Raw genomic sequence first — 144,179 nt, forward strand, 5'->3', positions numbered from 1 at the left:
CCTACACGGTAAGATGTACTATCAGAAAAGGTACTAGAGCACTAGTCTGAGTTTTATCACATCCTTTGTCACTTGTCGGATATCACTTATGATGCCAAGTATCATGATCCTTCATCAAGAAGAAAAAAGTGCAACGACGCCGTCCACGTTCTCTGCATGGAGCCCTACTAGAGCCCACAGGAGCAGATTGGTGGTGGGAGTTTCAAGGAAACTGAAGACCCACTTGACGAACGCAAAGTATCGATGAGAGAGGCTACCTTTGATGCTCATCACATTGAAGCTAACAACATGACAAGAACGGGAGATTCTGCCAGTGTCACCATACAGAGGACTACTGAAATGATCTGGATCCAGGCTGCTGTAATTGTCTAAAATGAGAAATACTGGAACAGCAGGTTGCTGTTTCTACAAGAAAGGGAGCAATGCTGTGAGCTCTGATGTTACAACAGTTAACATTGCTGGCTGGCGTGTTGTGGGTCGCCAGTTCCAAACCAGCCGTCAGCAGTTATTAGTTATTTAGTGTGTATCATTTCTGGAAGATTCTTGAAATAGTGTTTGTACACTGAAGAGCCAAAGAAACTATACACCTGCCTAGTAAGTGCTGGAGGGAATTGGTACCATGAATCCTGCAGTGCTGGCCATAAATTCGTAAGAATACGAGGGAGTGGAGATCTCTTCTGAACAGCGCATTGCAAGGCATCGAAGATATGCTCAATAATGTTCATGTCTGGGAAGTTTGGTGTCCAGCGGAAGTGTTTAAAACTCAGACGAGAGTTCCTGGAGTCATTCTGTAGCAATTCTGGACGTGTGAGGTGTTGCATTGTCCTGCTGGAATTGCCCAATGTACATGAATGGATGTAGGTGATCGGAAAGGATGCTTACGTACATGTCACCTGTCAGAGTCGTATCTAGATGTTTTAGCAGTCCCATATCACTCCAACTGCACACGCTCCACATCATTACAAAACTTCTACCAGCTTGAACTGTTCCCTGCTGATATGCAGAGTCCTTGGATTCATGAGGTTGTCTCCATACCGGTACACGTCCATCCACTCGATACAATTTGAAACAAGACTCGTCTGACCAGGCAACATGTTTCCAGTCATCAACAGTCCAATATGGTGTTGACTGGCCCAGGCAAGGCATAAAGCTTTGTGCCATGCAGTTATCAAGTGTACACGAGTGGGGCTTCGGCTCCGAAAGCCCATATCAATGAAGTTTTGGTGAATGGTTCACACACTGACACTTGTTGATGGCCCAGAATTGAAATTTGTGGAAGGGTTGCACTTCTATCACATTGAACGATTGTCTTCAGTTGTCATGGGTCCTGTTTTTGCAGGATCTTTTTCCAGTCACAGAGATGCTGGAGATTTGACATTTCATGAAATTCCTCATATTCACAGTACACTTGTGAAATGGTCGTGCAGGGAAATCCCCACTTCATCGCTACCTCGGAGATTTTGTGCCCCATAACTCGTGCGCTGACCACAACACCACGTTCAAACTCACTTAAATTTTGATAACCTGCCATTGCAGCAGCACTGAGCAATCTAACAACTGTGCCCTACAGTTGCTCTCTTACATATGTGCTGGCGACTGCAGTGCTGTATTCTACCTGTTTACATATCTCTGTTTTTGAATAGGCATGCCTATACCAGTTTCTTTGGTGCTTCGGTGTATGATTTGGTATATTCTATGTGTATAAATTTGTGGATTGGGAATATTCACCGTTTATACACTCTAAGACAAAGAAAAGACACACCACGGAGGAGTTATCTGAACAGGATGGAAATTGGTAGATGTGAAGAACATATACAGACAAATAAATGATTACAATTTCAGAAAAAAATTGATGATTTATTCAAGAAACAGAGCTTCCCAAGCAGACCAAGTTGGTCCACCTCCGACACTTATGCAAGCAGTTCTTCAGTTTGGCATTGCTTGATGGAGTACAATTAGCATGTTAGCTCGTCAAAATCCCGAGATGGTTGGAGGGCCCTGCCCTTAACGCTCCAAACATTCTCATTTGAAGAGAATCCGGTGACCTTGCTGGCCAAGGTAGGGTTTGGCAAGCACAAAGACGAGCAATAGAAATTCTCGCCATGTACGACGGGCATTATCTTCCTGAAAATTAAGCCCAGGATATCTTGCCATGAAGGGCAACAAAAAGGGGTGTAAAATATCGTCAATACACCATTGTTCTGTAAAGGTTCCACGGATAACAACCAAAGGGTTACTGGTATGAAAAGAAATGGCACTCCAGATAATTACTCTTGGTTGTCGGGCTGCACGGTGGGTGACAAGTCAGGTTGGTATCCCACTGCTGTCCAGGGCATCTCGAGACATGTCTTCACTAGGCATCAGAGCTCAGTTCAAAGTGGGATTCATCGCTGAAGATAATTCAACACTAGTGAATGAGATTCCAGGCCGATGATGTGTCTGGAGACTCCCCCAATAGTGACAATCTGTGAGTATGCCTGTTACAATAATTGTTAATCTCACATAGAACATTATTATCAGTGTATCAACTGTAAGGAAAAATTTGGTTATTTCACTGAGATTAACGGAAATGGCTTTTCTTGGTGAAGGTGTTAACTCTGAGATGTGTAGGCTATCCTGTTTCTGCTCAAAACAGTAAAATCAAGACTTCTAAATTTTCTTTCCATCTGTCTTCATGAGGATTGTCTAAGACCCTCCACATTTGATTCACTCTGTCAGGCTCACTCATACCATTGTATGGCCTGCAAAATGTGACAGTTTTTGAATGCGAGGGGGAATACAACGGGTTCAGTGTTATTGAGAGTGGAATTCTATGGAAATAATGACAAAAGGGTGATGACGTACAACTGTAGGTTGCATTGTCATATTGATATAAAGTGGCATGCTATTAGGTTTTATGAAGTCCTGTATGGGTAATTGGGTTTTTACCAATATTGAAATGGGTCTTTCATTTGCTATTCATTCTCGTTAATGTTGGGTTCAAGGGAATACACTGAGTACTTGGTGTTGACATATACAAATGTCAGAGGATTAATGTGTTGAAAAATGTTAATCAACAGGATGCAAATCAGGCTTGTGACAGTACACTTTCAAATGGGATGTTTCCATGGGATGGTCTTGAACCACTGGTGTATCTGCATTATTACTTGTAGGTACTGTGGGCAGACTTCTTTCACACTTTGTTCATTTATAGCATTTCGCTAAAGATTTATGCAATATATAAGAGGGCAATCAAATGAAAACGAGACAGATGGAAAAAGTTATTAGATTCTTTATTATTTCAAAAGTAACTGATACAACTGTCAATATATTTACCCCAATGTGAGACATGATGGTCAATGCCTTAATGAAAAAGTCTGTGGTTGCCTTCGAAATGTTGATTGTACCCAGGCATGCACCTCTTTGTCCAAAGCAAATAGAGAGCCATGAATATTTTTCTTCTCGGCTCCTAAAATACGGAAACAGCATGATGAGAGATTGGGACAGTATGAAGGATGTGTCTGAGCTTACCAGTGAAACTTCTGCAGTGTAATCTAAACGCCAAGGAATGTTGGCAGATGACTTCATTCTGTTGCAAGATAATGGCCACTCACATGTTGCCATGAATTTTTCGACTACACTGCAGAAGTTTCACTGGGAAGCTCTTGCACAGACTTCTCATAGTCTCAATCTCTCCCCATGTGACTTCCGTATTTTTGGGGCCCTGAAGAAAGACACTGATGGCCGTTGATTTGCTTCAGATGAAGAGATGCATGCCTGGGTACAATCATGGTTCTGTAGGCAACCACAAACATTTTTCCATGAAGGCATTCATGGTCTTGTCTCACAAAGGGAGAAATGTATTAACAGTTATGGTGATTACTTTTGAAAATGATTAACATAGCACTTTTTTCATTTGGCTCATTTTCATTTGACTGCCCCTTATACATAGAAAGAAAATGCACCAGACCATGGCTCCCAGATTACAGCATACAACTCTGCACACATGACAGTATTCATCTGCATCCTGAAATCACCTGATCTGAATCCTAATTACTGAATCTGTGGTTCTGTTAACAGGAATCACATGCTTTAGACCTGTTTCCAGCAGTCTCTGTGAGTTGTGTGCAGATAAGGACAATTCATGGAGCAGAACAGGATGGCTTTCCAGTATGTTTAATCTTTTGTTTAATCCATATTTTGAATGGTCAGCACCATCATCACGACAGACGGAGGCTTATGGGCTAATGATGAGTGCAATTTTATTCATGAGTATTTCCTTTCCAGTGATATCACTAATATAGATATGTATTATTTGTGATTTTTTAAAATCTTCCTCGTATCACTTCTGAATTTTTGAACTGTTTCATCCTCACTATTGAAGTGTACAACACTCATTTACATTACACATTATGATTCTTATTTCCAAATAGTTTGTAAAATGGGCTAACATATTAGTGTTTGTTATTTTCTGTAGTCATTTTGCACCCTCTGTTTATACCTCTGACTTCTTCTAGGTATTTCTTATTCATCTTGTAATGAATGGACTTTGTGAAGTGCAAAACGCACATGGCAAGGCAACAGCATCTGTCCAGACTTATCCTCACCACAAAGTAAGAGAAATAAAATTAATCCTTCAATTCCAATCACAGATTTGAACTTCAAATAAAATTCCCAGTAAACTGATAACAACTCAGACCTGTTGATTAATTAATTATCAGTTCATCAAACTTAATTATATAATTGAAACTACTAAACTAATTTCCCAAGTCCACAGACACTACGAAAGTGTTGTCCACCTAGAGGACCATCAGCTGGAGGGGGCAGGAAAACTTTAAAATTCCCCATTTAATTACTAAAGAAAATGCCCAAGATGGCGAAAAATAGCTTGGTTTTCTAGCCATTCTTCCGAATCATTGTTAAAGACACACAGTGGAAGAGGCACATGCAGTTTACCTGTGTACTGAGGATTCGTGTTAGCTGAGATCACCCAACTTGAGGGCTGGGACTCTGCCACTCCAGACAGCCAGAACAACAGGAACAGCTCCACCTGTCACCCCTGTGAGGTTGGCTACAAGGATCTTTTTGTGTACCATGGAGGTGCACTATAGCTCATCGAACAAGTCTTTACATACGCTGGGGAGCAGCTCTCTGGCAAGTTCTGCTTTGGCAGACAGAGCGAGTGCATTGCTGCTGCTGAGAACAACTACCACTGTGTGAAGAAGAGCTCGTGGGGCGCGTGCACCTGGCACACTTTTCGTGTTTGCTGTTATCACAGTGAAAGCAAATTATGGTGTCTGTGTGTGTGCACAATGAGCAAAGGAAGACACTGCAAAACATAAGAGGGCAATCCCGATTAGACACATGTCAGTGCCTCGACCTGAGGAGTTGACTGAGAGTAAAATCTCAGAAGATGAACCAGGCAGACTCGATAGCCACTGGCTCATAGTCGACACCCTCCGCCAGCTACGAAGAGGAAGGACAAACAACCTGTGACCACATAATCACAGGGAAGACCATCAGCAACTGAGATGTTTCGACACCATCTATCTTTATCCAGTACCAGAGGGAAGACTTGGAGTTCCTCAGTACACTCAAAGACGACATGAAGGGAGGAATCAGCGTCAAGTGCCACGACAATGATTCTCACCTAGAGATTTGTACGTAACTCTGGGCTGACTATGAGGCTCTCAAAACCTCTTCTTGGCCAATGCATTGTTTTGGCACTGGAGAAGACGCAACAAAAGACAAAAATGGCAGCACTCGAGGTGCTCCCCAGGGGGGCTGCCATGGCTGTGTAATGAAGACACAGTCCCCAGAGGGCTCCAGCGTGCTGGGTATGGAGATGTGGCCATAAGGTTACATAAGAAAACCAATACAAAAAAGCTGCCACTCTTCATCTTAACTGCAGACATAGCTGAGAATCAGAAAAGAAGAACGGAAGCCGAATGAGTCTATGAGCTCAACAAGCTCATGGCCTTCAACATGCAACTGGAGCCTCTCCCGGTGGGACTCGGCACTAAGCCACAGTGCTGTAAGTGTCAACAAGAAGGACATGTGGCAAAAGATTGCTTCAACCAGACAGTGTGTGTCAAGCACACGGGCAAGCACACCAGCCAAGCTTACCCATAGAAGAAAGACAACTAACTGATGTGCACTCACTACTGGGGGAAGGGGAGGGGGGGGGGGGGGAGTGTGCAAGTTGCAGCCTGGCACAGCTGTCGAGTCTCCTGGCTGCAAAAATGTCAGCGAGCTACATCAGAGGAAGATGATGTCCTGGGTGAGCTCTGCTGAGTCCGGCCAAGCCAAAAGGAGACGTTGAAGGAGGCGAAAACACAGCGAGGAAACAACTTTGCCCTCTCAGCAGAACAGAGGTGTAGCAGAAGCGGCGTCCATTCCTATGTGGAAGGCTGACCCACCAGTGAGAGACGTGAATAAGGAAGCTGGTTGTGCTCAGAAGAATGGAGGCAGTCAGAATCACACCGCCGCTGTGAAGACCAAGCCACAGTTGCAGAAGGTGGCACAACAACCAACTGCAAGCAAGATGTATGGAGCACTGGCTTTGACAATGCCTTGCAGGAAGCTGAAACCTAGTTCTGCATGGTGCTGCATCTCAGAATGGAAGCCACCTGCCTCCTGATGCAGGAGGCCTTTTGTTGCTGGGCAGAAAGGAAGGCGAGAGCTACGCCAACCAGCGAGCATTGCAGCGCAACGGCTTCCATGCAAATGACAGTGTGCCAATTAAAATGATAGGCAATCTAAACATCCATACCAAAGACCTGACCCAATATGGTAGCCTATTGTGCATTCTAGATGATGGAAATCACCCGTGAGACCATGCAAAATGAATGAGTGACGCAACCAAGGCGAACGGCCCAACCTGAGAAGAACTACAAGGCATGGCGACCACCAAGTAAACCACACAAATGATGCAATATGCACGATATGTGGAATCTGATTTAATATTAGAACCTGAAAGAGCTGATAAGGTTGTCAGTGCGGTGCCTTTCCAGCAAATTACTGGTCTAGCACAGGACAGTTGTTGGCTCATGAAGTGCAGAAGAGGGAAACATTACAATTAGCTGCTCTGAGTGTGCACATCACAGAGAATGGCAGACTGTCACAAGGATGAGGCTCAGTTGCCGCCCCTTTGTTAACCTCCAAGGGGATAGGCACACTTTGGTCAGCACCTGCAGTTGCGCCAGTAGGAATGGCTTCTGGGTCAGTATGACCAAGTTACACTAGATCTATAGCTTTCACAAAGAGAGCCACTGTTGTCAGCTGACACATGAAGATCACCTTTTAGTATTTAGTTTACTAACAGCTGCTCATACAATTGCACATGACATGATGTTCGCTGAGTAAAAACAGCAACAGAAAAAAATGCACAGAAAATATGTCACAAACTGCGACAATTTTCTCAAAAACATGCTGTAACATTCAATAAATAAGGTAGTATGAAAGTATCCATAGAAAACTATATTTCAAAAAACAAATAGTAAAAATGTAATAGTATAACCATAAAAAACTCACTGATGATGGTGATATTTGTTGCCGAAATTATTTTAGAAGAATAAAGAAATAGATGAATAACAAGGTGTTTTGCATCAAGGCAGACTCAATTTCTGATATTGTTGTTGTTCTATGCAAATACAGACCAAATGGAAGAGTTCCAAGATAAAAGGAAGAGAGAGTAATAAAATTAATCCTTTAATTCTTATCACGGATAAAAACTATAAATAAAACTCTGAGTAAGTGATATGTAGCACAACCCAGTCAATCAGTTAATTAACAATTAATCAAACTTAATTACTGAATTGATGCTACTGAATTAATTTTCCCAAGTTCACAGACACTATCAAGGTATTGTCAACATTGAGGACTATCAGTTGGAGGGGCAGGACGAATTTAACTTTCCTCATTTAATTAATTCAGGAAACATCCAAGATAGTGAAATCTAGCTTGGTTTTCTGGCTGTTATTTTGAACTGTCATTGAAGCCATGCAATAGTGGCAGCACACACAGTTTTTTTTGCTTTCTGAGAATTTTCGCCAGTTCAGATCACCCAACTTAAGGCCCGGAACTTGGACACTCCAGGTGGTCAGGACAGCAGTAATGGTTCAATCTCTTCCCCTGTTATGTCGGCTACAAGGAAGTTTTCATGCCTTTTTGTGTTTCTTAAGGTGCCAACATTGAGAGTTTCAATGTACAGCAGTTACCACCATTTCCTATTACCTTTGGAACAGCCTAGGTTAGTCATCTGCAAACCATTCATGTGTTTAGAGTTACTAAGCACATTGCAATTACAACTGCAATTGTACTACCACTATGTCTGCACCACAAGATACTGGCGCCGTAGATCAACATGCAACGGGGTAAGCTGTTGCTGTTTTTGTAAGCATGACCCATAGTTAGTTTCTTCTGTTTTAGTGATAGCGGTTATTTGATTTCTGGGGACTGGTCTTTATTCTGAAGGCAGTTTTGTTGTGTGAACTTGTATGCTTTCAACCTGTTCTACAGCAAGTCTATTGCTCACGTGAAAGTTACATTCTGTAAGTGATAATTTGTGGAAACTTGTGGCAGGACTACCTCTCATTTATGTATTCATTTTTGAATGCTTGTTTCACCAGATTATCCAAATTTTCATTGTCTGTAGCTTCCCTACTGCCGCTTTTGTAAATCAGTTGCTTACTTGACGATGGAACATCTACTGTAAGAAACAAAGTCTGAGGATTGGGACAGGAGACCTGCAGGTATGTGATCTGCTAGAGAACGATGTTAGTGCTTCTCTGCTAATCTGCGACAGTTGCATCCAGCAACATCTTGCTAGTTAATGTACATGATAATTTTACCGACACTATCAATTTTTTTACAAATGGCTACATTTACACAACTGCAAAACTTTCTGTTCTTCTATCACAAAAGCTTAGCACTGTATTCTCATATAATGTGGTATCCAACGTAAGGTGCATTTTTATACCGAGAATATGAAATCGGACAAGCTCTGTACATGTGATAAAATTCTGTTTAGCAAATTGAAAAACTGTTTACCACTATTGTTTGTCATCATTGTTTGCAACCATTTCCTTCTGCAGGTGCTATTTTTCATTTAGCATTAACAGATTTCTATTGTGGTTGTTTTTGTGATTATTTTAATGTAATTTTATACATTTAGAGATGTGTGTGAATTTTCTTTATAATGGGCCTCAAAAATTTTAAATCCTGGCTTCTAAGTTCGCTCTGTTTGGTGGCCCTCGAAGTACTGGCATTCTAATTGATATATTTCAGCTGTTACCTGATGCAGAGGTGTATTTTCAATCCTGTGTTATTGTGTGCTCAGTTTTTATTATCATAGGATTTAGATGATTAGTGCTCTGTGCATTTTATGTCTTTTTTGTAATCGAACTTTAATTTTATTATATGATCTATACACTCTCAGTGTGTCAACCACATTAGTTAAGTTCTTTAATACTTCAATTTCCCCCAAACATGTTTTCATTATGACAAATATTCTGTTTCCTGTGGACAGATGTGTCTAGGATGTACATGCAACTCCCCCACCCCCCCAAATCACCCCCCCCCCCCTCCCCCCATACACACACACATACACACGACACACACAAAGAATAATTGATTACCATGAGTTTCTTTCCGAAAAACTTTAATGTGAAAGTTACTTATAACACATGAATTGCACCACTTGTAATGATTTATAAAAAAATAACATAAAACTTTTAAAAATGTTTCAATATCTATTCTGGTGGAACATTATGAGATTCAGTATGTAATAGGAATACAAATATTTCTTCACACACATATGCTGTGCATAACAGTACAAAAAATAACATATAAATAACAAAGTCCTTACTCTGACTGTATTCCAAAAATATGTATTTAACAATGATTGATAATGCCAAACAACACTCAGCTCTCAATAATTATCAGGCTTGTTCTAGGCAAGTTCCTGGCATTCAGACATATATGTGTGTGTGTGTGTGTGTGTGTGTGTGTGTGTGTGTGTGTGTGTGTGAGAGAGAGAGAGAGAGAGAGAGAGAGAGAGAGAGAGAGAGAGAGAGAGAGAGCGAGAGAGAGAGTGACTAGTTTCCAAGTTGTGCACCATAAACTGCTTTTATACATTCTGTACTGTTGCATTAACTGCTTTGGTTGTAATGTTATTAACCACTACTTAAGTAAAAGAGAATTAAAGTTTTCAGAATTTAGTTTCCTTGCCTGTCTCTGTATAACATTAGATTTTTTTACAGTCGTATCATATGACATGTTTAACAGTTTCTATAGAATCATAAACACTGTCCAAGTATATTTTAATCCCTCTTCCTTAATGCCTGAATTATTTCTCTCAGTATTTTGACTCTTTTGCATGTTACTTCATCAGTGTCTAGTATCTCTTCAATTTTTATTTCAGGTCTTCTGTATAATTTTGTAGCTGGCAGCTTAGAAGCATTAGATACAAAATATGTTGTTTGATAATCCAACAATTTAAGATTTGCAACCCACCACAAAAAATTACTTTCAACTCATTTTCATCATAAAATAAATTGATTACTTACATGGCTAGTAACTGAATGAAATTATTAATTTACAGAACAAAGATTTATGAATACAGCTATTGTAATGTGATTCAACCCTGGATGCATTTGGAGTGACTGCCCAGCTATGGCCTAAGGAATATACTGACACTGAGGCAAGCTAGGAGCCAGTTATCAAGCAGTGTAATATGGACACAACTACCTGATCCTGATCTGCAGAAAGTATACAACTATGCATGCCTTGCACAAAGGATCTGTTAACTGCACCATACACGGGTAGTCAGCTCTGCATGTCAGCAGCTAGGAGATGAGGTGGTGGACGTCATTCCACAGCAGAGTTGTATGGGACGTCGATTCAGTACACAAATCACCAGGCAGATGATGAGTGGGCCCTAATTAGAAGTGAGTAATGTGCTTCTTACTCTCAACCAGCTGGTGAACATACTGCACAAAATTGTCAAAGGAATAATTTTCATCATTCCTTCAGTTTTTCCATTTTATAGTCTGAAAAATAAGAGACTGACATTGTAAAATAATGGCAGTTAACAGGACTTAAATCACACACACACACACACACACACACACACACACACACACACACATGCGCGCGCTTGCTTGCTCGCACAACCGTAACATATGCTATATTAAGAGGAGTTTAAATTTTTGCAACAAAAAATTTGCTGTTGATTTGTGTTTCACAGTTGTAAGCAAGGGTAATTTCCAATAAGAAACTACATATTTGCTGATGGATCAATTCTTTTGACATTATAACAAAGGTTTTATCAAATTTTGTAACAGGTTATAGCAAAATATTGAACTAATATACAGGTACACCAAATCTTGAGGACCTTTTAATGCAAATTTAAACTAGTTATCCAGCATATCAGACATAATGAAGAGATCTGTTTATAACACCTGATTCAAATCTGGGTTCAATACAAATAATCAACCACGAGGAATCAATAAAATAATTTTACCATTTATAGTTATATTTAAGTATATTGAAAAATGTGATTAATATAGCGGTTTTATGTTCATTATAAGAAACAATAAGACAGATGGAGAGATACGGGAGGGTTCCAAGATCATTAAGGAAACAGTTACTACGCAATGTTTTGTTATCTATTTGTTGTTTCCCTGCGTAAATCACATTTTCTACGGCAAAGTGGGATATTAATGGTGTAGTTAACCAATGGTTCAATTCATAGTGGACACACTAAAACAGATGAAATACCTGGAACAGACACATTGTGGAGTTTCAGCTCAGTTCATCCAGTTTCTTACTTCCTGTCAAAGTGAAACAAAGAGGATGCATGCAATGCAAGACTCATTTGTGAAACTTGGTTTTCTTAATAAAAGAGAAAGTTAGCCACAATCTCAAGCATGCAATGTGATGAATATCAGTCTATATAACTAAAGTATAAGTCATTAGGGAGGCTAATTTGCCACAAAAATGAAGTGTTGGTCAAAAGACTACAAAAAATGAAACAAGTAGATTTCACAGAATTCAGCACATGGAATGAAGAAAGACTAGGGTTTAACATGTTGGAGTTGGGGCACAAGTTCAGACTGGGCAAGAATCTGAATGAGACTGGCCGTGTAATTTTCAAAGGGAGCATCGTGGCACTCATCTTAATGATTTGGCGAAGCCACAGAAAACCTAAATTTGGATTGCTGGATGGAAATTTGAACCACATTCTCTCGATATATGGCTGCTATGCCACCTCACTCAATATCATAACATGAAAAGGGCGAGTAATGTTGATACTGAAACCTTTTATCAGGTACCTAATAATACAAAATGCTTGAGAAATAAATAAAAGGAAACTCAAATAGGTAAATATCCTTTAAGCAAAAGGAAAATATTTATTTAGAAACCTCAAATTTAAGTAGTAGCAAAGAACTGCAGACTTATCTCTATCATTAAACTAAATATTATTAGTCCTATATGCACACATCCATATATAGTCAGCTTGTAGGAATAAATTTAAATATAAACTACATGGTCCAGACACATTATGTGACCACTACCTACATTCAAAATCAATGTGCAATAACCACTCTCATACGGCAAGTGGCTGCACTAGCAATGGAGAGTATATAAAGTGTGGGGATGTGTATGCGGAAGACAGTGCAGTTGTTGTAGAGTGTGGAAATGGAGTGATTTATCTGATGTGCAAAAGGGCATGCTCATTGGCTTTCAGGCAAAGGGTGGAAGCAATTATGAAACTGCTTTGTAAGCAAACTGTGCATGACAAAATAGTGCTACCCAAAACCCATGTTAAGACGATTGTGGGGCACCATGGGCCATACATGACAGGAGTAAACAGTGGTTTTGGAGATGTTTACAGGTGAATAGACATGCAACTGTTAAGCAACTGACCACCCAGATGAAGCAAGGTGCTACCAACAGTGTCTCCTCAATGCCCGTTCAGCAAATGTTGTGTGAGCCTGGTTCATACACCCATGCTGACTGCTGTTCAGTGGCAACAAAGGCTAGAATTAGTACACCACTGCTGCAATTGGATGTCCACTGGGTGTGGACAAGTGGCCTCTTCAGATTAATCACATTTTATGCTCCATCGGACAGATGGCCATTGATGCGTACGGCGTGAATGTGATCTTTTCATTCTGGAAGGCACAGTGGATCAACAAAAGTATGTATCTATCCTTGGGGACAATGTCTACCCACACATGCAATTTGTTTCCCCTGTGATGATAGCATTTGCCAGCAGGACAATGCAACAAGTCATGTAGATTGCAGTGTACATACATGGTTTGAAGAGCACCAGGATGAGTTTACCATACTCCCCTCACCATCAAACTGCCTAGATTTAAAAGGAATCAAGAATCTGGGGATCAACTTGATCAGACCGTTCACGCCATGGACCTTCAACCGAGAAACGTAGTGCATCTGGCCACAGCACTAGAGTCGTCATCGGTCCACATCCCTGTCTGTACCTTCCAGAACCTTACTGACTCCCTTCTTGCACATCTTGCAGAAGTCCACACTGCAAAAGGTGGTTGTAAAGGCTTTTCACATGTGGTCACATTAATGTGACTGGACAGTGTATTCAGTTTAAACAACATAGAACGAGACGTTAGTCCTGGTGAGGGGCCTGATGTTTTAAGGGGGGACAGGGGAACAGGATATCAATTTGCATCACAAGAATGGAATCTTGATTGCAAATGCTGTACGTGGAGGTGTCAGACAGCTGGCATTAAGCCTTGCTTACATACTCCCAGTCAAGTGACAGATCTATATCACTTCTCACCCCATCCAAACCATACTCCACCACCTTTTACCTTTTTCTCAGAAACCCAATAACTCTGACCGTCCCATAGTTGCTGGCTTCAAAACACCCACTGAACATATATCTGCCTTAGTTGGACAACACCTGCAACCTATAGCACAGAGACTTCCTTGCTATATTAAAGGCACCAACCATTTCCTTGATCATTTGACATCTATAACCATCCCACTCCCACCACACATCTTGCTTGTCACCATTGATGTAACCTCTGTCTATACTAACATCCCCTACATACATGATTGAGTTGAGTTGACTTGGTGGAAGGGACTGAACGCCGAGGTCATTGGTCTCGTCAGATTAGGGAAGGATGGGAAAGGAATGCGGCTGTGCCCTTTCTAAGGAACCATTCCAGCATTTGCCTGAAGTAATTTAGGGAAATCACGGACAACCTAAATCACAATGGCCAGATGTGGGATTGAACTGTTGTCCACATACATGGTCTGTTTGCTGCTGAACATTTCCTCAATTAGCACCCACCTTATTCCAAACCTATGATGCCCTTCCTGCTCATCTTAATCAACATTATACTAACCAACCAACTACTTTAACTTTGAAGACCTGCAAACAAATCAGAGACACAGTCCTGGGAACCAAGGTGGTTCCCCCCTATGCCAGCCTTTTCAAGAGTTGCTTGGAGGTAGCTTTCCTGCGATCCGAAGCCTTCAGCCCACAGTTTGGTGATACACTGATGACATCTTTACCATGTGGAGTCAAGGTGAGGCTGAACTGTTAAAATTCTTGCAATCTTTAAATACATTCTCCCAGTTCAATTTCACATGGTCTTATTCCAAATCCTATGCCACTTTCCTTGATGTTGACCTCATTCTCACTGAGGGTCAGCTATTCTTTACAGACTCAGGAGACTCTTTATGGTAATACACCACCATTCCCTTCTCTGATTTCATTAGATGTAACTACCCCACCAGCCTAGTTCAAAAGCAGATTTCCCGAGCCATCACATCAAATCCTGGTACTGCCAATCCCTCCAAAAAAATAGCTTACAAGTACACCTCTCGTCACTCAGTATTATCCTTGTCTTGAATGTGTTAATCAACTATTTTGATGAGGCTATGCCCTGAAATGAGATCCACTGTGTCTGACATTTTGCCCACCACACGAAGAATAGCTTCTTGTCGCCCTCCCAATCTCTATAATATCATTTTCAGACCCTACACTCCTTCCACACTCATTTCCCTAACCTATCATTCCTACCCCTGTAATCATCCTCACTATAAGATTTGTCTGATGTACCTCCTACCACCACCTATACCGGTCCTGTAAGTGGCAAAACATATACGACCAAAGGGAGTGAAATGACATGTCATGTACGAGCTGTTATGTAAACACTTTTTGTCTTTTTGCATTGTCATGACTACCACCAAGTCATTAGATAGGAAGAATGGCCATAGGGAGAGAGTGTATACTGGCAACACACAATATCCTACTGCAGAGCATGCTCTGCAACATGGCGGTCATGACCTTGGTGTCTGTTTCCCTGGATCCTTCATCCAGACACCAGTTTGTCAGAACACAGCACGTGAGTACTGGCATTACAACAGGTCCTTGATTCTTGCCACCTACCTGGTCTTAATTTACATTAATTTATTCGGTACCTGTATTTCTTTCTTCACTCCCTTTTAGATTTCTATATCTCTTATTTTCTCAGATATATATTTTCTCTGAATCCCCACTCTTATTAAGTTATTCACAACATTTTGTCAGTAATCTCTGTATTGCATATTGTTCTAGCTTCCACCTTTAAGCTCTCAAGTTTTCAACTCTCATCCCATGCAGTCCCCAACTATCAAGTATTTCCTTCTCATCCTGTCTGGTAAGTCTCCCCTGGGTGACTCTCAAACTCTCTCCATTTCTTAAACCTCACCAGTCATTTTCTTCGCCATCTTCCTTGTCCTTCAAACCTTATGTCAGATGAAGGAGACACTGCCTCCGAAAGCTTGCAGATTTCTATACCGGTACATTTACATGTGTGTTCTCCTGCCACTGCTTGGTGAGTAGATTTTTTATCTATGCAATTACATTACATTTTCTAAAGTTGATTACTTTTGTTGATATGCTATTCTATATTATTATTTATGGAGGACACATGGAGCATGTTACTAACTGAAATAAATTAGCTAAGGCTCATATTTTGAAACAGAAACAATACACCACGATGGCTACTTACTGAAGACTGAAGGGCACCCTCAGCGTAAGAGTAGTCATCTGACTGAGGATCTAATATGGCTTTGTAACTAATTAGTGATTGCCTGTCTCGTTGTTCAGTAAAGATCTGGAAAAAGAACAAAAAAAATACACAGTTTACTGTATGTTACACAACTGCTTTGCTTTGAAATGCATTACAACAAAACTGTGTTAAGCAACTGCTTTATTTTTAAGTGTATAACTAAAAAATATCAACTGGTCTACTTATGTTACTCTGAACTCTGACATAGTAACAGTTGATCAATTGTGAAATTCTAATTTCTCACTTTACTGTGGATGCTTGGATTTATTTGCACACAAAACAACTTGCCTACTAATATATCTTCCATACTACACTATATTGGCACTAGAACCATTAGCTTCTTAAATAGAGTAAAATCACATTAAATGGTATAGACTTAAGTGCAAGTAAAATACAGGAGATTTTTATTGTGTGGAGTTTGAGTAATCATGGATATTTCACACAGAATGAAGACATAAAAATAAAATAGTATGCCCCAATATGCCTACATCCTCGGATGATTATTGCAGACAGATTGCAAGACTGTGTTGACTATATGACCTGTCCCTGTGTGCGTAAATGTTAAATGGTGAATGAACAATATGATACAATATACCATTGAGCAACATCTATTACCGTGCATACATATTAGCACAGATAGCATCTTCTATCAAGGACAGCGTTTTTTCACTTGGTATCATAGCTTCCTTACTCACTAAATCTGTCCCTGCATGGATGTCTTGAGGGTGTGCTGAAAGGACAACGATGCAGCCTCAAATGGTACAAATATCATGGGGGATCACTGCAGTTTCTGTGCTATACATTTTTTATGAATGAGGATGCCAGGTCATTATGTAGCTGTCAAATGGGTCAACTACTTTTAACACTTCAAGTCATCCATAATCTATAGAGGCACTGAACTGTAAGGTAACTTTTTCAGTATCTACTGTTATACACAAGTAATTCGCAAATGTGTGGTATCTTCCCAAAAACTAAAAGAAAGTATAATGATCAAACAGAAGAATAACTCTCCAACATAATGGGAGATTTGATACCAACAAGTTTCAACAGTGGTGGTAAGCACTAAAAAAGATCAAGCCTGAAAATAACTCAAGTGCTGCCCTCTTTTCACAATGAGGGAAAGAAGATTAGTGTTTAACATCCTGTTGATGATGTCAGTAGGGACAGCACAGAAACTCAGATTGGGGGAGGATGTGAATCGAAACTAGCCATGCCTTTCCAAAGGTAATATGCCAGGATTCATCTGAAGAGATATAGGGAAATCATGAAAAACTTAAATCTGGATGGCTAGAAAGGGTGTCGAACTGTAATCATTCCAAATGTGACTACAGTGTTCCACCACTGTGCCATGTCAGAAGGTTCACCATAATGGAATACATCAATTATAAAATGTAGAATGGAAGTTAATACATCAATTATAAAATGTAGAATGGAAGTTATATTCTATAAACTACACAATGATGAAACATCAATGGAAGGGAAAAGAGAGAAGACAATTGTAACTTGCATGATAGATTCAGTTGATTCAAATGTCTTTTATGGCATGACTGCAATGTACCAAAACCAGGTTGCTGGTACAAGAAAACATGGCTTACTATCTTCTTGCCAACACACATCACCCCAACATTGTTTGAATGTCTCCATGGAATAGACATTAGTAGTACAATTGGAGAAAAAAGGGGGAAGGTTTTGGGGTGCCACAGTCCCTGTACACTATATGGCTACTTAAATTCAAATCATTAACTCATTCAAGGCTGCAATAAGGAAATTTACAAAAATAAATGCGTACTACTTGACAACTAGTAATGAAGTAACAAGTAACATATCCTTTAATGTGCAAGTTACAACAAAAACCCAAAATTTGTTCTATTTGACACATTTATTCTGATAACATATCACAAAGAAATGATGCTGTAGGCAATAATAAAAACTGTAAATGAAATCTAACATTAAATATAAGACAAACATAAAAATACATCTAGAATTAATTATACTTTTGCACATTTTCTTTAGTGAGGCAGAATCTACACTGAACTAAAGGTTTAAAGATGTAATCAAGTTTTGGAAAACACTGTGATGGGAAATTATAATTATACCAAGATTCCTAGTACTTTCACAAAATCTTCTAAACTCATATCTTTCATTATTCTGGTGTGAGAACTTAATAAACACAAACCTGAAAGATACTTTTCATCGACTGTGCTCCCCAGCTATGTCTCCAATAACCTGCGGTGTTAAATGATCTGTCAGCAAGGTGCACTCTTGGTGGAACTGACACCAGGAAGTCACATGGTACCATATCTGGACAATATGAAACTTCTATTTTCCATTGCCAAACACCTTTGTGGAGTGATGTAGTGTCTTAAAAGTGTTCTTTTTCATATCTAGCCTCTGATCACATATCTTTCCATCCTGTAGGTGCACATGACTTGGGCAATGTTCAATAGTTAGCAACATGAAATAGGGATAATAGACTAGATAAGCAATTGGGAGGGCAACTGATTAAATTAGCATTAATTTCTCCTCACCTGGGCCACTCAATGTTGGTGCTGATAAGGATTAGAATTATAATTATACACATTGAAGCTATTACTCCTGTCTAATACAACAGTCATTTCAGGGTGGCTGATGATGAGTGTTAGTTTCATCCCCATCATTCGAGAGGATCAAAAAGTTGATTTAAAATAGCTTACTAATGAGTTTAAATAGTACACAACTGGATGGACTGGGAAAGTATATCTCAAGAAAAAAATATTTATTTTTGGAATCTATATTCTACATTTAAGACTCAGAATTTACAATTATTGTCTTAAGTATAGTATGCCACAGTAAGTCCACTATGGAACCTCAAAGTAGCAGACATTGCCACTGTCACCTTTTGATGCAGACAGATATCATAGAATGACACATTATCTTGTTTATCTGGGGAGGGGGGGGGGGGGGGGGAGAGGGGTAAGGGGGGGGGGTAGGAGGGGAGGAAGAGTATCTCAGCTTCATTAAATGAGTTTCTTCTGCATGAAACTTTTGGCTTAGTTGGAAGTTTAGTAAGAGTTAGGAAGATAAATATTTTTGGGCATCAGTAATCACATGCATTTTAGGTACTGTGTCTTTATGTTTTTCATGTTGGTAAAGTGCTTCTATTTTGTCAGCTGTGTCACAAGAAACTGCATGGAGGTCCTACTATAAAGCAAAAGAGGGAATGTGGGATTCTGAGGTGGTTGCATTTTATGTATTTTGTACTTGTGGAAGCGATTACACTGAAGTGAGCATTTTTATATTTGACATTTTTAAAATGGAAATGAATGAAAATTAGAGTCCACCATCTCATGCAAAATGACTAATTTCACTTCTTGTTTTGCGTATCTTTCTGCTTTCATCTTCTGTACAGCAGTGAGATACAACGTCTTTGCGGTAACACTGTGAATATTCAGCTTATTGTTAAGTGAAGAGTCCACAATCAGAAGTACAGGTAATCTGTTAAATGATTGTTTAAAAGATTAAGGAAATAGACAAGTTTTCCCATTGCCAGTTCTGTATTTGTTGCTTCCTTTTATCTCTGTGTTTCAGTATTCAGTTTTCACATGTCCATACACAGTTCAGAAATATGTAATATCTATGTTTGGTAACTGGTTAAAATCCAGTCTTATTAATTTTCTTTTACTATTCTTATGTTGAAGTGCCATATGTTATCTTTACATTTCATAAAGCTGCAGAATAACGAAGTGCAGTAGATGAAAATTCTTCTGATGAGATTTTTGTGGAATATACATTGCACTATTAACTGATAGAGGCTGAATCTTTCTATTTCTAACTCTGTAATGTTGGTCAGCCATATTACGAAGTTCCTATGATGTCACAAATTTTGTCTGTCTATTTAGTGGTTATTGGAAACACTCTTCACATTTCTTATATTTTATGTGTTATGTGTTCTTTGGAAGTGGAGAGGTTATAATGTATCAAGATTCCCTTGCAGTCTAAAAATCTAAAACTTATCTGCTAGCTGCCTGAAAGTGTGACAACCATAATTACATGTGTCAGGGGATTCACAAGGTTTCTCTCTGGAGCCACCTCTCATAATTGTTGAGAATCTTCTTTTGCTGCTAAGTATAGAATGTGAAACCCATATTTCCACAGAATCTATACTGAGAACATTTTCAATACTTTATGTTGATATATGAGCCTGAAATTACACTAATAACTTAAACAATATTCTGTATCTGGCAAATTGTTACCATAAAAGGATCTGAAAATTGAGAGGATGGAAATAAATAAGGCCTGAAGGGACCGACTGTGATACTGATCATGTCACTGTCGACCACACACCGTGTGCCACATGCCTTTCACAACTCTGTGGAAGAGGATTCATGTAAATGGGACTTAAGTGTGCCACACACACACACTCTAAAGCACATCGTCTTTCCATGAGTGGTGCTAAAAGGCCACCAGATCATGCCGTCCTCCCTTCAACTCTGTACATGAAGATTTAAGTCTCCATGTGCCTTAAGATGCCGAACATGGAGCTCCGCCAGATTTCTGAAGGCTTCGGATGAGACAACTACAACAACTATGAACTATCAAGACACTACTGCCATCCAGAAATAGGCAATTCTGTTAATGTATGAGCACTAGTATGGGACAGAGAAGGAAGAGATTCTAAGTTATGTATAATTCAAATTACCTAGTATAAAGTGTAAAAAATACACTCATGTTTTACTCATTTACTGAATGTCTGTAGAGTCTACACCACCTCTTTCCAATTATCAACACAACAGACATTTCTGGGACGCAGGCCATGTCCACTGTGGATCCATGGAACAGGATTGTGTGTCACCTATAATCAAATTAATCAACTTTTTCCCAGCAGTTTCAAAATTATTGAAATTTACTGTTTATTTTTCTACTATTTTCATATTCTATTGAAGTGTGTGGAATATTTTTTGTATAAAATGGTAACCACAGGAGAGACATCACACACTGCACTTATTTAGTTTCAGAGCCAACAAATACAAACATAATTGTTGAGCATTACCAGACTGCTGGATGCACAACAAGCCCAGCAGCAAAGTACAGCTGAAGCACAGAATTCCTGTGTTCAAGTGCTGCCTCCTTCCTTGTGTTCTTTCAGAGCAAAACAAGAGGACTGGGTGGAAAACCAGTTGCAGTTGGAGCAACATTTTGCAGCCCACAAAATCTCATGTGGCCCACAACATCCTTTCTTTTTTCCAGGGCAAAAGTGAACATATTTATATTGTGTAAGAAGCTGTTTCCTCAAGCAGAGCCCAAACTCTACTCTATAAGGAAGTCATTAGCAAAACTGATGAATTTTTTGAGTCACTCATGTAGCTGCCGCTTGTTCCAAATATTATCGTAGGCGTTATCATAGCAATCAAACTCATAAGGAATGGATCACTGAGCTCAAGGACATGATTAGGAATTGTAAATTTAAATGTGCGTGTGAAGTTTCATTTCATGATGAAATGCTTTGTGATGCAATTATTCAGAACTTTACTGACAGGGTAATATGGGCTGAGAGTTTAAAGCATCACAAGCCTGGTCTGATACATTGGGATATGCAAAGGATTTTCAAGTGCACATGATGCTCAAGGACAATGTACAACCAAAGTTTTACTGCACACATTTGGCATCTGAAGCTATTCTTGATGAAATTGTTCTCAGCTCAACAAATTGGAAGACAATGATATTTTGAAACCCATTTCTGCAAGTGAATGGACATTTCTTCTAGTTGTCACAAGAAAATCAAATGGGAAAATCAGACTTCGAGCAAGCTTTAAAGCTACAGCCAACATTCAAACAGTTATTGATTCTTTCCCATTTTGAGGAGCTTATGGATCACCTTGCAGGTGGACGAGCCTTTCCGAAAATGGATTTAGCTGATGCATACCTTCTACTTCCCCTGGATGGGGAAATGAAGAAGATACCTGCTGGTCAGTATATTATTATTATTATTATTATTATTATTATTATTATTATTTTAGGTCTTCCACATTGGCTCTGGCCTTCAGCACTGAGCTGATAGGCTGAGGCGATGATCAAGGTAGGTGGTGCCAGTATGATGTGTCCATACCACTGAAGTCTCCATTCTTGCATATTTTCAATGGCTGGAGCCACTTCAGCCAGTTGTCGGATCATTGTGTTGTTGATGTGCTCAACCAGAGAAATCCTAATGATCTTCTCAGTAACTGCATTTAAATGACATATAGTGAGTGCTCAGGTAGTATGTAATGCAACTGCCCTCACCATTGTGTGGAGTACCTTTGATTTCAGACGGTTAGATATCTTCCCCTAAAAATTTATGGGAACTACAAGCAGTTCTTGGAAAACTTACATATTACACTAAATACACTTCAAATGCAGTGCAAACTGCTGCTCATTTGCATTGCATGTGGCATAAAAATGTTCCTTTCCAATGGACAGGAGAACGTCGACAACCATTTCAAAAGTTGAAAAATGCATTGTTTAGTCATCCATGTTTTATTCATTCTGATCTGCAGAAACCAGTAATATTTACAGCTGATGCATAATAACATGGAATAGAGACAGTTTTATCTCACTACATTGGTAACGCTGAACTGCTTTCACATCTAAGATGCTAAAAAAGACTGAAGTCAACTACAGTCAGCTGAAAAAGGAAGCTTTAGCTATAGGTGCCATGAAATTTAAATATCTGCATCGCAGATTTTTTTTTTTTTTTTTTTTTTTTTTTTTGACTGACCATATCCTCTTGACTGTTCTTTTCCTCTCAACAAAAGATGTGACTGATCATACAGCAAAGACTCTGCAGTGTAGGTCATTAATTATTTCAAATTACCCAATGGCACAAAATGCTAGCGCAAACATCATGTCTTGCTTACATATGGGAAGTGATCTGGAATTTTATGCACCAAGAAGGTTCTTGTCTTCAAACTGGTCAATCTAATTTGCAAGCACTGCAAGCTTTTCTCACTGTCAGTGGACCCCAAGAGGTATTCAACACAATCAGTATGTGATTTCTCAGGTACGACATTTGGATGGGTTGGCCTGCAGGTCCAAAATCAATCTCAGATACAGTAGAGCAAAAATACCATTCTGTTCAGAATGGCATAACTGCATTTCATATTCCTAATGAACAAACATGAGTCATGTTTTCCACAACACTGCAGGAAAATGTTTTGACTCATTTACATAGGGGACATGGGGGAACCCTTAAAGCTAAGCAGGTAGCATGCCAGCATTTTATATGGCTTGATTTTTGTAAGCAGATTGAATCAATGACTGCCCATTTCCAAGCTTGCATGGGCAACCAAGCAGTGCAGTGCAAATGATTTTTCAACTGGCCTCAAGCTGAGGGTCCTTGGCACTGAATCCACATTGATTTTGCTGGTTCTTTCCAGAACACAAGCTAGCTAATTATGGTTGATGCATACAGTAGATATGCATTTGTCCTTCTAATGAATTTGACAACTAGCTCTTGCACTACCAAAGCACTCGGTTCTTTCCTTTGTTTAGAAGGATTGCCACAATTACCATTTTGGACAATGATTAACAATTCCCCTCATTGCAATTTCAACAGTTTTGCCAACAATATGGACTCAGCATGTCCAAATTGCTCTGTTCTCTAATCAGACAAATGGTGAAACTGAACACTACATTTACACTTTAGAGGGGCAGATGTCCAAACTTTGTGTTTCGCAGTGGAGGGAAAATGCTTTTTTGTTGTTTCTCATCATCTATCTTACTCTGACTTTTCACAACATGTTGACAGAATTATTACATGTTCGTCATCAGTGGACTTTACTGCATTTCTTTCATCCTCAACATCCTGCTTTGGATGCCAACTTCGCTATAAAGTTCCAAAGTTCCACACAAAGGACAATGTTTTCTATCATGAATAAAACAAGCATCATAACTAGGAACTTGGCATCATCACTCAGATGACTGGCCAAGCTTATTGTACTAATCAGGTAAAAAAAAAAAAAAATATCAATGGCTCAAATGGCTCTAAGCACTATGGGATTTAACATCTGAGACAATCAGTCCCCTATATTTAGAGCTACTTAAACCTAACTAACCTAAGGACATCACACACATCCATGCCCGAGGCAGGATTTGAACCTGCGACCGTAGCAACCGCGTGGTTCCGGACTGAAGTGCCTAGAACAGCTCGACCACAGTGGCCGGCCACCCATCAATGGAACCACAACTAACTCCGTATTTGTGATTCTTGTGATCCTGCTGTAGACTTTCATTTTTCAGAAATACTGCCTGCAACCTTGACTGCAGCCCCTAAGTAGCCTTTGACAGTTCCTGATGTTAGGGCTCATTGTTTGACAGATGACTCCATCATGGAGTTCAGCCCTTGCTCACCTACACAACTGGTGCTGCAGTAGTCACATCCATTTCCATTCACAATGATGTCAGTGACGGACATCGAACCTGAATGAATCTCATAGTCTTCGGCAACCTCAGCAGCATCACTGCTACACTCACCTGTGCCTCTGGATGGCTGCCCTACCTCCAGTTTCTCGCAGATGTTCCCGGCGGTTTCCACCATAGTGCGCAATTTGGGTAGGGGGGGGGGGGGGGAGGGTAGGAGGGGGGAGAAATGTGGAATGCAGCACCTTTGTTGGCTGCACATGGAACACCATGCGGCACTCACGTCTCTGTGGAAGAAGATTCATTTAAACAAGTTGCCAGTGGGCCACCATAAGCCACACTCTCTGGGAATCACTGTCCTCCTATGTGTGACACCAAGTACATCACCAAAGGATGCCATCTTCACTTCAACTTGCAACATGCAAATGCAAATGTAACCCTCCATGCATATTTTTAAGATGCTGCACACTACAGACCGAAAAGATCCCAGAAGATTTGCAGTGAGACCAATACAAAAACTAATTAGTAGCATTTTGCTATTGATATTCAGTGATGGACTCTCATATTCAGTGATCAACGTAATTCTATAAACAATTCAGTTATTGTAAGAGTGCCAAAGTGGAACAGAGAAGCAAGGGACTAAGTTATGTATAGTTTAAATCACCTTGTGTATAGTGTAAATAAATATGCTCACATTTTACTCATTTACTGACTGACTGTAGAGTTGATGTCACCTCTTGACAATTGGCAGAAGTTGGGTGGTTTGGGGTGGGGAGAGGAATTCTGTAAGAATGAAACTGTAAAGGAGACTGAATATAAAAGTCTCACATAGCTCAGTTATAAGTCATGCAAGTGAGATGAAATAATACGGTTACAAGAACTTATAGGCAAGGTATGGTGAACAAACAATTCATCAATTTAGAAAATGGAACACTACATCTCTACTCTGCAAACCACTGTGGAGTATATGGCAGACGGTATTTCCCGTTGTACCACAGAGTAATGATTTTTCTTGTTCCATTCACATAAGGAGTGCAGCAAGAATGATTGCTCAAATGCCTATGTGCATACTGTAAATAGTCTAATCTTGTCTTCACTGTTCCTATGGGAGTGATATGTATGGGATTGTAGTATATTCTGAGATTCCTCAGTTAGCCCTTTGGTTGCTGCAGCTGCGCGACCGACTCGTCATGTCGAGCACGCCCTTGAGGTTGCCTAATCCATTTACCTGCGCTAATGGCCATCTCCACAGGTTGCTGTCTGTGCCTGACCTCTTCGCTCGGCAGACTTCACCCTGTGCTGAGTATTTCTGGAGCCATGGCAGTTGAGACTGTCTGGCAGTCTGAGTGCGATCAGCAATGTTACAAACAAACACAGTGTATCTGGATATTTATTCCATAGCTTTGAATCAGGAGATGAATTGCTCCGAGAGACATAATGTACACTGAAACTGCTTATGCTGCTTACATGTAACTCCTCACCAAAGGCTTTCTTTCATTTGCAATTAGTTCTTGTGAATCATCATAAGGTCTCTGTATAAATCTAAGTTTCATTTGGTCCACTGAGACTTAATTATCAGATTTTTCTAAGCAACACACACACGCACACACACTTGGATGATTCCCCCTTTTTTTTGCAGTTGTTAAGGCAAGGTTTGAATTAAAGAAAAGTTTGGAAAAGTTGCCTAAAATATTGGAAAATTCTGGAAATACGGAGAGAGCTTTTTTCTATGGGATTTTCATGATTTTCGTTAGTCATGACTAAAACGATCAATATGAATAATTCTTTTTTTTGTTTTGTTGATTATGGCCTCGGACTTGAAGCAACCAGTCTGTGTTTGTCAGCATCGACTGGATGATTCAAATGTTTGTACATAATATGTTTGTCAGCACAGTAATTCACCTGGAGAGGCTCTTCAAGCTCAGATACTTCTGGGTTTTTATTTATTTATTTTTATGCACTGTTATACTTCCCATCCTTCTTTCTCATCCGGGATTTGGACCGACATTGACAAAGTTAAAATTTATTTACTAGGATGGTATCTGTTCTGTTGGACATGTCCGAAAGAACAGATACCATCTTAATAAATATATAGTAAAGGCTCACCGGCCACTTCACCATCTTCTTCTTCTATGCAAACGCACAAACAGTGCCCAAACTCTTACAGGAATTGGCAATGCGCCGTGAGTAATGAATATAATTGGTGGTGGCACTATGAATGTAGTGCGGGACAATACGTTGAGAATGATGGTTTCGTGGGTGGTGTGCCAGAGATAAAACCCTGCAGTCGTGCTATCCTCTGTGTCCTTGGTGGCTCAGATGGATAGAGCATCTGCCATGTAAGCAGGAGTTTGAGTCCCAGTCGGGGCACACATTTTCATCTGTCCCCATTGACGTATGTCAATGCCTGTAAGCAGCTAAGGGTGTTCATTTTATTAAAGTTAATTTTTTTTATTTTTGTGCTTATCTTTCATTTCTTTGTTTTTTATAACTTTTTTATTTTTAAATATTTTTTTCAGAAGCAAGGGCCTGATTTCATCTTTCAGATGTATCAACATGGCTGAAAGTTTTTCTTTGTGTGGTACGTTTCGAAATGTGGTATAACACACAAGGGTACATTGCATGTTTTGCATTCATATTTCATTTCTTCTGTTTTGCGCAGACTGCATATCTAGACCATTGTCCGTGTTTCTTGGACTGGTCACTTGGAATGACATCTGAAAAGTGCCTTCCAGCAAAGCGCAGAGGATTCCCGTCATCAAAGTGTCTTCATTTCCTATCTCTTCTCCAAGCTGTAGCAAATTTTTACACAAGTTCTCATACCAGACAAATGAAAATCTGCTTATGGTATTTTTCTCCCTGTTACCAATCTGTGAAGAGAGTGATCATTCAAAACACAAAGGTCTACAACATGGAAAAAAAACACCAGGATATGTCCATGTTCACAATATGGTTTCATTACTGTTCCCACTATGTCACCAGATTTCTCTAAATTATGGACTTCAATTTCTGGTGTTGTGCCTGTGTATACAATGAAATCCAAGATGTATCCAGTTTGACAGTCACTCAACACAATTACCTTGATTCTGAATTTCTTTGTTTCAAAGGAATGAATTTTTTAAAAGATAAGCGACCTTTGAACAATAATAGGCATTCACTGATACAGACCTTTTTTTATGGATTAAACACACTGTGTAATGCAATACAAACTGTTTCAATTATAGTCCTAATTTTAAACCTACTGTTATCTTCACAGTTGGGAGTTGTCACTAAAATGCAACATTCTCAAAAGTAACATAAAACTGTCATGGGACATAATTTCATCAAAAACTGGAGCACTCAGAAGTACATCTCAACTTTTTAACATGGCCCATGAGAAGCAAAATACCAATGAAGCAATACAGTTCCTCAAAACCAATATCTTTCGAGGTGGTCAGTCAAAAATGAACTCATTCTGACGTATTTTCCACGATAAAAGTGTAAAATCGGTTTGCTTCAAGTGCTATAAATTTCATCAGATTTTCTGATTGAAATAGCATGAAAAAGGATAGAAAGCTTGAATGAGGTGCTAGCTGGCAATTATGTCCTGAAGATGAGTCATCAAATGCATGTAGTGTTGGACTGAAATCGTGCTTTTTCCAATCAAATTTGTCATTATGGTGTGGCCTTTTACAGATTGATTCGTCTTCACTTTCAGAATCTGAAGAACTATCCTGATGAGCTCTACTAGGTGAAATACGTAGATGTGTATTACTATGAGATTCTTCTGAATCTCCATCTCCATCTCCATCTCCTTCTTCTCCTTCTTCTTCTTCATCATCATCATCATCATCACTAAAGTCATTCAAGATGACATACTAACTATCACTGTCACTGTCACCCCTGGTGATCTCTTTGTTAGTGCAACCACGGTGACATGCCATTTATTGGGAAACTCAAAAGTGATAGCAGTCTAAAAATCCTGACGAATAAGCAGGAAGCTACACAACACCAAAAAAGCAGAATGCAGATGATCACATGAACCAACTAGCATGGATGTCGAACAGCAACTGTGAAATCTGACAGAAATACTGCTGAGTGGCTACAGACATCTACAGAACTACAGGTAGCAGAACTAACTGACGGTAAAAGCCATCACTGGGGGGCCAACCAGGATGTGACAGTGAATGCAGCACTAATGGGAAATACCACTGCAGTGGCTAACAATCTCTACAGCCCCTGTGGAAAGGTGAAGCATGGCAGGATTTCATGTCTGCAGCACTCAAAGCATTAATACAGTTTCCTGAAACTTTATATGTAGGCTTCATGAGATGAATGGTATCTATCGTCAAGTGTCTGCCAATTCATGATTGCTATTTTTTCCCTCCTCTCCAAACAAATCTGTGACCATTCGTGCTGCCATTTTTTTGGTGTATGCCCAACATGTCTGGCTACCCTTATTTGGTATACATACCACAAATTTCAGCAATATTCTAAGATGGGTCACATGACTGATTCATAAGCAGTCTCCTTTGCAGGTGGATTGCATTTCTCCAGTGTCCTGGCAATAGACCTAAGCCAACCACCTGCTTTACCTATGACTAAGGCTATGTGATAATTTCATTTTATATCCCTGCACATTGTTACACTCAGGTTCTGTATGAGTTAACTGATTCCACATGTGACTCATTGATATCGCAGTTGTAAGATGCCACAATTTCATGTTTTGCAAGGAGTAAAGTTTTAAATTTCTAAACATTTAAAAGAAGTTGCCAATCTTTGTACCAGTTTGAAATCTTTCCAAGATTTGAGTGAATATTTGTGCATATTTTTTTTCGCATAGCACATAATTACTGGTAACTGTATCATCTGCAAAAAACATGAGTTTACTTTTAACAATGTCTGTTAGGTAATTAATACACAACATGAACAGCAAGGGTCCCAACACACTTCAATTAAGTTACTTCTACATTTGTCACTGATTCTCCATCCATGATAAGATGCTGCCCCCTCCCTTCCAAGAACTCCAAAATCCAGTCACAAATTTCATTTGATACCCAACACAATTATACTTTCATTAATAAGTGTTTGTAGAGGGAGAACCTGTATAACTGTATGTAGTTGTCCACATCATGGAAAACTGTAAATATATAAAACCAGAACTAAATCTAAAATAACTAAGGACAGCCTTTACTAAAGTTAAACCTATCTCTGCCTGTTTCATCATAATTTGACAATACATACTATGTTCCTCACTTTGAGATTATCAGTGTATCACGTACATCTTTGGCATAAATATTCTTCAGTTTGGGATCATTATGTATCGCATATACTCTTAGAATACAATTACAAAGACACATTATTGAATGAAGGAAAAAAAATCTTTGCAATAAGGACTGCATTAGAAGTACAGTAGTTTCATAGAATTTCAGTGTCTACTCACATCAATAACAGTTCTGTGGCATTGTAGTTTACGAGCAATGTTTAGTCGTTTCCCAGTATTGTCTATGAAAGCTAAATATTTACACAGTACATCATTTGGTGCACCAAGTTCGTGAAGCTTCAACATAAGCGGCTCCACAGGAACAGCAGTCTTCAATTTCTTCCCACCAAGCCAACTCTAAAAATAAAAGAAAGTCCTTTACTCTTCCCATTATATTATAAACAGTACCTCAGCAAACTGTCACATGTACACTAAAGTTAGTTTCAAAAATATTTCTGTTTTTCAATCATCCCATCAACTGTACATACTACTCACATATGGCATAATAATATGACTTACTGAAATGGACAAATAAATGCTATCTCCTACTGGGCATTTCAAGGGGAACAATAATGAAATAAAGCATGTGACTGAAGCAATTATGCGACTATTTAGGACTAAGTGTTCTTACAGTGAGCCATGCAGCCAGTACAGTGAATAGCACTGTGTGACCACAACACACCAAAATGCAATTTTTTGTTAATAGGTTATTTTGTTGACTGTTTTCAGTAATGCTAAGATGCCTTTTCCTATGGTGAACAGGGGCACCAGCCACAACGTTCATAACAGTTATCGTGTGCGGGTCAAAGTAGGCGACACTAGCGCATTCTGTAGCAGCCATGGGGAAATGTCAACTAGAAACTCAGATAATCAGGTGACACACGGGGAGCTACAGACCACAGCGTACCTCACCAGGCATCAGCAAAACCACGCTTCCATCCAGTCATGAGAGAATGCGGGCAGCATGTCTTTTCCTGAAGATAACTATTTAATCTAATCCAGGGATCACTGAGGACAATTCCCATCAGTGAGAGCAAGGCAAGTCATGTGCCAACTGCTTGGTGACCATCACTTAAGCACTTGTCAGTGTGCCATCAGAGAAGACTGTGTCACACCAAGAAGTTAGGTTTTGTAGTAGGCAATAGTTCGAGTGGTAGTTTTTTTCTGTTTTAGTTCTGGCTCCCAGAACTGTATTTAATTGGAATTGCTAAAGACATGTGGGCAATTTCTTGTTTCCCCCAGTAACCACTAGTTCTTTGCAAGCTAACGAAGCAGCTGTTTGCAACATCTACCAGTGTTCTTCTTAATTAGTAACAAAGTTGGATTTTTCACTGGTGATGAGAATTTTTGAACTGTTAGAACACATGTGCCATGTCCTAGGTACAACACGAACAAGCAGCACCAGTACTGCAAAATGCAGACATTATACATCTGGTGCTGCTCTTACTCCACAGGGTGCAACAGGCAAACGAGGTCCTAATGGACCAAATTATCACCTTCAAAACACCCACTCCAGTAACAGCGGGGTTAGGTTCCCATCCTGTCACCGGTGTATGTTCAGGTACATCAGTATCACTTCCCTTTCAATCCTTTGACAGGAAAATTGAGTCTTGGGCCTAATTCATATCCCAATCAGATTAACACTTTACAGTGTACAACATACGTGGTGGTGAGCAGCAGTAAGCCTTCCTATTGGTGAATGCAGGACCTGCAATCTACCACCTTTTACAATAGTTACCTCTCAAAGTGGAGCTGTACCATACGCTTCCTACAAGAAAAGCTTAGCTGACTATTTACTCTTTGCCTTTACAAATGTCTGCTTGTGTCTGTGTATGTGCGGATGGATATGTGTGTGTATGCGAGTGTACACCTGTCCTTTTTTCCCCCAAAGGTAAGTCTTTCCGCTCCCGGGCTTGGAATGACTCCTTACACTCTCCCTTAAAACCCACATTCTTTCGTCTTTCCCGATGAAGCAACCGTTGGTTTCGAAAGCTTGAATTTTGTGTCTATGTTTGTATGTCTATCAACCTGCCAGCACTTTCGTTTGGTAAGTCACATCATCTTTGTTTTTAGATATATTTCTACACTCAGATAGACTTTGCAGCAGGGCACCACAAAAATTTTAGCTGCCAAAGTTACATTCCACAACCCATAGGGAATGAATAGCTAGGCTCCAGGGTCTCTCCCGGGAATTCAGGTTTCAATGTTCCAATAACCAATGCAAGCTCTCTTATGAATCAACTGTAGTCAAACATGTGATTTTAGGTCATAAACCTGATGAAGGCCTCTAGGAGGATCATCAAAGCTTTCGAACAAACAATCTGGGCAGAAGCTTCTATACGAGACACAACCCTCGTATTTACCTCCCATCTGGAGTTGGAAGCCTATCAACACCATTTTGTCAGACAAAGACCCTCCCGGGACACATCATTTCAGACTGTTACCATCCTGCAAGCAGTGTCCTGTTAGCCATCCGTGACACCAGTGTTGTTTCCACATGATGACGTGTACCACCTGCAGAGAGTACCACCTGCAGAGAGTCTGGACATGAGGCTGAAGACAGTCACTCTTCCACTCGAATGTCTGTGGACTGGACACGAAGTGACTCCGAGGAGGATCTTACACAGCCCAGCTTTCAAGATGTGGCATTTGTATGGACTGTCCTCCCATGTCCATTAAACTGATGTCCATACAGATCAAAAAGAAAACAAACCAGTCATCAATATTGGGTTGTTGGCTACTGCCATCTACTGGACCACATACCAAGCCATTGGGTCTCCTCCACTGCACACACTCGAGACCACGTTACCTAGTTTTAGTAACAATCTCATTACTGTATGGGATGTTTCCAATCCAGATTCTTCCATGGCACCACAGTAACACCGGCTTCGATTTTGGTGGTGGCAGCCCCAGGGGCATCCAAGATGCTTGGTCTAGACTTCCTTAACGCCTTCAAGATTCATGACACTTATGAAGTAGTCCACGCACTGGGCCTATGCCCCTACACCACCAAACTCTTGGTGAAACTCATGTCAATGTCACAGAAGTCTTCAATGGGTGTTTCTGGATTCTGCGCACATATCTTGCTGTTATCCACTGCAGTCTCAAAATTTTTACGATCTGCTGCGTCGAGTTTACACTACAGGATAAGCTTCGATTGGAATTGCAACACACCCAGGAAGTTGGCACTCTCATCCCAGTTATGTTTAGTTGTTTAGCCAATGGGCCTTACACACCATGATGGTGGAGAAGCCACTGGGCACCATCTGCATCTGCGCAACTTCAAGGTCACCATCAACACCCAATTTGTTGTAGCCATGTATCTTATTCTCAAGATTGACAACATTGTTTCTTGTCTCACCGGAGGAAAAGTGTTAATCAAAATCGACCTTTGGGATGCATAACTCGAATTTGCATTGGATGATGACTCCTGAAAGATTACTGTTATCAATACTCCAGTTGTATTGTACTAATATACCATGCTCAAATTTGACATTGTCAGTGCCCAAACAAGCTCCAGAGGTACTTGGAGCAACGCTTTAAAGGTATTGAGTGATGGTGAAACTACCCTGGTGGTATTCTGGTCAGTAGAAAGGATAGGCCGATCTTGCCCATAACCTAGAGACACTCTTATCCACATTCATGATGACAAATTTTCACTGTAATCTTGCCAATGCTATTTATTCATCCACCAGGCTGAGTATTTAGGGGACATATTCAGTGCGTTGGGTATCTGCCCTATGCCACAGCATGTGTCCATCATCCAACAATTACAGGTTCCCAGAGACGTGTCCCAGCTAAAGTCTGTATTGGGCCAGCTGAAATGCCACTGGCAGTGTATTCCATATGCCACAACTGTGGAGCTGCTGCCCCACTTCATCAGTAAGAACATGTACTGGAAGTAGTCCTCCCAATGTAGTATGGGGTTCCATGACCTGAAGCTGGCCCTCCTTCAGCCTACTTCCTTAATGGCACACGATGGCAGCAAAATGACTTAGTTCTGGTGGTCAATGCTTCAGACAGCAGGATCGGCGCACTTTTGTCCCACATGAGTAACAATGTGGAACGACCCATTGCATTTGCATCAAAACCCCTCATGGCAGTGCAGAGGAATTACAGTCAGGTGGAAAAGGAGGCTTTGGTGTTTGTCTTTGGAATCAAACACTTCCATGATTAGGTCTATATCCATTGCTTCATACTCATGATGGATCATAAATCTCTAAAGATGCTTTTCAAGTCATCAGCAGAAATATCAATCCAAATGGCACAAAGGCTGCAATGGTTGGCCCTTTTTCTCTCAGGATATGCCTAGGATATCCAGTATTGCCTTATTGCTGCCCATGCCAATGCAGACATCCTTTTGTGACTGCCTATTGGTTATGACCTGGAGTTGACAAAGATCCAGAAGTACGTTTTTTCATTTGGAAGTTGAGGCCACAGACATCATATCCAACCTCCCCATTGTCACATGCCTCATGGCACGACACATGGCAAATGACCCTGCCCTCCAAGAGTTTGCAATATACAGCGCAGGGGTGGCCCACAGGTAAGAAACAGCAGGCACACCTGGACCTCCAAGCATAATGGAACATATGGCACAAGTTTCCATCCTCACTTGGCGTTGAGTTGCTACAAGGTACCACGGGCTGAGCTCGGGTGCTGATTCCCAGCACCCTCTGACATTAGGCCTTTCACCTTCCCCATGAAGGCCACTGGAAAGTTGTAATGATGAAGAACTTCATCCAGCAACTTGTTAATTCATCTCACCCAGCAACATGTTTACTTTGGTGGTACAGGTGCGGATATTGCCTGGATGGTAAGGGAGTGTTGCATATGCCAGAGTAAGCAAAAGCAACCAACCCCCACCCCCTCCCCAGGTCAGTATTTACCATGGCCCACCATGATGTCTCCTTGATCTTGTCTACATTTGGATTTTTTCAGGTCCTTTCTCCTGATCTATGTGGCTCCTGGTTGTGGAGGGATGTAGCGGATGCCCCTTTGTGTTTTGTGTGCAGTCCACAACCTTGGCGAAAACAATCAGGTGCTAGTACACTTGTTTGCCCTTGAAGATCCCCAGACACCTTGGTCTTTGATTTATGTGGTGCAGTTCCAGAAATTCTGCACCTCTAATGGAATCATGTTAATCGACACAGCACTGCTCCACACTGCCTTGAATGGCATGTCCAAATATTTGGTACACACCTACAAGTTCCAAATAGGAAAAAAGCCTCAACAGCACTCCACAGAAGGAGGCCTTGACATTATTTCTTTTTTAGTCTGGTGCATCTCCTCAGGACAGATCCTCACAGGCAGAGAAACCACATGGCCACTATTGTAGATCACAATTGTCCCTAGTCCCAGCTACTGGGAGTTACTTGGAGCCTATACCACAGAGTTGTATTTAGTTGGAAATGCTGAAAAGTGTGATATTCCTGGCTGCAGTTGCAAGTATTTTATTTTACTAGAAGCTTGAATTGATGCAGCTTGATACACATGAAGTAGCATATGGTAAAAAAAAATGGAGTGAGGTACAAGCAACAGATGATACAGTATGTACCAGTTCCGTGGGAGAGACCGCCAATTGTACTAAACTTGCTTTTGATTGGTCGGCACGTTTGGATGCTAGGCACCAAAACGCCTGATTTCTCATAATAATTATTTATATAATTTTCATTGTATTTAATCCAGTTTTTAGTGGTTACTCTATGAGCCTATTGTGTTTGTTTAATAAATTTCACTAGTGTTGAGAAACATAAGAGTAACAATATTGCAAATGAAGTTGTTCGAACACCTTCGGGTCACTCTGGCGCACCTGGGAGACAAAGTACTTTGGCTGCACTAGTCGCTGTTTTGGGCGTTCTGGAGGGCAGGACACATATATCTGTTTTGGGAGTTCTGGAGGGTCGGACACTTATCTCAGTATTGAGCATTACTTACATGTGAACATGTAATAGTCACTCTGGTCACTCTGATTCGGGTGTTCTGAAGAGCCAGATATGTTGTACTCTATATCAGATGTAACTGAGTTGTGAATATGTAATATTCACACTGTCTAGTGTGTGCCGGAGAGCTGGACATGCGTACCATATTTTGGAAGTTGTCAGAATAGTTACCACAAAATTAAGAAAGCTATGTCAAGTGTTGTATAAGGCAGTGTATATGTGTGAATATCTGAATAATAACCAAATAGGATATATTAATGAGAACTGTCACCTACCATCATTGTCAGTACTACAGATCTTGCCCTCTATAGATACAGAGACTAACCTGGGCAAGTGGCATCCTGCAAAAAGCACAATCAAAGGCTAGAACTGACAGCATAGCAGCTTCCGCTGAAGAAGATCTCATGATCGACAGGCTGTCTTCTGCACTGGGGACACAACTTTACAAGACAACAGGTTGGTGGGAAAAAAAATGGTCAGAGACACTTACTCAATCACTCCAGATCTCTCCAGCTTCCAGATCTGACTTCCAATGGGACACAAAATTTATGCATAGCATCTCCTTGCTGGGGAATGTGTATTTAAAAAAGAGGCTAATACCCATTAACGAGAACTGTGAACTGGGTGAGAAGTGAAAGTCAAAGTGAGAACAGTGGACTGTAATGATTATCATAAAATTCCCGAGTCAGCAGTGTGTGAACAATGAAAAAAATAAAAAGTGACACTGTGTGAAGTGTGAAATTATATCCTGTTTGAACTACTGTAAGTTTCTTTGAACCATTAGGCAACAAAATTTATAAATGCCACTAGTTAATCCACATCACATCACGAAGCTGAGAGTGAAAATGCGAAAACGCAAAATCGAAGTGTAAAGTTGTAAGTGTGCGCACGGTCCAAAGGGACTATGTTTTATTTCACTGCTACGAGAAACAATGCCTCAGGGAGCAGTTAGCAGAGCAGTGTATAGCAGGCGAGGTGGATGACATGGAAGCAACACCTGTCACCTCCACCTGCTGCAGTCCAATGTTAGCAAGTGGCAAATGGCAGAGATAGGTGTCTGTGGTTGACTTCAGCAGCCAAAGGCACCCAACACGACAAAAACAACGTGGTGAGCAACAGCATCGCACCAGACAAGAAGGGGTGTTATTAGGTAAAAGTGGACGGCATTGTGCTGATCTTAGACGGAAAACGTGTTATGTAAAGCTGGACAGCATTGCGCCGATGACATATATTGTTTAGTTCCTATCATATATAAACATCAATAAGTGTAGTGAGTGTTTATGAGGAGATTTAATGGTCCAGGTGCTGATGTTTATTGTTGAATAACAAGACTATAGAAAATACATATAAGCTGAAAACCATAAATGATATTTTGTAGCAAGAACAAGTTCATAATGTAATGTGTGTTTTGTGAAGGTTTATTGATAGAATTGAGATGAAAAAGTATATGTTTAGCATTAGTAAGTCAATGGTTTTGGTTAATTGGGGTGATATTTTAGGAACAGCAATTTCCTAGGTTTTTTTCTTTTTTTGTGGGGGAGCACCTTAGAGATTGGAAACTTCAATTTTATTCCAAATTTGGGGAAAAATTTTCTCATTTCCAAATTTGTTAGATGTCTTCGAGGAAAGGCCAATTTTGGAAATCAAAGAAGGAGGGAGATGTGTGATATTCCTGGCTGTGGCCGCGAGTATTTTATTTTGCTAGAATCTCGCCTTGATGCGGCTTGATACACGTGAAATAGTATATGCTACTAAAGTGGAGTGAGGTACAAGCAACAGATGGTAGAATATGTACCAGCTGCATGGGAGAGTCCATCAATTGTGCTGAACTTCATCCTGATTGGTCAGCACATTCAGGTGCTAAGCACCAAAATGCCTAACTTCTCTTACTACCTAAACTACTTTACTACTTACTACCTAAACTACTTTATACACTTTTCATTGTGTTTAACCACGTTTTTAGTATAACAATCTCTCATGGTAACCCTACAAGTCTATTGTTGTTGTTTATTAAATTTCACTAGTTTTGAGAACCAAACGAGCCACGATATTGCAACGGAAGTGCTTTGAACACCTTCTGGACATATATCTCTGTTTTGGGCATTCTGGAGGGTCAGACACGTATCTCAGTATCGTGCATTACTTAGATGTGAATACGTAAGAGACACACTGATTTGCGGGTGTTCTTTAGAGCCGGACATGTTGTACTCTATATCGGGTGTAACTTAATTGTGAATATGTCATATTCACTCTGTCTAGTGCATACCAGAGAGCTGCACATGTGTATCATATTTTGAAAGTTGTCAGAAAAGTTACCATACAATTAAGAAAGCTATGTCGAGTGTTCTAAAAGACAGTGTAAATGTGTGAATATTTGAGTAATAACCAAACAGGATACACTAATGAGAAGTGTCGTTTCACTGTCAGTACTACAGATCTTGCCGTCTGTAGGTATAGAGACTGATCTGGGCAAGAGGCATCCTGCAAAAAGCACAATCATATGTTCAAATTGACAGTGTAACAGCCTCTGCTGAAGGAGGTCATATGACCAACAAGCTGTCTTCTCTGCTGGGTACACAACTTTATAAGATGACAGGTTGATGGAAAGAATGGTCAAAGACTCTTATTCAATCTCTCCAGCTTCCAGATTTGATTCCAAAGGGACACACAAAGTATAAAAGGTGATGTTAATTTCCTGTTATACATTTTGTAACCACTAGTTTTTTGAGCTAACATCAATGGGGCACTCCACAATTAGTAACAAAGTAGGATTTTTCACCTTGTTCCCTAATATTTTTCTTCTCAGAAAAGACAATAATTTTGAATGCTTTATGTTCCTACTGTGCTGATATCCAAACAGTTTCTTCATCTCCCACATTGGAACACAACATGCTGAAATCCCGTCCTCATCAATAGATACACACGTTGCTTGGTTAAGCTATAGATAAATTTATTGTTGATTAACAACTGGATTTTTAAATTGACTAAATTAAAATATTGAAAGCCAACCACCAACTCTGTTGCACTTTTAGACACCCACCTCTCTCTGTCCCCCAATGACCAGTGCATTTGCATTTTTTATTTGAAACTGCCTTGGCATTCTTTTATTAAAAAAGTGCCTAATCTCTCACTGTAAGGAAAAGTAATTTTGCGGAGAGTCAGCCCCAAAAAAAAAAAAAAAAAAAAAAAAAAAAAAAAAAAAAAAAAAAACCACTGTAAAAGAACTTAGGAAGACAACAGATTCAATTCCAAACAAATTAACACAGAAAAATAGTGTCTAAATGCAACTCTGTAAAACATGTTAGTATTTGTTAGGTCACAAATGGAAATTACAGATTATAGTAATGCTATCAAATATTAACATATTTTGATCAATGTGCAGTTACTATCCATCACGAGATTTCAGTAAACTAGCATCTGAGCTCTGTGGTAAAGTCTTGTCCATGGAAAGCAGAAATCTGGGATGCAGTTTCAGTCTATCACTGAGATGCAGGCTCTGACTTTCTTCACAAATTAACTTGTTGTTATTACAGCACTGAAGAAACTATACTGCATAGGGGATTTAGGTCAGTTGGTATACTTGATCCATCTCACCTGCTGTTACCATGTGGATGATAAATTTTCAATTCTTTACAACAATACCATGTAATTGGAGCATCAGAAAATCTGTGAGTCTGTACTTGGACAATACTCTTACCTTTGGGGAGGTTGCAATGCCAAAATGCAGGAAAATCTGAATAGAATCAATGATTGGTGCAGTGGCTTGCAGGTATCAATGACTTTCAAAATTAATCTTCATTTTCATGCACTAATCTCATAAGAGCGTTTCTGTTCCAGTGAAAAGATAGTCTTGTGAAAAACTTTCCTTTCCCATTAACTGAAATTTTGCCTGGAGAACTGATTTCCAACAGGTAGAGATATTACTTATTAAATAACAATGTGCTGTGGTTCCATGCATTTTGATTTTATACAAAAAATCTACATGGTTACATGGTATTATGTCTCAAATGACAATTATTATTACCTTCATTTTTCACATCACAGTAGCACAATTATGATTGCATTAGTTATGTTATGTAGTTACCAACATCTATACACAGGCGGAAAATGATTGTTAACAGTCACACACACATTATATGAGTCCTCCTACGTTCTAAGTATATCACAAAAGCCGTCAAACAACAGTTTCGCACTTGCACAGTCATTGGGCATATTCTAATATTCAGTAGATAGCAAGCTATCTTCTACTTCAAATGTACCTTAATGTGTTGCAGTTTTGTAAGGATTTCTCAATACATCTGTAATTTTACTACAGGTATAACATATATTTAAAGAGCAACTTACAATTAGCTTCTCATTACAAAAAATATATCTTGCCTTTGTAAATAAGAGGGCTTCAATGTCATCCCATGCATGCAATGAAGCACGCACAGTTAATGCTGTCCACTGGAACTGCTTTTCGCTTATTCCATGTTGCTGGCATAAAGTTAACGGTGAAAATAAGTTTCCCTTTGGTTCATCCCAGTAATGTTTACAAACGTAAGCCAGTGAATCAAGAACTGAATTATTTATGATGTTATTCTCATTCGAAGAAACAGCTTGTTGCCATTCTGTAATAAACAGTATCATTTAGTTACAAACCACTGCATATCAGAACAACTAATCAGATCAAATGCGGCACAGCTGGCAAGTTACCACAATATCATAAAAGTCCCAATGTTAAATACTAAAATTTATTTTAATCCTGATGATGCAACAAAAGATAACACTTTTTTCAATAGAAATGGATACTATGAGAACACTATTTTAAATACACTTGAAAAAAAGTTTTGCCTCACCCCAGTTCCCAGAAGTCCTGAAGATAGACGTTGATTGTGGATATTGTATCACAGACACAGTCCTTTGACTGTTCAGAGATGTCACTAAACCCGCCCGAAGATGTAAACAACCATGCATGAGCAGCGCCTATTAGATGGAGGGGGTCTGACAGCTGATCACTTCCAGTCATTCAACCAGGAAGGAGGTACACAGCTCATGTTGTTTGTAGTTCAACCATGCCTAGACAGTCAATACCGTAGTTCCAATTTTCCCCTTACATTTACTGTGTGCCAGGAAGGACTCTCAACAAGAGAAGCGTGCAGGCATCTCGGAGTGAACCAAAGCGATGTTGTTCGGAGATGGAGGAGATACAGAGAGACATAAATTGTTGATGACATGCCACAACCACAGCACCCTGCAGCATAGTACAGATGGGCCCAACAACACGCTCAGAACTGGCATCACATTCTCTTCATTGCTGAGTGTTGCATATGCCTTCAACCAGACAATCGTCGGAGATGTGTTTGGAGGCAACCCGGTCAGGCTGAATGCCTTAGACACACTGTCCAGTGAGTGCTGCACGGTGGATGTTCCCTGCTGTTTTGTGGTGGCATTATGTTGGGCTGACGTACGACGTTGGTGCTCATGGAAGGCGCAGTAATGGCTGTACGATACGTGAATGCCATCCTCCGACAGAATGATGCAACCATATTGACAGCGTATTGGCGAGGCATTTGTCTTCATGGATGGCAATTAGTGCACCCATAATCAATATCTTGTGAATGACTTCCTTCAGGATAATGACATTGCTCAACTAGAGTGGCCAGCATGTTCTCCAATCATGAACCATATCGAACATGCCTGGGATACATTGAAAATGGCTGTTTATGGACGATGTGACCCACCAACCACTCTGAGGAATCTATGCCGAATCACCATTGAGGAGTGGGACAAGCTGAACCAATAGTGCCTTGATGAACTTGTGAATAGTATGCCACGACAAATAAAGGCATGCATCAATGCAAGAGGATGTGCTACTGGGTATTAAAAGTACTGGTGTGTACAGCAATCTGGACACCACCTCTTAAGGTCTTGCTGAATGGTGGTACAACATGCAATGTGTGGTTTTCATGAGCAATAAAAAGGGCGGAAATGATGTTTATGTTGATCTCTATTTCAATTTTCTGTACATGTTCCAGAACTCTTGGAACCAAGGTGACGCAAAACTTTTTTCAATGTGTGTACATGTAATACTAGACTGGCTGGCATGAAAGTAGTCCTCAAGGTCATGGTCACTGCCTGCCACCAGCAGGGGCTGCAGGCTGTGATTTGCCCGCCTCTCGGCTTTATTGGCATGTAGGTATCGTTAGTGGTGCAGTCAGAGCAGCTGAAAGCTCAGTGTTACTGAGCTATATTGAGTGTTCATGTTTGATCTCAGTCTGTTACTGTCTTTAGAATGCTTTGACGCGTGTTCGGTGGTGAACAACAATGCAGGAGCAATGGCCTACTGGTAGTACTCTTCTGGTCGGTGTGCATAAAGGGTGGAAAGACATTCGTAAACAATCGAAAATTATCGTATTGAATGTACTCAAGTTCTTTACTGATCTGGCCGACAATGAAGAAGCGAGGATTAACTTACATTTTGCCCAAATTCATAACTTTACCGCTAAAGCGTGTGGTGTCTCCAAATCAACCATAGGCTGTATTAGCAAATCTGTGTCATTGGCAGAAACTCCAGACATGAATTAGTGTTTCGAGTCTCCAAGAAAGGGATACAAATGTGAATGGAAATCAACTGACTTTGAGGATTTTAACAAAGAGCTCATGCGTAGAACTGTACTTGGATATTATGACAGAGGAGAGTATCCAATGGCTAAAAACATACAGGCTGACCTCCATGAAAAAATTACTTACTCGGGTTCTTCGTCTTCTCCACCCCCTTGGTTTCCGATTCAAGAAGTGTTATGATGGACAGAAATTCTTAATGGAACGCAGAGACATTGCAGCAGCAAGAGTGAAGCTTTTGCGTACAATGCACTTCTTGCATGCTGAAGACACCAGGCCTGTATATATGGCATGACTCCAAAGGAAATGGTGGTTTGAAAGTGCCTACTTGTAGAGGTGGCCGAGTAATCATCACCCAAGCTGGTTCATTAACCACGGTCTTCAAACCAGAGACCAAACTTGTTTACCATGGTGGGAAAAGTTCTTGCCAATCCAATTAAGTTCTTAAGAATTGCTTTATTCGACTGTTGTCTGTGCTGAAGAAAAGTCAATTATCATGACAGATAGTGCCAGCTACCACTCCATTCAGATAGAAAAGCTGCCACATTCAAATTGACGCTAGGCAGATATTATGGAGTGGTTAAAGAGAAAGAATGTTTCATTTTCATTCAATGAAACGAAGGCTGAACTACTGTTTAAAGAAGAAATCATAGGTACCAAAAAGACTTATGAATTAGATCAACTGGCAAACGAAATGGGACACCAAGTGGTAAGTCTACCACCTTATAACTGCCATTATAATCCTATTGAACTGATATGGGCCCAAGTAAAGCGAGAAGTAGCGAAAAGAAATACTACTTTCATACTTGCTGATGTCGAGAAGCTAACACGCAAAACTCTTGTCAATGTTACTCACCAGGACTAGGAGGGGTGCATAAAACAAGCAGAAGCCTTGCAAGAAACTGATTTCTTGAACCAGGGTTTAAAAGACACCCTTGTGGAATCTGTGATGATAGACTTGGTTGAAACATGTGATAGTGAATGTGACGACACGGATCCAAAAGATCCTTCAGTTTAGGTAAGTGTTGTCTATGTAAAAAGCTGAATTGATTTAAATGTTTGTCTATTCATTTCAGTTATAGAGGACATACTGCGAATGTTTTCCCTTACAGTAGACGTCCGATAAATTTATCACAAACTGTTACCATTAGTTTACTCAATAGTATCTGTCAACTGGTTCAAATGGCTCTGAGCACTATGGGCCTTAACATCTGAGGTCATCAGTCACCTAGAACTTAGAACTACTTAAACCTAACTAACCTAAGGACACCACACACATCCATGCCCAAGGCAGGATTCGAACCTGCGACCGTAGCGGTGGCGCGGTTCCAGTTTGAAGCGTCTAGAGCTGCTCAGCCACACCAGCCGGCAACTGTCAATTAAAATAAGATTGACAATTCTGCATTAATTAACAACAGTTTTTCCTAAAAATCTGTATTGAATATCTTTACATTTGGATATACTCTTACTGCAATTGGTTTACTAGTCCATTCAAAATTTGACTTTTTTTTTTTCCTTCACAGAAGGATTTACTGGCTGTTTCATAGTAAGGGTAATGCAGCTCATAAAAGACAAAATGTTGTGGTGCTTCTGTATCAACTGTATATACAAACAGTGCAGTAACATCGGAACAGCCCCAGCGCCTACTCTGATTCTCAAAGATGAGCATAGAAATATATGATATTCGACCACTTTTACAGAAAGCTAGAACATAGAATTGTATTACTTTAGTATGACAGAGGATAGTATCCGATGGCTAGAGAAATACAGGGTAATGTCCATGATAAAATGGATTATTCTGGCCAGTCACTTCAATGCACTGTCTTCTCCGCCCACTTGGTTTTTAATTCAGAAACTGTAATGATGGACAAAATTTGTAACACATGACAGGGACATTGTAGTAGTAAGAAAGAGGTTTTTGTGTACCAAGCACGTATCACATGCTGAAAATAATAGGCTTACAGAAAATTTTGATAAAACTTGGGTTTCACAAAACCTTTCGAACAAATATTTTGCTCGACTTCAGTGAAAATATTGGCTTCAAAATAACTATAATTACTTTTGCGTAGCATATATTGGCATTTTGAGTGACGGATGCAATGACGAAGGATATGTATTAGCAGCGAGTAAAATATTTTTGGGAAGTATGGAATATTCTCAGTCATATTAAAGCGAGCTGTCCGGACAAAACTCTTGATGACGGCCTACAATGACTCGCGCACTGCTGCACATGGAATATTGCAGAAGTAATTTGCCTCTGTAGGTGATACGATACAATAATGATGTCTGAACCGTTACCAAAAATAATTTTGTAGTTTTCTTAACAACTTTCTTGCGGGGAAGTTTCTTCGCAGTCCTACAGAACAAAAATTCATCAGCAATTAGATTTTTCGGCACCGTTTTACACCTCTTATAATATTTTATTTTTTATTTCAGAATACTTTTATGTTTCTGAAATTAAAGGATGCAGCATATGCTTTTCAACTTTCAGGATTTTTTTCCCCAGTCCAATTACATAAGTGATTCTGTTACTACCACAGGTTGAAGTAAAATATTATTTTCTTCAAAAATTTCTTGTAACATTAATTTTCATTTGTTTCCTAGCAGCTAGTGACAATTTTATTTTGGAAAGTACTCCTTCATATTCTAGACTAAAAATTGAGTTGCCATTTTTTTAAAAATTTTTATGAACATTTGAAATCATCACTATAAAAAAAAAAAAAAAAAAAAAAACTGGCAATGCTGTACGATGGTGAGATGACCTCGAAGCCCTATTTTTGTGCCGGTGACCTTGAAGTCCTATTTTTGTGCCGGCCACTATAATAATCCATTGGGAAGAAAACAAGAACAACCCACTTGTTCATGTGCTGTAAGAATTTTTTACCATGCTTCTTCTGCAGTTTATTGCAGATTCTGTAAAACTTGCTATTAACTTTTGAAGCATCAGAGTAACAATTGTGTTGCTGTTATGGTATTCAGTCCAAAGAATGATCTGATGCATGCTACTTTACTCTTTGCAAGGTTCATATCTACTGCAGTTATGCCTTTGTCACCCTCTACAATTACTTCACCCCAAATTAACTATTCTTTGATCCTTCCCGTCAATTTATCCCTTCTTTTAATCAAGTTGTACCACTATGTTCCTTTCTACCTGATTTGGTTCTGTACCTCTCCATTAGTTATCTGACCTACTGCCCTCGGTGGCTCAGATGGATAGAGCGTCTGCCATGTAAGCAGGAGATCCCAGGTTTGAGTCCTGGTCAGGGCACACATTTTCAACTGTTCCCATTGATGAACATCAACACCTGTCAGCAGCTAAAGGTATTGATTTAATTGTAATTTCATGAAATAAATATGTACTTTTGAAAAATAATTTTCTTCATGTAGTTAAAAGATTAACTGATAGCATTTGACGGTGGGCTGACTATCTTTCCTCTTATTATACACTTTATAAACACACAAACCTTCTCAGTAGCTGACTGTAACAAATAACAAGTTGCAGCTTTCACAGAGAAGTTATCTACAAGCATGTGTGTGTGTAATGACACAGTAGTTCTCATGTGAATACAAGAACTGAGACTATCATACAAATATAAGATACAGTATAACCCCACTTTTATGTTCCTGACTTTAAATTCACCACAGACTTACAATTACATCGACTGAAATGTTCAGACATAATAAGTGAAGTGTTGGGTCCACTTTTCAAGAAAGTACTGCAAGCTGATATAAGTAATGAAAAATTTAGTCTGCTGGTAGATGACTGCACTGACAGAAGTATTTTAAAACATTTAGGAATTGTACCAAGATATTATAGCAAATCACAAAAAATTGTGTCACTTATTCCCGCCAAAAACGACCATGCAAAATGTCTGGCCGATGCAATCATAGTAACTTTAAAAGATCACAACATGTAAATTGAAAATTTGATTGGGATAGGCACAGATAATGCATCAATTATGACAGGAGTGAATAATGGTCTAAACAAAACTGCCAGATGTTGTACTTGTGCATCACAAAAGTCATTCTTTACAACTGGTAATTAGTCACGCTTCAGAAAATGCTACATTCAAAACCACAGATATATGATGAGAGGAACCTACAACAGGTTTTGTCTATAAGAACCTTCAACATCGCAGCATGTCAGCAATCGTTGGTTAATAAATTAAAAAAGTAAAAACCCGCCTCAATTGCAAAAAAAGCATCTAGTGTTAAGTGTTAACCAAGTTTTCAGTGTAGATAGCTACACCTTCTTCAGAACAACAATAAAACCCACAAGTGCCTAAGAAGACCTTTGTCAATGTTTAAATGAACACCACAGCTATACATTTATAAACGAAAAAGAAAAGGAAAACACAAACAGTATATATGTACAAAATCAAAACCACTACTTAACTTAATAGTGTGAGGTGGAGCATACACCATTAAGCTAAGTAGTGGTTTTGACTTTGTACATATGTACTGTTTGTGTTTTCCTTTTCTTTTTTGTTTCTAAATGTATAGCTATGGTGTTAACACTTAACACTTAACACTAGGTGCTTTTTTCGCAATCGAGGCGGGTTTTTAGTTTTTTAATATGTTTTGTCTATCTCCAAGAAAAATATCTGAAGCAATAAATTGTGGCAAAGCACCATTGAAAATACTTAAAAAGTAAGTGTGACATGATGGCTTTCCATAGATACAGCAATCTGTCATATTTAACAACAATGGGATTAACTGAAATTGCATTTCTCTATGTGTAAAACTAGAGAAAATTGATACACTGCAGAACTGCTCCATTGTATGTTCAAAGATCCAAACAATTTGCCGCACGTAACTTGTTTACAAAGTGTTTTATGTAAAGTCCAAACAGCCATGGAAGCATTAGAGAGTGAAAACTCCTATCCCACAAAACTGCTGGATATTGTAAAAGAGCGACTTATGAGCCTGCTATTACCATGAAAGTCCTAACTACATCTCTTCAGAAAAGTCATCTTAATCCATATACTACACTTGGCTATGCTTTTGAAATCTGTGTTAGCAAGTTGAAGTTATCTGAGGACAGCATCAAATTGGTAACAAAATGATGCATTGAATTTACAGTGAAACTTATAAAAGAATTACAAAATATACTTCCACCCAGTATCGAAATTTTAACCAAGGTAAACAAATTGGTTGTAAGAAAAGTTTTACGAGCTAAAACAAGTACTCACGATGTCATTGACTTCGCAAAAGAACTGATATCGACATATTCGAAAAACACTTCACAACAATGGAATAATATCAATTTCATTTGATGGCGAAACTTAGAGACTACAGTCCATTTTTTGATTGCTGTTTGAGCATTTGAAGATGCCGGAAATCTAAATCCATTCAAAGAACTGTGTATTCTCGCATTTACTTTATTGTCATTGTCACATTCAAATTTTTAGTGCCATGAATACGGTCAAACAAAACTTTGCAATCGCCTTAGACTTTATTCATTGAATTCTATTCTGATGGTCATAGGCACCTTAAAAAGATTGAAAAAAAATGTTGTGACAATGAATTACCAACATATGTACTAAGACTTACCGGAACCAACAAATCATACCCACTTAGGAATAAAGATGGTAGTGGCACACAGCCATCAACTTCAATCTTGGGGCAACTTCAACACCCTTTAACTGTCTTAATTGACAATTCCAACGATGATGATGAAAAACTTGCTTTCATGTTCTTTTCTTTGTTTACTTTAAAAGACATTCCTAATTGTTAAATATACAAACAAAAAGTTCTGAAATAATGAAAGTACATCGAATATATTTCTGTTTTAATTTGTCAATCCCATGAAATTATTTTATTGACTTTTCACCTTTGGTCAGTCTAGGGACATTTGGTTCAGCCTTGTTGGCAACACTGTAGTTAACAGCTTTGCTCACTTTGTGTCGTCGGTTTAAACACAGCAGTCAGCACCTGTTACATATTTTTTCATGCTTAGCGAGATGTGTTTTGAGAATTTAGTCTTGACATCAAATGCAAATATTTACATTGTGATGTTTCCCAAAAGAACAATGTGAGTAATAGTCTGCATGTGTGTAGCTTTCTACATAACTGTGGAGGGATAGTACCAAATAACCTTAAGAAGACAATTACAGTGCAGGAGACACAGAACATCAAATGCACAAACACTGCACAAAATACTTATGTAAATATTTGCATTTGACAACAATAACAAATTATCGAAATGTATTGTGCTAAGCATGAAAAATATGTAACTGGTGCAGTGTTTCATTCCTTCCATAGTGAATGACAGGTGCTGGATTTCCAAAAGCACTGATTATGGCTTATGAAATTAAGTGAAAAATTTCTACTTCCCGGACAGTTTGCAGTTCCCATTACATCAGCAGTTTTTACCAGATAATACCGCGCAATTGCTACAGTCGCAGGTTCGAATCCTGCCTTGGGCATGGATGTGTGTGATGTCCTTAGGTTAGTTAGGTTTAAGTAGTTCTAAGTTCTAGGGGACTGATGACCACAGCAGTTAAGTCTCATAGTGCTCAGACCCATTTGAACCAGATAATAAACAAGTCCGTGACAAGTTGTTTGATATCTATTATGAACACATATCATACATAAAATGTGGAACTGGGAGGGGGATCCTATATGTAACTTTTACTGCTTGAAATATTATTTCCCACATTTTACATTTTCTCACATTTGACACCATTTTTTTCAAAGACCCATTTAAAGTGTAAAAGCAGGGTTGCACTGTACTTACAAAACATAATGGCAAGAAAAGGCTAGACAAAACATAAATTAAAGAAAAGAATTTTCTTATATTACTTTTCTTGCTTAAATACATTTTGGCACATCTGCGATGCAGACACAGCTGCAGCTGCAATAATGAAAACCAAAGGATGAAATATGGCAACTGCTAAACATTTTCAGAGCAGAAGCAAAGAAATAACATGAAAGGACTATGGCATTACAGACTGTCCCCATAGTAACATGCAGTTACTGTATGATTTGCTGAAACATCAACAAATATTATTCTGACACATCTACAGGAACACTTACTTTGAATTAACTTGCTTGAAAAATTATACCTGTGCTTCTGTTACCACAGCTTTGACTAATGTTTGAGAGTGGTATGTGGTTGAACTACATTTACCATATATACTTCACAGATGCCACAGAAATTTCACTAAATGTTTCTTTAGACAAAAACATTCTCTCTCTCTCTCTCTCTCTCTCTCTCTCTCTCTCTCTCACACACACACACACACACACACACAAACACACACACAAAGCATATGGCATGGGCCTGCAGCTTTAGAAGCCATAGCTAAGTCTGTATTTGAAGCATTCTCTAGGTGTCTTCTACAGATGTTGTGTTCATGGGATGACAAAAATTACTGTACACTTTACTTAATAAATCTGCCAAATTATTAACAGTCTGCAATACTATTAACCACAACATGAGATTACACTCCGTCTAGATCATATGTACATTAAAAATGTTTTGCTTAATGAGCTGAAAAAGAAAACAGAGTGACATACACTTCAATTCAAAATAATGCAGACTTTTTAAAGACAAACATCACCTTAATTTGTACTATCAATATCTCACATGCCTAATTCTTCTCCACATTAGACCATCTGCCAATGTTCAGGAGGCACTAAATAGACTATGTTAATTACAAATTTACCATCTCAAATTCTAATGTTTACCAATTCATAAAGACACACTTGTTCAAGTATTTCTACCTATTATGCTGCAGTCAAATGAATTTGTTGGAGGAACCCAAATTCCATCCCCATCAATGGATGCCATTATCAATGGAGTTTGTAGCATTATGGAGGTCTATTCAGACAATGGCTTACTACTAAATGAAGTTGAATCTTGTTCCCACATGCTCCCACACAGAGGTGAGACATTATGTTTTCAAAACTTGAGTGCAAGTGTCTGTAAATTCCTGCTTTTTGCAATGGTTTGCAAGCACCACTGCCCAATGTTAGATCTTCCTGAATCGTTTGGCTGGGTTCATACCCTAAAGTGACAGGGTATTCAGACTGTCACGTAAAGATTATAGTGACGTACAGCTGTTTGTGAAGTCCAATGTTTTTCTCGCATTCACTGGCAACACTACTGACCACATAACGAAGTTCTTGAAGAAGTGGAATAATGCTATAGTATGCAAACTGATCTAAAAGATACAGAGAAACCTAAGGTTATCTGAGAATGCTGATAAGATGGATCTGCTTTGCAGCTAGGAGATGATCAGATTCAATTTGATATGACTCAAGTCCTTGTTGCCACAAGCAAATACATACTGAGGTAACAGAGATCATTAAACACAACAGTAATTGTAATCTGAAAGCAGGAGTGTGTTTAACAGAAATATATCTTGACTCCACTGCTGAAAATACATGTACCAGTCTTTCACTGTGGGATGATAGCAATAGTGGATGACAGCAACCAACACTAGTCTATTACACTCGAGGTTTGGAAATATGACATTACACCTCTAGATGTGAACAGGTGGAAATTAAATTTTACTTCAGTAGGCCAGACTGTGAACTGAACCTACACTGAAGACTGCTCCTCCTGAAGAACTGAAGAAGTCCTCTGGAGATGGGGATGAAACACTGGGTTTCTCCAAGAAATTCATGTGACCACATCATTATAGCTCAGAGTACTTCAGTAACTGTGACTTTCCAGCACTGAAAGTTTGAATTTCATTCACAATTTAGTATATTTCATTTATAATTTTTAATAGTATTTGGATGCTAAACCTACTCAGTTAAACAAGAAACAAATCTCAAGTTTCCACAGTCATTATAATTAGAAAATGTAATTATTTAATGCAAAACATACAGGGTGTTACAAAAAGGTAAGGACAAACTTTCAGGAAACATTCCTCACACACAAAGAAAGAAAATATGTTATGTGGACATGTGTCCGGAAACACTTACTTTCCTTGTTAGACCTCATTTTATTACTTCTCTTCAAAACACATTAATCATGGAATGGAAACACACAGCAACAGAACGTACCACCGTGACTTCAAACATTTTGTTACAGGAAATGTTCAAAATGTCCTCCGTTAGTGAGGATACATGCATCCACCCTCCGTCGCATGGAATCCCTGATGTGCTGATGCAGCCCTGGAGAATGGCGTATTGTATCACAACCATCCAAAATACGAGCACGAAGAGTCACTACATTTGGTACCGGGGTTGCGTAGACAAGAGCTTTCAAATGCCCCCATTAATGAAAGTCAAGAGGGTGGAGGCCATGGAATTGGTCTGCCTCTACCAATCCATCGGTCACCGAATCTGTTGTTGAGAAGCGTACGAACACTCTGACTGAAATGTGCGGGAGATCCATCGTGCATGAACCACATGTTGTGTCGTACTTGTAAAGGCACATGTTCTAGCAGCACAGGTAGAGTATTCTGTATACTCCATTGAGCATAGTGGAAGAACATGGGGCCCAGTCAAGACATCACCAACAATGCCTGCCCAAACGTTCACAGAAAATCTGTGTTGATGACGTGATTGCACAACTGTGTGCAGATTCTTGCCAGCCCACACATGTTGATTGTGAAAATTTACAACTTTATCACATTGGAATGAAGCCTAATCCGTAAAGAGAACATTTGCACTGAAATGAGGACTGACACATTGTTGGATGAACTATTCGCAGAAGTATACCCGTGGAGGCCAATCAGCTGCTGATAGTGCCTGCACACACAGTACATGGTACGGAAACAACTGGTTCTCCCGTAGCACTCTCCATACAGAAACGTGGTCAATGTTACCTTGTACAGCAGCAACTTCTCTGACCCTGACATTAGGATTATCATCAACTGCACGAAGAATTGCCCCGTCCATTGCAGGTGTCCTCGTCGTTCTAAGTCTTCCCCAGTCGCGAGTCATAGGCTGTAATTTTCCATGCTCTCTAAGACGCCGATCAATTGCTTTGAATGTCTTCCTGTCGGGACACATTCGTTCTGGAAATCTGTCCCGATACAAACGTACCGCGCCATGGCTATTCCCCTTGCTAATCCATACATCAAAAGGGCATCTGCCAACTCCGCGTTTGTAAACACTGCACTGACTGCAAAACCACGTTCGTGATGAACACTAACCTGTTGATGCTACGTACTGATGTGCTTGATGCTAGTACTGTAGAGCAATGAGTCGCATGTCAACACAAGCACCGAAGTCAACTTAACCTTCCTTCAATTGAGCCAACTGGCAGCGAATCGAGGAAGTACAGTACATACTGACGAAAGTAAAATGAGCTCTAACATGGAAATTAAGCGTTTCCGAACACATGTCCACATAACATATTTTCTGTATTTGTGTGTGAGGAATGTTTCCTGAAAGTTTGGCCGTACCTTTTTGTAGCACCCTGTATATGACAATGATAATGGAATGACAATAGTAATACCTTACAATAAGAAACACAAACACGTGCACCTTACACTTACCAAGTAGCTGAACATAGTTCAAAACTGTCCTTCGGTCAATTCCGTCAGTGATAAAGTAATTTTTTGCACAGAATCGAAGCTTCTGAATTTTCCTTTCAACATTGGAAGTATATCTAACAGCGAGATGGAATTGTTTCATCTGCAATGAAAGAAAAATTTTATGCCAATAACACCATTCATTATACAGATCTTCAATATGAATAACAATTGCAAAACAACACTATAACCAAAAATAAATAAGTTGCTTAATCCACCCATTAAATGACAACATATGGCGATGAATGTAGCTCTGCCCCCTCTTTATAACATTCTGAAAAAGTGAAGTAACAATACAAAAAAATGAAAACATTCATAGGATAACATCTTAGTTAAAATTACACTTTTTCTCTCCCACATACTCTTGACAAAGCAGATGAGGAGGATGGGAGAAATAGGGTGATGAGACTATGGCAGCCACTAGAAATACACACTAAACTCACCTAATTATTAACTCATATAAGATCTCCAGTGCCTTGTCTCTCCAGTTATCTACCACCTCCCACATGCCCACTGCCTGGCCACTGGCCACAGACAAGCACTCGTCTTGTGTCTTAGTGCCACCCAGGACTGGAGAAAATGAATCACATTCTCCACCAAGGGTATGACTATTTTTTGTTGTGCCCTGAAATTCAGAATATTCTTCCCTGTCCACCTATCTATCCCCTTCCCTGCTCTCACTCCAGCACTACACGTGCCTTACTACTTGTTCCCCCTTCTATCCTATTCCCCCCCCCCCCCCCCCCCCCCAGTACATCTTTCTGACGCTGCACCTAGCAGCCCTACCCTGTCCCCACCACATACCTACATGCTCCCTCAGGCAGGACAGCATCTTCCCCCACCCATACCCCTTTCTTCCCTGTGCCACCTACTAACCCCATCACCCACCACCAGAGGATTGCTTCTCCAGTCATACTCAGTCATGGCCCAGGGCCCAGAGGCAGTGGCCATGTCTGTGTGAGTTGTGATTTTTGTGTGTGTGTGTATGTGTGATTTCTATTTTGGAAGAAGGACTGTGTCTGAGCTTAAATATTTTAGCAGTCTTTTTCACTGTGCCTGTCTGCGACTCATTGCCATTATATAAATCTGAGGTGCACTAAACTGATGGTGCCCTACTATCACAATACAAAACATATTGCTCTAAAATGTTGTATGAAGTATCATAAAACAGTACAAAATCTTAATGAACAAGTAATGTAAAGAGCAATATCCTATTCAGAGGTATGTTAAAATTACATTGTCTCATCTCAGTGGTTGAAAGTAGGAGCACCATTACTGAATCATTGGTTTCACATATTAGAGCTTGTATACCATTTCAACCTACTTTTATTCCCATTGATACATGACTGTGTGTCTTAACAGTGAGGTGACTCAATTTGAGGCGCCAATTTATTTTGTCACTGTATGTACATGGCACCTGTTTTTCGCAAAGCACGAAATTTTCACGAAATTTTACACATTTTGCTCAAATCGCGAAATAATTGATGAAACTTTGCAAAATCTCATCAATTGAACTTAACTGCGGAAATTCGATTGGAGTTATGGTAATACAATCCGGATATCAATTTACACCATTTCGATATATATAGTATATCGAGTATTCCAAAGACATTCTACAATTTTCTGGCAGTGTATTCAGTATTGCGTGTTGGAAATCGTTGTGGCATCGCTGGTGCATTGAGTGCGGTATTTTGTGTTTTGTTTTCATGCTACAGATGATTAATATCGTAGTGACAGGTTTTGACCGAGAAAAGGAATTTTCGTCACGAAGATACTTGTGTGCAAATACTGCAATGTGCGTACTGAGTGGCAGAGGATGGACACGTGCCTGAAACTGTTCTTCCCATAAGAAGAACAAGAAGAAGGCGCTAACAACTACTGGTATAAAAAGACAAGCTACACTCACGAAGGTCACTGCAGCGGCAAAACGAGCGAAAAATGATAAAGAAGAATTCATTTTATCGACTACTCGAGCTTTCATTGACGCAAATACTCTGATGGAAAAGTTGATCAGCCGAAGCTGAGAGAATGGATGAACAAATACATACCAGGTTTGTGTAATAATTAATTTGCCGTCTGCTAATCGCAGCAAAGATTAGGTAATCTCAATAGCCAATAATGTTTGTTGGTCAGAAAAAGCCTATATTAAAAATAATTTTTCCTCGAGCACCCTCTTAAAAAAGTCTTATAATTGGGTAATGTGGTAATTTAATTCATTACATAGTACTCTAATAGCAGTTCTATTGACATTTTCAAGGTGCTGGAGACTTACTCTCAGCTGGAAGACTACAGGAAGGTTACATACCTCGAATCATCAAAGAAGAGTAGGGAAGATTAAAAGGAGCTGTGAAAGTCGAAAGAGTTTCAATTCTTTGTGATGAAACGACAGACAGAAAAGGGCAGTGTCTGTTCGTGGTTCTGATAAAAGTACTTAGTTGTGGTGATGGTGCAGTTCATAAATTATTTGTCGGGGGAGTGAAAGTTATTGCAAATGCAAATGCTACAGAATGTGCGCAAGCAATTATGAGTGTAATACAGAAACTTGAAATTCAGTACAGAAATGTAGTTTCTATAACTTCAGATTCAGCCCGTTATATGGGCAAGTGTATAAATGTAGTTAGGGTTTAGGTTCAGAAGGGTTAGTATACACACAATGCTGGGCTCATAAATTAAATTAGGTTGGCAATGTGTGGACTGTGGAACTTTGTGATCTGAATCATTGTGTTTTGCAGACAAAACACATCTTCCTTAATACCCGAAAGAGAAAGCATGCATACATTCAGTTCTCAGCTCAGAAATATGTAGGTGTAATGAAAAAAGCTTAACTTTTCCATATTCCTGTCATCACCAGGTGGAACTCGTGGTTTGAAAGTGTCAAGTAACTTGGAGAATAGCTCTGTGATATAGTAGAATTTGTTGAAGCTGTTGAAGATGTGTGTGTAGCTGTCAATTATTTTATAGCTTTGATTTCTGTTGAAGAAAAAAAAAAAATCCAGTGCCTGGCTATTTTTCTTGTTGAGCACTGCTCAAAATGTTGCAATTTGCTGCTGACATCAGACGGCTCCAAGATACCGTTAATTCATCTTCTGCAGTCTAAGCTTGGTGACCTTGCAAAGAGCTTTAAGTTACTAGAGTATGCATTTTTTTCCCCCGAGACAACCTGAGAAACACTTCTTAAACTGCCAGAGCATATGCAAGTACAGTTAACATCAATCTTCCAGTCTGCAGGTAGAGCAAGTCTTACAAAACTGAACCACTTGATAGAGTGTGACACAGGAGAAATTGTCATTTCTTCTATAGGTAAATTGTTTGATCCGAGAAACATAATAAAAGGCAATTTAGACAGTGCTGAAATATCTCAGCTGATAAAGAAAATTCCCATTCTACAAGAACTTCCAACGTCAGAATTTCTTGTACCATACACATTGTTTAGGGACTTAGTAGATAGTTCTTGTAGAGAAGGTAAAGATGTTGATGTGATTGGTATTCTTCTTTCCCTGAAAGTAGAGTATGGACTTTTTGTGGAAGCTGCAGTGAAGGCTTTGTGTATCCCAGTCAGTAATGTTGACAGTGAGAGATCATTTTCTTGATATTGCAATATAATGTCTGACAGGAGAACAGCTCTGACTCCCAGTAATATGGAAGTCATGGTATCCTTGCCTTTCTCAGACTGAGTTGTGTGTTATGTACATAGACTAGGACAGGATAAATGTTTTCCAAACTTTCATGATTTGGTATTTGCCTTTTAATAAGATTTATAATTTTTATGCTTTTTCAATTTATGTAAAATAAAAGAGTTTTCACTGCAAATGTGCCATAAATGTATTTCCTTTACCTTTTACTGCTGAAAAGTGGAAATAAAATTTAGCAAAATTATTGACGAAATGGAAAAAAAATCTAGCGAAAAATATACCGAAATAACTTTTAAAACTGACAAAATCGGGCAAAAATTTTCACCACAAACAGGTGGTTCTACATATAAGTATTCTCATCTGCTTCACTTTAAGTCTAATTTTCCTAAATTATTGTTTACCTATTCTGAGTTATGTTGTACTTGATTTTCCTAAGTACTATCAGACAATTGCTTCAACATGACTAAGGCAGATATTCTCCCACTCTTCTTGTACTTTTGCACTTGGGTTCTAACTCTAATGAGTTATGAAACAATAATATGCATTTTCTTCCTTGCCCTAAATACCAACATGTCCTGATATGCATCAGGATGAAAATTCCTTCTTCTGTAATTACACATGGAGAAGTGGGTTGGACAGTATGGACCTATTTCTCTGCTGCACAGATTTTGGATAGCTCTCTGTCCGTACAGGAAGTTGGACTAGGTGGGTCTGATTAAATCTACTCTGCTTCAATGCTTTCAAAATTATGTGTTACACTATAGAAAAATTATATAATAATTTATTTGCCAGATTAAAGGGTCAGTGATCAGGAATGCTTTCATTCTAATATATCTTGCCCACTCTTCATGTTTTGCAACACAGACAAATATCATTACTTTACTTCATTATAAACAACACTATTTCTTGCTTGTAGTGATAAAAACTCTCTTCTGTTAATATAATGGTACAATTCTCAAATTACTGGCCCTGCACCCACCACCAGCATCAACAGCAGCGAAATATGCACACACTTCTAAGATGATAGATCAGGAAAAAACTGTCTTACAAGATAGTTTCCAAGAATATGCAGACCTTATGCCAGTAAGAAGTTGGATTAGTTTTGGATTTTTTTATTTTTTATTATGGTATGATTCAGTACGTAAAAAGTAAAACAAATCAATTTTATGGCTAGAGGATAAGAAGCCACTATGGGGCATAGGAAGTCTGCAGATAAACTGCATGAAATTTATCACTTTTTTGCTTGCTGTTACTGTGTATGTGTGTGCCCTGAAATTCAGTGATTATTAGTCAATTGATCAATTAAAACAGTCAATACATACAATAAATCATTGAGCTTTCCAGTGTGTGTGAAATAATGTATGTAACAGTACAAGTTGCAGCCACAGCCAAGTATGAAATCTATAATCAAGTATCAAATCCAGGACATTCACAACTGTCTTCGCCAGCTACAGTTTTTGATCTGCCATTGCGGCAAGGGGGAGCCACTTCAGTGCTTACAGCCTACTGCAAATCAATGGCCTGAGACACTGACCAACCTTCAGGTAGTTTCCTTAGTTTGACCTACTACCTCCTGACAACAGCTGGAACTTGGTCACTGGCCTGTGTTTGAGGTGCTTCCACATGACACAGAAATGTGGCTTCTTCTGCACAGTCAGTGCCTCACAGGGGTATTGAAACCCTTTGGACCAGTTCATCATTGTCACCTTTCTGGACAACTGGGCAATGTTTCTGTGCCCAGTCTGTGTCTGATGCACCTTTGAAGTCTACACTGTAACTATCATGTAGCAACTATCACCTAACTGCCCAGGCCCTTGGCAGCCAACATTCTGCTGCAGTCCCCATAAGACTGTTTGCAGTCACACTTGACAGTGTCTTCTGGTCTGAGGTATGAACAGATTACACCCAGCTCTGTGCTACTGGGGAACCACTGCAGACTACAGTCTGTGGTTCATCACCCTGGGTGGCACTATCTGATGTCATATCACTAGGACACAATCAGGCAACAATGTATGAGCCTACACTGCCAATGGGTGCCACTGCAAGCCAAGGGCCATGGCTGCCACTGCCAACTCAATATCCACCGTGTCAGCATCAGGCTCAGCTTACCTCCTTAGGCTTATGGCACAGGCTGTTTGCTACACCTACCTCAACTACTGCAACAAGTGAAAATATTAAGAGACAATGGTTGGTTGCTTTAGAGAGAAAGGAGCCAAACTACATCGTCACGAGTCCATTTTCCCCCCACATTAAAACAGGTCATGAAGTAAAACCATTCCTCAAAAGAGTCTGGGGAAGTAAAAAAAGGCAGAAAACTAGCTGGGAACCACACTGAAAGAGAAAACAAAATAAGCTTGACAAAAGGGGAAGCCATGCACTAAAGGGAAAAAAGCAGTACAAGGTATTAAAATAATATAGCAGATGGCCTGTGCCAGCTGACTGAAAGAATTAGAAAAATGATGAGACAACCACCCTTCCACACAATAAAATCTCCAACCAAAAAGACAAGGCTAGAGAAACACAGACAGGGAAAAGACAAACACCAAGGCAAAGAAACAGCGAGCAAGACTGGAAATGGAGGGAGGGTGAAGGCCTGGGAGAGGCGGACAGATGCCCACCCTTAGATTGTGTGATAAAAACTAGATCAGCTGATGAGGCAACTCAGTGCAGCTGAAATTCGGCAGTCCAGCAAGATGTGGATGACAGTCAAGTGGGAACCACAATGACACTGAGGTGGGTCCTCGCAAAGGTGACCATGAGTCAGCCAAGTATGACCAGCACAGAGGCAGCAAAGGACAATGGAGTCCCTGCAGGTGGCTTGCATGAATTACTGCCACAAATTTGTTGTCTCCTTGATAATATGTAGTTTATTTGGTGTATTGAGGGTGCACCCTACAATATCCCAGATCCCAAAAACTTTATGGTATAAGACCAATTGTAGATAAGTCTCCAGCATGCCAATCTCCAGAGTTGGTTTACCGGTAGCCTGTTTGGCCAGCCTGTCAGCCAGTTCATTTCCTGGGATCCCAGTATGTCCGGGGGTCCAAATGAAGGCCATTGAACATCCACACAGTCGTTGAGGACAGAAACAGACTCCTGGGTACTCATTACCAAAGGATGGTGAGGGAAACACTGGTGAAGAGCTTGCATGCTACTTAAGGACTTACTACAGATAAGGAAGGACTCACCTGTGAAGGAGTGGATACGCTCAGGAGAATGACAGATGGCTACCAACTCTGCAGTGAAAATACTGCAGCCATCCGGCAAAGAGCACTGTTCAGCATGTCTGGCGTGAGCATAAGGGAAGCCAACGTGATCATCGAGCCATTGGTGTAGATTATTTCTGAGCCCTCAAACTCGCAGAGAATAGAGAAAAATTGGCTGTGGAGGGCCTCTGGGGAGCTGCGACTTTCAGGGCATGAGATAGGTCCAGATGAAACTGTGGCCGAGGCATCGACCACAGAGGTGTACCTGAGTGGACCCTGGAGAAAGGTAGCAGAGGGAAAACTTGAGTTCAGTGAGAAGAGACCAGACACAGACTGCAATCAGAATCCCCAATCTGGGCCACAGCTGCAAGAGATGGATCACCATGTTAGGGGAAAGGAGATGGTAATTTGGATGGTGAGGCAAACTACGAATGTGGGTGGTATAATTCAAAAGCAATTGTTGTCACCTGATCAGCAATTGGAGTAACCCCAGCTCCCACGAGGAGGCTGTTCACTGGGCTCGTTCGGAAAGCCCCTGCTGCAAGTCGAACTCTGCAGTGACGTACAGGGTCCAGCACCCCCAATGCTGAGGGCGATGCTGAACATACACCACACTCCCATAGTCAAAACAGGACTGTATAAGGGCTCTGTACAGCTGTAACAATGTAGGGAGATCTGCACCCCAGTCAGTGTGACTCAGGCATCAAAGAATGTTAAGATGTCACCAGTACTTTTCCTTAAGCTAATGAAGATGAGAGAGCGAAGTTAAAAGGGTGTCAAAGACCAGTCCTAAAAGTGATAATTCTCCACTACATGAAGCAGTTGGCCATTGAGGTAAAGTTCTGGATGCAGGTGGACAGTACAATGATGACAGAAGTGCATGATGCAAGTCTTGGCTGCTGAAAACTGAAAGCCGTGGGTGGGAGAACATGACTCCACGTTTTATACAGCTCCCTGCATTCGACGTTCAGCAACTCAAATAAAGAGGAGCAGAAAGAAATACAAAAAATTATCAACATATAAGGAGGAGGATAAGAGGACCCCACTGCTGCTTCAAGAGCATTAATGGCAACTAAAAAGAGTGGGACACTCAGTACAGAGCCCTGCGGGACCCCGTTCTCTATGATATGGGGCAAACTCGAACTCTGAAAGTGTGGAGCAACAAAAAGTTCCATATCCAAATTGGGAACGGGACGCAGAGGCCCCACTTGTGCAGAGTAGCAAGGATGTAGTGTTGCCAAGTGGTATCGTAGGCTTCTGTCAGGTCAAAAAAGACGGCAATAAAGTATTGACAGCACGAAAAGGCCGTTCGGATGGCAGACTCCAGGTACACCAAATTGTCAGTGGTGGAGCAAGCTTGGCAAACACTGGCCAGAAGACCCTGAGACTCAAGGAGCCAACACAACCACCAGCTCACCATACGTTTGAGCAGCTTGTGCAGAACATTGGCAAGACTGGTACGACAATAACTATCAACATCTAGCAGGTTCTTATCAGGTTTTAGCAGTGGCACAATGATACTTTCTCACCAATGTGATGGGAATTCTCCATCACCCCATATGCTGTTAAAGAATGCAGGGAGGTGGCGCTGGTAATCCGCTGACGAATGGTTTAATCATTTGGTGACGGATGTGGTCTGGCCCAGGGGGTGTGTCAGGACAATTGGCATGAGCACTGAGAAATTATCACTTACTGAATGGACCATTAAATGACTCAGGGTGGCATGGAGCAAAAGATAGTTGTCGTTCCATGCACTGTTTTAAGACATAAAAGGTGGGGCAGAGGTACGAGCATAACTGTCAGCAAGATGCTCTGCGATTACATCTGGGTCAGTATATACAGCTCCATTTGTGAAAATTCCAGATAAACTTATAGGGCTCTGATATCTGTAAAGGTGTCTGAGCTTCGTCCACACCTGGGAAGGAGAGGTTTGTGTCCCAATGATGGAGATGTATCGCTCCCAACATGCCTGCTTTTGTTGTTTGATGATTTGATGGACCCAGGTATGGAGCCGTTTGAAGGCAGTGAGGTACTCCAGGGATGGGAGCCGCTTGTGATGTTGGACAGCCTGCCTACAGCCTCTAAAGGCCACAGCAATTTCTGGTGAACCACCAAGACACTGTCTTCCACCAGGGGCAACCTGAGGAACAAGAGATTTCTGATTCAGCTGTGACAACTATGGTAGTAGTGGTGGTCTGGATGACCTCATCGATGTTGCCATGCAACGGAGATGCAACAGTGGTTGGTTGGTTTCAAAGAGGGGTAAAGGGACAAAACTGCTAGGTCATTGGTCCCTTGTTCCGAATAAAACAATGTCACAAGGATGAGAACAAAGAAAGAGACTTACAACACAAAACAGAAAGAAAGGAAAAACACAATAATGATGGAAGGGCAACAAACAATTAAATGGAAAAAAAGGGGACAAGAAAACGCCAAAAATCCATGACACAGGTAGAAGAGATTAAAATGGCAAAGCAGATTACCATGGCTAAGCAGATGCTGGCCACTCTGCAACACATTAAAACCTCCACCCTGAAAGCACTATGGTGGAGGACACAGAGGAACAAAGGACAGGCACTAAAACTTAGAGATCAAATGATAAAACCCACTCTCACAAATAAAACATAAAACTAAATCAGCCGATGAGGCGCTTTCACATAAAACAACAAGTTCGGCAACCAAAGATTTTGTCGCAGGGCAGTCAAAGTGTGGCAGTGCACCAGAATATGAGCCACTGTCAACCGGGCGCCACACTGATACTGAGGCGGGTCTTCACAGTGCAGAAGGTAGCCATGTGTCACCCAAGCATGGCCAATGTGGAGCCGACAGAGAACCACAGAGTCCCTGCGAAAGGCTCAAATAGAGGTCTTCCACACATTCGTAGTCTCCTTAGTAGCACAAAATTTGTTATGCATACTGACTTTATGCCATTCTGTCTCCCAAAGCCGAAGACCTTATGCGTAATACTGAATGCAGGTCAGTTTCAGAAATGCCGATCTCCAGAAGCAGTTTCCGTGTAGCCCATTTGGCCAGCCTGTCGGAAAGTTTGTTGCCTGGGATTCCGATGTGACCTGAGGTCCAGACAGACACCACTGAATGACTGGACCGTTCCAGGGCATGAATGGACTCCTGGATGGTTGCTACCAAAGGAAGACGAGGGTAGCACTGGTCGATAGCTTGCAGGCTGCTCAAAGAGTCAGTACACAGAAGAAAAGACTCCCCAACGCATGAACGGATGTGCTCAATAGCACGAGATATAACCACCAGCTCTGCAGTGAAAACACTGCAGCCTTCAAGCAAGGAATGCAGTTCAATATGTCTTCCATGGACATACACAAAGCCAGTGTGGACATCAGCCACTGAGCCATCGATGTAAACAACTTCACGTCCTCGGTAAATGTCAAGAATCAAGAGGAAGTGACAGCAGAGAGCCACAGGGTTAACTGAGTCCTTTGGGCCATGTGAAAGGCTCAGGCGAAGCCATGGTCTAGGTGTACATCATGGAGGTGTACGTGAATGGACCTCACTTATAGGTGGTAAAGGCAAGAACTCCAGTTCAGATAGAAGGGATCTGACGCGAATGGCAATTGTAAGCCCTGAGCTGGGCCGCCAATGAGGGAGATGAAATGCCGTGGGTGGGAAAGGAGATGGTAATTTGGATGCGCAGGAGAACTATGAACATGTGCGGTGTAATGGCAAGCAGTTGTGCATAATTAACCTTCAATGGAGGGACACCAGCCTCCACCAGGACGCTGGTCACTGGACTCGTCCTAAAAGCTCTTGTAGCGAGTCAAACACCACAGTGGTGCACTGGGTAGAGTACAAGCAACGCTGCGGGCGCTATTGAACCATAAACCAGACTCCCATCATCAAGGCGGGATTGAACAAGGGTTCTGTAGAGCTGCAGCAGTGTGGAGTCATCTGCACCCCAGTAAATGTTGCTCAGGCAGCAGACGGCATTGAGGTGCTGCCAGTATTTCCGCTTAAGCTCACGAAGGTGAGGAAGCCAAGTCAATCGGGCGTAGAAAAAAACCAGTCCTAAGAATCGATATGTCTCCACTACAGTGAGTGGATCATCGTTAAGGTAAAGTTCTAGTTCCGGATGAACAGTACGACTTTGCGGCTGAAAACTGGAAGCCGTGGGCTAGAGCCCATGACTGCGCCTTGGGGATGGCTCGCTGTAGGTGCCACTCAGCAGCACCAGTACTGGAGCAGCAGTGTGAAATGCAGAAGTCATCTGCATAGAGAGAAGGTGAGACAGGTGGCCCTACAGCTGCTCCTAGGCCGTTAATGGCCACTACAACTAGAGATACACTCAATACAGAGCCCTGTGGGACTCCATTCTCCTGGATATGGGGGGAACTATGGGAGGCACCAATCTGAACATGGAAAGTATGGAGCGACAGACATGAAATTTTGGATAACAATCAGGAGCAGGCCCCAGAGACACCACTCATACAATGTGGCAAGGATATGATGTTGCCAGGTCATGTCGTAAGCTTTGAGTAAATAAATTAAAAAAAAAAAAAAGATAGCAATGAGATGTTGGTGCTAGGAAAAGGCTGTTTGGATGGCAGACTCAAGGGACACAAGATTATCAGTGGTAGAGCAACCATGGCAGAAACCGCCCTGGCATGGAGCCAGTAGGCTATATGAATCCAGGACCCAACCCAGCCGCCAACACACCATAGACTAGCAGCTTACAAAGAATGTTGGTGAGGCCGATGGGCCGATAGCTATCCACATCAAGCAGGTTTTTAGCAGGTTTGAGCACTGGTATAATGGAGTTCTCCCACCATTGCGATGGAAAGATGCCATCGCACCAGATCCGGTTGAAGATGACGAGTAGATGTCGCTTGCAGTCAGGCAAGAGATGTTTAATCATCTGACTGTGGATCCACTCTGGCCCATGAGCTGTATTGGGGCAATGTGCAAGGGCACTGAGGAGCTCCCACTCTGTAAATTGGGCATTATAGGGTTCACTGTGGCATGCAGTGAACAAGAGGACTTTCCCTTCCATCCACCATTTGAAAGTGTGCAAGGCCGGGGCGTAATTCTCTGATGCACAGGCTCGAGCATAGTGCTCAGCAAAGTACGCAGCAATATTGTTTGTGTCAGTAGATAACACGCCATGGATGGTAATGCCAGGGTCACCTGTTGGGATCTGGTACTCAAAAACACGTCTGATCTTCGGAATGAGATTTTCACTCTGCAGCCGAGTGTGCACTGATATGAAACTTCCTGGCAGATTAAAACTGTGTGCCAGAATGAGACTTGAACTCGGGACCTTTGCCTTTCACGGGCAAGTGCTCTACCATCTGAGGTACCCAAGCACGACTCATGCCTCGTTCTCACAGCTTTATTTCCACCAGTACATTGTCTCCTACTTTCCAAACTTCACAGAAGCTCTCCTGCCATCTGATCTTCATCCTAACTGGGGAAGGTGACATATGGCACCTAATGGTCGAGACGTACCTCTCTCAACACTCCTGTTTCCGTCTTTTTATGAGGTGGTGAACACAGGCATGGAGCCATTTAAAGGCTATTAGATGCTCCAGGGAAGGGTGCCACTTATGCTGCTGTAGAGCTCGCTGATGCTCTTTAATTGCCTCAGTGACTTCCGGCAACCACCAAGGTAATGACTTTCGCTGGGGGTAACCGGAAGAACAAGGGATCGACTTTTTCGCTGCAGAAATGATTGTTGTAGTGACAGCAGAGGTAAAGGCTTCCCAGTCTGCCTTGTTGAATGCCCATCTGGGTAGGCATCCATGAGCATGATGTCGGGAGAGTGACAGGAAGATGGGGAAGTCGTCACTAACACACAGGTCGTCATATGTTCTCCAGTGGACAGGTGGGAGAAGTCTTGGGCTGCAGAGGGATAAATTAATGGCCAAGTAAGTGCCGTGAGCCATACTGAGATGTATGGTGGCCCCAGTATTTAAGAGGCAGAGGTCGAACTGAGACAGTCAAGTTTCGACATCTCTGCCTCAGCCAGTAAGCATGGTGCCACCCCACAAGGGGTTATGAGCATTAAAATATCCCAAAAGTAGGAAAGATTTAGGGAGTTGATCAATCAGCACAGCCAATGTGTTCAGGGGTACTGCACCATCCAGAAGAAGATATATGTTGCAGACAGTTATTTCCTGCATCGTTCTTATCCTGACAGCCACAGCTTCAAGAGGGGTTTGAAGGGGCACAGGTTCACTGCATACTGAGTTCAGGACATAGACAGAAACTCCACCTGACACTCCATTATAGTTGCTAAGGTTCTTGTAATATCCCATTTAGCCATGGAGGGCAGGGGTCCGCATTACCCGGAACCAGGTTCCCTGGTAGGCAATGCAGAAAGCAGGTGTAAAGCTTAAGAGTTGCTGTAGCTCAGACAGGTGATGGAAAAAAACTGCAGCAATTCCACTGGAGGATGATGTTTACATGAAGCTGGGAAGGCATGAAGCATGCAAGGAGGCAGGTTATGCCTCAGGGTCACCTGCTGCCACCGATTGAGTATTTGTATCCATTCCTATAGTGGATGACTCATCAGTGAGATCCAGGTCCTCAGGGGACGCTAAGATGTCCACCTTATCCTAAGATGCAGAACTGGTAAGGGGTGTTGGTGTAGGGGCCAACAGAGGGTCCCATTTCTTAGCACAGTTCTTCTTTGTTTGCTTGCTCTCTCACTTCTATTTAAGGGATTGCTGGGAAGACTTCTCCGAAGCAGCTTCAGGCACGGAGGAAAACCATGAGGCTCTTTGTCCAGCAGCTTTTGGCTCCCTTAGCCACTGGTGAGTGTCCACCATGGCATTAGTAGAGACCTTGGCAGAGAGGGTTCCAAGGGACCCCTTCCGCATGAGAGGAGCCGGAGGAGGCTGTTGCTTCTCCGGCATGGTTGAGGGAACCAATGTTCCCTGCATTTGAGGGGGTCTTGCTCCTGAAGTAGGTGCTTTGGGGGCAACGAATGAATATTTGCCCCTTATCACCAAGGGGGCAGATGTATTCTGGTGGCCCAGAGGGCCCACTGTTGCCCACCTTATCCTTCTTGTTCGTATGATTTTTGTTACAGGAGTATCGGCATACGTACGGTACAATTCTATATTGTACCTTTTCTTCCATTGTACTCTGTCATACACAGGGTCAATTATCCTCCTCAAAACTTTCCTCTCAAATCCGTTGAGCAGTCTTGTATTGATTTCTGTCAAGGGCCACGTTTCGGTAACATAAGTGAGAACTGGTCTAACAAAGGTTATATAAATAGTGAATTTTGTTGGATGACTGAGTGAGGAGTCTTGACCAGAATAAATTACTTAAGGCGAAATATGCCTTACTTGGCGATATCAGCCTAATCTTAATTTCAGTTGAGATGTCATTAAAGCAAGTGACTGTGGAACCAAGATACTTGAAGCTATCAACTCTTTCAAATGTATATCCATTCACACTGAAAGTTGTCAGCATATTGGGTTTATATGCTTTCCCACAGGCCATGTATTTAGTTTTATCTTCATTTATCATAAGACCGCTCTTGTCACTTGCCTGACTTAAGGCTGTAAAACTTTTTTCAGTACTGGTACTGTCTGTGCTATGATGTCTACATCATCTGCATATGCTAATATCTGCACTGACTTGTAGAAGTGGTGCCCCTGGTCTGTAGGCCTGCTTCCATAATCACCTTCTCGAGGGCTACATTAAATAAGCATGCTAATGCATCTCCTTCACATAGCCCATTTTTTATTTCCAGGGGGTCTGAGCAATTTCCTCGATTTCGAATGCATCTTCTTACATCAGGCATCATCATTTTAACCATTCTCAGGAGCTTTTCATGCAACCCTGTCTCCTGTGAGGCATGAAACAATGGGTTTCTATTGATGCTGTCATGCGCAACCTTAAAGTCAATAAAGAGGTGATGTGTCCCAATTCTATATTCAACAGTTTTCTCAATTTCTGTGGGAGTAGCCAATCAAAAATAATATTGGATAACACCTTGTACTCCAGGTTCAAGAGGGTGATTCCATAGTGGTTTCTACACGCCATTTGGTCGCCCTTTTTGTGTATGAGACATAATATTCCTTCATTCTATTCATCTGGTATCCTTTGCTGTTCCCATATGAGAGTGATAAGTTCAAACAGAGACTGCTCTAATGTTGCTCTTCCACATTTTAGCAATTCTGCAGGAATGCTATCAGTGTCGTGGGCCTTGTTATTCTTGAGTTTCCTTAAAGCTTTCTTAATGTCCTCTAACTACTAGGCCATCCAGTGGCTGTTCATCATCCAATCCTTGCTCGCAATCATTAGAGAGATCCTGCTCTATCTCTCGATTCAGCATGTCATTAAAGTATCTTCGATTCAGCAGGTCATTAAAGTATCTTCACCATCTTTTCAGAGTCTGTTTACTCTCACTTATTGTGTTTCCTTCTTCATCTCTACGCAAACTGGTTACTGGAGCAAATTGTCTTCTAGCATTGTTTAATTTATAAAGAACTTCCTTGTTTCATTCTTGTTCTTGGACAATTCCATACACTCTATTTCAGCCTTAGTCCATTCCCTTTCCTTTCAGCGATGTGTCACCTTTCCGATCCTCCTATTCTCTAGATAATCCTCCAACAAGCTTCTTGTGCAGTTCGCCTGTAGTGTCTTTTGGTATGCAGTGTTATTTTCTTCAGTCACTTTCTCAAACTGTTGTAAATAGTGATGGAGGATATATTAGTGATGACTTAATGTCTCTGTTAAGTGTGTTTGTTGCATCTGGAAAAATGCTTCAACCTTAAGTACCAACCTAATAAATTACCTATCATATCATGATGGTCAGATGGCAATGCTAAAACTCATGAACACGAAAACAGTTAAGGAACAAACCCACATAAGCTCTGTTAGAATAATAAACAATGAACTCACCAATATGTTTAGAAACCTCAAACACTTTTAAGTCAACTTCACCCAAAGACAAATAAAAATTAAGTCAAATGTAAGTAGGCCAAAAGGCAGGATAACAACAGAGATTAGAACATCAAGACCCTGAAAAAGGGAACCTCACCTACAACAGAGTGATAGTTCAAACAAATCAGTGAAAATACACTGTAAGAGATGATGTAATCAGACTGTGTAATCAGCAAGGCAAAAACCAAGTACTCTGCACAACAAATTTACAGATAAAACATTGAAATTAAAACCATAAGGAAAATCATAAAAAGCTGGAACAAACTCAGAAGCCATACAACTACTTAGTCTTACTCATCATACAGCAATAATGACACTGCACATGTAAGCCACAACACATAACAAAATCATAAAAATCATCAAATCCCTAAAAGTGCCAGCTCTTTGGTGGTTATTTAATCACCAACATATTGTGCTATTTAAGTAACCAGTCTATGAAAACAGGAGTATCTCCTTATGGATTAAAACATGTTATGGCGATGCCAATACACAAAGGCGGTGGCAGACAGGCAACATTTATTGGACTATATCTCTTCTGCAAGTCCTTTAAAAATTATCTGAGAGGGTAGTTTACAACAGGCTATATGTACACCTTACACACAACAGCTCACTGACAGTCTCCCAGTTTGGCTTTTATACAGTGCTATTGTCATAGATAACAATATTCAGTCCAGCAAAAGAAATTTTAGATGAACTGAATTGTAGAAGATATCCTGAGTAAATTTTCTGTGACTTCAGTAAAGGTTCTGGATGTATATAACATAATGCTCTAATACAAAAACTCCTATACTATGGCAAAGGCAAGCCAGTAGTTTGACTGGAATTTTACCTACTTATGAGGAAACAAAGAGTTGCCCTAACAGGCACTGGCGAAACAACAAAATCACAGTGGAAAACTGCTAAGTACTGTGTTCACTACGGCTTGATCCTATGACCAGTGATCCTCTTAGTGTACATTTCTACACTACCAGCATTAGTAAATAACAAGGCAAATACAGTAACGTTTGCTGATGATACAACTATCTGGATCAAGTGGGTGAAATCCCTGATGCAGAATACAACTGAAACAATAACACAAAAAGTATACAAATTGTTTGCAACAAATAGTCTATCATTAAACCTTTCAAAAATAAATCAATTGCAGTTTCAGACAGGAAATAATTAGTTACAAGCTCTTGAAATAGATATTGATGGGCAGAACAATGATGAACCTCCACATACAAAATTTCTAGGCATACAAATTGATAATTAATTAATGAAAATAATGATAACCTGCTCAAGAAATTAAGGTCAGCATGCTCACCACTAAGACTTATGTTGGTCTTATGTTCTCATAGAAATAACAATATTGCATATTTCCACTCTCTGGTCTGTCATGGCATAAGACTCTGGGGAAATGTTGCAAAAGCGTCCAAAATTAAATTGCGTAACCAAATAATGTTTCTAATTCATTTATCTAGTCATAATATATGAGAAAAATTTTAAATAGTATCACCTGAAAGTCAAGTATCTTTCAGTCTGACAGATATCATAGATGAGAATCAATATCCCAATAAGCTTGTTCGCCCACTGCTTGAATACTGCTCAGCAGTGTGGGATCCGCACCAGATAGGGTTTATAGAAGAGATAGAGAAGATCCAACGGAGAGCAGCGCGCTTCGTTACAGGATCATTTAGTAATCGCAAAAGCGTTACGGAGATAACAGATAAACTCCAGTGGAAGACTCTGCAGGAGAGACGCTCAGTAGCTCGGTATGGGCTTTTGTTAAAGTTTCGAGAACATACCTTCACCGAAGAGTCAAGCAGTATATTGCTCCCTCCTACGTATACCTCGCAAAGAGACCATGAGGATAAAATCAGAGAGATTAGAGCCCACACAGAAGCATACCGACAATCCTTCTTTCCACGTACAATACGAGACTGGAATAGAAGGGAGAACTGATAGAGGTACAGGGTACCCTCCGCCACACACCGTCAGGTGGCTTGCGGAGTATGGATGTCGATGTAGATGTAGAAGCAGTTCAGAATTTCCTGGCACAGACCTACATACAGTTAAATCTACAAATAAGGTATTTTTCAGTTAAAACTCACAAACACACACGTCTATTTGCTGATCTCGGGTAGATTCCTCAACTTTACAAAGAAGACAACACATCTTACACTACTTTAACCCAAAACTGTATTTTATTACAAGTAATCTTTAATGATTTAGTAGTACATAACTAATGAGAAAAAATTTGATAGATAGTTAATCATACACTTATCTGCACTTACTGCTGCTTCTCTGTTTTGACCCAGCATTCTGAAAGAAAGAAAGAAGAATACATTTTAAATGATGCACACAGAGATATTGGATGATAACTAGTGTGTGATTCTGACTGAACTATTTCCCAAAAATATTTTTAAAATTTTTGCAGATAGACAGCAAAATCCAAGGCTGACTCAGATATTTCTTTTCCTGAGGATCGAGACTGCCCTGAAAGGCATCAATTTTGGGTCGGTTGAAGTTGTCCATGATGCCATGACAAGGGCCCTTGGTGGGATCCCCACTGAAACCTTCCAGGATGCGTGCGATGCATGACAGAGCTGCTGGAAAAAGTGTGTAGATGACCAAGGAAACTACTTCAAAGAATATTAAATGTTTGTGAAAATACCTACAGTTAATTTGTGGTTAAAAAATTGCAATGCTTTCTGAACACACCTCATACATTTGGTAATAACTGTAAATTCAGCATGTTTATGGTGAGAAGTTCACTTAACATCCTGTTGATGACAGCAATTACCTCAATATGATAGCAATTGTCTCAATATGATTTTGAGTGGTCCACATAGTGGCACTATCCAATGTTGCTGCACAAACCAAGTAGCTGGCACAACATTACTGTTGACCACAGTGGTGTCTCTATCAGATAGTGCTAGACACCACGAGCAGCCTTAGATAGAACCACACCAGAATCCAGCATACAAGTCGGCCCAGGGTCGGTCTGAGTAAGTTGTGATGTGATCTGTGTAATGCATGCAAATGTGCTACTGGTTTGGTTAAGATAATACTACAGTGGATTCTGTTTAGCACAGCAGAAGTTTGAATATGATGTGGAGTGAACTTTGGTTTGGGCCCACATGATGCCAAGGTTGTTTCAACTTTGCTGCAGAAGTTTTGCCGGGAAGCCCTTACACAACCTCCATACAGTCCTGTACTAGAGCATGCGATTTCCATATTTTTGCAGCTCTGAAGAAAGACTTTTGTAGCCATAGATTCACTCTGGATGAAGAGTTCACACCTGGGCACAATTATGGTTCTGCAGGAAATCACAAACTTTTTTCCATGGAGGCATTGACCATCTTGCTCACAGTGGGATAAATGTATTAAAGTTATGATCATTACTTTTGAAAAAATGAACAGTTTAGTTATTTTTTTCCCATCTGCCTCGTATTCACTCGACTGTCCCTTATATTTCATAGTACCCAGAATTCAATATGTTCACTGGCCCTTCAGGGATCTAAAAATTCTTATCACATGCCAATACATTTTTGTTTTCTTCCTAGTGGTATGGCTCTGAACACTATGGGACTTAATATATTAGGTCATCAGTCCCCTAGAACTTAGAACTACTTAAACCTAACTAACCTAAGGACATCACACACATCCATGCCCGAGGCAGGATTCGAACCTGTGACAGTATCAGTCCTGTTCCGGACTGCAGCGCCACGGCCACCGCGGCCAGCTTTCCTAGTGGTGTTTCTGGCTAACAACAAGAGAGAATTTAGGATGACCTGTGCAATTCACACCCACAATATTAGAATTAAATAATTGCCATGTAGAGTATGTATACCTATCTCAAGGTCAAAATGGAAATTTACACTCTTTTGCAAAAGGCGTATAACAAGCAAATCTGCTGAGCAGAATCAGTACTAAATTATACTTGTAACACTTACGTTAGTAAATCAGTAAGTTCCTGGACCTCCATACGAGTTGTAAGGTATTGCACATATTGGGAAACGGCTGCTGGACGAGTTGCAAGTATGCTATAGAAGAGTGATTTCTTCAGGGTGCGAACAAGAAAAAGAACAACCTGTAATAACAATATTAAAATATTAGTATCATAATACAGTTAATGGCATGGATTAAATTCCAAGAAATTTTAGGTGTGACTATTGACATTTAGTGATATTTTAACTAAAATTATTGCAGCACTAAACATTACAGTATAGGTTTAATCTGCCAATAAATTAGTTCACAACAGTGTGGTTACTCCACCACTGTGGCCTGAAGGCTAAGTACTGAGTGTGTAGCATATCATGTTATTTTATACAAAAGCATACTGATCAGTGTAAGCCCTTCACACATTTTAAACATCATCCTTTCCCAATGAAAGCATACAGTTTAGCATCAGAGAGAGATTATCTTCATTTTATTTTCACCTCAGCCACATCCCAAAAATGTAGAAAAGTTGCCATTGGCTGTTCAATGCACCTGGCACCAAATATGACATAAATCACCACTGCTAGGCACATTATACTTGTCCTCATCTTGGCCTTCCTAGAATTCACATCTCCAGAGGTACTTCAAACTGCTTTACCCAAGGTTATGTGGAAGTGGACATATACCACTTACAAAGAAAAGAATTTAATAGTTTAATGTGACCTATCCTACAAGGTAACAAAATTCTTCACTCATATCAGCCTCACACCTCATCAGTTCTGACAGTGTCTTATCAAATTACTCTTGCATCACACTTGCAATTACACAGAAAGCTAAGAGATATTTTTATGCAGTTGCCCTTAACTGTTACACAGAAGAGAAGTTTCAAACCCTTCTCATCTGGTATCAATGTTCCATAAATTCAGTAACTTCTTTTTTTTTCCTTCCTGCACTTTATTTACATTCCGCAAATGGTAAAACTGCTCCCTCTGCTCTAGTGACATTCCATTTAAAATACTCTGAGTCAGCCAGGTCGTATTTAAGTGAGATCTGGCAAGAAAACTTCCTGTTAGAATGGTGATATCAAAGAATCAGATTTCTTTTTCTAGTGGCACGGTGAAATTATATCTACTTTGTCTCCTCAACCACAGATGACCTATAATTTTATATGACAAGAGGTAACATCACATACACTAGTCAAAGGAGTGCTGTACAGACAGTTGAAGGAATGAAAATATGACAAAAAGTGTATAAGTTATAAAAAAGGAACGGAATAACAAATTCGGCAGACACTGCTTGGATAATTGAATGGCAGGAATTCACTAACCAAAATGTTTCAATAATGAGGCAAGTGAGAGAGGGCATTATTAGTAATGGTTCATCAGTATCACATTTTTGGTCATTATCTAAGTGGTAGAGTGGCTGATCTCAAGGCTTGGCAGCAACCATCCATTCCTACAGCAACTTTCAAATTAGCTGATGTAGTATTGCAACTTACAAGTGGCAAAACTTATGGAATAATTTATTCTCAGATTAACCGCTTTCCCTATTTTTCTGAGGATTCATCACTAGATACATATTTCTACCAACATAGTGCCTAAACCGTAGGTCCATGTGCCAAGCTACACACCGTATCGATGCCGGAAGCACATGTTGTACTTTCACAGTACAGTGAACCACGAGTGGCTACTTTCTCTAAAGCCTAATTAAAAACTTTTACGTAGACAAAAACACTCGACTGACAAAAGTGGAACTACTTTTTGTGACCAACCTAACTAGGTCATTTTGTAGCAAGTTCTGAAGCAACTACTCTCTAGGTTACTATGTCCTGGTGGCTTTTTACTGCCAATTTCACCTTTTAGATGGATCCTTGTGTATAAAAGATGACTACTGAAAATGGGGCACTGCAAAGTCAATATATGTCACTGTGTTGATACTTATTTCTCTTACTATCTTTCTTACAAAGAGGTGGAATGAGGGGCCAATACCTTCAGGAGGCAAAATTCCAGTTCTGCCCAAGTCACATGAACAAGTTTAATAAATATTCCTTGCTTGTGGAACTATTAGTTACTTCCTTAGGAAGGAAATAAGTATGGGTTGGAAAAGGACAGAAGGAGGGGCAGTTTTCTCAGATCTTAGGATTTGACAATGAAGGCTCATCATTTAAGCAATGACCTATAAGAATTTATTCTTTCGCGAATTACTGCAAGATCTTGCAGTGGTCCTTGAGTACACAAGCTTCCATGAATACCTACAGTAAAATATGCATGACTCCATGCTGCCTCCCATTCTGTGTGTTTGTTTTTGGGATGAGATGGTGTATGATCATGCATACTATGCTTTTACTCTGCTTTTAAATAATTTGGAAGGACAACAAAAGCAGAGAGTACAAGAGAAAACACAAATGAGGAAGTCCAAGTGTCAGAGGCCAAAAGGAGTTACTAAGTCACTATACAAAGCATTCAGTATAATACGTGACTATCACATACAACTGGAAGAAAATTACCTAAACATGAAAAACAATCGTAGGGATATCACAGAAACAAGAATGTTTTGATTCTAAAAGTGTCTAATAAACAACACAAAAACAAGCAGATGAGACCAGAACATTATGACTAATAACCTACTATTTATACAAACTTGTCCAGATGGTAGCAGCATCATATGGTGAGGAATAACTGCTAGTCAGGCACATCCAAGATGCACGTAGTATCAGTGAGCATGCTGATGATTGATCAAGAGCAGATCGTGATGGCTCGGAGGCTAGGCATGAGCATTTTGGAAACTGGATGACTTGTTGGGTGTTTGAGGAATGCTATGGTGAGTGTCTTCTACATAGGGCAAAACCAAGGTGAAACCATGTCCAGATGTCATGGGGTTAGGTGGTAACCCTTCATTACAGATATCAGATGTCGTAGTCTGGGTAGACTGGTAGGTGGCAAACTGTGGTGGAACTAACATGAGACTTTAATACTGGGTGGAGAACAATATTGTCTGAATGCACAATGCATCGAACACTTCTAACAATGGACCGCCACAGCCGGCAACCCATGCAGGTGCCAATGTTAACACAATGACATCAGCAACTATGACTGAAATGGACACTTGACCATCGGCACTGGACGTTGGCACAGTAGCAGAGCGTTGCATGGTTTGATGAATCCTGATACTTTCTTCACCATGCCAATGGTAGGACGCGCATCCCTCATCTTTCAGGGGAGCAGCTTCTTAACACCTTGATGGAGACAAGCTGCTGGTGGCTCCATTATGCTCTGGGAACATTCACAAGGGCAGCCAGGGGTCTGGTGGAGATCCTGTGAGGCACCATGACTGCCAAGGAGTATTGTACACTGGTTGCAGACCACATACACACCTACGTGATGGTCATGTTTCCAGATGGCAGTGGCATTTTTCAGCAAGATAATATGCCATGTCGCAAAGCCCAAAGTGTGATGGAGTGTTTTGAGGAACACAGTAGTGAGTTTCGATTGATGTGCTAGCCCCCAATTTGCCAGATATGAACCAGGTCAAATACATCTGGGATGTGATTGAACATACCATCAGAACTTATTGCCCCCCTCCATACAATTATTGAAATTAAGTGACTTGAGTGTGTGTATATGGTATCAACTCCCTCCAGCAACTGACCAAGGCCTCATTGCTCCCATGCCACAACATGTTGTTGCTGTCATCTATGCCAAAGGTGGACATAAAGGCTATTAGGTTGGTGGTCATAATCTCCTGGCTGATCAATGTATATTAAACACCCACAAAATGTGTGGATAAATGGATAAATCCTTTTAGTACGTACACAGATGTGACAACACTGCCACATTACACTGTTGGTATGGGTACTTCAGAGGCTTGACAGTAACTGGGAACAGAACCCTGTAAAAGGAAATGAAAACTCATCATGTGAGTCAATCTACAGTGAACTAGAAAATCTGAAATCATGCAGACATATGTACAGCATGTGGCTGGTGTGAGCAGCTGACAACTGAGCACTCACAACACCACTCAGTACAGCATGTTCTGTGGTGGTCGCACTCAGTGTTAGCACTGACACGCCCAGCTTACTGCCATCTGCATGTGAACAATTCTGTCAGTGGGTCTGCCCATACTACATGTCATATGCACCCTCCATGGCAGGTTTCTACACCATTCCACTGCGCTATGCATGCCAGCTCATCTGCCTCCATTGTGACATCCACTGGCAGAGATACTAAATCCTGCTTTCAACACTATTGCTGCTCCGAATACAATTTTTCCTTTCATTTTTTTTCTAACACCTGACAAATCCTGTATAAATTACATGTTGATATGGATGCTGCAAAAATTATAATACTGCATTGTTCTGATGACTTTCCATCTCAAACCATATATTTGTTGAGACTCTCATTAATCTCATTCATCCCACAATATAGAAAAACAGTGTTTTAACTTCAAAAAAGTTTGTAATTCATCTGGCTACAGTCTTTACTCAATCTTTTTGTGTGTGTGTGTCTTTCACACAGTATGAGCATTTCCTTTCTATGTTGCTTCACTGAGACTTCTTTATGATCAAATAGGCCATGCTAGTGCAGCAGTATTCACTCTGTTTTAGGGGGGTTGCCAAGAAAGTAACACACATCACTTTTTTTTTCTCAGTCGAAAATGAATGCGAAACATTACGTATGTGTTATTCGAAGTCTCCTGAGTGAACACACCAAGTTTCTGACACTTCCGACAGGTAGCGTAGCTGCAGGAGAGTTTCAAAATGGCATCTGTAGGTGATGTACGTTACAAGCAATGTGCTGTTATTGAATTTCTCACTCTAGAGAAAGAAACTGCATGGGATATTCACAAATGCTTGAGCACAGTCTATGGAGCATCTGCTGTAGACAAAAGTACAGTTAGCTGCTGGGCACGGAGGGTGAGATCATCGGAAGGTGGTTCAGTGGAGCTCCACAATTTGCAACACCCACAGCTGTCATGCCTGATCTAGCCCCCTCGCACTTCCACTTGTTTGGGCCATTAAAGGATGCCATTCATGGAAGACATTTTGAGGATGATAAGGAGATGATTCACAGAGTGAAGCACTTGCTCCTTCATCAGGGCAAGGATTCGTGCCGGGGCATACACACCCTTGTTTCGTGCTGGAGAAAGGCCATGGAATGAGATGGTGATTATGTGGAAAACAGGGTGTGTAAATAAAATACCATTCTTTCATGTGTGTAATTCTCATTACGTTCAATAAAGAATTGTTGAAGGAAAAACAATGCAGTGCTTTGCTTTCTGGGCAATCCCCGTATTAACAATAGTTGCTCCACTACGAGGGTCGGTCAAAAAGTAATGCCTCCCATTGTTTTCTACTTAAAAAAATTAAGTTAAGTGAAAAATTTGAATTTGGCGCCATTCCTCAAACCTTCTTCTGCAATCCACTGCAGTAGTAACTTTCTGTGTCAACAGGTGGCAGCACAGCAGAAGTTTGTAAGATGGCCGACATCGATGTTCGTTTGAGACAGCGTTGTGTGATTGAATTCTTGAATGCAGAAGGTGAAACGCCCATACGCATTCATGAAAGACTGAAGAAGGTGTATGGTGTTGTGACAGTGGATGTCAGCACTGTTAGACGATGGGTTCGTCGTTGTAAGGAAGCTGAAGGGCAAACACCGTTGACTGACAGTTTTCTGGGATACAGAGGGTGTGATTCTGGTTGATTTTTTGGAGCAGGGATGCACAATAAAATCTGTTCAATACGTCACAACCCTCAAAAAACTTAAAGCACGTCTTCAGCGAGTTCGCCCAACAAAATCAATGGCAGATGTTCTTCTTTTGCATGACAATGCAAGACCATACACCAGTCGTCACACCTCTAACGAGATTGTCAAAATTGGATGGGAAGTTTTGCCTCATCCCCCATACAGCCCTGACCTGGCACCATCAGACTTCCATCTGTTCGGGCCACTAAAAGAAGCTCATCGTGGGATTCATTTTGAAGATGAGGAGGCCGTCAAAACATCCGTGCGTCAATGGCTTAGGAAGCAGAGCTGTGATTTTTACCGTGCTGGGATACATGCCCTTGTTCAAAGATAGACCAAAACTGTAGAGATGGGCGGAGATTACATTGAAAAATGACAAAATGATCCTCAATGTTGTGGTTTTCAACCTATGTAATTGCATTTAAATTTCCTGACAATTAAACGTAGAAAAAAAAATAGGAGGCATTACTTTTTGACTGACCCTCGTACTTCTTTTATGAGAGTTTCCTTTCTTGGTATAACATGTCTTAAAAATTATAGGGCATCAGGTACTAATCAACATTCTGCTTCAAGTCCATTAAGATATACATATTGTATATTATCTAGCACATTCAGACTGCCACCTTTAAATAATCTCTCTCTCTCTCTCTCTCTCTCTCTCTCTCTCTCTCTCTCTCTGTGTGTGTGTGTGTGTGTGTGTGTGTGTGTGTGTGTGTGTGTGTGGAGAGGGAGGGGGCATATGTACTTACAGCAAGCACCGCATTCCCATCACCCAGTGCAATGGCTTCATCTAGAAGTTCCTTCTTACTGTCTAATGAACGATAAAGCTCCAGAGAATAACGCTGTCCAAGCAACATTTTTGTAATTGTATGACGTACAGGAAGGGGTTTCCAGTGATCCTAGCAAACAAAGGTACATTTTAATGGCTTTCTATAACATCTAATAAATTAGTACACTTCCACATAAAACTCGTAATACCTCAACTTCTTTCCGCAACACTTGCAATTCTTCTTCAGGGCTTCTGCTACCCTTAGCCACAAAGGAATGTTGTTTCCCAGCATCTAAAACTGATCAAATTACATATTTTAATGGAAAGAAAGACATTGGTTAATAGGACTGACAAGTATCTGAAAATATCATCTAACTCATATTAGAAATAGAGAACAATTACACCTCTTATCAATAGTCTGAGATATCTGCTGCCTTTGTTATTGTGGAAGAGAAAAATACATGAACATAAAGACATATGAACCATCATGAATGCACTGAGATTATACATTAAGTGATGCAGAATGTAAATTAGTAACCAGCAGCAGCACCATAAGCTGGAAGCTATAAGAGAGTATCTAGATCAATAAGCCTTTGTTGAAGCATGCACTGAACTAGTTTATTCTCCTTTTATGAACTGATTTCACTTATAAACGCCACCATCCTTTTACTGGACTGTGCAATTTCCAATAATGTTTTCATTTCACCTACTTCCACCAGTAATGATTTGTAATGGTTACTAACTAAATTTAATTTTAACTACATAATTACTCAGTTACTTTGTTTCTTAATCTAGTCACCAGAAAGACAATCAAAAAGTCATTTCTCAGGCTTATCACCTCAAAAACTTTCACTTTTTCATCTCCTCTTCTGAAAAGTAAATTCATCTGAGTAAAAAAATATTGGTATCAGCAGAAAGGGAAAATCAAAAGACTGTTTTTCTACAGAAATTTGCAGACTTACATTATGCCCACCACATCATATGGGACACATTGATCTGACAATCAAACCCATCACAACCCTACAATTTACAATATCTGCTGTGATGCCTTTATGGACAATCCAACTGATGGATGCGTGTGTATTTCTTGGGTGGCAGTAGCAATAGGAATCACTCTGGTATCCCACACAGTTCGTGAGGAACAGGGCACTCAGGAACTATTACGGATGGAAGTTTCTACCACACAGTCATCAATCCTTTTAACTTGATACTTTTTTAACAGTAGAACTACAAATGTGGATATGATTCCAGGGGTCATCATCAGCTACAGAGCCATTTGTTGCAGCTTGTCTCAACCAATTTTTTCTGAGATGTCTTTGTAGCTACTTCATCTTTGAAGTTATCTCATTTACACATCTACTTGCACTCAAAGTGGTCACTAACACTACAGCCCACATGACCTCACCATGCCCAAAGCCCCATCATTGACAAGCCCATAGCCCTTCTGTATACCCACTTCAGCAAATCTTTGCTACTAATAGGCAATGGAGTTTGCAGCACAACTTCCCAGTTCATGTCTTCAGATCCATCTTGTCACAATCTTTTGTTCCACCATCCATGCCCCAACCAGGAAGACAATGCTTCCTTTCTAGATAGGCCAGCATGACCAACAACAGGTACTGTATATCCAATGCATGATTACACCATGTCATGAACATCCAGTTTATGATGCAACACTGCTGTGTTTATTCACCAGTAGTATTTGTAGCAATAGCAGTACAGCTAAAAAAATGGTGATAAGTATTTGCGGGGGGGGGGGGGGGGGGGGGGGGGTACAAATCATTTTATGTTTTAGATTTTCACAAAAACCTTTATGTTCCAAACACTAGGTGTCATGCGTGAACCAAATCTGGAGAAGACTCAGCCAATGGTAAGTGAACAAAATCTGGAGTAGCGCACCAAGTGGTAAGTCAATTTCAAAGTCATAAAATCCATTTAAAGAAAACCTATATTTAGAAGCAAACAATGAGTAGGCATCTGTCACTAGCAGAATCTGGAATGGAACACATTAGCACATTTTTCTTAGAAAGCCCTCACAAATCCATGAACTAAGCTAGCCAAGAAGTATACCACAGAGACCAGTTTTGTTGGCAATGCAAAACGTCTGGTAATGGAGGTCTCCAATCCACCACTGAGGCAAGTTCTGAGGAACTCTGACAAAGGACTACACTAGCCTTTGTGGTCAGGTTAATAGAAGAATGTGTTTTCCAGAAACTGTTACTGTTTGGTGATGAAGCAACTTTCCAGAGTTCAGGAAAGATGAATATATGCAATATATTGATTTGGGGATAAGAAAACATCCTCTCCCTAGCAGAACATATACAGAAACACTAAAAAGTAATTTACTTTGCACCATTTTACGCAAAAAAGGGTATATGGTTCCCCATTTCTCTGTTAAAAACACCATGACAATGGTTACTTAACATGACAAGCTGCAGCAATGGCTCTTCCTATAGGTAGACATCAACACTATTGACTTCATCTTTCAATAGAGTGGCAGTGCACTTCGACATTTTCATCAGGATGTTCATAACCATCTCAATGGTTGGTTGGTTTGTGGGATTAAAGGGACCAGACTACTATGGTCATCGGTCCCAACCATCTCAATGGCCAATTGGCATATCTTGGTAACTCTTTTTATATACTCTGAAGCTCTGGCTGCAGACAGGCCATTTGTGTTCGGCTGAACACCATATCAACCATCAGCTGACGCTATCAGTTGCATGTGGTATGGTAAGGCATGGGGCCAGCATACAGCTCTCCTGGCCACTGTAAGTTAGCAGACATGAAGCCACTACTACTCCATTAAATAGCTCCTCAACAGGCATGACAAGGCTGAAAGGATCCTGTTCCAGTCTTCCCACTGGGAAAAATTGTTGACAGTACTGGGAATCAAACCTAGGTCCTCTGCATGGCAGACATCTGCACTAACCATTCGGCTATAGTGGTGGGCACTGGGAATCAAACCCAGATCCTCTGTACAGCAGACATCTACACTGACCACTCAACTATAGAGTTGGACATTCTTTTTATACAGTTTCATAAATGTTAATTTGCTTGTATCAACATTCACAAGTCAGAAGTGAATCATATTTGCATAAGGTGTAAAAGATCACCTAAAACTCTATTATATAAAGAGCAGTCATTGTTGAGAAAACCATTTTTGATATTCCTGAAGATATTCTCTCTGTATTTCCATCACAAATGTGCAAGCTGATGGCATTATAGGAAATATTGGGACTTTTTACTGACAATTTAAATTTTTTTCCTAAAAATTTTCACTTCTAGTACTTCTGCACTAACACTTGTGGCCTATGTACCACGCAGAAGCATCACATTAGCATAAAGTTGTTTGTTTCAGTGAGGTACTGAATGCCAGTTCCCCTATGCTACATCTGAATGACCCATGGGGAGCATGGGAGGAGAATCATTTGTTGGCTGCGAAACATGGCTGGAGCAGTGCTCAACAGACAGGCTCTCTCTTTGGTCATAGCTCTCAATGTAGCATGACGCCTCTCCCTCTCCTCTCTCTTCTAATGATTTTCAGACTGTGTTCCATAACCAAATGAAACCTGTCTTCGCTATCCTGATTGACTAGTGGCCTGTTCAACTCCAGGGTGCACCCAACTGTACTCTGCATACAAAAGTATATTCAGAATCTTGCCTATTATAACTAGTCTCATGCCCACTCCTCTGGTAGACATTCCAGACACAACTGAGCACTTGTACAAATTTGTGTCTGAAGTAGGATTCCCCATGTTTTGGTCTGTAGGAGAGAACATAATTGTCATGGCAATATGTGCCACTGCCCAGATGTCAAAATCTAGCTGAGACTGGGTCCAGGTCGTCAAGCTATGCTGGCTTCATGTGGCAGGAAGCCAAGCTACACCACATCAGAGCCACACGCCCAAGCTGTGCTGCTTAGGGCAGCAAATTCTTTGCCAGCGATCCAGAGCTTGCATTCACGTCAACACAGCATTCCCACCAGTCCTGGGTCTTGATCCTTGCCTAGCGGTCACCGCGTGCTGCCTGCCTCGTGTCTGTCATCACTGAGCACATTCCAATGCCACTTGCTCATGATAGCAGCAAACCTACTGCCTTCCACTGGATATGCAGTTCACTTGTTTTCCTGCACAGTGTCATCAGCAGGTCTGTCTCATCACATACGAGCCTGCTGTTGAAAATTTTGTTCCAATTTTGAGTGGATAAAGTGCTCACAAGTGGAGGGTAGTGTGGAAGCAAGCAGTAGTGAACTATTCTGAGCTCTGTGAGACCGGATGGGGGCACTTACTCTTGTAGCAGGTGTTGATAGGGAAGTATAGGCAAGCAGCTCTCTGCTGAGGTATGCAGAGGAACTAAGATGATGTTAGCCAATTTGCTGCTAAAACCTTTTATTTCAAAACATAAATAAACAGAGATGTGTGCCTGAAGCGGGCAGATGGCAGGCAGCAGATGATGACCCTCAGACTTGAGCGCTCAGGTCAGATGCGCCTATGCAGGTGATCCAGATGCATAGTAGAGTACAGCTTTACTACCTCTGCACTGCATCAATTGGCTGCTGTTAAGTCAGGACAGCGGGCAGTAGTGCGTTCACCGGTAGCCTGGGCTAGGCAGGCTCACCCAGCGGGGCTGACAGGGTGATGAACTTCGAATCACAGCCTGGAGAATGGTGGCAGACTTCTAGCTGCCAGGTTCCTGGACAGTCAGGCAACAGTCAGTGGTTTGCATCCCAGTAACAGTGGTGGTGGCTACATCATGAATACAGTGGTGACCAGCACAGGCTGAGTCGCATGACATGACCCAGCTGTACTGATGATGACAGGTTGGCTCTGCCAGTTTAAATACAGCTGTCTGATGTTGACCACATGGAAGATGCCACATTTCTATCTCACACAGAAGCGTATCGAATGGGGCCAGTAACTGAGGTCTGGCGGTTGCCACACATGAGTGGGTTAAACTGCAGAAGTTTCCTGAAAGCTGGTCAGTGTTACAGATCCAGCCGTTGACCCATGGAATGTGAGCACCGAAGTAGGCATGAGGAAGAGTGTTTCTGGAGGCAGGACATTGACTGCAGCTGCTGATGGTGACTGCACCCTAGTTATGACTCTGCACTCTTGGCTGTGCTCTATGCCACTTAACTCTTAAAAATACTGAATTACATGAGCAACTGCAGTCAAAGGAAGAGCTGCCATCTGATCAGAAAGTAGGCATTCAGGCAACAATGGATGATTATATAGGCTATGTTGACAGTCCTCCTCATGGATCACAGCACAATGCAGCAAACAGTTTTCTGGCAGTTGCTTTCATTACTTCCTTTTTGGGCAGTGCTCTGAGAATGTGGCCACAGTTCCACAACATGTTTGAAATGTTGCCTAAATGTGGTTCTGGCACGATGAGTTTCAATTAAATGTTATGCATGTGAAGTTGTCATCATACACTCAGTCGAGTCAGTGAATAAATTTCATATTTCAACAAAAGCTGCATGAGCTTCTAAGGCGACAAGCTGTCCACCCTTTGTCAGTCCTCAGGAATTGATTTGGAAGCTTTTGCTGACCAAATACACATAGTTTCATGCTGTAGCTATACTCTGGGGTCAAAAAAAGCAAGGAGTGATGTTCTACGAGAGGAGCCAGAGGCGAGGGCATCAGACATATTTATTAAGCAGATAAACCCACAAATTTGGGAGGGGGGGGGGGAGGGGGAGTTAAAGGTGGTGTCAACTTCATAACCTTATTTTGACCGGTGGTGGTGTGTCTTGCACTAGTACAAAAGGAAGCTAATCATTTCATTTCACTTTTTTCTTGTAGCTACGATTCTCTGCCATGTATTCACAACTGAGATAAATTGTAGGCCTTGTAAGCAGTCACTTCATACTGCTGATGCTGTGCTCCATGTTGAACCTACTATAGAAAGATTGACCATGTAAGTGCTGACTCCAACCAATCACAAAACAGGCCAGACCAAAGCCAAGGTAGATTTTGAGATTTTTAGAGGTAATGGAAGGTCTGGTCAGGAAAATGGGATGGGGCCAATGTTGTCACTGCAGCAGACACCCATTAAAGTCAGTCAGTTTTAGAGGGTTAACAGAGGTGGTAAACATGACTGTAGAAAGCAACATTAGAGGCAGATCTATTTAGATTTCAATGGGAATACATACTTACTACTTTTAGCACCTCGCAATAAGCAGGCATTGAAGTTAACCCTGCTGTCTCATCAGTGTACTGGGAACAGATACCATCAATCCTCTGGGTACCTGTTGTGTCAAAATTGAGATTGGTTGAAGTAAATATAAATATGATTCTGATAAGGATGTGCTCAGAAAAACGGCGGGATTTTGATGTCACTCTGTGGTATGATTTCCTGTACCACTTTCAGAGCATCACTGATGCAGTCAGAAACTGTCCCCTTTGGTTTGGAAGTGTACCAATTTGGTGGTGATACCACTACAAACACGCAAGTATGTTACAGAAAAAGGCCTATCCCATGAGACTACTTAGTGTTGAAAGCCAGCACACCTGAAACTACATGCGGTGAAATGGAGAAGTTAGAGGATGGAAATCAGAATATGAGCGTCTAATGAAACTAATTTCCTGGTTTGTCTGCTTAACCAGAATGGAATACTAGAGCTGTCCCAGATTCACATAAATGTGAATGACAAAATGTGCATACCAGTTTGTTCGGATAATTTCGAAATACAAGATGTTATAGTTCCATGTGGAGCAGTAGTGGACAGTGAACAAGAAAGAGTTTACACTGAATTGTCTCCAAGTTCCTGGAAACTTAGAAGTGATGCAGAAAGAGTCCTGCAAAGAGTCAAAAGCTGGTAAGCATGTACAATCATACTGCTCTTTAGAATCCACTTAAAAGAAAAAAACATACATTTATCAGAACCAGGCATAAACCTGTTTATCCAGTACTAAAGTAACTTGCATGGCTATTTAAGGAAAGACAATATATACTAACAACTGATTTAACACAGCACAAAATCTCTAAAGAGAATGCATGACCAATAGTTCAAAAGCTTTAACGAATTCCCTATGTTTTACAATTGGTTATGAAGACAGTATCCAACAGCAGTTAGATGCTACAATTAATTTAACTTTCCTCTAGCCCTTTGGCATCACTTCTCATTATCAGGTCCAAAAACACCATAGATGGCAATAAAACTTACCACATTTGTATCTATATGTGAGTAGTGACACATCTACTGCATCATACTGATGAAACACTAAACCAATTAGGAAACTGTAAATATTCTACCAACCTAAGTATGAAGTCAGGCTATCATTATATTCCAACTGTGCCTACGACAGCCTTTGTCATGCCTTCTGAACTACACAAGTTTCTTAGAATGCCCTCTGGTTTGAGAAATGCATCACCAATTTTCATTGGTTTGCAGATTTATTACCACGTGGACTAAAAGCCACCATGTGTTTGTATATCTTGGTGATGTCATTGTCTTTTTGCAGGTGATAAAGGAAAATGCTGAATGGCTAAGAAGTTTATGATCACATTTATGAGGTGCCAACTTAATCTTAAAGTTGGAAAAGTGTTCTTGTGCAGAGTCTTAGATGCAATACTTGGGCCATATAACAAGTTCTGCTGGGATAAAATCAAATCCGTGTCTCACAGAGACCGCTGAAAATTTACCAGCACCAAAAAAATGTGAAAAACTGCACTTATTTCTTTGTCTCACTAATTATTACCGCAGATTTGTACAATATTATGTCACTGTCATGAAACCTTTAACAAAATTGTTTAGAAAATGGGTACTTTTAAACTGGACAGAACAATGTGAAATGACGATGAAATAAATTAAAGATGTACTGGCAACATTCCCCCAAATAATTTATCCAGACTTTAAAAGCCATTTATTCTATCTTTTAATGCCGGTTGTGTTTTAAGATAGGCGTAAAATGGTGTAGAGACACCCATTGGTTGTGCATCCCATCAGCTCAACAAAGCAGAAATCACAAACTACTTCATGAGCTACCTTTACAGTACACATTTTAAATTTAAATGATCCAAATAGTCAAGTGACAGGGTGGATTTAGAAGGTGACCAAATACAATTATGAGGTTTACCACAAGCCTGGCAAAATGGACCAAAATGTCAATGCACTAAGCTGAAAAGTTTGTGTGTTACAAGCAGATGAGTTACTTATTTCTGAATTGCAGGCATTCCAGGAATAAAATGCAGAATGTCTACAATCTGCTGCTCTTCCAGAATTCATGTCAGATGATGTGAGTGTATACAGTAAAATCCCACAATGGAACTGGTTAGTGATGCTGAAAATGCTCCAGCACCACATTATCACACAGTGCCATGACAGCATTCAAGCTTGTCATAGTGGAAAGTGGGCCACAAATGCATTAACTGCAACAAACTGTTGGTGGTAGGGTCGACCACGTGATATTGCAGGTTACATTTGTGCTTGCGTTCCTTGTGTATGAGGGCACAACACACTAGGCATAGAATCCCACTGGAAACTCTACCTGAGGCCTCCAGACCTTCTGAGATGTTTTTGGGCAGTCTGTGACTGTTTTCATAAATAACACAAGAAGATAAATACATTTTGTCAATTATCAATATTTTTCATGTTATCTAGTTCCAGTTGTAATTGCTAATATGAAATCAGAAACTGTGGAAAAAGCTTTCATTAGCCATGTGGCGGTGGTGGTGGCGGCGGCGGTGGTGGTGGTGGTGGTGGTGGTGGTGGTGGTGGTGGTGGTGATGATGATGATGGTGATGATGATGATGATGATTTCTGTTTGTGGGGCACTCAACAATGCCATTATCAGTGCCCATACAAATTCCCAATCTTTTCATAGTCTGGTGTTGCCAATTTCCTGAACAATGATGAAGTGATGATGACAACACAAACACCCACTCCCTGAGTGGAGAAAGCCCAACCCACCACCCGTGTGGTTCTACCTTTCAGAAGCACTGACATAATAGTTACTGACCATGGGAGGGGTTTCATGTCTTCACTATTCGTACAAGTCTGTAAACTGCTACAGGGCTGAGTGTGTTCCCAAAACAATCAAAAAGATGCTTTCTTAGTACATTAATAATGACTGGGGGGAAGTTCTTATTGTACATTGTGTTTGCTTGTAACATTTGCATTCATGAATCGACTGGACACCCTTCTTATGAAGTACAGTGTAGACAAAAGATGGGATCCCCTTCTGAATTAGAAAAGCTGCCAGCAGGTACAGACTCAGGTGCAGTTAAGGGGCAAGCTAAGAGACAAAGCTATTTGGAGAAAGGTGCAACAGAATAATTCAGATATTGCTGCTTATATTACCTGTGAATGCAGACCTACAATTAGAAGACCACATGGTGACTGTACATTTCAACAGGCAAAAGCCCTATCATGATAATTTGGTACTGCCACCACTTGTAATTTCCACTGATCCACTGTGAGCCAACCGCAGTAACTCGCAAGGCATTAAAAGAAGTAAGAAGGCCCCGCTCCTGGTGCCACATCAGTATGCATTACTCTCTTAACACTTGTATGCACTGTGGTCAAGGGATAGAGGTGACTTCCCTCTAATTGTTCTTACTGAAATCTGTGTACTCCAAACTGTGTATCTTAGTGAAACCATCTCCAAATACCAATGCTCATGTCATGAACCTTGTTTTCTATAATTCAGCCTTTCCTTTCCATCTGATTCTTGGACGATTTGTGAATATGACACAAAATACCCTAAGGCCGCTCGCTAATTCAGCCATCACAAATATTACATCTGAATATGGAACTGGAGACATCAATATCCCTACTACTACCTATAACCCTTGAATTACATTCTCCATATCATTCTATGTGAAGTCCTCACTCAGCTCTAAGTGAGCCATGGGAGCTGGAAACAAACCCACGATGTTTTTGCTTTCCACAAAAATTGTGGCAAGATGAACAGATGGTCACTCCCTTCAGACCATGTTCTACAAAGTCCCTCTAATAGTGTGCTTTTATTCCCTATATTAGCAAGCTCTCGTCTACTTCACAACCAATTCTATTTCTATTAGTCTCAAAACAGTTTTCATGCCTTGGGCGGGATAAGTTGTGAAAAGTTTTCCATACAGCCAAGTTGCAGTTGGACTGCAGTGTGGAACTGCGACCGCCAAGGTACCTTTCCATATAGTAAGCTAAGCTGATGTCACATGCTTTGAGCTTTGACATGCAAACTTTCGACCCTTTGCAGAAAGAGTACCCAGTGCATTGATGAAAGATGGATGCAGTGTTTTGCATTTCAGAGCAGTAGGGTCCATCCTTGTGCTGGCATGACGGCTGTGCCCAGCACTTGCCGCTGCCTCCTCATTACTTCTCCCCTTCCTCCAAGAGTATGCATGCAGCACTGAGCTTGATGCCTGCCACTGCACTCTCCTACTCTCCCTACCTGCCTCTTATGGCCCGGCACCCATCGTGCTCCTGTGAGACGTAGCTCTCCCACCTTCCCCAATGCCTACGTGGACTACTATTCACAAGTTTTTAAATGGAAGCAAACTGACTAAGCAACTCCATGTGAAATCTGATTCTTCCTGTAGTAAAGGTATGTCAAAAGGAGTTTTTCTGGTTTATCCTGAAAGCAAGTTTAATTTCTGGTGTCCATGTTATATAAAGTAATTATAAGTATTGTTACCAGTTTCAGTGTGTAGTTCCAGTGATATATTAGTGTTGTTGATTTCACAGTTTTTCTTAATAAATAAGTAGGGCCAGAGCATTTCGTAAGGTACCTCTAAATACTGTTAATATGTGTTACCATATTTTAATTAGCAATGACCATGACTAGTCTTTGAAAAATGAACTGCTTTTACATAGTGAGCAGTTATTCATGATATTGTGAATATTATACTGATATAATCTACCATCATCATGTCGGGACAGCAAATGCATATTCTCTGAGAAATCAAAAAACAAAAACTTTTTTATGTAACCATAAGTTTAATTCTGTACAGTGTAAAGGTACATGTTCACAACATGAGATAATGAACTTGTAAATTTTTTTGCGTATCACATAAAACCAATGATAATAACACACATACACAGCAGAAAAGACAAAGCTTGGCAGGTTTTTATTTTATTTTATTTTATTTATTCATTTTTTACTTACTGCAATTCAGAGACTGTTCTGATATTAATGACAGGAGTGGTGCTGCTTGAGATTTCTTGGGATCCACTGCAGATATCTTTGACAGCATTCCTTAGAAAATAAATGAACAAATAAATACAAAGCTTGTAAAAGGCTACAAGCACAAATGAGAAATGCATTTTGAGTGGTAACATTCTCAACAACAAGTATGTAAATCAACAAAGCCCGTAAATAATTTTGAGCACGTGGACATCACGAAAGAGTAGATCTACAAAGAAACTCTCCAAATGATATTTGTTTTTATCCTGGAATATCTGTAGCTCTATGTTAGAGGAAAACACCACAGTACAGAAAAATATGGCAGAATATATAATAACAATAATTAACAACAAGCCACATGTGAAATTAATTTTTGGAAGCTACCCTTGAGAGCGGAGAAACTGATGCAATTGTGAAAAAACACTTAACATAAATAGGAAGCAGCATACATAATGTGAAACCACCTTTCGAAACACTCTATTAGCATATAAATATAATAATGAGAAAACTGGTGCTAAAGGAATAAAATCTGGTTACAGAGGATGATCTTAATGGGCACATTCCACAGTTATTCTGGTAGCCTACCATATTCATCATCATCATCATCTGATAAAGCCAGGTTAAAATTAAATAAATAAATGGCAAATGTATTTTTCTGTCATATATATATATATATATATATATATATATATATATATATATATATATATATATATATATGGAAGATACACTTCTGTAGCTGTCAACTGGGGTTATATAAGAACATACGCTTCCACTGGCAGTGGCAATTTGATTGAAATTCTTTTGGGTATTATATTTTTTATCATCAATAAACACTAAAAGTAACTGTTATTGTTATTTATCGAGCATCCATTTTATCATATACAATGATATAGTAATTGTCATGTTACATTATACGAGTTTGTGATTAAACAGTAAATTAATAACATAGACCTACAGTGGTAAAACATATATAAATATATATCTTGTGCAGTGTATAGTAAAGAATAACAAAACAAACAATAATTAATTACTTATAGTGCATATTATTTTCATGCATTTGTTTTTTCAGATTTGACTTATCATTATCACTGATCACTATAGTAGAGAATAACAGAACAAACAATAGTTAATTAATTATAGTGTGTACAGGTAGACTATTTTCATACAATTGTTAAAATATGAATGACCATTATCATTGACCACTATGTCACAATGTTCTGAAAATTCATGTACTCTGTATCACTGTAAAAACATTCTCTTAATAAAATTTTTGAAGCTCATTTTTAAAAATGTTCAACTTTTCTATCTTTTTGATGCTTAAGGGAAGAGCACTAAGAAGGATTTTGGGGTGATATATTGCACTTTTGTGATATTGGGCTGTTTTGTGTGTTTCTCTGTGGGAATCATTCCTGTGTCTTGTTGGGTAGTCATGGTACTCACTATTTCAAGAAGAAAATTGGGGGTGAGATTTGAAAAAGCAGATACTTTCATAGATATATAAAGATGAAAGCGGCATTATTTGAAATTCTTTGAAAATTTCCTTGCAGGGCTCTCTTGGTGCAGCCCCTTTCATTATTCTTAATGCTCATTTTTGAATAATGAATGACCGGTTTGCCAGACTTGAATTAACCCAAAATAAGACACCATACCGCAATAGACTATGCATAAGAGCATAATAAGCACATATTACTGTTTTTTCACTGCAGCAGTTTTTCAGTATTCTGAGTATGTAGCAGCATTTACTTAGCTTTTTATTGAGCATTTAAGTGTGTGGACGGGGGAGGGGGGAGGGAGGGAGGCTCTGTAGATAATTCAGAGAAATTTGTATAGTGGTCCATACATGTGAATTATTAATACAGTAATATCTCAACCTCCCCCCCCCCCCCCCCCCCAAGAACCACGGGTAGTGGGATGGGCTGCATGCCTCAGTGATACAGATAGCCATATGCAAGTGCAACCACAATGGAGGGGTATGTGCTGAGAAGGCTGACAAATGTGTGGTTTCTGAAGAGGGACAGCAGCCTTTTTAGTAGTTGCCATGGCAACAGTCTGAATGATTGACTGAACTGGTATTGTAACATCAACCAAAATGGCATTGCTGTGCTGGCACTGTGAACAGCTGAAAGCAATGGGAAACTACAGCCATAATTTTTCCCGAAGGCAGGCAGCTCTACTGTATGCATAAACGATTATGACATCTTGTTTGGTAAAATATTCCACAGATAAAACAGTCACCCATTCAAACCTCTGGGTGGGAACTAATCAGTAGGATGTCATCATGGGAAATAAAACTGGCATTCTACAAATTGGAGAATGGAGTGTTATATCCCTTAATCATGCAGGTAGGTTATAAAATTTAAAATGGGAAATGATTAGATTGAAATCAAATACAGTGTGCATTATTGAAGTCCAGTGGCAGGATGGAAAGGGCTTCTGATCAGGTGAATACAGGGTTATAGACACAAAATCAAATACGGGTAGTGCAGGAGTACATTTAATAATGAATCAGAAAATAGGAATGCAGATAAGTTACTATGAACAGCACAGTGAATGCATCATTGTAGCAAAGATGCACATGAAGCCAACACCTACCACAGCAGTACACATTTATATGCCAACTAGCTCCGCAGATGATAATGAGATTGAAGCAATGTATGATGATATGAAATACACTCCTGGAAATGGAAAAAAGAACACATTGACACCGGTGTGTCAGACCCACCACACTTGCTCCGGACACTGCGAGAGGGCTGTACAAGCAATGATCACACGCACGGCACAGCGGACACACCAGGAACCGCGGTGTTGGCCGTCGAATGGCGCTAGCTGCGCAGAATTTGTGCACCGCCGCCGTCGGTGTCAGCCAGTTTGCCGTGGCATACGGAGCTCCATCGCAGTCTTTAACTCTGGTAGCATGCCGCGACAGTGTGGACGTGAACCGTACGTGCAGTTGACGGACTTTGAGCGAGGGCGTATAGTGGGCATGCGGGAGGCCGGGTGGACGTACCGCCGAATTGCTCAACACGTGGGGCGTGAGGTCTCCACAGTACATCGATGTTGTCGCCAGTGGTCGGCGGAAGGTGCACGTGCCAGTCGACCTGGGACCGGACCGCAGCGACGCACGGATGCACGCCAAGACCGTAGGATCCTACGCAGTGCCGTAGCGGACCGCACCGCCACGCCACTTCCCAGCAAATTAGAGACACAGTTGCTCCTGGGGTATCGGCGAAGACCATTCGCCACTGTCTCCATGAAGCTGGGCTACGGTCCCGCACACCATTAGGCCGTCTTCCGCTCACGCGCCAACATCATGCAGCCCGCCTCCAGTGGTGTCGCGACAGGCGTGAATGGAGGGACGAATGGAGACGTGTCGTCTTCAGCGATGAGACTCGCTTCTGCCTTGGTGCCAATGATGGTCGTATGCATGTTTGGCGCCGTGCAGGTGAGCGCCACAATCAGGACTGCATACGACCGAGGCACACAGGGCCAACACCCGGCATCATGGTGTGGGGAGCGATCTCCTACACTGGCCGTACACCTCTGGTGATCGTCGAGGGACACTGAATAGTGCACGGTACATCCAAACCGTCATCGAACCCATCGTTCTACCATTCCTAGACCGGCAAGGGAACTTGCTGTTCCAACAGGACAATGCACGTCCGCATGTATCCCGTGCCACCCAACGTGCTCTAAAAGGTGTAAGTCAACTACCCTGGCCAGCAAGATCTCCGGATCTGTCCCCCATTGAGCATGTTTGGGGCTGGGTGAAGCGTCGTCTCACGCGGTCTGCACGTCCAGCACGAACGCTGGTTCAACTGAGGCGCCAGGTGGAAATGGCATGGCAAGCCGTTCCACAGGACTACATCCAGCATCTCTACGATCGTCTCCATGGGAGAATAGCAGCCTGCATTGCTGCGAAAGGTGCATATACACTGTACTAGTGCCAACATTGTGCATGCTCTGTTGCCTGTGTCTATGTGCCTGTGGTTCTGTCAGTGTGATCATGTGATGTATCTGACCCCAGGAATGTGTCAATAAAGTTTCCCCTTCCTGGGACAATGAATTCACGGTGTTCTTATTTCAATTTCCAGGAGTGTAAATTATTCAGATAGTTAAGAGAGATGAAAATTTAATTGTGATAGGGGACTGGAATTTGATAGTAGGAAAAACACAAGACGGAAACATAGTAAGTGAATATGGACTGGGGAAGCTGCCTGGTAGAATTTTGCACAGAGCATAATTTAATCACTGCTAACACTTGGTTTAAGAATTTTGACAGAAGGTTGTATATGAGAAAGAGATCTGGAGACACTAGGGGGTTTTAGATTGATTATACAGGGTGATTCATGAAGATATGCAAATATTTTAATATGTTATTCTACAAGTAAAACTAAAGGAAAAAAGTTCATATAAACATAGGTCCAAAAATGTTTAGTTGCAGAGTTACGGTTGATAAAAGATTTTGCCTGAAATTTAGCAACTTCACTAATGTGAAGCCATTGCAAAACTGTACGAGGTTAAAGTAAAGCATGATTTCCATTTATTTTGTTGTTATTGGTCTGGTGAATCGAATAAAACATGTCCCAGACGTGAATCTGCAATAGTTTTCCTGAACATCCAGAGAAGCAAAGATTATTATACAAGTAATTTTTTTTACTTTCCATTAAGAATGTAGAAACATTTATGTCATTGTTGGCAACCATTACTGAGTTGTTTCTGCCATTTCCTCACCTTGAAATGAGTTAGTTTCTGTGTTGTTCAGTGAAAGGACATAATAAAAACAGTGTATTTAAATGAAAGCACATAGTAACTGTTGTAGTTTGTAGATTATTTATGAAATAGGTATGCCTTTCAAATTTACAACAGACAAATATGCCGATATGGTGTTTATTTATGGCAAATGTGGCAGTAATGCTATGGCTGCAGTTAACGAAATTTCAAATTTACAACAGATGAATACGCCGATATGGTGTTTATTTATGGCAAATGTTGGGTTAATGCTACAGCTGCAGTTAATGAATATCGTGTATGTTATCCAACTCAGAGGATTCCGAATGCACGCACCATTAGTGGAGTATTTTGAATGTTATGGGAGACAGGTTCTCTACCTAGCGTTCAAAATCAGTATGAGCACTTGATAAGTGAAGACGATGATGAGGATATTATAGATGCTGTTCAACGTAGCCCACATACCACATACATGACATACCTCTCAATGATTAGGCATTTCACAATCTAATATATGGCATACACTGAAGTACAATAATATGTATTCTTACCATAAACAAAAAGTGCATCATTTACATCTGGGAGATCCTGTCCTTCACTTGGAGTTGTGCAACTGGTTAAATACAAATCAGCAGTTACACAAATACATTTTTATTTACTCATGAGGCACAGTTTACTTGAGATGGTATAAACAGTTTACATAATGAGCATGTACGGTCTGAAGCAAATCCACAACACAATTTCCAGCAGCGATTTAGCATAAATGTGTGATGTGGTATAACCAACACACACTTTACTGGACCATTCGCTTCCCCTGGACGTCTAACTAGTGAGACATACTTACAATTCCTTCAAGAAGAAATGCCTCGTTTGCTAAAAGATGTCCACTTATGCGGTTGCAAATTTATTTTCAACATGATGGCACACCTCCACATTCCACCAATGCCATTGCTGCACATTTAAATGAACATTTTCCCCAGAAATGGATTGGTCATGGTGCTACATGTCTCTGGCCACCCAGATTGCCCAATTTAACACCATTTATGAGGACAAAGTCAATACACATGAGGCATTACTAGCTCGCGTTATGAATACAGTAGACAAAATTAAGAACAATCGTGTGACACTTTTATTGTGAATGTATTGTGAAATTGTATGTACACTATACAACTTCTGTAACACTGAGCTTTGTTTTTTCTGGTTTAACATGAATTCACGTGTGAAATGGTATTAATAAAAGTAGATTATCTGACACATTCATACAATTTCAGATAACATGATTATCACCATTTTTCCAAAATTAAAATTCTGTACAACCTCTGTTGAGAACTTTATGAAATTGTGTGGAATTTAAAAAACAAACTGGGCCAAGTAGTTAATAAATTAAAACTTTTATGAAATTACTTCTTTGCTTCTCTGGATGTTCTGGAAAACTACTGCAGATACATGTTTGGGACATGTTTTGTTAGATTCACCAGATCAATAACAATAAAATAAATGGAAATCGTGCTTTACATTAATGTCGTACAGTTTTGCGATAGCTTCATATTAGCAAAGTTGCTTAATTTCAGGCAAAATCTTTTATTAGCCGTAAGTCAATAACTAAATATTTGTAGACCTATGTCTATATGAACTTTTGTCTTTAGTTTTACTTGTAGAATACCATTAAAATATTTTCATATCTTCATGAATCACCCTGTATAAAGGCAAGACAGAGGTTTTGGAACCAGATTTTACACTGTAAGACATTTTCAGGAGCAAATGTGGGCTCTGGACACAATTTATTGGTTATGAACTGCCCTAAACTAGGAAAAATAGCAAAAAGGTAGGAAATTAAGGACATGGAACCTGGATACGTTGAAAGAACTAGAGGTTGTTGAGGGTTTCAGAGAGAGCATTAGGCAATCAATGATTGACTGGAACAGGGGAAAGGAATACAGCTTGGAGAGATGAGATAGTGAAGGCAGCAGAGGGTGAAATAGGTAAAACGGCAAAGACTAGCAGAAATCCTTGGATAACATGGGATATATTAAATTTAACTAATGAAAGGAGAAAATATAAAAATGCAGCAAATGAAGCATGTGAAAGGGAATACAAACTTCTAAAAAATGAGACTGGCGGTAAGTGCAAAATGGCTAAGCCAGAATGGCTAGAGGACAAATGTAATGATTTAGAGGCATACTTCACAAGGGGAAAGATAGATACCACCTACAGGAAAATTAAAAAGATCTTCAGAGAAAAGAGATGCAGCTATATGAATATCAAGAGCTCAGATGGAAAGCCAGTCCTAAGCAAATATGGGAAAGCTGAAAGATGGATGGAGTATATGGAGGGAGATGAACTTGAAGGCAATATTGCATAAATGGAATAGGATGCAGATGAACATGAAAAGGGAGATATGTTACTGCATGGTGAATCTGACAAAGCACTGAAAGACGTTAGTTGAAACAAGGCCCCAGAGTACGCAACATTCCATCATAACTGCTGATAGCCTTGGGAGAGTTATCCATGAGAAAACTCTTCCATCTGGTGTGCAAAATGTATGAGGCAGGTGTGAAATACCACCAAACTTCAAGAAGAATGTAATAATTACAGTTCAAAAGAAAGCAAAGTAGGTACTGACAGGTGTGAATATTACCGAACTATCAGTTTAATAAGTCATGGTTGCAAAATACTAACACAAATTATTTGCAAAAGAATGGGAAAACTAGTAGAAGCCAACTTCTGGGAAGATCAGTTTGGATTCTGCAGAAATGTAGGGCAACACTAACCCTAGGAAGGCAAACCTACTTTTATAGCAGTTGTGTACTCAGAGAAAGTTTTTGACAATGTTGACTGGAATACTTTCTTTGCAATTCTGAAGGTAGCAGGGGTAAAATACAGGAAGTGAAAGGCTATTTACAACTTGTACAGAAACCAGACGGCAGTTATAAGAGTCAGCGGCATAAGACAAAAGCAGTGGTTGAGATGGGTGTGAGACAGTGTTGTAACCTATCCTCAACATAAAGTACAGGGAGAAGAAACAAAAACTTTGAGGTTTGGTAAAGATACTGCAATTTTGTAAGACACAGCAGAGAACATGGAAGAGCAGTTGAACAGAATGGACAATATCTTGAATGGGAGATATAAGATGAACATCGGCAAAAGCAAAACAAGGATAACAGAATGTAGTTGAATTAAATTAGATGATGCTGAGGGAATTAGATTAGGAAATGAGACACTTAAAGTAGTAGATGAGCTTTGTTACTTGGGCAGCAAAATAACTAAGGATGGCTGAAGCAGAAAAGATAAAAAATGTAAACTGGTAATGGCAAGAAGAGCATTTCTGAAGAAGTGTAATCAGTGAATATAGATTTAAGTGTTAGGGAGTCTTTTCTGATAGTATTTAGATGGAGTGTAGCCATGTATGAAAGTGAAACACAGACAATAGACAGTTTAGACAAGAAGAGAACAGAAGCTTCTGATAGAAGAATGCCACAGATTAGATGGGTGGATCGCATAACAAATGAGTAGCTACTGAACAGAATTGGGGAGAAAAGAAATTTGTAGCACAACCTGACTAGAAGAAGGTATCAGTTGATAGGACACATTCTGAGAAATCAAGGGATCACCAATTTAGTGTTGGAGGGAAGGGTGGAGGGTAAAAATTGTAGATGGAGACCAAGAGATGAATTCAGTGAGTAGATTCAGAAAGATGTAAGTTGCAGTAGTTATTGGGAGATCAAAAGGTGTGCACAAGACGGAGTAGCATGGAGAGCAGTATCAAACCTGTCTTCAGACTGAAGACCACAACAACAATACATCTCCAACAGAGTGAAAACTTCAAGCATGTCGAAATTATGACATTTCAAGTTACATTCAAATTTGTTCTGTGGCCTTTTTAACAAGAAAACGTTGACTTTAAACAGAAACATTGGAAGGGGACAGCTGCAATATCAGGGTGCATACGCAGACAAGAAAAGAAAGTCCCAGATTTTCTCGGTTAAAAATACATTTTCTCCCGTGTGAAAATACACTTCTTCCGTGTTAAGTGACAGTATACTTTTCCTCAGAACAGTAAAACTTATCAGTCCTTTGAACATTGAATAGTTATGGTTTTATATACCGCTGTAGAATTTCCCGGTCCATTAGAAAACCAAACGCAGTTAAAAAAAAAAAAGGGGAAGATCTTTGAGGTACAACGACATGTACGCTGCATATTTTCATATTAGAAAAGTATAAATTTGACTTTCACCAAACACGACATGTTACTTTCCAAAGCATTGAAATCGAGTTGCGATGCGCTTTTGTAAGCTACTTATAGCTCATGTCACATGATCTCGCCAGCCAATGACAGTGGATATTCAGAGCATAGGACACGTGATGTCGTCAGCCAATAGCAATATCACTGTTAAGTAGCGTGTATACACAAATTGGAAAAGTTAATGGTTTAAATTAATATAAATAGTGATGCTACAAGAAAAGAAAAGCTTTTGCATATAATACTAGTCTTGAAGATTAATAAGCTGCGAGAGAAGCTAAGCTTTCACATATAATATTGATCTTTTTTGTGCGTGTTACACTTTAAGATATATATCACACAAATGTGACAGTAAAATTTTTAATAACAACATAAATGTCTGATCATCTGGGCTCGAAATTATTCTAAATGGTCATCCTCAAAGAGTTGATTTTTAAATGAGAGGCAAACACTCTGTGATTTAAGAAATTCATTGTACATTCACACACATAGTTCAGTTTGCACAAAAGAAAATTTACTTTGAAAGTAACACTTTTCAAACAACCATTCGCAATATTTTCCTGCAACCTGTACATGTAAAACATTAAAAGATCTTACATTATAAAAGAAACAAGACTTCAGGGGTACTCAAAGAGCATTGGAATTTCGTGAACCATAATAAAATGCATAATTTGGCTTACAGTGCACATTCGTATGTAAATTTTCTTGCAGAACCAGTACTGTATTATCTCATGTTTGGTTCTTTATTATGGCATAATGACATACGTGATAGAAGATGAAAAGATGCACTTTTGAAATGCAGCAGTGTGGAATTAAACACTTTGTTTCAAATAAATTGACTGCCTCAGCGGAAAAGATTAATAAAAGCCAAATTTATTTAGCAAACCAAAAAAAAAACTTCATTGTTCTGCAAGGCAATTAATGCTTGACTGTCAGAAAGGTAGAAATAAAATCTGAAACTAATAACAATTTTAGCGTTCCGTAATTATGTGAATGTATTTTAATACACTTGACAGCTCCCAGCGACAGAAATTTGTTTTGTTTTCACTTGACATGAGATCAATAAATGAAGAGGAAACAGCAAAATCACTAAACGTAAACACGAGTCATATAACGACTATCCACCTCCTCACTACAACACAGACTGCTCTGTGCATCAGCACCTGGTCAACGAGAATTCCGAACCGCGGCAATCCTAGACAGTGGTTCCCCGACCCCCACCCCTTCCTCCCTCGAGCGTATGCGGTAGAACGCAAAAAAAAAGTAATCGACTTTTCAAAAATATGTTCAGTTTGTAGTGCACATATTTCTGAATATTTGATATATAAAACATGTGTTCGAGGAAATGTAAGACATGTTATTTGGTCTTATGTGCACCAAAGTGCAGTGCCACACCTCTTCACACAGCATTCTTCTATTACATGTCATTGTATTTTGCTCTGTGGAATTCAAACGTATAATATTTCGTAATGGATGACATCAAACTGTATTCAGGACAGTGGAAATTAAAATATCCTTTGGTTTCTCTCCTGCTCCCAGTTGGCCAGTTTGACATCCAGTCCATCTTTATTGCTTCAATCCTTAAGTCCTAGCATTTTTTTCTCTCTAACCTTGCTACAACTTTACATGGTGTCTTCAGCGAAAGGATCTATTACCTCTTCAAACTTCATCAAACATTTTGCCACATGAGAAAACGAAATGTCACTGTCTAATACTGAAAAAGCTGTTAATACAAATAGTACCCAAGACTGATGTGGTTTCTCTACATGATTATGTGTATTTTGTCACTGTCTGCTAGATAAAACAAAATAGGCCTGTCTAATATTGCAGCAATTGTAACACACACTAAATAAACAGAATGTTTTAGCACAAATGGTCATATTTTTAAACACGACAGAGTACAATTCACTAAGTACCAATATCAAATGCCTATTAGGCCTACTACAAGCAAAAAGCATTATGTTAGGAAATAGTTTCACATTTCATTCGATGGTCCAGATTCTCAAGCATGAGATTGAAAAGTAGTTGTCCAAATTTTTATATAAATTTGGAATCATCGTATTCTTCCGTAATTTGTGGGATATCCCCTATTCTTCTCCTTCCTAGTTCTAATGATCAATCTTGTCATGTCACTAATTCTGTAACTATTCCTGCCAGTGTCAAAACTTATTATCCGCTTAATTTCACTAGCCCTGCCACAATCAATTGCTCAGTTATCCTGCGTTTATTTTCCGGTTAGGTGTTATTACGTGTTCGTACAACGCATTTTCCACGCTACTCCTAGAATAGAACTTAGGCAGATGTGACCAGGCCCTGTACTACTGGCCGTTACTAGTGTTGCGGTCTGGCCAAAATTTTCTATCAAAATTTCATTTCCTTGGACACATCGAGAAGATAATACATAATCTTTCTTACCTGTTATTCCTGTTAGTAGTTTATCTCCACTATGGTAGTCTGAATCTATTGATTTTGATGGTAATTATAACAACGCTGATCATCCGCAAACCCAATTACATAAACAAAGAGCAATTGACATTCACCTGTTCAGCTGTATTCCGCTCTGCTCATATAGCCCTACCCCTTCTGCCTGTAGGAAAATTTAATTCTAGATGCACTGGGGATTCCCCTGGCAGAGACATGGCATACACTATGCATGAATTTAAAAATCAACTTATGATCCATTCAGAAGCAAACTTAGAATATGTTCAGAAATGTTCAAAAACCAACAGGGCTGCGTTTCAAAATCATATGATAGACCAATGTGCACTGGATACTAGGCCCTTTGTGAAACAAGGCTTTTTCCTCAAGAATATGAATTCTTGCTGCCCGGGGCAGATACCCCCATTGAATCTGGCAGCTCATGTGCCAGAAAAATTTTTCCAGGTTGTATCTTGCTGCTACTGCTTATACAGCTAACAGCCACACTTCTGTAGCCAGAAGAGGAAGAAGGTACTACACAAGCGTGACTCAACTGCGCATTCGCAGTCACGCTCACCGGAGACAATTTATTGTTATGAAGCATTGCACAGTTTTCCTAAAGCCTTTGACACATTTTGCTGTTGGCAGACGTTTGTATGAGCACTGTGTTTTGTTGCTGTATATGGCGCATTTCCTTTGCAACTTAAATTTTATTTTCGTTTTTTTCCTCTTGTTCATGTTTTATTGCTGCAATATTACTCTGCAGTAGCGTGATACAGTAATATCCTTTGTTAGAGTATTGCTTCTTAACAATCAAAACTACAAAAATTTAACTGAAAACTAAAACAAAACAAAAAACTCTCGGAATTATAAAAAATTCCCGGGTTTTCCCCAGTTTTCTCTCGGATGAAAAAAATTCCAGGTTTTTCCCGGATCTCCCGGTTGTCTCGAGTTGTATACACCCTGAATATAAAATACGAATGGAGAAGATGCAAATGAAAAATGAAGCTGAAACAGTCTTTATTTCCTATATTACCGATAGATTAATCTTGAGATTTGTCCAGCTCTACGTTTTATCTACATCCTGAAATACAGTCATACCTGTTCTAGACAATAAGAAAGCACACTTCTCACTTATGCTACCTCTCTGTACAACACATATCCAAGTACAATGGCTCTTTGTTGTCATATTTTCCTTACTAGTTCAACCCCCTTGCTGCAGCGCACCCCTATCCCCATTAAAATAAAAAGACTGATAAATATAGTTAAGCATAAGCACTGTCACCACCAATGTTAATTTTTTTCAAAGTGCATTTGTTCTAATCCCAGTTCAGACTCATCATCACTAGCTTTGTAATATGGGCTCATACTAAACAAGGCCTCTTTCATTTTTTAAATGCCATGTAGTTTCTCCTAACAAACCAAATTTTTATATATACTATGTTATATTGCTTGAATTGTGTGTGGATTAACTTTACACCTATGTAAACATTATAACTATTGGAAAATAAAATACACTTGTGGTGACAGTTGCCACTGTTTCCTAGTCAAGCAATGTTCTGTATTAGCAGCAATGACTTGGTCATTGACTGAATTGGCATAACAGTAAAACATTGTTACTTTTCTTAGCAGGGAGAAATGCTGCACATATAGGACAGCAACTGTGGCTGAAAGGGAAACCATTTGTCTATGGCCATAAAAGATTAATAGTTTGCAATCCATTACTAATCAAGCTATTTAAATTAATTTTTTCACTTGATGAGCATTGAGTTACCAATAAAGATTGTGATATCACATATTACTTAAAGCTTCTGTACAAGCACAGATTTGAAACTAAATTGAGTTAGTTCTTAGCAAGTGTTTACATGACTATGTTTTACATAGCAATTCATCCATTAAAGCAGTGGCTGAACTGTGATAAATGTCAGACAACTTTATACTAAAAGTTTGTGACTGAATACAGGATTTATTTATAAGTGAATAATTTCATGAAATGAATCAACTAACTTACGTATTTTTCTGCTGAGTACACCATGCTTCAGGGAAACATATGGCCACTATGTGGCGTTGCGACATATGAAACAATTATTTCCATGTTTTTCCTTCAGAACTTACCAGTCTGTTTAATTACTGGATATATACAAAAGTGTTACTTACTTGTTTACTTCAGAAAATTGAATCAGGATCCCACAACCAATTTCTTAAACATTATCAATAACACAATTCCTCTTAATGAGTAGCAATTAGTGATTATACAAAAACTGCTATAAAAATTATGAAAATACCTGAAATTGAGTCAGCATCAAAACAACTGCCATCTTGTCCAATTTCAGCTCGAACCTGCTGTGATAACCTTGCAGTTCCACTTCTGGATACACCACAAAGTTGGCTGCTAGACTGAAATAATAATAACAAGGAATACTTGACAATCAGTCCCAAAATTACTTTAATAAGCATACAGAGTTAATAACTATCTTTATGGAGTACAGAAAGATTGAACGGTACATAATAGAGGCAACTGAGGAGTTAGTGACTTTCAAATAAAGGAAAACACGTGTGATGTCCTTAGGTTAGTTAGGTTTAAGTAGTTCTAAGTTCTAGGGGACTGATGACTGTAGCTGTTAAGTCCCATAGTGTTCAGAGCCATTTTTGAAAACACGTGACTAATGTTGAATTATTTCTCAATGACATTTCCTTTTCGCTTGTTGGGCTTTTTTCCTAAGATCTCTTCACTGAACATGAATTTTCTTTCAGTATACAAAGAGAGTGTAGTTGCAAAAGGGGAAATTTGAAGAATGTACTGGATGAAATAGCAGTTCCTATCATGAATTACAACCCTGACCAAGGCAACTGAGGATGCATCGTCCTGGTGTCAGTAATAGAGCATCATTCACTTTCTACAATGTCCCTACTTTTCATCAGTTCCTTGTGAAATTTACCCAACAAACTGATATTAGTATGAGTCTGCAGAAATTTTCCCTGTTCCAGATAGATAGGATATACAGGGTGACAATTATTGAACTATATGGGGAAAAAAACATAATTAGTTACAAACTATGGTGTGCACTCTCTTTATTCAACATGTAAATGTCACTACAGATATTCAGTTTTAGGTTATGACATGTTCGATATGCCTGTCATCATTGGCGATGATGTGGTGCACACAAATAGCGAAATTCTGCATGACCTGCTGAAGTGTCACAATGGCGATACCATTAATGACCTCCTGAATTGCTGTTCGCAGCTCAGCAATGGTTTTGGGGTTACTGCTGTACATCTTGTCTTTAATACAGATCCACAAAAAGGAGTCACATGTGTTCAGATCCGGGAAATAAGGCAGCCAATTGAGGCCCATGCCAATAACCTCTTGGTACCCCAGATCCAGAATGCAGTCCCCAAAGAGCTCCTCTAGGACATCAAACACTCTCCAGAGTCAATGGTGTTGAGCTCCATCTTGCATGAACCACATCTTGTCGAACTCAGTGTCACACTGGATAATGGGGATGAAATCGTCTTCCAAAACCTTCACATACCATTCAGTAGTCACCGTTTCATCAAGGAATATCGCATCGATTATTCCATGACTGGACACTGCCCACCACACAGTCACTCGTCAAGGGTGAAGAGACTTCTCAATCATTAAATGTGGATTCTCAGTCCCATAAATGTGCAAATTTTGCTTACTGACGAACCCATCCAAATAAAACTGGGCTTCATTGCTAAACTAAGCCATACTAATTCCCATCACTCAAAGTGCTGTTTGAACATTCTAATGCAAACCGTTCAGAAGTTATAATGATTTTATTTCATATAGTTCAATAATTGTCACATTGTATCAGTCTATGTAAATAAAAGATATGTGGCACAATTTTCTAAGGTCAAAGAGCATTTCTCATCCTCTTTAAAGAAAGTTTGCTGGGGGAACTGCATTTGTTTGACTCAGCTCCACAAGTGGTGAGAGCCTCCTTGCTGCAAGATTCCTGTAATACAATGACTCTGTAAGGAAATACACTTCTATTTCTCAAAATGAAAATACAGTGAGGAACTTTCTTTGTCATCTGACAAAAACGAAGACAAATAAGAGACTCTGTGAACTACATCAGCGAAATTGTTGCAACATGGATGTCATTCAAAATGACAAGCAAAAGCTATGTTATACGCTTTTGAAAATTATTCCTGATTAATTACAGGGATATCCTAAAGCATGATGTTGTATGTTTACAAGTTTCTCTTGTTTACTACCAGATTTACACTGTGTTCATGGGCAAGGCCATTCAAAATGGAGCTGGATGCTCAACAAAAACAATTTTTTGCGCCTTATACAAAAAAAACTGTGTCGTAATCAACGGGGAAGATTTTGGGCAAATGTCCAAACAAGGGTGTTAACCTCATCTCCACCTAATTACTATTCTGAAATATTACTGCACAGCTTCCTCTGCCGTTTCCTAATTACACACAAAGTTACAATACCAATGACACTCTGCTGTTCCATAGGATACTATTTCTTTTCAGTTGCTTGAAAAATTTGGAACAGATGCATATATGATAAAGCATTTGTCAGCAGGAGTGGGTACTGTGTGTGAGCTATAATTTATTCAGTCTATTGTATAGTATTTAGGCAAGTGTTGGGAACGCTCAGTTCATTGTCTTAACTTTCATGACCTGCTCTTTGGAAAGGCAGTCCAGTTAGGGAAGTGCGACTTGTGGATACGAATACAGTAGCTTGCCATCAAAGGCTATTTACAACTTCAAACAAACAATAATAGAGAACAAATAATGTACCATGCTGTAAAACATATTTTCCCCTCTTTGCAAAATGTTGATGAATTCTGATAAATACAGCTGCTTTCAATGACCTGACTCTTTGTAAGTTTTATTATTATACAATAAGGTGATAAAAGTCATGGGATACCTCCTGACATCATATCAGACATCCTTTTGCCCAGCATAGTGCAAAAACTTAACATGACATAGACTCGACAAGTAACTGGAAGTCCCTTGCAGAAATATTATGCAAAGCTGCCTCTATAGCCATCCATAATTGCTGAAGTGTTACCAGTGCAGGATTTTTTGCATGTACTGACCTCTCAATTATGTTTCATAACTGTTCGATGGGATTCATGTTGGATGATTTAGGTGGCCAAATCATTCACTTCACCTGTCCAGTACATTCTTCAAACCAACTGCAAACAACTGTGGCCCGGAGATAGGGTGCACTGTCATCCATAAAAATTCCATCGTTGTTTGGCAACATGAAGCCCACGAATCAGTCCAAATTGTCTCGAAGTAGCTCAACATTACCATTTCCAGTGAATGATCGGTTCAGTTGACCAGAGGAGTCAATCCATTTTATGAAAACACAGCCCACACCATTATGGAGTCACCACCAACTTGCACAGAGCTTTATTGATAACTTGAGTCCATGGCTTTGTGGGGCCTGTGTCACACTTGAACCCTACCATCAGCTCTTACCAACTGAAATTGAGACTCTTTTGACCTGATCATGGTTTTTCAGTCACCTATGGTCCAACTGATATGGTCATGAGCCCAAGAGAGGCACTTTATGTAGTGTCGTGCTGTTAGGAAAGACACTTGCATCCGTTGTATGCCGTCATACCCCATTAACACCAAATTTCATAGTGCTGTCCCAATGGAAATGTTTGTCTTAGGTTCCACACTAATTTCTGTAGTTATTCCATGCAATGTTGCTTGTATGCTACGACTGTGCAAATGCTGCTGCTCTTGGTCATTAAGTTAAGGCTGTCGGTCACTGTGTTGTCCATGATGAGAGTTACTGCCTGAAATTTGGTATTCTTGGCACACTCTTGACAACGTGGATCTCAGAATATTGAATCTCTAATGATATCCAGAATGGAATGTCCCATGTACCTTCCTCCAACACCCATTCCACATTCAAAGTCTATTAATTTCTGTTGTGCGGCCATAATCATGTCAGATACCTTTTCACATGAATCATCTGAAAACACATGACAGCACCACCGATGAACTTCCTTGTGTACATGACACTGCAGCCATCTGTACATGTGCGGATCACTATCCCATGACTTTCATCATCTCAGTGTAGTTCCAAGGCATACATTTATCATTGGTTCTAATGAGAAGAAAGAGTAAGAAGAAATTTTAATATCTCACTACTGTAAAACATGAAGTAGGAAGAATAACAAACATAGCGTATTTTTTGGGACAACTGTCAGCATGTCTGACTGGTGCGATCTTATAAAATTAGCCAGTTGACATGGCTTTGTAACATTTGTAGTGAACAGTTGAAAGCAAGAGGAAACTGCAGCCATTATATTTCCTGAGGACATGCAGCTCTACTGTATGAAAAATCATGGAGAGCTGCATTAAACTAGTTTTCAACCTGGAGACCACTACACAGTTTAAACAGTAAATGCTGGTATCTCTGCAGTAAATGAAATAGAAAAATATTGGTATATGTCAGCAAGTAATGAAGCTGTTAAGCTACTATGATTCACACCACCTTTGGCAACTATCTACAAATGTCTGGAAGCTTTAAAAGTTTAGCAGTGTTGTACAAATCCAAAGTTCATGTTTCATCACTGATAAATATCAAATAGTTCCAATAAGCAGTGACTGAAGAATCCAGTAACATGGTTTAAAATTTGTTTTTTGTTCACAGATAAAGCGTTTTCCAATTCACAAACAAAGTATTCTCTATGGCATCACAGATTCATGCAGAACATGAAACGACAAAATTGAAGACGACTAAACCATTCACATGTGCTTACTTCACAAATGATTTAAATCCCAGCACGATGGCAGAAATTTTTCATCTTGTTATTTCAATGAATATGAAAGCATCATGTTTAACAATCTGATGTAAAACCCTAAGATGTTCTGGTCTTATATGAGCTTAGTAATTGGATCATAGTCATCCATTCAGTCACTCAGTGATCATTTTGGTACTTAAGCAGAGCTTAACAGATAGATAAAAATTCTGAATTCTGTCTACTGAAATTGTTTCATTGCATAAGATTATAACATGCTTCCTCTTTTTAATCAGCACATGAACACCAAATTACAGATGAGATAAGTGACCACAAAATCATTCAATACAGGAAAGAAGAGTGGACCTGATGGTATACATGTACAGGTTGTTTGACCATTATAGGTACAAATGAAAGGGGTGACTAGAAAACAAAGAAACAAGCCAATAAACACATATCTGAAAATCAGTGCTTTCCTCGATATATTACAACTTAGTACATGAACACATTATAGCACAGTCCCCTAAAATCCAAACCACAGAACTGCACTTGAGGACAAACACATTTCAACAAGTGTTCCACATGGTCATTATTCATGTGAAGGCAGGCTTCAGTGTGTCCCTCCATCAATGCCAGTACGTGTTCAAAAATCCCAGGTGTGTTCCAAATGCAGTGACAAACATCCATGATGTGTTCCCAGAATTCACTGACATTATAAACAGGGCTGGAATACATGAAAGCTTTTAAATATCATCATTTATAAAAAAAATAAAAAAATCCAATGGATTAAGTTTGGAGACCTGGGAGACCATGGTATTGGTGGGCCATGCCTGATTTATTTGTTGTCAAAATACTATATAGCAACACTTCGGTATCCTAAATGATGATACACACGAACGAGGGCAGCTTACCACTTTGTAATTTACACCTCACTTGCAGTGTTTCGAAATAAATGTAGCCCTAGGGATTAACATGTTGAAAAATGTCATGACTACACTTATGCATACACTGTGATGGGGAAACCACTGGCTTCCAGACCTCCATTTATTAGGACTATTTTCTTGTGTCACAGTCCCTCACTTGCGCCTTTCATTTGTACCCATAAAAGTCAAACACCCTATCTATTCCATACATATTATGTGTAAGAGCTTGCTTTCCTTCTCACTGCAGTTTATTGTAGGTTGCTGTATGAATGATTTATTTCAAGCAAAAGGAAAAAGGTGCAGGTCATTACCAGTTTCAAGAAGGGCCATTGGACAGGCATGGATAGTTGTGTGTTGATACTAGTAGCATCAGTCTATTATACAAATATGAAACTTATTTCATTCTCACATCTTAAGCCGCCAAGACCACAAAGCTCCTCTGTAGGATTCTGTGAACAGCAGTCTTGTGAAACTTGGCTCACTCTGATCATTCAGTAAGCAGTAAGGTAGGCATCCCAGAATTCATGCCATCTAACTTGACTTCTGGTAGGTATGTTATACAGTTCCACACTGTGGGATTAAAGAAGTGTCCGATTCTATCTGTCTTCTTTGACCCATGATGTCATCAATATGGCAACAATGGCTACTTCCAGCATATACAAAATGTCAATGGTACCACTACATACACGTCAATAAATGCGACCAAAAAATAAAAATGACAGAGTAACATCTCACTCCAAAAATAAAATGAAACTATTGGGACATCTGCAGAAAATTGGGGGTTTAGGGCAGGTACAAATTAAATATACAACAATACAAAAACACCACTCTGTCACAAAAAGAAATAACATAAAAAATTAGATTGCAGCATTCTGCTATCCCAACAAAACTACAGGAATTGGACATTTTCCTTAATCTACAGAGCTCAAACACAGCTACCAATACCACAAACATCCACAATCCCAAAAAGTGGACTCCGGCATTTCCCTTGACCTACATAGCACCACTGCAGCTATCGATACCAATCAAAAAAACTTCTACTCTGGCAGATCATACATAATGAGTCTCTCAGCACAGATCATTTAATACACAGGCTAATTTTACATAGTATTTTGTTATACAGAAAACATCATCCTGCCATGCCATGACACCATGGCATTACTAGGATGAACAGATATGTGTATTAACTTACAGTGATCAGTTTACATTTTAATATCATGATTCTAAAATAATATTAGAAGACACACATATGAAAAAACAATTCAGGTGTTATGTTTACTAATGGAATACAACCAGATGGTACTTTATGGCATCTGTAAGATGCTTTCCATGGCAAAAATACAGTAATATGTCTAAAATACTACACGAAGACGATATGAAGAATATTTGCTTTCTGGAGGACTCTCATTACAAGTCACTACCACATATTTAAACTCATTTATCTACTGAAATAATTTTGTATCACAATGTTAGTAGCACATTTTGATATTGTATTTCAAGGTTTCTCACGGACTAACCAACAAATACCATGTTCTCATTATTACAAATGTACAATACAGCACCGACAAACTGTCTGAAATAATAAATAACAGTCTGAAACATCAGCCTTATGTGTTAATTAGGTAAAGAACTGTACAAAGAAATTTTCATTTGGCTAGAATGCAGTGTAAGCATATGGTTTATATGTAGTAACAGTAATATATATCTGCTTTGGTTACATGATAAATTCTAAATCGAAACCACAATAAATGTTTTCGCTTTAATAAAAATGTAAAGAGTTGGATTTCTTGTCAGAACGTACTGCTAACTTACATCTTCATCTTCGAAGTTAAAAGCTTTTGCCCTGGCACTGGTTTCACTATCATTCCAGTAATCTTCATCTTCGATGCGTGTTGCCATTTCTGACGTAAACTTGGTTGGGTTGTTCACTTCCTTGTTGTGACAAGTATACTTGGTGCCGTCTGTTCAAAGTTCAGATCAATCAACAGTTTCCCACACAAACGATGGGTCTAGCCATTCTCTAACACAAGCTGCACTGCTTGTCATAGTAAGTTGTTGTACGTCATATCTGCATTACAAAACCCAACTACAATGACCGGTTGTCTATATGGCGTTGTACCACAACAAAAAAATATGTTCTTGTAGTTTCTAAAAAACAAGAAAGCGGATTCTACATGTAGTACTATGATAAAATGCAGATAATAGTTAGCAGTAGTGGAACAGCAATCACGAATAATATTGTTATTACGTTTCATGTATTATCTCAAACCAATCCAGCCGTACTGCAAAATCAAAATAAACAACTCTACACATATAATCAACACGAAACCACCCACTCACCAGCGATGTACTTTGTTTATATCTACGCCAAAGAGGTAGAAAACAAATCAGACCATCGCCAACGTAACAGAAATAAAGACAATCATTGGTCGGAATACTAGAAATTTAAGGCCGGTTCACACCCTATGATTTATCTGTGCAAATATCAAATCGTAGCGTGTGGATCGTCCTTTACTCTACTATTCATACATTTTCTGCAAGACACTGTGAAATACAAGACATATGGTACTTACCAGTATTCCAGATATTAGGACTTTCTTCCCGTTATATTCTTGTGCGCAGCGCGGGAAGAATAACTGCTACGATTCCCCGTCACGGCTATAGTTAGTCTTCTCTTGAGAACTGTAGGGTCTCACTAAATTATCAAGAACGCACTGCATATAAAATGCTGCCAACAGGTAGTTTACTGTATGTGAGGTGGGCATTTTTCAAAACGTGTTTGTTAGGCGACTCCTCACACAGTACAAGAGCTGCAGGAGACCACCAGTGATACAGAAGACCACAAAGTATTTGGTGTAAGATCCAAAGAAGTGACTCTCACAGATAATACTTTCAAAATAAAATCAACTGCCGAAGGATTCGGAACAAAATGACATAATTTGAAGCACTTCTAATGAAATGAAATGATCATATAGTACTAATAGGCGAGATTCCACCCGTGGAGTTACAAGTCTTTTCAGTTGACACCACATTGGGCGACTTGTATATCGATGATGATGAGGACAGTACAATACCCAGTCCCTAAGTGGAGAAAATTCACGACTCAGCCGGGAATCGAAACCGGGCCCGCTGCATGGCAGTCAGATGCGTTGACTACTTAGCTATGGGATGGTAGACGGAGGAAGAGGAGGCGAGGAGCTACTGCACGACGCATGGCGGAGGGTAACCTGTACCACTGCTAGTCATTTCCTTTCCTGTTCCACTCGCAAATAGAACAAGGGGAAAACGACTATCTACAGATACTAAAAAAAGTTTTGTATCACCTCAGTTGCGAGATTTCCGGCACCTGTACAGAAAACTTGAAACGAGATCAACATGAACATAATTTCCGCCCTTTTTATTGCTCACGAAAACTATACATTGCATGTTGTACCACCATACAGAGAGACCTTCAGAGCTGGTGGTCCAGATTGCTGTACACACCGGTACCTCTAATACCCAGTAGCACGTCCTCTTGCAATGATGCATGCTTGTATTTGTCGTGGTATACAATCCACAAGTTCATCAAGGCACTGTTGGTCCAGATTGTCCTACTCCTCAACGGCGATTCTGCGTAGATCCCTCAGAGTGGTTGGTGGGTCACGTCGTCCATAATCAGCGCTTTTCTATCTATCCCAGGAATGTTCAATAGGGTTCATGTCTGGAGAACATGCTGGCCACTCTAGTCGAGCGATGTCGTTATTCTGAAGGAAGTTATTCACAAGATATGCACGATGGGGGCGCGAATTGTCGTCCATGAAGACGAATGATTCGCCAATATGCTGCCGATATGGTTGCACTTCGGTCGGAGGATGGCATTCACTTATCGCAGAGCTGTTACGGCGCCTTCCATGATCATCAGCGGCGTACGTCGACCCCGCATAATGCCACCCCAAAACAGCAGGGAACCTCCACCTTGCTGCACTCGCTGGACAGTGTGTTTAAGGCGTTCAGCCTGACCGGGTTGCCTCCAGACACATCTCCGACGATTGTCTGGTTGAAGGCATATGCGACACTCATCGGTGAAGAGAACGTGATGCCGACCCTGAGCAGCCCATTCGGCATGTTGTTATGTCCATCTGTACCGCGCTCCATGGTGTCGTGGTTGCAAAGATGGACCTCGCCATGGATGTCGCGAGTGAAGTTGCGTATTATGCAGCCTACTGCGCACAGTTTGACTCGTAACACGACGTCCTGTGGCTGCACGAAAAGCATTATTCAACATGGTTGCGTTACTGTCAGGTAGCTGTCATCCACTGCAGTAGTAGCCATTGGGCGGCCTCAGCGAGGCATGTCATTAACAGTTCCTGTCTCCCTGTATCTCCTCCATGTTCGGACAACATCGGTTTGGTTCACCTCGAGACGCCTGGACACTTCCCTTGTTGAGAGCTTTCCCGACACAAGGTAACAATGCGGACGCGATCGAACCGCGGTATTGACCGTCTAGGCATGGTTGAACTACAGACAACACGAGCCGTGTATCTCCTTCCTGGCGGAATGACTGGAACTGATCGGCTGTCGGACCCCTCCGTCTAATAGCCGCTGCTCATGCGTGGTTGTTTACATCTTTGGGCGGGTTAGTGACATATCTGAACAGTGAAAGGCACTATGTCTGTGATACAATATCCACAGTCAACGTCTATCTTCAGGAGTTCTGGGAACTGGGGTGATGCAAAACTTTTTTTGATGTGTGTACATGTTGTCGTATGAGCCCGAATTTCTCGTATTATCTTCGTGGTCCTTACACGTAGTGTATGCTGGAGATAGTAGAATTGTTCTGCAGACATTCGTAAAAATCAGTGGAGCTCACATAATTACGACAATGATGTGTTTGATGGTTCTCAGCACTTCAAATGGATCACTCTAGGATAAAATCCAAAACCTGATGTTCTATATCTCACTCACAATCCCACAAAATAGGGTTTTCTATCAATATATCTACAACACATACTAATGTCCGATCTAATTTTACTATAAAGGGTGAGTCAGTGACTATTGCCACCAAGAATAACTCCGCAAGTATGATACGAGTTGAAAAGTTTGTGGGGCGAAAGTGATGGGACAACGGGGGCCATAATGTAACGTTGGTTTTTTGTTGCTAGGTTGGGTCGCTTCAGAGATGTGAAGGTGAACTTCGTTTTTTTTTTTTTTTTTTTTTTTTTTTTTTTTTTTTTTTTTAAATGGGATGCTGTAGTTTGGTATTTATTTTCTGATAGCAGCTGTCGAGACGAATCCAATGATGTGAAACAGTAAGATCTTTGAAGGTCAACAAAGATGACATAGGTGGCATGAACGTCCATTTACAGAAGGTGTTCAAAGTGATGACCATTGTATCAATGCAGTGCTGCAAACTTCTTAGCATGGATTGAATGGTATTTCTTATTACAACGGCGCTTATCGAAGCACATGCTCTGACAATTCTCTCTCCCATATCTTCAGGTGCTGTTGGAACGTCTTTATAAACAATGTCTTTACGAATCCCCACAAGAAAAAATCCAGAGGCGTCAAGTCTGGCGAGCGAGCCGGCCACGGCACATCTCCTCCGCGTCCAATCCAACGATTTGGCAACTGTCTCTCCGACTCATTTCTAGCCATCAGCGAGAAATGTGCCAGACACTAATCGTGTTGATACCACATTCTGTTCCTTGTCCCAAAAGGTATTTCTTCCAATAACAGACCTAATGTTTCTTGCAGGAATGTGGTGAACTTCCTACCATTAAGATTTCCTTCGATGAAATAGGGGCCTATAATTCTGTCCTCCAGAATCCCAAACGATACATTCACCGACCACGATTTTTGGTGTGCAACTTGCCGCAGTCAACATGGATTTTCAGATGCCCAGTAATACATGTTATGCAAATTAACATTTCCATTGTTCGTGAATGTAGCCTCGTCAGTAAATAAAATCAAATTAATAAATGTGTCATCCCTCTGAATCTGAAGTTGAGTCCATCGGCAGAATTCAATGCGACGCATACAATCGATACCAGTTAATTCTTGGTGGAGCCTGATATGGTAAGGATGATATTTATGGCGATTCAGAACAAGAACAACACTACTCTGGCTCATGCCAGATTCCCTTACGATCTGACGCGAACTAACACAAGAATCTCGAACCCCAGTGGCAAGAGTACGAATTTACGTTTCCTCGTTAGCAACTTTCCTTTTCCGGATATGTTTCCGATGCGTTAAATATCCAGTCGTTCTCAGTTTAACATACACATACTTAAATGTACGACCTGTAGGGCGAGTACATTGAGGATATCTGTCAGCGTATAACTCTCTAGCTCTCACTGAATTTCGTTAGCATTCTCCGTAAATGAGAAGCATATCGACTTGTTCTTCGAAGTAATACGTCATTCACATTCGCTTGATTCGACGATACTAGTCTTACCGTTCCTATTAGTGTTGTATTGCGAAACCGTCGAATGGTGCTTACATGTCTATGGCACGTTAGATGGGTACGCCGTATTCAGCGAATATTTACTATTTGCACGATATGCGAGAGAGTATTGAGTCGGCCGCAGTATCCGAGCGGCTCTAGGCGCTTCAGTCTGGAACCGCGCTTCTGCCATGGTCGCAGGTTCGAATCCTGCCCCGGGCATGAATGTGTGTGATGTCCTTAGGTTAGTTAGGTTTAAGTAGTTCTAAGTTCTAGGGGACAGATGACCTCAGATGTTAAGTCCAACAGTGCTCAGAGCCATTTGAGGGAGAGAGAATTGTCAGAGCATGTGCTTCGATAAATGACGAAGTGATAAGGAATACCACTCAATCCATGATAAGAAGATTGCAGCACTGCATTGATACCAATGCCCATCACTTCGAACACCTTCTGTAAATGGACGTTCATGCCACCTTTTGGACATTCGTTGACCTTCAAAGACTTTACTGTTACACATCATTGGATTCGTCTCGATAGCAGCTATCATAAAATAAGTACCAAACTATAGCATCCCATAAAAAAAACAAAGTTGACCAAATCTCTGACGAGACCCCACCTAGCAACAAAAAACCAACGTCATATTATGGCCCTGGTTGTCCCAAGCAACTTTTTTCTCAGAGACTTTTCAACTCCTATCATATTTTCGGAGTTATTCTTCGTGGCAATAGTTAGTGCCTCACCCTGTATAGTGAGTGAATTCGCATATCTGTGGAGAGTGCTACCGTCTAGCGGGATTTCTACAAGTGAACGTAGATAGAAGTCTGCTGCATTGTGTTACCACCTGGTGGCCCTGATGTAAACTTGTCCTTGAGTGGTAACCGCTAGCAGTGCACACAGTGAACTATGCACTTTTTTTTTTCAAATCCGTATGTATTTGGCCCGTAAGCTGCAAGAGTAGAAGCTCCTTAAAACGTGCACAAGTGAAGGTGTGCTCGCGACCCTGATGCCCAGTTTCACCAAGTCTAGATGAGCAATAGGTAGCATAGCGCCGTAGATTTAGTGTCATGTATTTCAGATTACCGAATCTACATTACGTTTAACAGCAATGAAAGAAAAATACCAGTAAATTCTCAAGGTGTCAAAGTTAGGGTGTTTCACATCAGTCGCCACTGCACACAGAGTCCGGTATCCACCATGGACGATACCATGTCAGGGCGAGTCGCAAGGAGCGGCATATTCAGGGAAAGCAGGAGTGGCCAGACACAGGGCCACATCCTCCTTCAAGCGTAAGGTCCTATCCCAGTGAGCAGAGCCATGAGGTCGAGACAAGCGCCGTCAACTCATCGCCAAGGATCAAAAGAAACCAGTACCCACCTAAGTAGCCCGCCCGGTTAGCCGAGCGGCCTATCGCACGGCTTTCCGTAGCGGGAAGGAGCGCCTGGTCCCCCAGCGCGAATCCGCCCGGCGGTCTTGTGTCGAGGTCCGGTGAGTCGGCCAGTCTGTAGATGGTTTTTAGTCAGTTTTCCATCTGCCTCAGCGAATGAGGGCTGGTTCCCCCTATTCCGCCTCAGCTACACTATCTCGGCGATTGCTGCGCAAACAAGTTCTCCACATACGCGTACACCACCCTTACTCAACTACGCAAACATAGGGGCTACACTCGTGTCTGGCGGGGGCGTTCCCTGGGGTGGGGGGTCCACAGGGGGCCGAACCCTGGGTTCGGTGTGGGGTGGTGGAGGGCTGAAGTGGACTGTGGTAGTCGTCATGGGCTGTGGACCACTGCGGCTAGGGAGCGTTTTGTGTACTATGGAAATATTTTAACAGCAACAAGAGGGATCTGAGTGAATTCATATGAAAATGTTGATTCAGCATTTGAATTAGTGGAGTTAGAGCAGTATTAAATGCAACTCCGTAAAAGGACTGCAGTGACTGTTAAAAAACTGTTTTACAGCGATTTCAACAATATTTTTATTCAGATGGAGATAATTTTGAATAAATACAGTTTTTTTTAAAAAAAACAACATATTCCATGACTTTTGTTTTTCATGGCCACAGTCCTAACGAAACTGGGACACAGCCAATCTCTTCATTAGGCCAAAATGATTGACTAAATTCAGAGAGATTTTATGGAGGCCGTAAGACGTGTAATAAGTAGAGAAAACAGAAAAAGTGCCGTAGAGACAGTAGACTTTTTTTGTTAGAGCATGCTTTATACAAGGGCTAAGAATTATAAACGATACAGACAATAATCAAAAGTCGAGGTGACGAAACTGGACTACCTGCCGCAGTTGAATTACACTGATAAGCCAAAACATTATGACCACGGCCTACCACGACTCTGGATGCCACTTGGTGGCGTTGCAGGCACGTGGCGTGGTAACAGAAACAGAAGTATGTAACGAGTATTTCAAAAACGGCTACACTGGTCGAATGTTCACGTGCTACTCTCGTAATCATCTATGGAAGGAGGTAGAAGAACAGTGAAACTACCACTAGGCGCTAAATGGTTAGACGTCCACGACTTTTCGCAGAACGTGGGGTTTGGAGGCTCGTCTGCTCTCTAAAGATGGTGACCTGCGGCATCTCTGCGAGTACAATGCTGGTACGTGTACAAGTTTTTCAGAGCATACTGTACATCATACGTTATTGAACATGGACCTCTGCAGGAGACCTTCCGTACGAGTTCACTTGTTGACCCAACGACATCGTCAGTACGATTGCAGTGGACACGGGACCATCGATCGTCGATCAATGGAAACGTGTTGGCTCTTCAGGTGAATCACGTTTTTGCTACACTAAGTCACTGGTCGTCTCGCAGACGCCGTCATCGAGGAGAACGGTGGCACGAAAAGTGCAGTGCGCCACGGATGCATGCTCGTGGGAACTGTATTATGCTATGGGAGACAGTCTCCTGCACTTGCATGGGACCTGTGGTAGTAATCGAAGACACGCTGACAGCTGCTAACCATCTGCATCCCCTCATGCTTGATGTCTTTATCGACGGCGATGTCAACTTTCAGCAGTAAAACTGTCCATGTCTCGAATCCAGAACGGTGCTACAGTAATGTAAGGAGCATTATAGTGAACTCACACTGATGTCTCGGAGTCCAAATTCGCCTGATGTAAATTCTATGGGACTCATCTGGGTTGCTACCGGGTGCCATCACAGTGTACGCAAATCAGCAGCTCATTGCTTACGCGAATTACATGATTACATGAGTAGTGCGTAGACATCTAATGTCACATACCTCCACAAACCTAGCAAAAAGTTCTCGGATCCACGATACGCAGAATCAGTGATATATTTCTTTCCAGAGACGGACAAGCAAACTATTAAGCATTTGTCATAATGACAAACTGCTTATTTGCTTCTGTCTCGGGTTCTTCGGCCGACGTTCGTGTGATGATTTTGCTGACGTTTCGCCAGCACGAGTGGCTGGCATTGTCAAAGCTTCACCCTCCATTGCCGGAGGGTGAAGCTTTGACAATGCCAGCCACTCGTGCTGGCGAAACGTCAGCAAAATCATCACACGAACGTCGGCCGAAGAACCCGAGACAGAAGCAAATAAGCAGTTTGTCAACAAGTGGCCACGAAAGTCTTAACAATTTTGTATTTGTCATAATGTTTTGGCTCATCAGTGTAGCATAACTGGAAGAAAGTTCTCTATGGCCAATGATAGGGGGAGGAATAGCCCCACGAACAAGGAATGAGCGTACACACGAAACACTGAAGTGAGCTAGGGAAAGAAAAAAACTAATATGTTTAACTTGTTGTTTACAAAGGCATATAACAAGTCTAGTAAATACAAGATGGAAGGAAGGGTTCACACTACGCACGCCAAACAGTTCAAAAATTTCTGCTACAATGCTGATAAAACGGGTCACACAGGCTTCGAGTGCGTGTCATGGGCTACAAAAGTGACGGAAATAGACCACAAGACGCTAAATGGGAATTGCAGAGAATTCAACGAACTGCATTCACTGTGTGAATGGAGATACCCACAGCGTGATCTGCCACTGTGGTGTACTGTGCACCAGGCTACAAGACGTGACTTATTTTAAGAACACACGTCAAAAAAAGTTTTGCATCACCTCGGTCCGAGAATTCCGGCACCTGTACAGAAAACTAGAATAAGAGATCAACATAAACATCATTTCCGCTCTTCTTATTGCTCATGAAAACCACACATTTCATGTTATACCACCATTTAGCGAGAGCTTCAGAGGTGGTGGTCCAGATTGCTGTACACACCGGTACCTCTAATACCCAGTAGCACGTCCTCTTGTATTGATGCATGCCGGTATTCGTCGTGGCATACTATCCAAATGTTCATCAGGGCATTGTTGGTCCAGATTATCTTACTCCTCAACGGCGATTCGGGGTAGATCCCTCAGAGTGGTTGGTGAGTCACGTCGTCCATAAACAGCCCTTTCCATTCTATCCCAGAGATGTTTAATAGGGTTCATGTCTGGAGAACATGCTGGCCATTCTTGTCGAGTAATGTCGTTATCCTGAAGGAAGTCATTCACAAGATGTGCACGATGGCGGGGAGAATTGTCGTCCATGTAGATGAATGCCTCGCCAATATGCTGCCGATATGGTTGAACTCTCGGTCAGAGGATGGCATTCACGTATCGTATAGCCGTTACGGCGCCTTCCATGACCACCAGAGGCGTACGTCTGCCCCACATAATGCCTCCCGAAAACAGCAGGGAACCTCCACCTTGCTGCACCCGCTGGACAGTGTGTCTAAGGCGTTCAGCCTGACCGGGTTGCCTCCAAACAAGTCTCCCATGATTGTCTGGTTGAAGGCATGTGCGACACTCATCGGTGAACGTGATGCCAATCCTGAGCGGCATATTCGGCGTGTTGTTGGGCCAATCTGTACCGCACTGTGTGGAGTCGTGGTAGCGAAGATGGACCTCGCTATGGACGTCGGGAGTGAAGTTACGCATCATGCAGCTTATTGCGCACAGTTTGAGTCATAACACGACGTCTTGTGGATGCCGAAAAGCTGACTTCTTGGGCCATATATATAAATGAGAGAGCAATGCTCGTTAACTCACAACAAGAACGATATTTTCTGTATCTGTGCTGGTTGTGCGTCATATATAGATTTTTCCGAGGTACTTCGTAATGCTGGAACACAGAACATGTTCCAAAATCCAAGTACAAGTGAATGTCAGTTGGGTTCAAAAATGGCTCTGAGGTCATCAGTCCGCTAGAACTACTTAAACCTAACTAACCTAAGGAAATCACACACATTCATGCCCGAGGCAGGATTTGAACCTGCGACCGTAGCGGTCGCGCGGTTCCAGACTGATGCGCCTAGAACCGCTCAGCCACACCGGCCGGCAATGTCAGTTGGGACGTGTATAATTTTTCGGTCTTTATGTACGGATCTTCCTTCGAGTGAGTGGTTGTATTTGAATGCTAAAAGTTGAGCTAATTCGTTAGCATCCTATGGAAGGAACCTAGCTAGTATGTAGTGTGGATTAGTTACTTACCTTTATTAAGAGATGCAGATTGCTTCACTACTACGAGTTTCCTGCCGCTCTTGATGTACAGTAAGTTTTTATGAAATTTTTATACTCCGAGTATCCTGATAGATATGGACCGAAAACTGGAATGATTTCCATTTCTTTTAAGAAGACTTCAAAAACAACAAAACAGAAACTGTGGTTAACGCAACGTCAAAGTCGAGATCATTTGAAGCAAAACTGGTGTTTGATAGTGATAAGGAAAGAAAATGATCGTGATATTGTACGAGAAACCACCTTATAATTCGCCTCAGTTGAATTGTAGAAATCGTAGAAAACCTACATGAGGATGTGGGGAATTGATCCACTGTCTCCCCAATGTCTAGTGTTCTATCCATTGCACATGGAAGCTCCGCGGCAGCAAGGAAGCGAAAAAACGGATGCGCTAATCGTGTCTGTGGCTTATGATGTAACATGAACAGTGTTGTGGAAGATATGAAACACCACTGGAAAATTGGGAATATTTTATTGAGTTCCATGAGGTTAGAAAAGGTGCAATTCGCATACGCCGACACGGAAAACGATCACATAGAAAAGGAAGGATGAGACGAGATGCATCAGAACTGTCGAAAAATACTTTAAGGTTTTGTAACACATTCACACGTACGTCATACGTTAGGATGTATTTTAGACGAAAGTATAGAATCCAAGTCAAAAAATAAAGAAACATGTAGTATATTATTTGAATGCTTGTACTGTCAAGAAGCAACACAGAGAGGTGAAAAAGTAATAAAGCAGTTGGGAGGGGCTCAGTCCGGACGGCACCGCATGAAATGACAGCAGACACACTGTGTCCATACTGTTCGAGCAGTCTGAGAAGAAATGGTGAACTGGTAAAGATATTTTATGAGCGGCCACCAACACTCTATACAAAAAAGGAATTACAAACGTGACTGTAATTTCAGATGCATTACCTCACTGTTTTTACGATACAATTCTTGTTCAAAACACCACAAACAGTCAGAGAAGTAACAGTTTGCTTAAGGCAATGGACATTTCCGCCGAGGATAGATTTCATCCAGGAATACGTCCGTTATGTGAAGATTGATCAATACCTTCCAGTTTTCATTATATTCATAGATTTAAAGAAAATGAAAGGAACAATTTAATTCGCAAAAGACGTGAACTACATTCAAAGTTACATTGATGAAGGGAATCTTGAATCCCATTGAGATCGTACCCTTCGAGAAGGAAGTAGATACAAAACAACAGATGAAAAGTAATTTAAAAAGAGAAGGAAACGACATTATTAGATACGTGTGAAAATACGAAATGTGTATTTCAAATGTGCTATTTCAGTAATTGTTTTAAGTGAAAGGCTATCACGACCAAGATACGTAGGCACGTTACAAGCATTGCCTCGAATCTTCTATCTGCCTCTTCGACTTCCCATCTTTGAAATGCGCGTAGGGTCAAGTATGGGTATTGCACGGAATTTCATCACCAGAAACATTGGGGTTTTGCCTGAATGAATAGTTGATACAGCAAGGTTTCGTAAATTCAGATAATTTGCTCTGAGTTTCCTGTTGCTTGAGCATTACTTTATAGGTAAGTAGCTCGTATATTTCTCATGATGAAACACTAAAGTTTATTTACCAAATTCGACCAGAAGGGCTGTAGATGTAAGCTGTATCGCTAATAAAGTCTTTACTTACAGTTGCCGATGGAAAACTTTCTGGAAAAAGGGAAGTCATCGTCACCGACTGCGGATTGGGTCAGAACAAATCACGTCCGTTCTGGATGAAAAGTGCTTCACCGTTCCTGGTTGATTCCTATTGTCTTATCGCAGACGGCTCCGGACCTCCCCGACACTGCCTCCCATCACTAATATTTATATTCCTGTCTGAGTGTTCAACGAGTATGTGAGAACCCAAATTTCCCATCTAATCCTACATTCTTGACAGGCCAGTCACTGGAACAATACATCAGTGACAGCAGTTTCCAGCAAAAATTTAAGTATTATTCTTGTTTCATAATTCATTAAATGTTTCAAAAGAAAAAAAAGTAAGGATTACATGCAGTTAGCTAATATGGTTACAGAATGTAACAACAGATGGCCTTGTCCATCATGATTTTATTGATAGAGGAACCGAGAAGATATTTTCATTAGGCTCCCCTCTGGACAACGACAGTATTAAATGTTGTTTAGCCAGGCTCTGTAAAAATGAGAAAACTATACTGATAAAAGTATCGGTCAGTTTCAAAGGAGCAAAAACTACGCTCCGCGAATTAGTTTCTGCTTATCACTTGGTTTCCAAGACGAAATTTATCTATTTGCATATAATTTACATTTGACCTGACATCTGGTAGCGAAGTCAGGTCGTGTTTTCACAATGCTAACTTGTTCATGTACCTGAAATTACAAATTTTGTTGCATAATTTTTATGAGAATTGTGATTATATATATTATTTCGTCAAAAACTGACATGTCGAGCCTGTGGCTGTGTACAAAATATAGGTTGACTCTTACACAGAAGATTACAGCAACCAGCCACTTTTTAAAATGTTATTTCTTTATTTACACAGCGCCGTTACTGGTTGCGAACCGATGGGTTCATCTTCAGACAGCTAGTTCTCGTTTTAATTTACATTTCGTGTCTTGTTTCCCCATCTGACGAAACGTCCTTGGGGTGGCGATGCCCTACAACCAAACCAAGATGTGATATAACGTCTTTTTAATTTTAATTGTGCCTCACGACGATTTTAAGTGATGTAAAGGCACAATTACAGTTAAAAAGACGTTGTATCAATCTTGTTTTAGTTGTAGCGCATTGCCACCCCAAGGAAGTTTCGTCAGGTGGGGAATCAAAACACGAAATCTAATGGAAAACGTGAACTAGCCGTCTGAAGATGAACCTATCGGTTCGAAACCGTTTCTTTTTTTTAATTGTCAATTTGAAAGGCAGGCCAGCAGCGGCAAGACTACACCGCTCTTCTGCCACAGAGAATACATTCAGTTACAATTGGAGACAACAAAACAACACGGTGGATAGACAACAGTAGACACAGAAAATTAAAATACATGAAGTCGTTCACGGTGCAGCGTCCAAATAAAAACGTTCAGCACTCGGACGGTAGACACTGGACTCGCATTTGGTAGGACGACGGTTCAATCCCGCGTCCGGCCATCCGGATTTAGGTTTTCCGTGATTTCCCTACATCGCTCCAGGCAAATGCCGGGATGGTTCCTTTCAAAGGGCACGGGCGACTTCCTTCCCCGTCCTTCCCTAATCCGATGAGACTTATGACCTCGCTGTCTGTTCTCATTCCCCAAAACAACCCAACCCCACTCGGACAGTAACAGAGACGACAAAAATGGCACACATGAGCGAAGGAGCACAAATGATGAAACACTGAATCACTAACACGACGGCGCACACTAACACTGGCGATGATCTCCAGAGCGTGAATGTTCACTGTAGGTGTAGGAGTCAGGAGACCTGCCAAAAGGAGAAAAGGTGGCGAAGGAGGGAGAGGGGATGGTGCAGATGCCAGTGGCAGAGGAGATGGGAGGGGTAGGAAAGAAGGTAGGGGGGTTGGGGAAGCCAGGGGGGAGGCGGGAGGGAGGAAGGGAGAAAGGAGAGAAGGGAGAGAGGGTGCCCTCGGGAAAAAACATAGGGGGGGGGAAGGGGAGGATCGAAAATGGTGGGAGGGGTAGATGGAAAGGATGAGGGCATAATCAGGGAGTAGGAGTTGGTGGTAGCCACCTTGGGCGAGGGTATGGAGAGTGGAGAGATGGAGAGCAGGTGGGACGTGGGAATACAGGCGCAGCAGCGGACGGAGGTGAGAGAGGATGGGAGAGATAAACGAGTGAGGGGGATCAAGTCGAAACTGGTAACGGCGCTGTTTAAATAAATAAACAGCATTGTAAAAAGTGGCTGGTTGCTGTAATATTCTGTGTAAGAGTCAACCTATACATGTAATTATATATATCTGAAATCATAACTAATTGGCAAACGGAAATGCTTAGCATTAACAACTTAGTTACTGAGATGGAAAAAAATTAAGATATTCAGTGTATCACTACTATTCCTCCCTAGGCAAGGACATGAACCGCAGGAATACGTCTAGCCTGTCGCTCTCAGATGGCGTGGTGCTGCATCTACAATGCTCTCCATTTTTCATTCACTCCACAGCGCAGCGTGCGCTATCCTTTAGTTCTGCAGTATAGACGTACTGCTACTGTAACGTACACCTTTCACATTTTCCTCTCGTGACGATCACCAGTCACGATTAATTAAGATCTTATTTAAACTTTACCCACCAAAGTTTTTTGAGCTAGTACAACGTCTATACATACAAGGTTTGGACAAAATATGGAATCAAGAGAAATGCAACACTTTACCATACCTAATAGGGTGGTGGAAAAACCGTTGGCATTCAAAACAGCTTCCAGTCGTCTCGTAGTGGTTAAATGCAGGTCCTGTGTGATTTTTAAGGGCTTTTATACCATTCTTCCTGCCAAGTAGTTTCAAGTTCAGCTAACAATTACGAAGGTGGATAGCGAACATGCTCTCTGCTCTTCTAAGCTGACCACAAAGGCTCAACATTACTGAGATCTGATGACTGTGACAGTTAGGGAAAACGTAACAATTCATCCTCGTCCTCACAAAACCATTGCTGGACGATGTGAACTTCGTGAACAGGGGCTCTGTCATCTTGGAACACAGCGTTTCAATTCGGGGACTAACAATGTACCATGGGTGGACCTGATCAGCCAAAATGGTCATATAATTCTTGGCAGCGATGCGATCTTGCAGAGCAACCGTGGGATCCACTAAATATCACGATATGACTGCTCAAATTATGACCAAAACCCCTCGATGGTTCACTCTTGAGACGTAAACTCTCCAGAAGTTGGAGACACTTGCAAAATCATTCATCCGACTAAATGACATTCTTCCATCGCTCTATAGCCCAGGCCCTAGGGCTCTGGCACCACGTTTTCCTGTTACTGGAATTTGCATCACTGATGAGTGGTTTTGGAATTTCAGCTCACCATACAGATCGCCGCTCATGCAGCTGCTTCGTCTTGTTTTGGTGACGACATGATTCCAGAGTGCGACATTCAGTTGTGCAGTGACTTTTACAGCTGTCAACTTCTTATTTTTCGTTACAATCTTCTTCAATGAACATCTGTCACCATCACTCAACACAAATTTTCGCACGCATTGTGACTCAGAAGATGGTGTTTTTCCGCTTTCCCTGTATGCGGTATAAATCTTCGATTGGTGCCTTCTGAAATACCAAACTCTGTGTGCAAAGAAAACACATCTATCGTCTTCTGAAATCAAGGATTTGCGGCAAAACTAAAAATCTGCTCGAAAAAGTCAGCAAGACTTATAATGATCTTACTGCTCCACACTTCCACGCAGTTGGGCAGGTAACACACAGGATGAATTTACCAGAGTGCCTGCTGAACAGTGGCATTGTGCTCTTATTATTCAAGCTGGCTGGCTATAGCAAAGAAAATCCGCGAGATGCGAGTACCGACAATCCACGAGTGTCGAAGGTCTAGTAACAGCAGATACGAATTTGCAGCTGCTAAGGGCGATCTACAACTGTAACATCAGTACTCCCGGCTGAGTCGGCGAAACTCAGTGCAACAAGGAGCACGTTGAAGATGTCCAACGTAGGTCTGGACTAAACGTTAGGAAGAAACAAGTTTCATGGATAAGCAACTAAGACATACTTCGTTGTATGATAACTTCGACTGGCGTACACGAGTGATACAAACCTTACATTTCTACATAAATATTTCTAAAGTAAAAGTTAACCATTTCATATTGCCTGCTTGACTGTGTTTCATTACTCAGAACACTTCACCTCCGATTCCTAGCAAGCTATATGCCTGTCTCCAGGGAGTTTCGATCTGGCTGAAACACCTAGTGCGCTATATTTCTGCTACTTATATGCAATTAGGACAATAAAATGTGTACAAGCTAATTCACTAGGTAACTGAAATAATAATATACAGACACTGATATTGCGAAACAAATGCATGTTTAACAAATGGTAAAGTAAGACTGTTTGCAACCTTTTTAGTCGGAAACTTGCATGCAGACCTCAAGTTAATTTCGCCTCTGACACACGGAAAATGGAATCCAGGGGAAAGCCAGCCATTTGCAGATTGACTGATGTCTTCATCTTCTCAGGTTCTGCAAGTAGCACTTCCACGATCGTACCTGCCGAAGCCCTTCCGGGTCCCATGGACAGCAGCTCTCTAATATCCCATGAATTGTCCTTGCTGCAATGTCATAAGGATGGTATACCCTGTATCAACAAACAGCGTCCAATTTTTACCGGTGATCTTTTGTATCTATGTTAATCTCATGCCTGTTTCATCTTCTTGCTCTCTTTTGCTCTAACGTCAGTTCCGTAAATTTGTCCCCTTCTGCTTCATATTCCTGCTTTCTTTTTCGTGCTGTGGCCAGTTTCTGCGAGACGGCTGCCCAGATTTCTCCCCTGCTTGCTGTCACACATCCTTCTGTTGTGCATGTATCTAATTCCTTCAAGTATCCGCCGCAGGCTGTTAAAAAGTAATAGCACAGGTATAAAACGACATCGAGGATATCTGAATGAAGAGAACATAAATTTCGTTCTTGTAAAACAAGTCTTTAACAATCACGAACAGAATAAACTCTTCTGGTTTGAACACAAAATGCTTCAGGCAGAGTGCCTGATAATGGAATGAACGAAGTTCTAAACTATACTCAAGCGCCAAAGAAACTGGTGTATGCATGCGTATTCAAATACAGAGATAGGTAAACAGGCAGAATACAGCGCTGCGGAAGGCAATGCCTATATAAGACAACAAGTGTCCGGTGCAGTTTTTAGATCGGTGACTGCTGCTACAACGGCATGTTATCAACATTTAAGTGAGTTGGAACGTGGTGTTTCAGTCGGCGAATGAGTGATGGGACGCAGTATCTCCGACGTAGCGATGAAGTGGGAACTACCCCGTACGACCATTTCACGAGTGTACCGTGAATATCAGGAATCTGGTGAGACATCAAATGTCCGACATCGTTGCGGCCGGAAAAACATCGTGGAAGAAAGGAACCAACGACGACTGAAGAGAACGGTTCAACGTGTCAGAAGAGCAAATTTCTGCAGATTTCGGTGCTGGGCCATCAACACTTGTCAACGTGCGAACCATTCAACAAAACGTCATCGATATGGGCTAGCGGAGCCGAAGGCTCACTCATCTACCCTTGATGACTCTATGACACAAAGCTTTACATCTCGCCTGGGCCCGTCAGTACCGACGATGGACTGTTGATGTCTGGAAACATGTTGCCTGGTCGGACGAGTCTCATTTCAAATTGTATCGAGCGTATGGACGTGAACGGGTATGGAGACAGCCTCATGAATCCATGGACCCTGCATGTCAGTAGGGAACTGTTTAAGTTGGTGGAGGCTCTGTAATGGTGTGAACCGTGTGCAGTTGGAGTAATATGGGACCCCCAATACGTCTTGATACGACTCTGACAGGTGACACGTACATAAGCGTCCTGTGTGATCACCTGCATCCATTCATGCCCATTGCGCATTCCGACGGACTTGGGAAATTCCAGCGGGGCACCCCACCCCACAAGTCCAGAAACTCTAGAGTGGCTCCAGGAACATTCGTCTGAGTTTAAACACTTCGGCTGTCCACCAAACTCCCCAGACATGAATATTACTGAGCATGAAACTTCCTAGAAGATTAAAACTGTGTGCCGGACCGAGGCTCGAACTCGGGACCTTACTGAGCATATCTAGGATGCCTTGCAAAGTGCTGTTCAGAAGACATCGCCACTTGCTCATACTTTTAAGGATTTATGGAAGCCCTGCAGGATTGATGGTGCTAGTTCCCTCCAGCACTACTTCAGACATTAGTCGAGTCCATGCCACGTCTTGCTGCGGCACTTTCGCGTGTTCGCGGGCCCCCTACACGATGTTAGGCAGGTATACCCGTTTCTTTGGCTCTCCAGAGCATAAGTTATTGGCACACATCACGTAGGAACAAAATCAGATTGAAGGTTCTTGTCACACATCATGCAGGAAGAATGTTCGAAAGGGACCAGTAAGAGTCAAAGTTCACAATGACAAGCAAAATTAAAGATAAACTTTGAAATAATATAAGTCCGCTGGTCGGTCACTACGTGAGGGCCATGTCTTCTTCTGCATAGCCAGATTGCAGAGTCTGGGACATGATGTCTATATCGCACGGTGGTGGCAGCTTAGCAACGGCTCTTGAGTGAACTGCTCTCTCTCTACATCTACATCCATACTCCGCAAGCCACCTGACGGTGTGTGGTGGAGGGTACCCTGAGTACCTCTATCGGTTCTCCCTTCTATTCCAGTCTCGTATTATTCGTGGAAAGAAGGATTGTCGGTATGCTTCTGTGTGGGCTCTAATCTCTCTGATTTTATCCTCATGGTCTCTTCGCTAGATATACGTAGAAGGGAGCAATATACTGGTTGACTCTTCGGTGAAGGTATGTTCTCGAAACTCCAACAAAAGCTAGTACCGAGCTACTGAGCGTCTCTCCTGCAGAGTCTTCCACTGGAGCTTCTCTGTCATCTGCGAAACTTTTTCGCGATTACTAAATGATCCTGTAACGAAGCGCGCTGCTCTCCGTTGGATCTTCTCTTTCTCTTCTATCAACCCTATCTGATACGGATCCCACACTGCTGAGCAGTATTCAAGCAGTGGGCGAACAAGCGTACTGTAACCTACTTCCTTTGTTTTCGGATTGCATTTTCTTAGGATTCTTCCAATGAATCTCAGTCTGGCAACTACTCTACCAACGATCAACTTTATATGATCATTCCATTTTAAATCACTCCTAATGCGTACTCCCAGAAAATCTATGGAATTAACTGCTTCCACTTGCTGACCTGCTATATTGTAGCTAAATGATAAGGGATCTATCTTTCTGTGTGTTCGCAGCACATTACACTTGTCTGCATTGAGATTCAATTGCCATTCCCTGCACCATGCGTCAATTTGCTGCAGATTCTCCTGCATTTCAGTACAGTTTTCCAATGTACCTCTCGATATACCACAGCATCATCCGCAAAAAGCCTCAGTGAACTTCCGATGTCATCCACAAGGTCATTTATGTATATAGTGAATAGCAATGGTCCTACGACACTCCCCTGCGGCACACCTGAAATCACTCTTACTTCGGAAGACTTCTCTCCATTGAGAATGACATGCTGCGTTCTGTTACCTAGGAATTCTACAATCCAGTCACACAATTGGTCCGATAGTCCATATGCTTTTACTTTTTCATTAAACGACTGTGGGGAACTGTATCGAACGCCTTGCGGAAGTCAAGAAACACGGCATCTGCCTGGGAACCCATGTCTGTGGCCCTCTGAGTTTCGTGGACGAATAGCGCGAGCTGAGTTTCACACGACCGACTTTTTCGAAGCCCATGCTGATTCCTACAGAGTAGATTTCTAGTCTCCAGAAAAGTCATTATACTCGAACATAATACGTGTTCCAAAATTCTACAACTGATCGACGTCAGAGATATAGGTCTATAGTTCTGCACATCTGTTCGACGTCCCTTCTTGAAAACGTGGATGACCTGTGCCCTTTTCCAATGCTATGGAACGCTACGCTCTTCTAGGGACCTACGGTACACCGCTGCAAGAAGAGGGGCAAGTTCCTTCGCGTACTCGGTGTAAAATCGAACTGGTATCCCATCGGGTCCAGCGGCCTTTCCTCTTTTGAGCGATTTTAATTGTTTCTCTATCCCTCTGTCGTCTATTTCGATATCTACCATTTTGTCATCTGTGCGACAATCTAGAGAAGGAACTACAGTGCAGTCTTCCTCTGTGAAACAGCTTTCAAAAAATACATTTAGTATCTCGGCCTTTAGTCTGTCATCCTCTGTTTCAGTACCATTTTGGTCACAGAGTGTCTGGGCATTTTGTTTTGATCCACCTACCGCTTTGACGTAAGGTCAAAATTTCTTAGGATTCTCTGCCATGTCAGTACATAGAACTTTACTTTCGAATTCTTTGAACGCCTCTCGCATAGCCCTCCTCACACTACAGTTCGCTTCGCGTAATTTTTGTTTGTCTGCAAGGCTTTGGCTATGTTTACGTTTGCTGTGAAGTTCCCTTTGTTTCCTCAGCAGTTTTCTAACTCGGTTGTTGTACCATGGTATCTCTTTTCCATCTCTTACGATCTTGCTTGGTACATAATCATCTAACGCATATTGTACGATGGTTTTGAACTTTGTCCAATGATCCTCAACGCTATCTGCACTTGAGACGAAACTTTTGTGTTGAGCCGTCAGGTACTCTGTAATCTGCTTTTTATCACTTCTGCTTAACAGAAAAATCTTCCTACCTTTTTTGATATTTCTATTTACGGCATGAACCATGGACACCATGGACCTTGCCGTTGGTGGGGAGGCTAGCGTGCCTCAGCGATACAGATAGCCGTACCGTAAGTACAACCACAACGAAGGGGTATCTGTTGAGAGGCCAGACAAACGTGTGGTTCCTGAAGAGGGGCAGCAGCCTTTTCAGTAATTGCAGGGGCAACAGTCTGGATGATTGACTGATCTGGCCTTGTAACAATAACCAAAACGGCGTTGCTCTGCTGGTACTGCGAACGGCTGAAAGCAAGTGGAAACTACGGCCGTCATTTTTCCCGAGGGCATGCAGCTTTACTGTATGATTAAATGATGATGGCATCCTCTTGGGTAAAATATTCCGGAGGTAAAATAGTCCCCCATTCGGATCTCCGGGCGGGGACTACTCAAGAGGATGCCGTTATCAGGAGAAAGAAAGCTGGCGTTCTACGGATTAGAGCGTGGAATGTCAGATCCCTTAATCGGGCAGGTAGGTTAGAAAATTTAAAAAGGTAAATGGATAGGTTTAAGTTAGATATAGTGGGAATTAGTGAAGTTCGGTGGCAGGAGGAACAAGACTTCTGGTCAGGTGACTACAGGGTTATGAACACAAAATCAAATAGGGGTAATGCAGGAGTAGGTTTAATAATGAATAGGAAAATAGGAGTGCGGGTAAGCTACTACAAACAGCATAGTGAACGCATTATTGTGGCCAAGATAGATACGAAGCCCACACCTACTACAGTAGTAAAAGTTTATATGCCAACTAGCTCTGCAGATGACGAAGAAATTGAAGAAATGTATGATGCAATAAAAGAAATTATTCAGATAGTGAAGGGAGACGAAAATTTAATAGTCATGGGTGATTGGAATTCAAGTGTAGGAAAAGGGAGAGAAGGAAACGTAGTAAGTGAATATGGATTGGGGCTAAGAAATGAAAGAGGAAGCCGCCTGGTAGAATTTTGCACAGAGCACAACTTAATTATAGCTAACACTTGGTTTCAGAATCATGAAAAGAGGTTGTATACATGGAAGAACCCTGGAGATACTAAAAGGTATCAGATAGATTATATAATGGTAAGACAGAGATTTAGGAACCAGGTTTTAAATTGTAAGACATTTCCAGGGGCAGATGTGGACTCTGACCACAATCTATTGGTTATGAGCTGTAGATTAAAACTGAAGAAACTGCAAAAAGGTGGAGATTTAAGAAGATGGGACCTGGATAAACTGAAAGAACCAGAAGTTGTACAGAGTTTCAGGGAGAGCATAAGGGAACAATTGACAGAAACAGGGGAAAGAAATACAGTAGAAGAAGAATGGGTAGCTTTGAGGGATGAAGTAGTGAAGGCAGCAGAGGATAAAGTAGGTAAAAAGACGAGGGCTAGTAGAAATCCTTGGGTAACAGAAGAAATATTGAATTTAATTGATGAAAGGAGAAAATATAAAAATGCAGAAAATGAAGCAGGCAAAAAGGAATACAAACGTCTCAAAAATGAGATCAACAGGAAGTGCAAAATGGCTAAGCAGGGATGGCTAGAGGACAAATGTAAGGATGTAGAGGCTTATCTCACTAGCGGTAAGATAGATACAGCCTACAGGAAAATTAAAGAGACCTTTGGAGAAAAGAGAACCACTTGTATGAACATCAAGAGCTCAGATGGAAACCCATTTCTAAGCAAAGAAGGGAAAGCAGAAAGGTGGAAGGAGTATATAGAGGATCTATTCCAGGGCGATGTACTTGAGGACAATATTATGGAAATGGAAGAGGATGTAGATGAAGATGAAATGGGAGATATGATACTGCGTGAAGAGTTTGACAGAGCACTGAAAGACCTGAGTCGAAACAAGGCCCCCGGAGTAGACAACATTCCATTGGAACTACTGACTGCCTTGGGAGAGCCAGTCCTGACAAAACTGTACCATCTGGTGAACAAGATGTATGAAACAGGCGAAATACCCTCAGACTTCAAGAAGAATATAATAATTCCAATCCCAAAGAAAGCAGGTGTTGACAGATGTGAAAATTACCGAACAATCAGTTTAATAAGCCACAGCTGCAAAATACTAACTCGAATTCTTTACAGACGAATGGAAAAAGTAGTGGAAGCCGACCTCGGGGAAGATCAGTTTGGATTCGGTAGTAATACTGGAACACGTGAGGCAATACTGACCATACGACTTATCTTACAAGAAAGATTAAGGAAACACAAACCTACTTTTCTAGCATTTGTAGACTTAGAGAAAGCTTTTGACAATGTTGACTGGAATACTCTCTTTCAAATTCTAAAGGTGGCAAGGGTAAAATACAGGGAGCGAAAGGCTATTTACAATTTGTACAGAAACCAGATGGCAGTTATAAGAGTCGAGGGACATGAAAGGGAAGCAGTGGTTGGGAAGGGAGTAAGACAGGGTTTGCAGCCTCTCCGCGATGTTATTCAATCTGTATATTGAGCAAGCAGTGAAGGAAACAAAAGAAAAATTCGGAGTAGGTATTAAAATCCATGGAGAAGAAATAAAAACTTTGAGGTTCGCCGATGACATTGTAATTCTCTCAGAGACAGCAAAGGACTTGGAAGAACAGTTGAACGGAATGGACAGTGAATTGAAAGGAGGATATAAGATAAACATCAACAAAAGCAAAACGAGAATAATGGAATGTAGTCGAATTAAGTCGGGTGATGTTGAGGGAATTAGATTAGGAAATGAGACACTTAAAGTAGTAAACGAGTTTTGCTATTTAGGAAGTAAAATAACTGATGATGGTCGAAGTAGAGAGGATATAAAATGTAGACTGGCAATGGCAAAGAAAGCGTTTCTGAAGAAGAGAAATTTGTTAACATCGAGTATAGATTTAATTGTCAGGAAGTCATTTCTGAAAGTATTTGTATGGAGTGTAGCCATGTATGGAAGCGAAACATGGACGATAAATAGTTTGGACAAGAAGAGAATAGAAGCTGTCGAAATGTGGTGCTACAGAAGAATGCTGAAGATTAGATGGGTAGATCACGTAACTAATGAGGAAGTATTGAATAGGATTGGGGAGAAGAGAAGTTTGTGGCACAACTTGACCAGAAGAAGGGTTTGGTTGGTAGGACATGTTCTGAGGCATCAAGGGATCACCAATTTAGTATTGGAGGGCAGCGTGGAGGGTAAAGATCGTAGAGGGAGACCAAGAGATGGATACACTAAGCAGATTCAAAAGGATGTAGGTTGCAGTAGGTACTGGGAGATAAAGAAGCTTGAACAGGATAGAGTAGCATGGAGAGCTGCATCAAACCAGTCTCAGGACTGAAGACAACAACAACAACATTTACGGCAGAAAGCTTGATGCAGTAACCGCTTTATGATCGCTGATTCCCTGTTCTGCGTTAAGTGTTTCAAATAGTTCGGGTCTGTTTTTCACCAGAAGATCTAATATGTTATCGCCACGAGTCGGTTCTCTGTTTAACTGCTCAAGGTAGTTTTCAGAAAAAGCACTTAAAAATATTTCACTGGATTCTTTGTCCCTGCCACCCGTTACGAAAGTTTGAGTCTCCCAGTCTATATCCGGCAAATTAAAATCTCCACCTAGAACTATAACATGGTGGGGAAATCTACTCGAAATATTTTCCAAATTATCCTCCAGGTGCTCAGCCACAACAGCTGCTGAGTCAGGGGGCCTATAGAAACATCCAATTACCATGTCTGAGCCTGCTTTAACCGCGACCTTCACCCAAATTATTTCACATTCGGATCTCCTTCAATTTCCTTCGATGTATTGGACTTCTTATCGCTATAAACACGCCTCCCCCTTCACTGTACAGCCTGTCTCTGCGGTATACATTCCAATCTGAGTTTAGGATTTCATTACTGTTTGCGTCTGGTTTCAGCCAACTTTCTGTCCCTAGTACTATATGGGCGTTGTGACCGTTTATTAATGAGAGCAGTTCTGGGACCTTTCTATAGACGCGCCTGCAGTTTGCTATTAGCACATTAATATTGTTATTCCATGTTGCATTTTGCCTACTCCTACCTTGCCGCGTCTCAGGAGGCGTCTTGTCGGGCCTAGGGAGGGAATACTCGAACCTAAAAAACCCACATGTGCATTCCACACGTACTCCGCTACCCTTGCAGCCGCTTCCGGCGTGTAGTGCGCGCCTGACCTATTCAGGGGGACCCTACATTTCACCACCTGATAGCGGAGGTCGAGAAATTTGCACCCCAGATCTCCGCAGAATCGTCTGAGCCTCTGGTTCAAGCCTTCCACTCGGCCCCAAACCAGAGGACCGCGATCGGTTCTGGGAACGATACTACAAATAGTTAGCTCAGATTCCACCCCGCGAGCTAGGCTTTCCGCCTTCACCAATTCCGCCAAGCGCCTGTACGAACTGAGGATGACGTCTGAAACCAGAAGGCAGCAGTCATTGGTGCCGACTTGAGCAACAATTTGCAGTCGGGTGCACTCTATCTCCGCCGGCAGGGCCTCCTCCACATCTCGGATGACAGAGTGAACACTGGCCTTCTTCCCCGACCTTTCCGCTATTTCCCTAAGGGGCTCCATCACCCGCCTAACGTTGGAGCTCCCAATAACTAATAAACCCATCCCCCCGTGTGCCTGCTCGAACCTTGCTGAAGGAGCAGCCACATGTCCACTCACAGGCAGAGCGGGCGATGCCACATGGCCAGCTTCCACATTGACCCTCCGCCTCGTGCGCCGCGAAAGCCGCTGAATCCGCCACTCCCCTTGGGGAGAGGGTGGCCCAAGCGCGCCCGGTACCCGCGAAGATGTCTCGACAGCAGGGACAGTGGGTGAAGCATGTAACACTTGGAGTGTACCATGCGACGCACCAGACTCCCCACTGACGCTACACTCCGAGGCAGCAGCTTGAAGACGGCTGACCGCGGCCATCAACACGTTCAGCTGTTCGCGAACAGTGGCCAGCTCCCCCTGCGTCCGTACACAGCAGTCACACATCCTATCCATCCTAAGAAATCAATTTACTGAAGAGAGTTAATCAACTTTTAACTAGACTGCTAATTCACTAAAGGCGGCTGATAGTTGACTAAGCTGTGGTTGCTAGACACTTCTTGTAGAAAACAATGAAAATAGCACTACCTGTCTCTGGACTGTATTGAAAACAAACACTAGCACTACTGACACTATGGTTGACTAAAGGGACTCTCTCTGACTGTATTCAAAACAAACACGAAATCTATGGAACACTGTTACTAGCACTCGACAATTAAAGCTTCCTAAAAGCAAAAACACACGGAAGAAGAAGTGACAAGTAAGAAAAATACAGTTAATACTTAAATTAACGTAGCTCGTTGCACAGCAGACGTGAAGCAGACGGCAGTTACGATGACTGAAGAACTGTATAATCATTCCGCGCCTGGCCCGGTAAGCCCACTTAGAGTGAACAGCCTTTTCATGCTTCTTGCACAGTCCCTAAGTACAGCCCTTGGCGTCAGGATACAGTTGGTGTAGCGTGACAGCCCTTGAGTGGTGTGCCCTCGAGCAATACTGTGAGAGTCCTGTGGTTGGATGAGGCTGACTGGCAACCGTGTCGTCCACGACGGTAAGCTGGAAAGGTCCCACATCTGGGACGAAACAGAGGGGTGAACTGGAGGGCTCAGGAAGCGGACATCGACGAGGACACAGTTGATTCACATGTTTACAGTAGAAGATTTATTTCCGTCATAGAGCCACCAGGAGTCGGGAAACGACGACTAGAAGCCACTGTTTGTGGCCTGCGGAGAAAACGTGGGCCCAAACAGGATCGAGGACCTATATCGTGTGGAAAGCTGACAGAAGGACGGGGTCGGAGTAGGATGAAGAATGGGAAGTTAATATCTGTGAGGGCAGCCGTGTAATTTTTCATTCGGGGTTGACCTGTCCAGAGGAGTGGAGTGGTATAATGTGAGAAACAAAGTGGCAGCTTGCTCCAAGAAATGATGGCGAGGTAGTCTGGAGAGTTTTGAGTTTTGAAAGAATGGACAAAACTCTCAGCCAATGCAGTGGAGGCTGAGTGGAAGCTGCCCTTGTGGATGAGGTTGATGCCACTGGGTCCACAGAAGGTAGTAAACTCTGCAGATGCTGAATGGGGGCCACTGTGAGTGACGATCGTCTCTAGGAGCCCAACAATTGCACAAATACGGCATAAAGTAAGGATAGTTTATCCAGCAGATGTGTTGTATATTCGGGAAAAGTGTGGAAAACCGCTGCCTGCTTCAACGGCGATTATCCAAGATTAGCGCAGGAAAGGTACCGCGAAGTGCAGACATAACTGAGACCAAGGCACGGATCTATCTTGCCATTAGAAGAAGCGACACAGTTGAGTGGCTCGGTCACTCTGCCAGGTCTGGCCAGAGAGCAGATGAAGATGACGGCAGCATCCATTTCTCTCCAAGATACATGCCAGAGCGTCAGGTGCTTCATGAGAACAAAACTTCAGTGTCTGATGTGGAACAAGGACGAAGTACACAGCTGGAGAGCGGCCAGATGATGACCTTGGTGTGATCGTTGCCCCTTAGATCAAGAGAACACCATTGGACAACTTGGAACAGTGATGCTACTAAGTATGGACCTCGGAACATTGAAAGCGCTGACAGTCCTGAGGATACGCAGAGAATCTCGCTTAATACTGGGCATTTGGCATGCACCGAGTGTAGTGTCACACTGGAGGCTGGATACCACCTACTCGGTGGTGGTTTCCAGGTCGTCCAGCGGCAACGATCTTGGGGGTGGTACAGGAGAACACACAGCGGTCGGTAATATCGTCAGTGGCCGATGAGATCTCTGCTTGGTGCCAATCGGTAACGATACCACTGGAAGAAAGGGTAGAATAACGCACTTGTGGTGAAAAAGCATTACGCCTAAGCACATGGGAATGAAAGGCACTGAGTGATAGCCCTGACGACGAAAACATGTCATGCAGATGCTAATAGGGTGAAGGACTGTTGTGCAGAAGCACTCGGGTCGGGGAGGTGGGGGGAGGTATCACGCTGAAGCAGATGGGAGGAAAATTGGTCCAGTGAACACACAGGTGAAGTTCTTGACCCTGAGTGCATGAATGACGCACGGAAAAGGAAACTGGGAGATATGTACAAGGATGAGGGACCAAAAGGAGCAGAAAGTGTGTTTGTGTATTAGGAAGGGGCTGGACCAGGCTGGGGAGAGGAGGCACTATATCGAATGTGGTCAAGGAATAGGGAGATAAGGACTCACAAGTTAGCGTTAGATATCAGTGAGGCATCCTGAGGTGGTGTAGACCGACTGAGACAGATGTTGATGGAGCGATGCGGATGGCGGTGGGAAGCTGTTAGTGTCATGATGCTGCTCATGAGTTCCGGTGTAGCGCGTGCCCTAGTAAGCAGCGCTGCGTTTATGATGGCCAGAGGCGGGTAAGGCGGCAAGGTACCTCCATAGTTGGGAAGATGCTCGCCCCAGTTGAGACGCTGTGCCAGGGATCAGGAACTGTAGTAGAGTCCGCAGGTGAGAAACCTAGCAGGGCAACTCTGAGAGCATGGGAACCCCCGCCAGGGTTTCCAGAAAGCAACTTTGCGTCTGCCAGAGGTAGCGCAGTAAGGAGAGAGAAAAAAGGTTGCCCCTCTGCATTAGACATATTGGAGCAGACAGCCGATGCACTATCAGAAATTAAGGGTCAATGTATTGGGCTCAAATGTCTAAGACTAGTGTCAAAAGTGAGTGTCTGCCAAAGAGACTGAAGAGTATACAAAGAGAAGAGGCACACAAGAAAACGTCGAATGTATGCTGTGGAAGTTCGTGAAAGTGAAGTTCCACAAAGACGACGTCATCAACAGCTGTGGGATGAGATAAGAAAATTAAAAGCGGAACAGAAGCTACAACACAACAAAAGGAAATGGAAACACCAACAAAAGCTAAGTCAACTTGGCCTGAAAGCACGAGTATACAAAATGATTTGGAAAAACGATAAACACCTCATCGCCTGTTGAAATATCAACCACAGGGGGTCAAAAAGTAAAGACTTAGGTATGAATCGACTTCAGGATTACTAATTGAGTTAAGCGAATATAAATTTCCTTCTTGGAAAACGAATCTTGAAACAGGCACGAACAAAATAAATTCTGTTGACTTGAACACAAAACAGTGCTTCAGGCAGAGTGCCTGGTGATGAGGAACTCTTCTGGTTTAAACGAAAGCAATACATCAGGCAGAAGGCCTGCTAATGGAGTAAATTCTTCTGTTTTAAGTACAAAAGAGCACTCCTGGCAGAAATTCTAGCAATGAAATAAACAAAGTTTTAAACTATAAGTTCTTGGCCCACCTCACCTAGGAGTAAAGTCCGACTAAAAGTTCTTGGCATACTTCATGCAGAAACAGTGTCTGGAATGGAGCAGAAAGAGTCAGAGTTCACAAGGAGCAAAATGTTTAAGTCTGGTGAAGTCCATCTCATGACAAACTCTAAAATATTACCTTGAAACCTTCCCGTCTCCTCTATATCTCTTTTGTTGTTACGCAATAACCGTCTCCTCTATATCTCTTTTGTTACGCAACCTTCCCTTTTACAGTAAACTATAAACCTTTCTTTAGGAGTTCTATCTCTTGCTTAAATATAACAAATGAAATCTTCCCTTTGAAATTTATTCTCTTTCTCAATCTTCGTATACAAATTTAATTGCTGCTTATTAAAAGTGATTTTCTGATTATTTCGACGAAACATAAATTGTATCGTCGTCGTGGCCCTCAGTCGTTATCTGCAATAACCCAAAACTGTTCCTTACCCTTTTTTTTACTGTTACTGGATCGCCATCTGACTGCTACATCGAACTGCGACATGAATATACTTACTCTGGTTTACTATACTCTATAAACTGCTGGTGGGCTGTCATAATAAGTGACTGTATTTATTACAAAAGCTGACGTTATTCTTTAATAGCAAAGCTGACGTTATTCTTTAATTAATTTGACTGAAGTTACGTAATACATAGTTACACTTTTTCTAGACAACAATAAAATTTTTGCAAAGTTTTATGTTGATGCAACATTGCTGGCAAAAATAAATTATTTTCTGAAAACGCTTCAAATATTTACTGTTGGTAATGAAATGATTTTACAAACGTTCAAATGGGACTTACTTTTTACAATAATCTTACAACTAGCATTGCGCAAACATACCTTCAGTAGTCTTGAGTTCCGCAAAGAAAATAATTCAATAATATTAGTTCCTCTTATGATAACAGTTAGTTGATGTCTCTGTACATCCGTTTATAATCTCTTGTAAATCATAGCTGGTGGCTGGCAGGCACATTACTCCTCTCAACCTCTCGCTTCAGACCTGCTACCAAATCGCTTCACATCTCGCTAACTACTGACATCCTACGAACGCTAAAGTGCGGTCTCTCCTGCCAACAATGCTTTCTGGTGCAGACAATCCCTGCTACCATTACAAAATGTATCAATGCGCGGTCTTTCCCGCTCTTTTCTTAAGATGTAACCGTACGCGGTTTCTCCCGCCATTTTTAAAATTATATCACCAATACTTTGGTGCAGACATTCCCTGCTACCACAATTATTTCCAACATGACATATATTAATTATTTCTACTTAATCCTATTAATAAAATATAAACATCTTTCATAAATTGTGGTTTGACAATAGACAATAGAGATATAACCGTCTTACAACCTGTCTGCTGGTCGGTAACTCGTCGGGGTCACGTCTTGTCCTGGATGACCACGTTGCAGACTCCGGGACGAGAAGGTTGGCTAAAGCGCTGGGGAAAGCTTAGTGACAGTTCCAGAGTAAGCTCTTGCTTGAAGAAGTGCGTAAGCACTCGGAACCTGGCCCAGGAAACCCTCTTGGAGTGAACTGCCTGCTCTAGGCCCGTGCGTCGGCCTATGTACAGCCCTCGGTGCCAAAATACAGTCAGTCTTGTTTCTGGTCGCGTGAGCGACGTATGAAAGAAGTCCATGGGGCCAGCGATACCTTCCGGCTCTTCGGTAGCTGTTTTGTGGCCGTATGTAGCGTGGCAGCCCTCGAGCGTTGGCTGTAAGCAAGTAGGCTGCCTGCGTAACTTCGGTGTAGTGCGGGTTGCAGGCAGAGTAAGCATGGGCCCACAATGCTGTAGAAATCCTGTTCATTATTTCATTAACACGGTGTCAACGCTTGTTTCGATCAGTGTCATAGTGACTATTTGATTCTGTAAGAAATTCATTTTAATACGTATCTATCAGTACAAACTGTCTATTACACTTTCATGTCACATGATACGGAATTCGTTCACACCCGTACTCATATACTCGTATATTGCGCTGTCCATGAATTATTCTTTCGAGATAGCTCAGGTATGGCTAGTGACCAGTCAAATAGTGAGTAATTCCTCTGGAAGATTCTATTCATTTTAAAGTAAGCTGCTCCTTCAAGTTTGGGGTGAAATTATATACGTCTTCCTGTTATTACTGTGTCCAGAACTGTGATGCACTGAACACTAGGATAATCATCGGTGACTATTTTGTGCGATTGTGAAAGTCGAGTGCTGGTTATATGTTTCTTTGCGTTCTCCCCCTTAGCAATACCTGCCAATTGATCTCAGTCGTTCTTGAGGCTTCACACAAATCAACTATTACAATATCTTCTGATATTTTTGACTTTCTTTATTCTTCATACAGGGTCTCGTATAGAGTTCAGATTTGCATAGGTTTATGTATGATGTGTTAAGGCACCTAACCTTCTGTTATGACCACACTGATGTTATCTAATGGACTCCTCTTTACCAGAAGGATATGAAAAATTTCAATTATATTGCTCAATTTATGAGCAATGTGGGCATGAGACCTCTTGCATTGTGCGGGATGGCAGGAGCCATTTGCAACTAATATCTGGTTTGTAAAAGCTATGCCTCCGTACTGTTCCGTAGTTCAGTCTTGTTTATTAGCTTTTAAAGGTTGACGTTGTTGAAACTTTGTAGCTCTCCTTCGTTTATTTCATGTAGATATATTTAAATGATTTGATCATTTGCCCTTGTGGATCCAATGTAATTCTCCTAGTGTTAAGTTTCCAAACATTTGGTAGCCGCCGGCCGCGGTGGTCTCGCTGTTCTAGGAGCGCAGTCCGGAACCGTGCGACTGCCACGGTCGCAGGTTCGAATCCTGCCTCGGGCATGGATGTGTGTGATGTCCTTAGGTTAGTTAGGTTTAAGTAGTTCTAAGTTCTAGGGGACTGATGACCACAGCAGTTGAGTCCCACAGTGCTCAGAGCCATTTGAACCATTTTTTTCGTAGCCAAAAGTTAGCAGAAATTCGTACATCTGGGCTATTCTGGCGTGGCAGATCAAAATAACAAAAAGAAAGCCAAAGTTTTAAATTTCGCTTTTAAGAAATCGTTGACGGAAGAGAATCTTTCAAACGTATCGTCCATCACATAGAGCCCCATATGGACTACATAGTAATAAGCATCCCTTGCGTAGAGAAACAACTGAAAGAACTGAAAACAAATAAGTCACCAGGTCGGGATGGATTCCCAGTTTGGTTTTACAAAGAGTACTCAACCTCTTTCAAAGAATAAAGTTCAAAGCGACTGAAAAACAGCGCAGACGACTCCTGTATATAAGAACGGTAAAAGGACAGACCCACAAAATTACAAACCAATATCCTTAACATCGGTTTCCTGTAGAGTTATAGAACATATTCTGAGTTCGAATATAAAAAATTTCCTACAGATCGAAAAGCTTATATCCACGACTCAGCACGGTTTTAGAAAACATCGCTCGTGTGAAACTCAGCTTGCAATTTTCTCACATGATATACTGCGAACTATGGATGAAGGGAGACTGATGGATTGCATATTTTCTAGATTTCCAAAAGGCATTTGACACAGTATCTCATTGCAGACTCTTAACGAAGGTAGGAGCATAAGGAATAGGTCGACAGATATGTGAGTTCCTCGAAGATTTCTTAAGTAATAGGATCCTTTGTGTTGTCCTTGACGGTATTGTTCGTCAGAGGCTAGAGTATCGTCAGGAGTGTCCCAGTGTGTTAGGACCGCTATTATGTTCTATATACAGTACATAAATGATCTAGCGGACAGGGTGGGCAGCTATTTTTGCTGATGATGCTGTGGTGTACGGGAAGGTGTCGAAGATGAGTGACTGTAGGATGATATAAGATGAGGTAGACAAAATTTCTAGTTGGTGTGATGGGTGTCAGCTGGCTCTAAGTGTAAATTAGTGCGAATGAGTACCAAAAACAAACCCCTAATATTAAGATACATCATTAGTAGTGTCCTGCTTGACACAGTCACATCGTTTAAATATCTGGGGGTAATGTTTCAAAGCGATATGAAATGGAGCGAGCATGTGAGGGTTGTAGTAGGGTGGGCGAATGGTCGATTTAGGTCTATTGCGAGAATTTTAGGAAGGTGTGGATTATCCGTAAAGGAGACCGCACATGGAAAGCTAGTGCGAACTATTCTTGAGTACTGCTCTAGTGTTAGGAATCCACACCAGGTCGGATTAAAGGAAGACATTGAAGCAATTCAGAAACCGGCTGTTAGACTCGTTACCGGTAGTTTAGAACTACACGCAAGCGTTAAAGAGATGTTTCGGAAACTCAAACGGAAATCCGTAATGGGGAGGTGACGTTCTTTCGTGTAACACTATTGAGAAAATTTAGAGAACCGATATCTGATGCTGACTGATAACGATTGTACCTTCGCCAGCATAAATTTCTCGTAAGGTTCACGAAGATACTACAAAATAGGG

At 40.9% G+C, this 144,179-nt stretch overlaps 1 protein-coding gene and 1 non-coding gene across 2 annotated transcripts; one reads left to right on the plus strand and one right to left on the minus strand.

The window, feature by feature from the left end:
* Positions 1–10,497: 10,497 nt before the first annotated feature.
* On the minus strand, positions 10,498–111,495 carry LOC126298826 (spermatogenesis-defective protein 39 homolog). Its single transcript, XM_049990304.1, has 13 exons — positions 111,380–111,495; positions 110,944–111,279; positions 103,745–103,856; positions 90,053–90,142; positions 79,148–79,236; positions 78,919–79,068; positions 72,443–72,579; positions 70,781–70,808; positions 52,706–52,844; positions 40,020–40,252; positions 29,881–30,057; positions 16,026–16,130; positions 10,498–11,030 (listed from the first exon to the last, which is right to left on the minus strand). The coding sequence occupies exons 2-13, from the start codon at positions 111,028–111,030 to the stop codon at positions 11,010–11,012; spliced, it is 1,368 nt and encodes a 455-aa protein (XP_049846261.1). The 5' UTR covers positions 111,031–111,279; positions 111,380–111,495; the 3' UTR covers positions 10,498–11,009.
* On the plus strand, positions 45,439–45,513 carry Trnat-ugu (transfer RNA threonine (anticodon UGU)). Its single transcript has one exon. It is a non-coding gene; the product is annotated as a tRNA-Thr (tRNA).
* Positions 111,496–144,179: the final 32,684 nt, after the last annotated feature.

Source organism: Schistocerca gregaria, chromosome X (genome assembly GCF_023897955.1).
Source record: "Schistocerca gregaria isolate iqSchGreg1 chromosome X, iqSchGreg1.2, whole genome shotgun sequence".
Taxonomy (NCBI): Eukaryota; Metazoa; Arthropoda; class Insecta; order Orthoptera; family Acrididae; genus Schistocerca; species Schistocerca gregaria.

What these genes read in the sequence shown, in the direction of transcription:
- LOC126298826 (XM_049990304.1), bottom strand. Translation starts at nt 111,030, where the DNA reads ATGGCAACACGCATCGAAGATGAAGATTACTGGAATGATAGTGAAACC. An exon ending in GTCAAAACAGAGAAGCAGCA is followed by an intron (nt 52,845 to 70,780) that starts GTAAGTGCAGAT and finishes CTTTCATTGCAG; the next exon opens with ATGAAACAATTCCATCTCGC. An exon ending in AGGGTGCCCTTCAGTCTTCA is followed by an intron (nt 11,031 to 16,025) that starts GTAAGTAGCCAT and finishes CTTATTTTTCAG; the next exon opens with ACTATAAAATGGAAAAACTG.